Source organism: Hyla sarda (assembly GCF_029499605.1).
Source record: "Hyla sarda isolate aHylSar1 chromosome 1 unlocalized genomic scaffold, aHylSar1.hap1 SUPER_1_unloc_25, whole genome shotgun sequence".
NCBI classification, from domain to species: domain Eukaryota; kingdom Metazoa; phylum Chordata; class Amphibia; order Anura; family Hylidae; genus Hyla; species Hyla sarda.
The window spans coordinates 1-144,179 of NW_026607587.1; the positions used below are offsets into that span (position 1 = coordinate 1).

The following is a 144,179-nucleotide window of genomic DNA, read 5'->3' on the forward strand; positions in this document are numbered from 1 at the left end:
TTCCAATCACCAGACCCCTCCATTACTGTATAATTTCCCAGCAGTGTCACCTCTCCAGTCATCACCAGACCCCTCCATTACTGTATAATGTCCCAGCAGTGTCACCTCTCCAGTCATCACCAGACCCCTCCATTACTGCATAATGTCCCAGCAGTGTCAGCTCTCTAATCATCACCAGACCCCCTCCATTACTGTATAATGTCCCAGCAGTGTCACCTCTCCAGTCATCACCAGACCCCTCCATTACTGTATAATGTCCCAGCAGTGTCACCTCTCCAGTCATCACCAGACCCCTCCATTACTGTATAATGTCCCAGCAGTGTCACCTCTCCAGTCATCACCAGACCCCTCCATTACTGTATAATGTCTCAGCAGTGTCACCTCTCCAGTCATCACCAGACCCCTCCATTACTGTATAATGTCCCAGCAGGGTCACCTCTCCAGTCAGCAGCTCAGTGATCCTGTGGATGAGTTCTAGGATCTTCTTCTCATGTATCAGTGAGTGAGGTGGAGGCTCCGTGATGGGGCCCCGGGCCCTGCTCTGTCCTCCTGACTCATGGAGATGGCTGCTTGGGGCCACACACTCCCCCCATGTCTTCTTCACTATGGTGTAATCCTGTGTATGGAGAGAGAGACAATGAGGTGACTGACCCCAGTATTCCTCCCTCACTACAAAGGAGATTGTGCCCCCAGTATAGAGCTCTAGTGAGCACATCTGGAATATTGGGGTCAGTTCTGGAGACCTCACATACAAAGAGACATCCAGAACATAGAGCGGCTCCAAAGATGGGGGACAACAATGGTGGAAATGTAGATATGGGGGACACAACAATGGTGGAAATGTAGATATGGGGGACACAACAATGGTGGAAATGTAGATATGGGGGACACAACAATGGTGGAAATGTAGATATGGGGGACACAACAATGGTGGAAATGTAGATATGGGGGACACAACAATGGTGGAAATGTAGATATGGGGGACACAACAATGGTGGAAATGTAGATATGGGGGACACAACAATGGTGGAAATGTAGATATGGGGGGACACAACAATGGTGGAAATGTAGATATGGGGGACACAACAATGGTGGAAATGTAGATATGGGGGACACAACAATGGTGGAAATGTAGATATGGGGGACACAACAATGGTGGAAATGTAGATATGGGGGACACAACAATGGTGGAAATGTAGATATGGGGGACACAACAATGGTGGAAATGTAGATATGGGGGACACAACAATGGTGGAAATGTAGATATGGGGGACACAACAATGGTGGAAATGTAGATATGGGGGACACAACAATGGTGGAAATGTAGATATGGGGGACACAACAATGGTGGAAATGTAGATGGGGGACACAACAATGGTGGAAATGTAGATGGGGGGACACAACAATGGTGGAAATGTAGATGGGGGACACAACAATGGTGGAAATGTAGATGGGGGACACAACAATGGTGGAAATGTAGATGGGGGACACAACAATGGTGGAAATGTAGATGGGGGACACAACAATGGTGGAAATGTAGATGGGGGGGGCACAACAATGGTGGAAATGTAGATGGGGGACACAACAATGGTGGAAATGTAGATGGGGGACACAACAATGGTGGAAATGTAGATGGGGGGGCACAACAATGGTGGAAATGTAGATGGGGGGGGGCACAACAATGGTGGAAATGTAGATGGGGGGGGCACAACAATGGTGGAAATGTAGATGGGGGGGGGCACAACAATGGTGGAAATGTAGATGGGGGGGGCACAACAATGGTGGAAATGTAGATGGGGGGGCACAACAATGGTGGAAATGTAGATGGGGGGGGGACAACAATGGTGGAAATGTAGATGGGGGGGGACAACAATGGTGGAAATGTAGATGGGGGGGACAACAATGGTGGAAATGTAGATGGGGGGGGACAACAATGGTGGAAATGTAGATGGGGGGGACAACAATGGTGGAAATGTAGATGGGGACACAACAATGGTGGAAATGTAGATGGGGGGGACAACAATGGTGGAAATGTAGATGGGGGGACAACAATGGTGGAAATGTAGATGGGGGGACAACAATGGTGGAAATGTAGATGGGGGGGCAACAATGGTGGAAATGTAGATGGGGGGGGGGGGGGGCCAACAATGGTGGAAATGTAGATGGGGGGGGGGGGGGGGCCAACAATGGTGGAAATGTAGATGGGGGGGGGGGGCCAACAATGGTGGAAATGTAGATGGGGGGGGGGGGCCAACAATGGTGGAAATGTAGATGGGGGGGGGGGGGCCAACAATGGTGGAAATGTAGATGGGGGGGGACAACAATGGTGGAAATGTAGATGGGGGGACAACAATAGTGGAAATGTAGATGGGGGGACAACAATGGTGGAAATGTAGATGGGGGGACAACAATGGTGGAAATGTAGATGGGGGGACAACAATGGTGGAAATGTAGATGGGGGGACAACAATGGTGGAAATGTAGATGGGGGGACAACAATGGTGGAAATGTAGATGGGGGGACAACAATGGTGGAAATGTAGATGGGGGGGACAACAATGGTGGAAATGTAGATGGGGGGACAACAATGGTGGAAATGTAGATGGGGGGGACAACAATGGTGGAAATGTAGATGGGGGACAACAATGGTGGAAATGTAGATGGTGGACAACAATGGTGGAAATGTAGATGGGGGACAACAATGGTGGAAATGTAGATGGGGGGACAACAATGGTGGAAATGTAGATGGGGACAACAATGGTGGAAATGTAGATGGGGGGGACAACAATGGTGGAAATGTAGATGGGGGGGACAACAATGGTGGAAATGTAGATGGGGGGACAACAATGGTGGAAATGTAGATGGGGGACAACAATGGTGGAAATGTAGATGGGGGGGACAACAATGGTGGAAATGTAGATGGGGACAACAATGGTAGAAATGTAGATGGGGACAACAATGGTGGAAATGTAGATGGGGACAACAATGGTGGAAATGTAGATGGGTCACCTCACCTCTCCGGTCAGCAGGTGGAGGATCTCCAAGGTGAAGTGTAATATTCTCTTAGTCATCTCATTCCTGTCCTTGTCCATCCTTGGGGGATCATTCAGGAGAAGGAGATGATGGTTTCACCTATAAAGCTGACACAATGTAACAAACCTCCTGTAATCTTTCCTCAGACATTATACAACTTTTCCGAATGCTGAGCTCTGCCTCTTCCTGTCACATGATCATCCTCACAGGTCCTTTACTACTATTTATCCTTTCTGATTGCTGAGCTCTGCCCACTCCTGTCACATGATCATCCTTATAGGTCCTTTTCCACTATTTATCTTCGTCTACTGCTGAGCTCCGCCCACTCCTGTCACATGATCATCTTCACAGGTCCTTCATGCACAATCTCTTCTATCCTGCCGAGCTCCGCCCACTCCTGTCACATGATCATCCTCACAGGTCCTTTACTACTATTTATCCTTTCTGATTGCTGAGCTCTGCCCACTCCTGTCACATGATCATCCTTATAGGTCCTTTTCCACTATTTATCTTCGTCTACTGCTGAGCTCCGCCCACTCCTGTCACATGATCATCATCACAGGTCCTTCATGCACAATCTCTTGTATCCTGTTGAGCTCTGCCCACTCCTGTCACATGACCATTCTCACAGGTCCTTTACCACTATTTATCTTCTTTCACTGTTGAGCTCCGCCCAAATGCCCAGGTGAATTCACACTTGCGATTTGCCACTATTCTGGGTCATATGGGTCTGTGGTGACCCGGAAAATAAGGGGGATCGGGGTTGTCCAAGACACCCACGATCCCTCTGAAGGGATAGGAGTGAGGTGGCAGGGGCTGCTATTGTTTGTACAGAAGCGACGACCAAAAGCAGATCTGGGGCGTGGGGTTAACTTTCAGTTTCCCTGTTCTGCCCACCCACAATAGGCGGGCAGAACGGGGAGGATCGGCACCGTAGTCCACTTACCCAACGGCGGAGGCTGCGGGCGGCGATCGGGTGCGGTGATCGGCAGGCGGCGATGACGTGCGGCTGGCTCCCTGGATTCGACGGAAGCCGGTGAGTTGCCTAGCAACATCTGGAGGGCTACAGTTTGAGACCACTCTACAGTGGTCTCTAAACTATAGCCCTCCAGATGTTGCAAAACTACAACTCCCAGCATGCCCAGACAGTTGTTTGGGCATGCTGGAATTTGTAGTTTTGCAACAGCTGGAGGTCTACAGTTTAGAGACCACTGCACAGGGATCTCTAAACTGTGGCCCTTTATATCTTGCAAAACTACAACTCCTAGCATGCAAACATAGCAGTTTGCTGTCTGTGCATACTGGGTTTTGTAGTTTTGCAACATCTGGAGGGCCACAGTTTGGAGATCACTGTGCAGTGGTCTCTAAACTGTAGCCCTCCAGCTGTTGCAAAACTGCAAATCCCAGCATGTCTCGGCATGCTGGGAGTTGTAGTTGCGTACCTTCAGCTGTTGCATAACTACAACTCCCAGCATGCACGGTCTGTCAGTACATGCTGGGAGCTGTAGTTTTGAAACAGCTGGAGGTTTGCCCCCTCATCTGAATGTACAGGATACAGGGTACATTCACACGGGTGAGTTTACAGCAAGTTTCCTGCTTGAAGTTTGAGCTGCGGCAAATTTTTCGCCACAGCGCAAACTCCTAGCGGGAAACTCACTGTAAACCTCCGCCAGTGTGAATGTACCCTAAAAACACTACACTACACTAACACATAATAAAGGGCAAAACACTACATATACACCCCTTACACTGTCCTCCCCAATAAAAATGAAAAACGTATTGTACAGCAGTGTTTCCAAAACGGAGCCTCCAGCTGTTGCATAACAACAACTCCCAGCATTTCTGGACAGCAACTGACTGTCCAGGCATGCTGGGAGTTTAGCAACAGCTGGAGGCACCCTGTTTGGGAATCACTTGCGTAGAATACCCCTATGTCCACCCCTATGCAATCCCTAATTTAGTCCTCAAATGCGCATGGCGCTCTCTCACTTCAGAGCCTTGTCGTATTTCAAGGAAACAGTTTAGGGACACATATGGGGTATTTCCGTACTCGGGAGAAATTACACTACAAATTTTGGGGGGCTTTTTCTCCTTTTACCCCTTATGAAAAGGAAAAGTTGGGGTCTACACCAGCCTTTTAGTGTAAATTTTTTTAATTTTTTTTACACTAACATGCTGGTGTTGCCCCATAGTTTTTATTTTCACAAGCAGTAAAAGGAAAAACAGACCCCCAAAATTTGTAAAACAATTTCTCCTGAGTACGGAAATACCCCATATGTGGGTGTAAAATGCTCTGCGGGCGCACAACAAGGCTCAGGAGTGAGAGAGCGCCATGTACATTTGAGGCCTAAATTGGTGATTTGCACAGGGGTGGCTGATTTTACAGCGGTTCTGACATAAACGCAAAAAAATAAATACCCACATGTGACCCCATTTTGGAAACTACACCCCTCATGGAAAGTAACAAGGGGTATAGTGAGCCTTAACACCCACAGGTGTTTAATTAAAAGTTGGATGGAAAAATGAAATGAAAATTTTCACTAAAATGCTGGTGTTACCCTACATTTTTCATTTTTACAGCCCACTGTTCCAAAGATCTGTCAAACGCCAGTGGGGTGTAAATGCTCATTGCAACCCGTATTAAATTCTGTGAGGGGTGTAGTTTCCAAAATGGGGTCACATGTGCCGTCCACTGTTCTGACACCACGGGGGGCTTTGTAAACCCACATGGCCCCTGACTTCCATTCCAAACAAATTTTCTTTCCAAAAGCTCAATGGCGCTCCTCCTCTTCTGAGCATTGTAGTGCGCCAGCAGAGCACTTGACGTCCACACATTGGGTATTCCATGGGGTTACAAATTTTGGGGGTAATTTTCTCCTTTCACCCCTTGTAAAAATGTAAAATTTTGGGGGGGGGGGGGGGGACAGCATTTTAGTGGGGTGTTCAGGCTCACTGTACCCCATGTTACATTCCTTGAGGGGTGTAGTTTCCAAAATAGTATGCCATGTGGGTATTTTTTTTTTTTTTTGCTGTTCTAGCACTAGCTTCTTAAATGTGACATGCCCCTCCAAAATCCATTTCAAAAAAACTCACTCTCCAAAATCCCAGTGTCGCTCCTTCCCTTCTGAGCCCTCTACTGCGCCCGCCGAACACTTGACATCCACCTTACTCAAGAGAAATTGGGTTACACATTTTAGGAAGATTTCTCTCCTTTTACCCCTTGTAAAAATAAAAAAATTGGGTCTACAAGAACATGCGAGTGTAAAAAATGAAGATTTTGAATTTTCTCCTTCAATTTGCTGCTATTCCTGTGAAACACCTAAAGGGTTAACAAACCTTTTGAATGTCATTTTGAATACTTTGAGGGGTGCAGTTTTTATAATGGGGTCATTTATGGGGTATTTCTAATATGAAGACCCTTCAAATCCACTTCAAACTGAACTGGTCCCTGAAAAATTTAGATTTTGAAAATTTTGTGAAAAATTTGAAAATTGCTGCTGAACTTTGAAGCCTCTGATGTCTCCAAAAGTAAAAACACATCAATTGTATGATGCAAACATAAAGTAGACATATTGTATATGTGAATAAATATATAATTTATTTGGAATATTAATTTTCCTTATAAACAGAGAGCTTCAAAGTAAAAAAAAAAAAAAAGCCAAATTTTCAATTTTTTCATAAAATTTGGGAATTTTTCACCAAGAAACGATGCAAGTATCGACAAAAATTTTACCCCTGACATAAAGTAGAATATGTTACGAAAAAACTATCTCGGAATCAGAATGAAAGGTAAAAGCATCCCAGAGTTATCAATGCTTAAAGTGACAGTGGTCAGATGTGCAAAAAATGGCCGGGTCCTTAAGGGGTTAAGGACCAGAGTGTTTTTTTGCACATCTGACCACTGTCACTTTAAGCATTAATAACTCTGATGCTTTTACCTTTCATTCTGATTCCGAGATAGTTTTTTCGTGAGATATTCTACTTTATGTTAGTGGTAAAATTTCATTGATACTTCATCATTTCTTGGTGAACAATTCCAAAATTTGATGAAAAAATTTAATTTTTTTTTTTTTACTTTAAAGCTCTCTGCTTATAAGGAAAATGGACATACCAAAACAAATTGTATATATTGTTTCATTTTCTATAAGGTATATCCTTATTTTGTATGAGGTACAGGGACTCATACCTACAAAAATCAGCTGCAGGTTGGGCATAATACAGAGCAACATATCCTTTGCGCTAGTGTTGTAAACAATACCGCAAATTTTATATATTGATTCACATGTTCGCATCATAAAGTTGGCATGTTTTTACTTTTGGAAGACATCAGAGGGCGGGGGGGGGGGGGGGGGGGACGTTGTGTGGGGGGGGGCGGGAGTATGTAGTGTGTGTGTTTGGTGTAACTGTATGGTGGGGGGGGGGGGGGAAGCGCTGCGGCCAAAAAAAAATGGGGGGGCAAATGCAGCGCCCTGAACCCCTATTAGGGCCCGGGTGAAGCTGAAAATACTGTGGCAGACCCTTGGAGACCTATTAGGGGGTCAGGGGGTCCTGGAGCGTTGGCTAGACGACGTGCCTTTGCCGCATGAAACGGACACCGTCCCACAGAGGCGCCGCCACATCTGAGTCACCTACACCTGCCGTACATGCTTCAATAAAGAATCTTTAAACAATACACCATATTTATTAATAACCTAATAACCAATATTTATTAATAACCTTTTCAATAATTTTTGAATGCCCATCATATACCGAAAAAAGTTAATTTTCACCTTTCTTCTTTTCCTTCCTTATATTTTTCTTTCCGAGTTCTTCCCTAGGTATTTCATCAACTATTTTCTCTGCTTCTTCTAATGATTTCTTATTATATCCTCGCTGTAATAATTTTTTATTTTTTTTTTACCAATTTCTCTTTGTTCTTCACATATTCCTCTTGTGTACTACAAATTCTTTTTGCCCTAACTATCTGACCATTAGGGATCCCCTTTAAACACTTGAAGTGCATGTCCACTATTTCTATGGAGCAGATTATTTCGATCTGTCTCGAGGTCTCTATTTTATCATTATTTTTAATGACTCGGACATCCAGATAATGTATCTCTTGTGTACTGCTTTCACAAGTGAATTCAATCAAACGGTGACAGCTCATCAAGTACTCAACTTATTCTTCCAATTCGGGACGTGTGCCAGACCATAAAACACATCGTCCACGAATCGGAGCCAAGCGCTGACATACTTACTTAATGGACTTGCTGGAACAAACTGATTCTTAAATTTATTCATAAAAATATTTGCTAAACTGGGGGCCACTGGGGACCCCATCGAAGTTCCTTGTTGCTGCATAAAGAATTCATCTCCAAAACGAAAATAATTTTTATTCAGAATTAGTTCCAGCAACTCCATCAAAATATGAATTTTTCTATTATCCAATGTGCTTTCTTTTATTAGTTCCTCTTTAATGGCCTGTATTCCGTCCTCTGTAGGTATATTTGTATAGAGACTTTTAACCCCTTAACGACGAGCGTAAATGTACGTCCTGGTGAGGTGGTACTTAATGCACCAGGACGTACATTTACGTCCTAAGCATAACCGCGAGCATCGGAGCGATGCCCGGATCATGCGCGGCAGGTCCCGGCTGCTGATCGTTGCCAGGGACCCGCCGTAATGGCGGACACTCGTGATCCTGCGGATGTCCGCCATTAACCCCCCAGATGCCGTGATGAATACAGATCACGGCATCTGCAGCATCGCGGTCACTAAAATGGATGATCGCCCGCAGCGCTGCTGCTGCAATCCGATCATCCAGCACGGCAGACAGAGGTCCCCTCACCTGGCTCCACTGCCTTCCCGGCGTCTTCTACTCTGATCTGCCTTCCCGCAGACCAGAGCAGAAGATGACCGATAATGCTGATCAGTGCTGTGTCCTATAAATAGCACTAAACAGTATTAGCAATCAAGTGATTGCTATAAATAGTCCCCTATGGGGACTATTAAAGTGTAAAGTATAAAAATAAAGTTAAAAAAATTTGAAAAACCCCCTCCCCCCCAATAAAAACGTAAATTGTCCCATTTTGCCTATTTCACCCCCAAAAAGTGTTAAAAATTAAAAATATTTTATATACATATATTTGGTATCGCCGCATGCGTAAATATCTGAACTATTAAAATAAAATGTTAATGATACCGTACAGTGAACGGCGTGAACGTAAAAATAAAAAATAAAGTCCAAAATAGATGCTTTTTTAATAACATTTTATTCCCAAAAAATTTATAAAAAATGGATTAAAAGTTCTATATAAGCAAATATAGTATAAATAAAAAGTACAGATCACGGCGCAAAAAATGAGCCCTCATACCGCCGCTTATACGGAAAAATGAAAAAGTTATAGGTCTTCAAAATAGGGGGAACTTAAACGTACTAATTGGGTTAAAAAGTTTGCGTTTTTTTTAAAGTGCCACAGTAATAGAAAAGTAGGTTATCATGGGTATCATTTTCATTGTATTGACCCAAAGAATAAAGAACACGTCATTTTTACCGTAAATTGTACGGCGTGAAAACGAAACCTTCCAAAATTAGCAAAATTGCATTTTTCTTTTTAATTTCACCACACAAATAGTATTTTTTTGGTTGCGCCATACATTTTACGGTAAAGTGAGACTGGTCGCGCAAAAAACATGCCTCATACTTGTCTGTGGATGAAAATATAAAAGAGTTATGATTTTTTGAAGGCGAGGAGGAAAAAACGAAAACGTAAAAATTAAACTGTCTGCGTCCTTAAGGGGTTAATGTCCACAGTGCACAGCCACATTTCTTCTGTGACCCTACACTCCTGTATACGGTCCAAAAAATCATAGGTATCCCGCAGACAGTTGGGTACATTTTTCACAAGTTTTTGTAAGTGACTATCCACCTAAACAGCTAGTGGATAAAGGACTGAGTCGACCCCCGACACGATTGGCCGTCCCAGGGGCCGACTCAGATCCTTATGGATCTTCGGCAACAAATATAGCACCGGGACCCTGGGTGTACGATTGCTAAGGGCCTCTTTTACCTCCTTACTTATAACTCCATTAAAAACTACATCTTCCAATATTGAATCAACCTCTTTCTTTATTTCCCCAGTTGGATCACATTTTAACCTAAGGAACACTTCTTCCTCATTTAGTTGACGATGGGCTCCTGACATATATAGTTCTTTATTGTGCACAATAATAGCTCCGCCCTTATCGGCTTTCTTCACTATAATTCTATCATCTTCCTGCACATTTTTTAGCGCTTCTCTCTGCTTACTTCCTAAATTAGACTTCATATTACCATATATACTCGAGTATTAGCCATTCCGAATATAAGCCAGGCCCCTAATTTCACCCCAAAAACCTACGAAAAGTTATTGACTCGACTATAAGCCTAGGGTGGGAAATACATCATCCCCTCCTGTCATCATCCAGACCCCCGTCATCAACACCCCCGTCATTATCCAGACCCCCGTCATCACCCTCAACATCATCCCCCTCGTCATCATCACCGCCTGTCAATCCCTTTCAGTGGTCTTCAACCTGCGGACCTCCAGTTGTTGCAAAACTACAACTCCCAGCATGCCTGGACAGCCATCCAGACCCCCCCCCCCTTTGTTTTCTATTCACCTCCCCTCGGTGGGAAGGAAGGGTGAGCTGGCCCGGGCCGTCCATCTTTGGCCATCTATGCTGCAGGGACCGTCCGGTGGGGAGGGGTAGTTCCAAAAAGAAAAGAATTACCTCTGTAGTATTCAGCAGCTAATAAGTACTGGAATGATTAAGATTTTTTAATAGAAGTAATTTACAAATCTGTTTAACTTTCTGGCACCAGTTGATTTAAAAAAAAAAAAAAAAGTTTTCCACCGGAGTACCCCTTTAACCCCTTAAGGACTCAGCCCATTTTGGCCTTAAGGACTCAGCCCATTTTGGCCTTAAGGACTCAGACAATTTAATTTTTACGTTTTCATTTTTTCCTCCTCGCCTTCTAAAAATCATAACTCTTTTATATTTTCATCCACAGACTAGTATGAGGGCTTGTTTTTTGCGCGACCAGTTGTCCTTTGTAATGACATCACTGATTATATCATAAAATGTATGGCGCAACCAAAAAACACTATTTTTGTGGGGAAATTAAAACGAAAAACGCAATTTTGCTAATTTTGGAAGGTTTCGTTTTCACGCCGTACAATTTATGGTAAAAATGACATGTGTTCTTTATTCTGAGGGTCAATACAATTAAAATGATACCCATTATTACATACTTTTATATTATTGTTGCGCTTAAAAAAATCACAAACTTTTTAACCAAATTAGTACGTTTATAATCCCTTTATTTTGATGACCTCTAACTTTTTTATTTTTCCGTATAAGTGGCGGTATGGGGGCTCATTTTTTGCGCCATGATCTGTACTTTTTTTTGATACCACATTTGCATATAAAAAACTTTTAATACATTTTTTATAATTTTTTTTAAAATAAAATGTATTAAAAAAGTAGGAATTTTGTCCTTTTTTTTTTTCCGTTCACGCCGTTCACCGTACGGGATCATTAACATTTTATTTTAATAGTTCGGACATTTACACACGCGGCGATACCAAATATGTCTATAAAAATTTTTTTTACGCTTTTTGGGGGTAAAATAGGAAAAAACGGACGTTTAACTTTTATTGGGGGAGGGGATTTTTCACTTTTTTTTTACTTTTACATTTTTTTACACTTGAATAGTCCCCATAGGGGACTATTCATAGCAATACCATGATTGCTAATACTGATCTGTTCTATGTATAGGACATAGAACAGATCAGTGTTTTCGGTCATCTTCTGCTCTGGTCTGTTCGATCTCAGACCAGAGCAGGAGACGCCGGGAGCTGCACGGAGGAAGGAGAGGGGACCTCCGTGCGGCGTCATGAATGATCGGATCCCCGCAGCAGCGCTGCAGGCGATCCGATCATTCATTCAATTCGCGCACTGCCGCAGATGCCGGGATCTGTATTGATCCCGGCACCTGAGGGGATAATGGCGGACGCCCGCGAGATCGCGGGCGTCGGCCATTGCCGGCGGGTCCCTGGCTGCGATCAGCCGCGCATGACACGGGCATCGCTCCGATGCCCGCGGTTATGCACAGGACATAAATGTACGTCCTGGTGCGTTAAGTACCACCTCACCAGGACGTACATTTACGTCCTGCGTCCTTAAGGGGTTAACACAGCGAGTGTTTATAGTGAAATGTAACGAAATATTTATTCCCCTAACCCTGACATATTTATAAATCACATGACTCCGGCCTCAGACATGACGGAGCACCGTGTGGATTTTCAGGCCTCCTTTTCGTCAGGATACTTTGTCGCCATCGTATCAAGTTGCAGAGGCTTCAGGGGCACAAATATTTTTTTTTTCTTTTAAAATGTTTTTATTAGATTTTTTTGAGAATACAGAACTCCAGACATTTCAGACATTTCATACATTAAAGTACATGACTATTAGGCGTGTAAACTATTTATCACATTCATACGAAGCTTTTGATGAATTTTTGGATCATCTAGAGATTATGTCATAGAAAAGAAATATATAAATATATATAAATATATATATAAACAGAAAATATAAATTGTAACAACAAATAGAAACAGAAGGCATGAAACGCTTATTACCTCTAATGATCAGTGTGTTCTAAGGTAAGTCAGCCAACAGTAGCTGGAATATATTATGAATTATATATATCCTGAAATAATGAGGATCTGATTAACTGAGAGCTGCAATAATTTTTTTTTTATATGGGGGGGGGGGGCAGGGGGATAAGTTGATATATTCAATGGGACTACTTTTGAGTATATAATATTTACTGCTCAAAAAAAATTAAGGGAACACTAAGATAACACATCCTAGATCTGTATGAATGAACTAATCGTGTGAAATACTTTCGTCTTTACATAGTTGAATTCGCTGACAACAAAATCACACAAAAATTATGAATGGAAATCAAATGTATGAACCCATGGAGGTCTGGATATGGAGTCACACTCAAAATCACAGTGGAAAACCCCACTACAGGCTGATCCAACTTTATGTAATGTCCTTAATACAAGTCCCAATGAGGCTCAGTAGTGTGTGTGGTCTCCATGTGCCTGTATGACCTCCCTACAACGCCTGGGCATGCTCCTGATGAGGTGGAGGATGGTCTCCTGAGGGATGTCCTCCCAGACCTGGACTAAAGCATCTGCCAACTCCTGGACAGTCTGTGGTGGATGGAGTGAGACGTCCCAGATGTGCTCAATGGGATTCAGGGGAACGGGCGGCCAGTCCATAGCATCAATGCCTTCCTCTTGTAGGAACTGCTGACACACTCCAGCCACATGAGGTCTAGCATTGTCTTGTATTAGGAGGAACCCAGGGCCAACCGCACCAGCATATGGTCTCACAAGGGGTCTGAGGATCTCATCTCGGTACCTAATGGCAGTCAGGCTACCTCTGGCAAGCACATGGAGGGCTGTGCGGCCCCCAAAGAAATGTCACCCCACACCATTACTGACCCACCGCCAAACCGGTCATGCTGGAGGATGTTGCAGGCAGCAGAACGTTCTGCACGGCGTCTCCAGACTCTGTCACATGTGCTCAGTGTGAACCTGCTTTCATCTGTGAAGAGCACAGGGCGCCAGTGGCGAATTTGCCAATCTTGGTGTTCTCTGGCAAATGCCAAACGTCCTGCATGTAAGCACAACCCCCACCTGTGGACATCAGGCCCTCATACCACCCTCATACAGTCTATTTCTGACCATTTGAGTGGACACATGTACATTTGTGGCCTGCTGGAGGTAATTTTGCAGGGCTCTGGCAGTGCTTCTCCTTGCATAAAGGCGGAGGTAGCGATCCTGCTGCTCGGTTGTTGCCCGCTTACGGCCTGCTCCACGTCTCCTGATGTACTGGCCTGTCTCCTGGTAGCGCTTCCATACTCTGGACACTACGCTGACAGACACAGTGAACCTTGCCACAGCTCGCATTGATGTGCCATCCTGGATGAGCTGCACTACCTGAGCCACTTGTGTGGGTTGTAGACTCCGTCTCATGCTACCACTAGAGTGAAAGCACCGCCAGCATTCAAAAGTGACCAAAACATCAGCCAGGAAGCATATGAACTGAGAAGTAGTCTGTGGTCACCACCTGCAGAACCACACCTTTACTGGGGGCGTCTTGCTAATTGCCTATAATTTCCACCTGTTGTCTGTTCCATGTGAAATTGATTGTCAATCAGTGTTCTTCCTGAGTGGACAGTGGGATCTCACACAAGTGCCAGTGACTTGGAGTTACATTGTGTAGTTTAAGTGTTCCCGTGTTCCCTTTATTTATTTTTTTGGAACAGTGTATAATTTTATATATATTTAGTCTTTTTATCAATTATTATTACACATTTATTTACATATTTGTATAACTTTACTGATCACACATTATACACATCTGTACTGCACTGTTTTATGCTCAAGCCTGATCGGCTTTCGTAGTCACGACAAAAGAAGCCATTGTCAATCCTCTGCTTGCCATGGCTACTATTAGCACCCAGTGATTACTTTGTGGGGCACAAAGGGAGCTCCCTCTCTAACACTAATATTTGCTGCACTCAAACTAACAGCAGCATTAGGGTTAACTCAGGATCGGAGAGAAGCTCCTCCCATCGCTTTACCGACTGAAGCACCAAAGGGGGGAGGGGGAGGAGTAGGAGACCCCACAACTGTGACTACTATTGGTCTGTCAGTACTGCCGGGCAGGGGAGGCTGTAGGTGGTCCTTGGCCGGCTTCACTAACCTGTCACAGCGCCCGGCAGCACTGCGACACTTTATTTAAATCAGGGAAAATGTAAGTGGTGTTGCAGCAGGTCAGCCTTTTTTTTTTTATTAGTTACACGTAACCGATATTACAGGAAGGGGTTAATGTGAGTTCTTTGACGAGTTTTAAAATCTGATTTCAATGTTAACCATTTTCTGCATATAGAACATCATTGTTGATTTTTCCCTATGTGACATCTCTGATGACTCCTTAGTTTTCCTACAGTAATAAAACATTTCCCACATTCTGAACATGAATACGGCTTTTCTCCTGTGTGAATTCTCTCATGTGACATAAGACCTGATTTACTTTTAAAACATGTCCCACATTCTAAACATGAATATGGCTTTTCTCCTGTGTGAATTCTCTCATGTGACAAAAGATTATATTTAGCTGTAAAACATTTCCCACATTCTGAACATGAATATGGCTTCTCTCCTGTGTGAATTCTCTCATGTTTAACAAGATCTGATTTGGTATAAAAACATTTCCCACATTCTGAACATGAATATGGCTTCACTCCTGTGTGAATTTGCTCATGGTTAAGAAGATCTGATTTATTGTAAAAACATTTCCCACATTCTGAACATGAATATGGCTTCTCTCCTGTGTGAATTCTCTCATGTGACACAAGACCTGATTTACGGTTAAAACATTTCTCACATTCTGAACATGAATATGGCTTTTCTCCTGTGTGAATTCTCTCATGTGACACAAGACACGATTTTCTGTTAAAACATTTCCCACATTCTGAACATGAATATGGCTTCTCTCCTGTGTGAATTCTCTCATGTTTAACAAGATCTGATTTGTTATAAAAACATTTCCCACATTCTGAACATGAATATGGCTTCACTCCTGTGTGAATTTGCTCATGTTTAACAAGATCTGATTTGTTATTAAAACATTTCCCACATTCTGAGCATGAAAATGGTTTCTCTCCTGTGTGAATTCTCTCATGTATAACAAGAACTGATTTACTTTTAAAACATTTCCCACATTCTGAGCATGAAAATCTCTTCTCTCCTGTATGAATTCTCTCATGTGACACAAAAACTGATTTACTTTTAAAACATTTCCCACATTCTGGGCATGAAAATGGCTTCTCTCCTGTGTGAATTCTTTTATGCAAACCAAGATTTGACTTGTTTGAAAAACATTTACCACATTCTGAACATGAATATGGCTTCTCTCCTGTGTGAATTCTTTCATGTGAACTAAGCTCATATTTACTTTTAAAACATTTCCCACATTCTGAGCATGAATATGGCTTCTCTCCTGTGTGAATTCTCTCATGTTTAACAAGATCTGATTTCTTATAAAAACATTTCCCACATTCTAAACATGAAAATGGCTTCACTCCTGTGTGAATTTGCTCATGTTTAAGAAGATCTGATTTATTATAAAAACATTTCCCACATTCTGAGCATGAAAATGGCTTCTCTCCTGTGTGAATTATTTTATGCAAACCAAGACTTGACTTGTCTGAAAAACATTTGCCACATTCTGAACATGAATATGGCTTTTCTCCTGTGTGAATTCGCTCATGTCTAACAAGACATGATTTACTTATAAAACATTTCCCACATTTTGAACATAAATATGGCTTCTCCCCTGTGTGAATTCTTCTGTGTCTAAAAAGATGTGATCTTTTACTAAAATCTTTGCCACATTCATCACATTGAATCCTTTTCCCTCCTTTCTGATCTGTCCTTGTGGTAACAATGTGTGATTGGTCAGGAGAAGGTTCCTCATGATCAGGTGGATTATTACAGGATAGATCTGGATGGACATTAGGGGTAAGGAGGTCTTCTCCTGAGGAGCGCTCCATCATATCTTCATCTTCTCCTTTATCATTCAGGGATAACATGAAGTTTCCCTCAGAATTCTTACTGGGATTTTCTGTTGGGATAAAAATGGATTATGGGAAATGTATAAAATATTATTAGGTTGGAAACACACATGAAGTTTTGCTGCAGTTTTTGATGATCACCTGACCCCAGAAGAGAATACAGAGGAGGAGATGATCCCCCCTTTATAGTTTCCTTCTTTTTGGGGTCACTCCGGGCACTGACTCTAGGGAATGTTCATCAGAGATTTTTAGGTGGACACCAGCGTTGTGTTTGGTTGCACTTTCCTGACTATGCTCCGCCTCTTCCTGAGAACGATTCCTGACATCCTCCTCTGACCCTTTAGGTGACAAGTTCTTTCTGTCCACAGGATCCCCTTTCCCTGGATGTTTTTCCTCCATGGCCCCATTCATGGTCGACTCCACACAACTGCACAAGGTTGGGAGAGACATCCGGGCCCCAATGACCTCACTCCAAGTCCTCACATCACTGGATTGTCCCAGAAAATGTGGATTCACACTGAGACCGATCCCCAGAAAACTCATCCCTGGATTTTATGTTCCAGAGTCAGAAGTCTTGTGTCCGTACAGGGGAGATCAGATCATGGGGGCCGAGATCTAATAAAGGGGCCGTATACTGTATAAACAACCTCCATATATTGTGGGGCCATATACTGTATATATACAACCTCCATATATTGTGGGGCCATATACTGTATATATACAACCTCCATATATTGTGGGGCCATATACTGTATATATACAACCTCCATATATTGTGGGGCCATATACTGTATATATACAACCTCCATATATTGTGGGGCCATATACTGTATATACACAACCTCCATATATTGTGGGGCCATATACTGTATATACACAACCTCCATATATTGTGGGGCCATATACTGTATATACAACCTCCATATATTGTGGGGCCATATACTGTATATATATACAACCTCCATATATTGTGGGGCCATATACTGTATATATACAACCTCCATATATTGTGGGGCCATATACTGTATATACACAACCTCCATATATTGTGGGGCCATATACTGTATATACACAACCTCCATATATTGTGGGGCCATATACTGTATATATACAACCTCCATATATTGTAGGGCCATATACTGTATATATACACAACCTCCATATATTGTGGGGCCATATACTGTATATATACAACCTCCATATATTGTGGGGCCATATACTGTATATACAACCTCCATATATTGTGGGGCCATATACTGTATATACAACCTCCATATATTGTGGGGCCATATACTGTATATATACAACCTCCATATATTGTGGGGCCATATACTGTATATATACAACCTCCATATATTGTGGGGCCATATACTGTATATACAACCTCCATATATTGTGGGGCCATATACTGTATATATACACAACTTTCATATATTGTGAGACCATATACTGTATATACAACCTCCATATATTGTGAGACCATATACTGTATATACACAACCTCCATATATTGTGAGACCATATACTGTATATACACAACCTCCATATATTGAGACCATATACTGTATATACACAACCTCCATATATTGTGGGGCCATATACTGTATATATACACAACCTCCATATATTGTAGGGGCCATATACTGTGTATGTGTATATATGTGTGTGTGTGTGTATATATATATATATATATATATATATATATATATATATATATATATATATATATCATATATTACACACACACACACACACACACACACTCTCCATATATTGTGGGGCCATATATACAGTGGTCTCTCAAGTTACAATATTAATCGGTTCCAGGACGACCATTGTATGTTGAAACCATTGTATGTTGAGACCATAACTCTATGGAAACCTGGTAATTGGTTCTGAAGACCGCAAAATGTCATCCAAAACTGGAAAAAGTGAGGATTAAAAAATAATAATAATAATAATTAAGTAGATAGCTAATACAGAAACCAAATCTTTACACATATAAGTAAGAAAGATTTGCTGGGAGCTGTATTCTTCAGGGTCCTGTACAGTACACAATGTCCTAAAAAGGTAAAATGGAGCCGCCCTTACTTGGTGTCCAAAGGAGCAGCTAACTGTGGCACAGGTAAAGAGTACAGAACATGTAATACCTCCCTGTACTGTAGGGGGCGCTACCAGACACCAGTCAGTGCATACACTTCAGTAATACAGGTAAAGAGTACAGAACATGTAATACCTCCCTGTACTGTAGGGGGCACTACCAGACACCAGTCAGTGCATACACTTCAGTAATACAGGTAAAGAGTACAGAACATGTAATGCCTCCCTGTACTGTAGGGGGCGTTACCAGACACCAGTCAGTGCATACACTTCAGTAATACAGGTAAAGAGTACAGAACATGTAATATCTTCCTGTACTGTAGGGGGCGCTACCAGACACCAGTCAGTGCATACACTTCAGTAATACAGGTAAAGAGTACAGAACATGTAATGCCTCCCTGTACTGTAGGGGGCGCTACCAGACACCAGTCAGTGCATACACTTCAGTAATAAAGGGGTTTTACCAGTAAAATGTCCATTCTGATTGGTCGGTTCTTCCAGTCATTGACACGTTTTACAGATCTGGACTGTCTGTACATTGTATGTTGAATCTGGTTTCAAGTTACAATGGTCCAGAAAGGACCATTGTATGTTGAAACTATTGTATGTTGAAACTATTGTATGTTGAGGGATCACTGTATATGACATCACCTGCTGGATGGATTTCTTTGTTACTAGGTAGTGAGAGTGATATCTATATACAGTAGAATCTCCCAATAGAGGACAGTCATGGGGAATAAAAAATGTGTCCCCTATAGAGAGATGTCCCCTATAGAGAGATGTCCCCTAATGGGGAAAAGGGCAAAAAATCTCACAGAATACTGTCCTGTACTCACTCAAAAAACCAAAAGCAATATTACAGTAGAATCTCCCAGTGCTGTTTAATCTTCCCTTATCCCCCTCATATCATATCATCCCCCTCTTCATATAATTTCATCCCCCCCTTATCCCTCCCCCATATAATTTCCCCCCCCCCCCCCCCCCCCCCTATAATGTGGCTGGTGGACGTACAGAAGCAGGAGATCATTGTTTAAACATTGGTCTTCTGTGCTGGGGATACTGCAGGGGGTGCAGTGGGGGACTGGGCCCCTTACTGGTGTATTGGCTGTACCCCCTAATGGCGGCCCCGTGTACAAGGTAAGACCGTGTTCCCTTTCATGTGCGTCCGCTATTGGGAGTGTCCTTTATTATGAGGGTGCATATACATTATGTCTTATGGGACTCTGCTGGGGAATTAAAAATTGTCTATTAGGAGGCGTCCACTAAGGGGGATTTTACTGTATATGTCTCTTCTTACCTTGTGATGTGGGGGGCCGGAGATCCTCCATCATGACTATGTCCTGGTACAGATCCTTGTGTCCTTCTACATACTCCCACTCCTCCATGGAGAAATAGACCGCCACATCCTGACACCTTATAGGAACCTGACACACAATGATACAGTCATCACCAGACCCCTCCATTACAGTATAATGTCCCAGCAGTGTCACCTCTCTAATCATCACCAGACCCCTCCATTACTGTATAATGTCCCAGCAGTGTCACCTCTCTAATCATCACCAGACCCCTCCATTACTGTATAATGTCCCAGCAGTGTCACCTCTCTAATCATCACCAGACCCCTCCATTACTGTATAATGTCCCAGCAGTGTCACCTCTCCAGTCATCACCAGATCCCTCCATTACTATATAATGTCCCAGCAGTGTCACCTCTCTAATCATCACCAGACCCCTCCATTACTGTATAATGTCCCAGCAGTGTCACCTCTCCAGTCATCACCAGACCCCTCCATTACTGTATAATGTCCCAGCAGTGTCACCTCTCCAGTCATCACCAGACCCCTCCATTACTGTATAATTTCCCAGCAGGGTCACCTCTCCAGTCATCACCAGACCCCTCCATTACTGTATAATGTCCCAGCAGTGTCACCTCTCCAGTCATCACCAGACCCCTCCATTACTGTATAATGTCCCAGCAGTGTCACCTCTCCAGTCATCACCAGACCCCTCAATTACTGTATAATGTCCCAGCAGTGTCACCTCTCCAGTCATCACTAGACCAATCCATTACTGTATAATGTCCCAGCAGTGTCACCTCTCTAATCCTCACCAGACCCCTCCATTACTGCATAATGTCCCAGCAGTGTCACCTCTCTAATCATCACCAGACCCCTCCATTACTGCATAATGTCCCAGCAGTGTCACCTCTCCAGTCATCACCAGACCCCTCCATTACTGTATAATGTCCCAGCAGTGTCACCTCTCTAATCCTCACCAGACCCCTCCATTACTGCATAATGTCCCAGCAGTGTCACCTCTCTAATCATCACCAGACCCCTCCATTACTGTATAATGTCCCAGCAGTGTCACCTTTCCAGTCATCACCAGACCCCTCCATTACTGTATAATGTCCCAGCAGGGTCACCTCTCCAGTCATCACCAGACCCCTCCATTACTGTATAATGTCCCAGCAGGGTCACCTCTCCAGTCATCACCAGACCCCTCCATTACTGTATAATGTCCCAGCAGGGTCACCTCTCCAGTCAGCAGTTCAGTGACCCTGTGGGTGAGTTCTAGGAACTTCTCCTCATGTATTAGTAAGTGAGGAGGTGGCGGCTCCGTGATGGGGCCCGGGGTCCTGCGCCGTCCTTTTGTCACACCGGGGGTCACAATCTCTCTTGACAACTTCTTTATTATTATGTAATCCTGTATATGGAAAGAAAATGATCACTTCATATATTGTAAAGCTGACTGCACATATTTATAGGAAAAACTAACTCATACTGGTTGGACCGTACGAGTGTCTGATGTGTATGGTGGGCTCCGGGCTGCTCCCTGAGGAGAAATAAGAAGAATGAGCCATTGTGGGTTTTATCTACTGTTTCGTTTAGTTCTTGGGAGTGATAAGCCTCTCCAGAGGAGTCTGGCAGAGGCTTTCCCCCCTTTGTTCAATTCAGAACACATTCGCCTCAGCTGTTACGGGCATACATGTATATAGTGGAGAATGAAGGAAATAGGTGACTTCTGAGTGATTGTTCACCCCCCAGTTATCTCCTGTGTATGGACGGATTCACAAGACTTCACATCAGACATTACATGTTTATTACTAGAGATAAGTCACCAGAAACACTCACCTCTCCGGATATCATGTGGACCATCTCTAGGGCCAGGTCTAGTGTCCTTGTAGTCATGTAGTGCCTGTCCTAGTCTACCCTTGGGGGATCATTCTTCACCATGACTATGTCCTGGTACAGATCCTTGTGTCCTTCTACATACTCCCACTCCTCCATGGAGAAATAGACCGCCACATCCTGACACCTTATAGGAACCTGACACACAATGATACAATCATCACCAGACCCTCCATTACTGTATAATGTCCCAGCAGTGTCACCTCTCCAGTCATCACCAGATGCCTCCATTACTGTATAAAGTCCCAGCAGTGTCACCTCTCCAGTCATCACCAGACCCCTCCATTACTGTATAATGTCCCAGCAGTGTCACCTCTCCAGTCATCACCAGACCCCTCCATTACTGTATAATGTCCCAGCAGTGTCACCTCTCCAGTCATCACCAGACCCCTCCATTACTGTATAATGTCCCAGCAGTGTCACCTCTCCAGTCATCACCAGATGCCTCCATTACTGTATAAAGTCCCAGCAGTGTCACCTCTCCAGTCATCACCAGACCCCTCCATTACTGTATAATGTCCCAGCAGTGTCACCTCTCCAGTCATCACCAGACCCCTCCATTACTGTATAATGTCCCAGCAGTGTCACCTCTCCAGTCATCACCAGACCCCTCCATTACTGTATAATGTCCCAGCAGGGTCACCTCTCCAGTCATCACCAGATCCATCCATTAATGTATAATGTCCCAGCAGTGTCACCTCTCCAGTCATCACCAGACCCCTCCATTACTGTATAATGTCCCAGCAGTGTCACCTCTCCAGTCATCACCAGACCCCTCCATTACTGTATAATGTCCCAGCAGTGTCACCTCTCCAGTCATCACCAGACCCCTCCATTACTGTATAATGTCCCAGAAGTGTCACCTCTCCAATCATCACCAGACCCCTCCATTACTGTATAATGTCCCAGCAGTGTCACCTCTCCAGTCATCACCAGACCCCTCCATTACTGTATAATGTCCCAGCAGGGTCACCTCTCCAGTCAGCACCAGACCCCTCCATTACTGTATAATGTCCCAGCAGTGTCACCTCTCCAGTCATCACCAGACCCCTCCATTACTATATATTGTCCCAGCAGGGTCACCTCTCTAATCATCATCAGACCCCTCCATTACTGTATAATGTCCCAGCAGTGTCACCTCTCCAGTCATCACCAGACCCCTCCATTACTGTATAATGTCCCAGCAGTGTCACCTCTCCAGTCATCACCAGACCCCTCCATTACTGTATAATGTCCCAGCAGTGTCACCTCTCCAATCATCACCAGACCCCTCCATTACTGTATAATGTCCCAGCAGTGTCACCTCTCTAATCATCACCAGACCCCTCCATTACTGTATAATGTCCCAGCAGTGTCACCTCTCCAGTCATCACCAGACCCCTCCATTACTGTATAATGTCCCAGCAGTGTCACCTCTCCAGTCATCACTAGACCCCTCCATTACTGTATAATGTCCCAGCAGTGTCACCTCTCCAGTCATCACCAGACCCCTCCATTACTGTATAATGTCCCAGCAGTGTCACCTCTCCAGTCATCACCAGACCCCTCCATTACTGTATAATGTCCCAGCAGTGTCACCTCTCTAATCATCACCAGACCCCTCCATTACTGTATAATGTCCCAGCAGTGTCACCTCTCTAATCATCACCAGACCCCTCCATTACTGTATAATGTCCCAGCAGTGTCACCTCTCCAGTCATCACCAGACCCCTCCATTACTGTATAATGTCCCAGCAGTGTCACCTCTCCAGTCATCACCAGACCCCTCCATTACTGTATAATGTCCCAGCAGTGTCACCTCTCTAATCATCACCAGATCCCTCCATTACTGTATAATGTCCCAGCAGTGTCACCTCTCCAGTCATCACCAGACCCCTCCATTACTGTATAATGTCCCAGCAGTGTCACCTCTCCAGTCATCACCAGACCCCTCCATTACTGTATAATGTCCCAGCAGTGTCACCTCTCCAGTCATCACCAGACCCCTCCATTACTGTATAATGTCCCAGCAGTGTCACCTCTCCAGTCATCACCAGACCCCTCCATTACTGTGTAATGTCCCAGCAGTGTCACCTCTCTAATCATCACCAGACCCCTCCATTACTGTACAATGTCCCAGCAGTGTCACCTCTCCAGTCATCACCAGACCCCTCCATTACTGTATAATGTCCCAGAAGTGTCACCTCTCCAGTCATCACCAGACCCCTCCATTACTGTATAATGTCCCAGCAGGGTCACCTCTCCAGTCATCACCAGACCCCTCCATTACTGTATAATGTCCCAGCAGTGTCACCTCTCCAGTCATCACCAGACCCCTCCATTACTGTATAATGTCCCAGCAGTGTCACCTCTCCAGTCAGCAGCTCAGTGATCCTGTGGATGAGTTCTAGGATCTTCTTCTCATGTATCGGTGAGTGAGGTGGAGGCTCCATGATGGGGCCCAGGGCCCTGCTCCGTCCTCCTGGCTCATGGAGATGGCTGCTGGGGGCCACACACTCCCCCCATGTCTTCTTCACTATGGTGTAATCCTGTGTATGGAGAGAGACAATGAGGGGACTGACCCCAGTATTCCTCCCTCACTACAAAGAGGAGATTGTGCCCCCTTCATAGAGCTCTAGTGAGCACATCTGGAATACTGGGGTCAGTTCTGGAGACCTCACCTACAAAGACATCCAGAACATAGAGCGGCTCCAAAGGGGGGGGGGGGGGGGGGGGGACAACAACAATGGTGGAACTGTAGATGGGGGAACAACAATGGTGGAACTGTAGATGGGGGAACAACAATGGTGGAAATGTAGATGGGGGACAACAAGGGTGGAAATGTAGATGGGGACAACAATGGTGGAAATGTAGATTGGGGGGACAACAATGGTGGAAATGTAGATGGGGGGACAACAATGGTGGAAATGTAGATGGGGGAACAAGGGTGGAAATGTAGATTGGGGGACAACAATGGTGGAAATGTAGATGGAGACAACAATGGTGGAAATGTAGATGGGGGAACAAGGGTGGAAATGTAGATTGGGGGACAACAATGGTGGAAATGTAGATGGGGGAACAAGGGTGGAAATGTAGATGGGGACAACAATGGTGGAAATGTAGATGGGGGCCAACAATGGTGGAAATGTAGATGGGGACAATGGTGGAAATGTAGATGGGACAACAATGGTGGAAATGTAGATTGGGGGACAACAATGGTGGAAATGTAGATGGGTCACCTCACCTCTCCGGTCAGCAGGTGGAAGGTGAAGTGTAATATTCTCTTAGTCATCTCATTCCTGTCCTTGTCCATCCTTGGGGGATCATTCAGGAGAAGGAGATGATGGTTTCACCTATAAAGCTGACACAATGTAACAAACCTCCTGTAATCTTTCCTCAGACATCATAAAACTTTTCCGAATGCTGACCTCTGCCTTTTCCTGTCACATGATCATCTTCACAGGTCCTTTATCCACAATCTCTTCTATCCTGCTGAGCTCCGCCCACACATGTCACATGATTGGTTAGCTCCGCCTACTCCTTACACATGACCATCCTTACAGGTCCATTACCACTATCCTGTCATACTGCTGAGCTCCGCCCACTCCTATCACATGATCATCCTCACAGGTGCTTTACCACTATTTATCTTCTACTGCTGAGCTCCGCCCACTCCTATCACATGATCATCTTCACAGGTCCATCATCCACAATCTCTTGTATCCTACTAAGCTCCGCTCACTCCTATCACATGACCATCCTCACAGGTCCTTTACCACTATTTATCTTGTTCTACTGCTGAGCTCCACCCACTCCTATCACATGATCATCTTCACAGGTCCTTTACCACTATTTATCTTGTTCTACTGCTGAGCTCCGTCCACTCCTATCACATGATCATCTTCACAGGGCCATCATCCACTATCTCTTGTTTCCCTTATGTCCTAACAGTGGCACAGATGGGGTATTCCGCCCCCCGTAGACTGGTTAGGACCGGTGGAAATTTTATTGACAACCTATAAATTAATGTTTTAGACCCTCCCACCCCCCCCCTTCCTATAAGTAGGGGGAAAGAGCCCCACCCCTTGTGTTCTTTTCTGTCCTCCGGACAGAGTTGGTGACTGGTGGTGGGGGGAACGGTCTATTTGCTATCAGGACCCTTCTTTTTCTATTTATATTGACACCCTGGGCTATAGTTTAGCCCCACCCCCCCTTTTTCTTTCTAACATGTCCGCATCTCCAAGCACGGCATAGGTCCTGCGCTGTGTTCCACGTGCATGTGTAGCGGCGGCATCTCTCGCTTCGGCTTTAACTTCCTGCTTCCTGTAGCGCGCTCTGCGCACCAGGGAGCGGGCGGATCGGAGGTGGCGGCGTCTGACGTCACTTCCAGCCCCTCGGCCGTTCATGCTATTACTTTATTGTGCTTATAAGTTTCTGAGTTCAGAAGTAGAGGTTTTAACCCCTTCCTCTGTTATATCCCTGGGCATAGAATGTTGATTTATTTTGCTTTATAGGAAGAAATGGTTTTATTACTCCCTCCCCTAGTGGGAGGAGCTTAGGGCCCAAATTACCTGAGCCCTATTTAAGGTTGCTCAGTTGGGTCTGGCGGCCTCCTTGAGCGGTAGTGTCTGTTGCCAGCCTTCTTTCCTTGGATTGCTATTTAAGCTTTTGCTGCCTATAGCCTTGCTATTGCTTTTTGCAACTTTGCCTTTCTTGTTCTGCTTTCCTTGGTAAAGCTTTTTCTGGATTAACATATTTTCTCATTCCTCCGCTTCCCATATTTTAACGGCTCTTATTTTCCAGAGCATGTCGTCTGCTGACTGTTCCCGTGAGGCAACAACTAAGAAGTCCTCCAAAAGGAAGCACTTAGTGTCACGACTGTCAGGCATTGTTGGAGGACAGCTCCCCACCGCCCTTCGTGTTGTGCTAGATACCAGGTCCAGCAGGAACCTACGATCCAAGACATGGTTGTCTGGGTTAAGGATTTCGTGTCCTCCAATATGAATACAATGGGAGCCTCCATTGACGAGCTGAAGCAGATGGTGTCCGCGAGCAAGCGATCAAGACCAGCTTCGCCACCAAGGTCTATGGAGGTGTCAGGAGATGCAGCACGTGAGGACTCCCAGTCCTCATCATCTGAGGAAGAAGATAAATTTCAATATTTTTTCTTCCCATAGAAAACTCAGCGGCTGCTAAGGTCTATCAGGTCGGGGGACCATGATACCGATGGGGGTGAAGCCTCTACATCTGCCTCTAAGGGGCCTAGGGCCTTTAAAGCAGATGAGTCCCTGCTGTCTTTAATGAAGACAGAATGGAAGAAACAGGAAAAGGGTCCCGTGCTAACCAAGTGTTTTAAAAGCATGTTCCCTATGCAGGAAGACCAGGTATCTTCCTGGGGACCTGTGCCCAAGGTGGATTTGGCCATCTCCAAATTATCCAAACGGACCTTGGTACCCTCTGATGATGGCTCCAGCCTCTAAGATGCCATGGACCGTAAGGCCGATTGCGCTTTAAGGCGCTCCTACTCCTCCGCCTTGGCATCTGCCTCTGTGGCGATAGCCTCTTCTGAGGTGGCTAAGTTTCTGAGAAATAGATTTTCTCAAATTCAGTCTGACCTAGACCAGGGGGTCTCTAGGGATGACATTTTGGCCTCTTGTAAGACGGCTAGTCTAGCCGTCGACTTCCTCTGTGATGCCGCCCCTCAACAGCTTAAGTTGGCCGCTAAGACTATGGCCCTTTCCTTTGCGGGGCGTTGCCCCTTATGGTTAAAGCCTTGGAGGTCTGATACCTCCTCTAAGCACACTTTGTGTGCCATGACATACAAGCCTGGCATTCTTTTTGGGACCGAGCTCGACCACATTATGGAGGGACTGTCTGACCGGAAAGGGAAATCCCTTCCTCAGCAGTCCTTTCGTGGCCGAGGTAAAAGGTATGGAGCCAGATCTGGCTCCCAAGCCAAACCCCAAAAAGATTGGGGGTCCCAAAACCAAAGGGGTGGTAGACGCCCCAGGGGTTCCAATGGTGGAAGATCCTTGGCGCCCTGACTACGGGTCTCCTCGAGGCTCTCGGATTCCGGTCAGTGCTCCCACACTATCTCTACTCCCTTACCCTTCTATTCCTGTAGATGGACGTCTCCACCATTTTCTAGACTCTTGGAGGACCCATATCCAAGATCCCTGGGTCCTTCAAATTATTTCAGAAGGGTACAAGGTGGATCTGGAGGATACTCCTCCAGACAAATTTGTAAGAACCAGACTTCTACCTTCCAACAAACAAAAGATTTTGGAAGCCTATATTCTGGAATATCTCCAGAAGGGTGCCTTGGAGGAAGTTCCCTCACAAGAGCATGGGGGCAGGTATCTATTCTCCAGTGTTTCTGGTTCCCAAAGTCACAGGAGATTTGAGGATGATCATAGACTTAAGGTTCTTCAACCTATCAGACGGAAGCGTTTCCGAATGGAAACAATTCAGTCAGTCATCTTATGCCAGGGGACTTCCTGGCAACCTTGGACCTCAAGGATGCTTATCTTCATATCCCCATCCATCCTGGGTCCAGAAGATTCTTAAGGATCGCTGGTCTAATTCAGGGAGTTCTAAGACACTATCAGTTTGTCGCCCTCCCATTTGGGATCTCTTCGGCACCTCATACCTTTACCAAGGTAGTAGTTTCTGTGGTAGCCGCTCTAAGGCTTCAGGGACTGTGTATAGTCCCTTACCTAGACCATTGGCTTCTCAAAGCATCCTCCCAACCAATCCTTTCCCAACATATCCAGACCGCTGTGTCCTTTCTCCATCAATTAGGCTGGATAATCAATTGGAACATATCCAATCTCCAACCAGCCACATCCGTGAGATTCCTAGGTTTTATGATAGATTCCGTAGCGATGACTATTCATCTAACTCCTGAAAGGAAGCTATGAGTACAGGACACAGCCCAATCTCTCTTAGTTCCCAAGCGGGTAACTCTCCGTTATCTAATAAAAATGTTGGGACTAATGTCTGCAACCGCGGAAGCGGTAGCCTGGGCTTTGTGGCACCTACGTCCGCTTCAGTCGGAAGTACTAGCCAAGTGGGATCACAGTCCAAGGGGATTAAATTCCGTGCACTCCCTGTCTCCTCAAGTCTGGTCCTCGCTACGTTGGTGGGCTTCAGGATGGAAAATCTCAGATCCAACCCGTTTGGATCCTACTTACCACAGACGCGTCCCTTGTAGGTTGGGGAGCGCATCTTCTGGACATGACGGTCCAAGGGACTTGGTCCCCTCAGGAGAAAGAGATATAGGTGTGATTCTGGATTGGGCAGACTTGAACCTCACCCACTTATCGGCCGTTCATATCCGGGGTACTCACAATGTAATAGCAGATCACCTGAGCAGAGGCCTTCCAACCGGAGAGTGGTCTCTGCATCCAGAGATCTTTCATCAGATCACGCTCAGGTGGGGCATGCCAGAGATTGATCTCATGGCAACGAGGTTCAACGCCAAGGTGGACAGATTCTGTTCCCTCTACAGGGAGGACAATCCCTTGGTGGTAGATGCTCTGTCAATCCCTTGGAGGTTCAGGCTGGCCTACATTTTCCCTCCTATTTCCTTGATCCCGAGGGTATTGATGAAAATCAGGCAGGACCAAGCCTCTTTGATAGCCATCATTCCATATTGGTCCAAAAGAGCTTGGTTCACCCAACTCATTCAGATGAGTCAGGGTCAATTTTGGAGGTTTCCCCCAGAGCAAGCAATAGTGTCAGGGGACACTCACAGCTGCTCCAACATACAAATGTTCAACCTGACAGACTGGAGGTTGATCGGTCCCTTCCAGGAGTAGAAGGGCTCTCAGGGTCGGTCTTCAGAACATTGTCGCACTCCAGATCTGAGGCTACAACTAGATCTTATGGAAGAATATGGAACACATTCTCATCCTGGTGTCGGCTACGCCAACTGTCTCCAGAGGATCCTTCCATTCCTGCTGTTCTGCAATTCCTGCAAGATGGATTAGACAAAGGACTATCTCCTTCCACCCTACGAGTGCAAGTATCAGCTATCTCGGCTTTCCTCAAAAAGTCTCTTTCTCAGGACCCCCTAATTAGAAGGTTCCTGAAAGGATCCTCTAGAATTAAACCTACTATAATTCGACCCATCCCTGCTTGGAATCTATCGGTCGTGCTCAGGGGGTTATCATCTCCCCCCCTTTGAGCCTGTAGAGGAGGTGGATTTAAAATTCCTTACACTCAAGGTTACATTTTTGTTGGCCATCACTTCTGCAAAACGAGTTGGTGAACTCTAGGCTTTTTCTGCCTTTGAGCCTTATATTCAGTTCCTCCCCAGATAGGGTTCTTCTTGAGTTTTTGCCCACTTTTATTCCCAAAGTGCCAACATTTACTAATATCAAGCAGGTTATTTCTCTTCCTGTGTTAGCTCCGCTCCACTCCTCAGAAGATACGAGAGGCCTTCTCACCCTCGACCTGTCGAGATGTCTCAGGATCTACCTGGATCGATCCAAGGAATTCCGTAAGGATGAAAACCTTCTAATTAGAGATGAGCGAACTTACATTAAATTCGATTCGTCATGAACTTCTCGGCTCGGCAGTTGATGACTTATCCTTCTTAAATTAGTTCAGCCTTCAGGTGCTCCGGTGGGCTGGAAAAGATGGATACATTCCTAGGAAAGAGTCTCCTAGGACTGTATCCACCTTTTCCAGCCCACGGGAGCACCGGAAAGCTGAACTAATTTATGCAGGAAAAGTCATCAACTGTCGAGCCGAGAAGTTTGTGACTAATCGAATTTACTGTAAGTTCGCTCATCTCTACTTCTCATCCTTTTTTCTACTGCCCATAAGGGACACAGGGCTTCCAAACCAACTATTAGTCGCTGGATTAAGGAAGCCATTCGGGAGTCTCATGTTTCCCAGGGTCTGGAGCCCCCTGAATTTGTTAAAGCTCACTCTACTAGAGCAGTAGCTACCTCTTATGCAGAAAAAAGCTCGATTCCTTTGGAACTCATCTGTAAATCTGCTTCTTGGAGTTCTCACTCCACTTTCATCTCTCACTATAGAGTAGATTCCAGAATAGCTATTCCTCATTTGGGCGGTCGGTATTATCCTCCGCCAGGCATGAGTGCCCTCCCATGGGGGTATCTACTTGCTAAATCCCCATCTGTGTCACTGGTTAGGATGTAAGGGAATCGTTAATTTCTAACAATAATTTGTTGTCCCTTAGTCCTAACAGTGGCACAACAATCCCTCCCTTACTGTCTATTTTCTTTTTTCTACTTGTAATTACACAAGGGGGTGGGGCTCTTTCCCCCTACTTATAGGGGGTGGGAGGGTCTAAAACATTCATTTATAGGTTGTCAATAAAATTTCCACCGGTCCTAACCAGTCCACGGGGGGCGGAATACCCCTTCTGTGCCATTGTTAGGACTAAGGGAAAACAAATTATCGTTAGAAATTAACGAATCCTGCTGAGCTCCGCTCACTCCTGTCACATGACCATCCTCACAGGTCCTTTTCCAGAGTTTATCTTCTTCCACTGTTGAGCTCCGGCCACTGTTGTCACATGACCATCCTCACAGGTCCTTCATCCACATTCTTTGCTATCCTGCTGAGCTCCGCCCCCACGTCTCCTGGTCACATGATTGTGACATCATCACAGGTTCTACATTGTATATTATGTAGAGATTGTGGAGAAGGAGTTTTGTGTGTTTGTGTAGTTTTTGGCTCCTGTAGTTACAATAATAGGAATAATAATGTGCACAGGGGGCGGCCATTACTATATCCTTATAATTCAGTGCAGAACTCATTTCCACACACCTGAGAGGACCATACATCAATCTTCTTTCCTACATGGAAGTTACTTCTGACATGGCACTAGATACTAGAAGCCGGACAGAAAAAACTGCTCATTTATTCTCATCCACACAACCACAAGACTCCAGTTACGTGCACTTTAACCCCTTAAGGACCAAGCCAATTTTCAGTGTAGGACCCGGCCATTTTTTGCACATCTGACCACTGTCACTTTAAGCATTAATAACTCTGGAATGCTTTTACCTTTCATTCTGATTCCGAGATTGAGATCCTCACTCCTCTTGTCTCCTCCTCATAGATTGTAAGCTCTTGTGATCAGGATCCTCACTCCTCTTGTCTCCTCCTCATAGATTGTAAGCTCTTGTGATCAGGATCCTCACTCCTCTTGTCTCCTCCTCATAGATTGTAAGCTCTTGAGTCTCCTGAACACGTGTTCGGCTCTGCCATGTGGTGGTGTGGTGTCAGGTTACTACAGCTCTATGAATATCTTCTCGCTCCTGCAGCTGTTGTCACCGCTCTGAGACATCACACGGACACAGACGTTCATTCTCTCTGTGCTCTCCATACATTGTGTTATCGAGGAAGAACAGCAGTAAGGTAAAGAAATGTATAGTATTATAGAAATCATATATAATGTATAGTATTATAGAGATCACATATATAATGTATAGTATTATAGAGATCACATATATAATAGTATTATAGAGATCACATATATAATAGTATTATAGAGATCACATATATAATAGTATTATAGAGATCACATATATAATAGTATTAGTATTATAGAGATCACATATATAATGTATAGTATTATAGAGATCACATATATAATGTATAGTATTATAGAGATCATATATATATATATATATAATGTATAGTATTATAGAGATCGTATGTGTATAGTGTATAGTGTTATAGAGATCGCATGTGTATAGTGTTATAGAGATCGCATGTGTATAGTGTATAGTGTTATAGAGATCGCATGTGTATAGTGTATAGTGTTATAGAGATCGCATGTGTATAGTGTATAGTGTTATAGAGATCGCATGTGTATAGTGTATAGTGTTATAGAGATCGCATGTGTATAGTGTATAGTGTTATAGAGATCGCATGTGTATAGTGTTATAGAGATCGCATGTGTATAGTGTATAGTGTTATAGAGATCGCATGTGTATAGTGTATAGTGTTATAGAGATCGCATGTGTATAGTGTATAGTGTTATAGAGATCGCATGTGTATAGTGTTACAGTGATCGCATGTGTATAGTGTATAGTGTTACAGTGATCGCATGTGTATAGTGTATAGTATTACAGTATAAGGAAAAAGGATAGTCATTGTTAGCGGCAAGGAGGTAGTAAATCCACTGAGCCTGTGTGAATGATGGCTTGGGCCGTGTCAGGGAGCAGAGTCAAAGGTGCCACTGGGTTTCACCAGAGCCCGCTACAAAGCGGGATGGGCTTGCTGCGGCAGGCGGCATCCAGGTGGCTACCCCTGACACGACTCGTCCACACAGGCTGCTGAGGAGAAAACATGGTACAGGAGGAATATGGCAACTCATAGTCAGGATAGCAGAAGGTCAGGGCTGGTGGCACGGTAGCAAGAACAGGGATGTAGAAAGTGGTCAGTAGGCAGGCGACACAGGAGCAAGGTCAGGTCACGGAGCAGGTAGGACAGGAACATGGTAAGGCAAGACACATAAATGTTTTCACTAGGGCACTGGCAACACAAGGTAGAGGGAGGTGCACATGCTTATAGAGAAGGGACAGGTGCAAACAGTAAGGGCACACTGGCCCTTGAATTCTCAGAGCTCTAGCGCGCGTGCGCCCTAGAATGCGGGGACATGCGTGCTGGCGGAGTGAGAACACAGAGGAAATAGAAGAAGGAGGGGGGGTGATGGCTCAAGATTCGCATGTGGGCGCGTCCCGTGATGCGAATCCCGGGCCCGCCGGAGGACAGAGGAAGAGAGCACTCATGGCCAGTGTGACCGGCCAGAGAGCTCGCCATAACATTAACCCCCCCCCCCCTTATGTCTCCCCCCTTTTGGGTCTCCAAAAATTTTGGACCAAGTCGTGGTCCAAAATATTCTCTTCTGGCTCCCAGGACCTTTTCTAAGGACCAAAGCCATTCCAGTCTACTAAAAAAATTACATCTCCTTCTTACGGTCTTCATCGCCAGATTTTCCTTCACTTCAAAGATATCTGAAGAACCAGAGACAGGAGAGGGAACAATGACTTTTTGTGAAAAAATGGTTGAAAACGACTGGTTTGAGGAGGGAGACGTGAAAAGAATTTGGAATACGAAGAGACGATGGCAGAAACTGGATTCATTTTTTGCAAAACCTTCAACGGTCCCACGAAGCAAGGACCTAATTTGTAGCTGGGAATCCTGGAACGGATGTATTTAGAAGAGAGCCAGACCTTATTACCTGGAGCGAAAGTTGGAGGAGACCTTCTCTTCTTATCCGCTTGAGATTTCATACAAGAGGAAGCGTGAAGCAAAGAATGACGGGTCTCCTGCCAGATGATCTTAAAGTCCCGTTCAACTATGGCAGGTACTCCAGAAGAAGCTGGAAGAGGAGGACAAAGATGATGACCATAGACAACAAAGAATGGTGAAGTCCTCGTAGACTCAGAATCCTTGTGATTATAAGAAAATGCTTCCCAGGGTAAAAGGTCGACTCAATCGTCCTGCCGAGTTGAGAAAAAATGACGGAGATGATCTCCCAGGATTTTATTTACTCTCTACCTGGCCGTTGGTTTGAGGGTGGTAAGCAGAAGAAAAGTCCAGCTTGATTTTGAGACTGGAGCAGAAAGCTCACCAGAACTTGGAAACAAATTGCACTCCTCAATCAGAGACTATGTGAGACGGAGGGCCATGAAGGCGAAAGATATGCTGAAGAAAGTATTTCTCCAGCTGCGGAGCAGATGGAATACCAGGCAAAGGAACGAAATGAGCCATTTTGGAAAATCTATCAACTACCACCCAGATTACCATACTGTTGCAGGAAGGTGGCAAATCAGTAATAAAGTCCATTGCTATGTGTGACCATGGTGTTTCCGGAATAGGCAAAGGCTGTAGAAGACCTGCAGGTTTCTGCCTAGGAGTCTTGTCGCGAACACAATTAGCACAAGAACTGACAAAATCTGTGACATCGCGTTCTAGGTTCGGCCACAAGTAATGTCGAGAAATAAGTTGAATGGACTTACATACTCCAGAATGATCCGCCAGCAAGGAAGAATGTCCCCAATTCAAGACTCTTCGTCTCAGTCGAAAAGGCACGAAAGATTTTCCAGGAGGAACTTGCAGAAGATTGACAGGTGTAGCAGAAATCAATCGCTCAGGAGGAACAATATGCCTAAGAGTAGAGTCCAGACCAACCATATCGGAGGATCTAGAAAGGGCATCAGCTCTGACATTCTTGTCTGCAGGACAGAAATGAATTAAGAAATTGAACCTTGAAAAGAAAAGGGACCATCTAGCCTGCCGCAGATTCAGGCGCTGAGCAGTTTGAAGGTATAAGAGATTTTTATGTTACCGAATGAGGAGAACCCTTCCAAAACGTGTCTTCATTCCTTTAATGCCAGCTTAATAGCGAAAAGTTCCTGATCTTCAATTGAATAATCCCTCTCTTCAGGCGAAAAGGGCTTGGAGAAGAAGCCACAGGTTACAGTCTTGCCCTTGGAGTCTTGCCTTTTGAGTCAGGATGGCGCCAGCTCCTACAGAGGATGCGTCTACCTCCAGATAGAAGAGTTTATCTGGATCAGGTCTAGAGAGAACTGGTGCTGAGGCGAAGGCAGATTTTAGCCGAGAGAAGGCCTCATCGGCCTCACGAGTCCAATTCTTGGGATTACAGTTTTCTTTTTTGTGAAAGCCACAATCGGGGCGACCACAGAAGAAAAATGAGGAATGAACTGACGATAGTAATTAGCAAACCCTAAGAAACGCTGAATGGCCTGTAGGTCATGGCCAGTCCAAAACTGCAGACGATTTGCCAGGATCCATCTGAAAACCTTGACCAGACACAATGTAACCAAGAAAAGGAAGACTTCATCTCTCAAATAGGCACTCCTCAAGCTTGGCATACAAACGATTATTCCTGAGGCACTGGAGAAGCTGCCGGACATGAAAACGACGATCTTCCAAGTTGGATGAGAAGATCAGTATATCATCAAGATATACCACAACACATGTGTAAAGCAAATCACGGAAAATGTCATTAACAAATTCTTGAAAGACAGCTGGAGCATTACAGAGGCCAAATGGCATCACGAGATATTCAAAATGTCCATTTCAGGTGTTAAAGGCTGTCTTCCATTCGTCTCCTTCACGAATCCAAATGAGATTTTATGCTCCCCGAAGATCCAATTTGGGGAAAATCTTGCCCCCCCCCCCTTCAGACGATCAAAAAGTTCAGAAATTAAAGGCAAAGGATAGCGATTTTTGATCGTAATTTTGTTAAGTCCCTGGTAGTCAATACAAGGATGAAGAGAACCATCCTTCTTCCCGACAAAGAAGAAACCAGCTCCGGCTGGGGAGGAGGATTTACGGATGAAACCTTTTTGGAGGTTCTCTTGGATATATTTAGCCATGGCTTGCATTTCTGGAACAGACAAAGGATAAATTCTTCCCCGGGGAGGCGAAGTCTCTGGCTGTAAGTCAATAGGACAGTCATAGGGCCGATGTGGTGGAATTATTTTAGCCTGCATTTCACTGAATACATCAGAGTAGTCTTGATAAGGAAGAGGCAATCCCGGCATAGAAGAAGACATATTGATAGACTTAGGCAGGGTAGGCTCAAGACAGTGTTTTTGGCAAAAGAATCCCCAGCGGGTGACCTCACCAGACCTCCAGTCGAGGAATGAAGTATGACGTTGAAGCCAAGGAAGACAGAGAAGAAGCTCCAAAGTACAATATGGAAGCATGTAAAGCTCAATTTTTTCCTCATTTAACACACCCACTTGCATAATGAGAGATTCAGTGCGGAAAAGCACAGTACAGTTCAGTTTTCTCCATTGGCAGAGGAAATGTACATAGGCTTAGCAAGTCGAGTCACTGGAAGATGATGTTTATGGACCAGAGAGGCATCAATGAAATCTCCAGCGGAACCGGAGTCCAAAAAGGCAGAAGTGAAGAAAGTTGTCTTGGCTGGAGTATAAACTTGAACCGGCATGGTCAAACGAGGAGAGGTAGTATTCACACCCAGAGACGCCTCTCCCACAAATCCTAGGTGCGAGCGTTTCCCGGACACTGAGGACGTATAGAACAGGCTCCGGACTAGCACAATACAGGCACAAATTCTCATTGCGTCAACGGGATCTTTCCTGCAGCGTTAGGCGAGACCGAGAGGGTAGAGGCAGGAGACATAGGAGAAGGGTAGAGGTGGACGCAGGAACACTGGTGCCAGATGAGTAAATTGTCAAATACAGACAGGTTCTCTTTCCAGACAAAGTTCTTCCTGCCTCTTGGCAAAACGCACATCAATTTGAGTGGCCAAATGGATAAGCCCACTCAGGGTAGATGGAGGATCTCGTGCTGCAAGAGCATTCTTGAATCTACTAGACAGTCTCTTTTTTTGAAAGTAGCACACAAGGCCTCATCGTTCCAAGCCAGTTCAGAAGCAAGAGTGCGGAATTGAACCGCATAGTCGCCTACTGTCGAGTTCCCTTGACAGAGATTCAGAAGTGCCGTCCCGGCCAAGGAGGCCCTTGCAGGTTCTTCAAAGACATTGCGAAATTCAGAGAGAGAAAACCTGCAGGTTAGAAGACACCGGATCATTACGATCCCAGAGAGAAGCCCAGGCCAGGGCTTTACGGTACAATACTGACCACAAACGCCACTTTAGCTTGCTACGTTGGAAACTGATAGGCCATGAGCTCCAAATGCATAGAGCATTGAGTCACGAAGCCTCTACACAACTTAGGCTCTCCTTCATACTTTGAAGGCAAGGGTAAACAAAGCTTGGATCCGGAAGGAGCTGCAAACACAGGTGGAGACACAGGAGCAGGTTGTGGCTGCTGTTGCTGGCTGACTAGAAGCTGTTGCATCATGGCAGATAGTTGATTGAGTTGTTGCACCTGACGGACTAACTGCTGCGACTGTTGAGCCACAATGGTGGAGAGATCCATAAGATCAGGCAGAGGCACCTCAGTGGGAGCCATGGCCGTATCTTACTGTTAGCGGCAAGGAGGTAGTATATCCGCTGAGCCTGTGTGAATGATGGCTTGGGCCATGTCAGGGAGCAAGAGCCCACCGCAAAGTGGGATGGACTTGCTGCGGCAGACGCCACCCAGGTCGCTACCCCTGACACGACTCGTCCACACAGGCTGCTGAGGAGAGAACCTGGTACAGGAGGAATATGGCGGGCGCGTCCCGCGATGCCAATCCCGGGACCGCCGGAGGACGGAGGAAGAGAGCACTCACAGCCAGTGTGATTGGCCGGAGCGCTCGCCGTAACAGTCATCATAAGAGATCAGAATAGTCAGTATGAGGAAAGTGGAGAACTATAGTCAGCACGAGGGGGGAGGAGGAGGAGGATAGTCAGCATGAGGGAGAAGGAGGTGGCAGAGGAGGAGAGTCGGCATGAGGGAGGAGGAGGATAGTCAGGAGGAGGATAGTCATGGAGGAGAAGAATAGTCAGTGTCAGTTAGGTGGCAGGGGATCAGTCAGTATAGGTATCATTACTATTGCTCTGTATTCACGGTTCTGCATTTCCACAATTCTAAGGTTGTGTTCACACAGGTGATCAGTTTTCTCTGTGGTTTACACCAATAAAAAGAAAGAATAAGCCTGTGATGCTGCCGACCACAAGGTAGAAGCTGCAGGGAGGAAAGGACTCTGCGCTCCCATCATCAGTCCAAATAGAACATTTTATTATTATTCTTTGGTTTACTGTAGTGTCATACTTACCTGACCGTCACCAATTATTACCATTTCTAGTATTGTATAGTGTAAAGGGTTAACTGACCATTAGGGGGTCACTCTTTCGAAGTGGGTAACTGGGCGGAGCTTTGTACATGGTCAGTGGGGTGTGTATTTATTTTGGTTCTGATATAGTTCTGGTTATGCCTTGATAAAGGATTCTCCCGAAACGCCTCGCTTTCTGCTGCTTTCATACATTATTACATCCTCTGATTTATATTATTATAATAGACTAATAAAGCTTTGCGTTTTATATATTGGACTGATGATTGGACGCTGGATCTTTACACCATTAAAGTCAATGGATTCTGCTGGTGATTTATCGCTGCGGAAACCTGCATTGAAAAAACTCTTGTTACAGTGTGTCATCTCAATAGTGAGGTGATTACATAAAAAGGGAGTTTGTTACAGTGTGTTACTCGGGGTCACTCCAGGATAGGGATTCCCACGACTAGAGAGGTGACACTGCTGGGACATTATACAGTAATGGAGGGGTCTGGTGATGACTGGAGAGGTGACACTGCTGGGACATTATACAGTAATGGAGGGGTCTGGTGATGATTAGAGAGGTGACACTGCTGGGACATTATACAGTAATGGAGGGGTCTGGTGATGACTGGAGAGGTGACACTGCTGGGACATTAATCATCACCAGACCCCTCCATTACTGTATAGAGAGGTGACACTGCTGGGATATTATACAGTAATGGAGGGGGGCTGGTGATGACTGGAGAGGTGACACTGCTGGGACATTATACAGTAATGGAGGGGGTCTGGTGATGACTCGAGAGGTGACACTGCTGGGACATTATACAGTAATGGAGGGGTCTGGTGATGACTGGAGAGGTGACACTGCTGGGACATTATACAGTAATGGATTGGTCTGGTGATGACTGGAGAGGTGACACTGCTGGGACATTATACAGTAATGGAGGGGTCTGGTGATTGGAGAGGTGACACTGCTGGGACATTATACAGTAATGGAGGGGTCTGGTGATGATTAGAGAGGTGATACTGCTGGGACATTATACAGTAATGGAGGGGTCTGGTGATGATTAGAGAGGTGACACTGCTGGGACATTATACAGTAATGGAGGGGTCTGGTGATGATTAGAGAGGTGACACTGCTGGGACATTATACAGTAATGGAGGGGTCTGGTGATGATTAGAGAGGTGACACTGCTGGGACATTATACAGTAATGGAGGGGTCTGGTGATGATTAGAGAGGTGACACTGCTGGGACATTATACAGTAATGGAGGGGTCTGGTGATGACTGGAGAGGTGACACTGCTGGTACATTATACAGTAATGGAGGGGTCTGGTGATGACGGTATCATTATGTGTCAGGTTCCTATAAGGTGTCAGGATGTGGCGGTCTATTTCTCCATGGAGGAGTGGGAGTATGTAGAAGGACACAAGGATCTGTACCAGGACATGATGGAGGATCACCGGCCGCTCACATCACAAGGTAAGAGGAGACCTATATATAGGTGTTACCCCAGGTATGTAATAATTGGAGGAGGTGTTACACCAGGTATGTAATAATTCCAGGAGGTGTTATCCCGGGTATGTTTATAATGGATTATAGAGGGAATTCAGAGGTTTTCTTAGGTGAGGTTCCATATTAGAGCAATATTATAGTAACCGCAGGTTAAACATGCATGCCACATCCCCGAAGAGGCTCATCCTTCCCTTACATAGCTCTCCCTGGTGGCTCCATTTGAACTCAATTGGGTCCTGGCATGCACGTAGGGATGGGAGCCAAAAATGGTCTCACTGAGCAGAATCATCACCTGATTAGATGGATCCAGATCTCTGTGACCCTGTGCTGATGGGGGGATAATTGGTCGCAAGCAGCATGAATGGATGAGTCCTTCCTGTTAGGTGTGAACAGTCCTGTAGTGTAGGAGGTGTAATGGTTGGGGGAGGGGAGACATATATAAGTAGAAAAATCTCTGGTGAACATTCCCTAGAGTCAGTGCCTGGAATGACCCCAAAAAGAAGGAAATTATAAAGGGGGATCATCTCCTCTCCTCTGTATTCTCTTCTGGGGTCAGGTGACCATCAAAAACTGCAGCAAAACTTCATGTGTGTTTCCAACCTAATAATATTTTATACATTTCCCATAATCCATTTTTATCCCAACAGAAAATCCCAGTAAGAATTCTGAGGGAAACTTCATGTTATCCCTGAATGATAAAGGAGAAGATGAAGATATGATGGAGCGCTCCTCAGGAGAAGACCTCCTTACCCCTAATGTCCATCCAGATCTATCCTATAATAATCCACCTGATCATGAGGAACCTTCTCCTGACCAACCACACATTGTTACCACAAGGACAGAGCTGAAACATGGGAAAGGTTCATATTGTGAGGAATGTGGAAAAGAGTTTACAAAAAGATCAGAACTTATTACACACAAAAAAAGTCACACAGGAGAGAAGCTGTATTCATGTTCAGAATGTGGTAAATGTTTTGCACAAAAATCAAATCTTGTTAGACATGAGAAAATTCACACAGGAGAGAAGTCATATTCATGTTCAGAATGCGGGACATGTTTTATAAGTAATTCAGATCTTGTTACACACAGAAAAAGTCACACAGGAGATAAGCCATATTCATGTTCAGAAAGTAAAAACATTTTTAAAAGTAAATCACATCTTGTTATACATGAGAGAATTCATACAGGAGAGAATCCATATTCATGCTCAGAATGTAGTAAATGTTTTGCAAAAAATCAAATCTTGTTACACATGAGAGAAGGCACACAGGAGAGAAGCCATATTCATGTTCAGAATGTGGAAAATGTTTTATAAGTAAAGCAGAGCTTATTATACATGAGATAATTCACACAGGAGAGAAGCCTTATTCATGATCCGAATGTATGAAATGTTTTATTAATAATTCAGATCTTGTTAAACATGTGAGAACTCACACAGGAGAGAAGCCATATTCATGTTCAGAATGTGAAAAATGTTTTACAAGTAAACCAGCGCTTGTTATACATGAGAGAAATCACACAGGAGAGAAGCCATATTCATGTTCAGAATGTGTGAAATGTTATATTAGTAAATCAAGTCTTGTTAAACATGAGAGAACTCACACAGGAGAGAAGCCATATTCCTGTTCAGAATGTGGCAAAAGCTTTAAAAAAAAATAAAAATCTAGTCTTGTTACACATGAGAAATCACACAGGAGAGAAGCAGTATTCATGCTTAGAATATGGTAAATGTTTTCCACAAAAATCTAATCTTGTTATACATGAGAGAATTCACACAGGAGAGAAGCCATATTCATGTTCAGAAAGTGGAAAATGTTTTAAAAGTAAACCAGAGCTTGTTATACATGAGAGAACTCACAAAGGAGAGAAGCCATATTCATGTTCAGAATGTGGAAAATGTTGTAAAAGTAAACCAGAGCTTGTTATACATGAGAAAAATCACAAAGGAGAGAAGCCATATTCATGTTCAGAATGTGTGAATTGTTTTATTAGTAAATCACATCTTGTTAGACATGAGAGAACTCACACAGGAGAGAAGCCGTATTCATGTTCAGAATGTGGGAAATGTTTTATAAATAAATCACAAGTTTCTAGACATGAGAGAATTCACACGAGAGACGGATAGATGAAATAATAAATTATAAAAATATAATAATATGGAGAATGGAAATCTGAGATCTCAGGTAACAGTAAAATGTGATGTTTCTAAGTTCTGTTATGAGAATTAACCCTTGAATAAACTTCATAATGAAACCTAAGCAGAAGCTAAAGCCAACATCATCTCTTGGTCACCAGCACCTGGGGTCATGTGACCTTTGTAGGTAAATAACGGTAATGAGAAGTAATATGTAATGCTATTGTGTATCATTTAGTAGTGACTTGTAGCTCTACACTACAGTATGATTGGATGATTTCTATGGATTACATATCATAGTCCAGCATGCTGGGAGTTATAGTTTTGCAATAGATGGAGACGCACTATTTGGAAAACACTGACGTAAAGGGTTAACAAACTTATTCAATGTCATTTTATACATGTTGAGCAGTACAGGTCTTATACTGGGGGGGAACAATATCATACGGGCCCCTCAAATCTGCTTCACAACTCAATTGGTCCCCAAAACGAAAAAAATATTTTGGAAAATCCCATCTAAACGTCGGATTCTTCTCGCGTATAAAAAATACAAACCGAAGATGTAATAATCCTGCGGATAATAAGACAGACGGGATTAGAAGGATTTTGTTTGGTGAATATTTGTCCTTCAAGTAGGAAAATTCTCGTTTTGTAAATGGCCGTTTTGGTGTTTTTCACAAATAAACACTTCGGGGTCGTGTATCAGGTTTCTTACGGCAATTTTTTTTCAGCTGAAATGGACGCGGTTTTGCCCGTGTTCCCAATTCTACTGGATTATTTGAGCCTTTTTTTAAATGTCACAAAATATTTTGAGAAACACAACTCCTGTGACCCCCCCCCCCTAAATATTAGATTGTTATCGCTCTATTAACCCGTTCATGGACTTAATTGTACATCCATTTTATTTTAGTGAGTTAACTCTCAAGGATGTACAGTTTTGTCCATGATACGATCTATGACTGTGTTCTTTTACCTGGCGATAGCGATGAGACGATAGGCGTCCCTGACAGATATCAGTCACTGCCAATCAGAACGGCCCCTTGTCCACAATCACTGTGATTTGTCAGTCAAAGACATTATAACATAAATAATAATCAGTGATCATCCCCAGTGAGTAGGAGCGGCATCAATCCCCTGCATCCTGTCAGTTCTCCTGTGATCGGTGTCTCCTGTCAATGAGGGCCGGGCTCCAGAATCCAGTGTCTTCTCCAGTGCCCCCCTTGTCCCTCCTGTCAGTTCTCCTGTGATCGGTGTCTCCTGTCACTGAGGGCCGGGCTCCAGAATCCAGTGTCTTCTCCAGTGCCCCCCTTGTCCCTCCTGTCAGTTCTCCTGTGATCAGTGTCTCCTGTCACTGAGGGCCTGGCTCCAGAATCCAGTGTCTTCTCCAGTGTCCCCCTTGTCCCTCCTGTCAGTTCTCCTGTGATCGGTGCCTCTTGTCACTGAGGGTCGGGCTCCAGAATCCAGTGTCTTCTCCAGTGCCCCCTTTGTCCTTCCTGTCAGCTCTCCAGTGATTGGTGCCTCCTGTCACTGAGGGTCGGGCTCCAGAATCCAGTGTCTTCTCCAGTGCCCCATTTGTCCTTCCTGTCAGCTCTCCTGTGATCGATGCCTCCTGTCACTGAGGGCCTGGCTCCAGAATCCAGTGTCTTCTCCAGTGCCCCCCTTGTCCCTCCTGTCAGTTCTCCTGTGATCGGTGTCTCCTGTCACTGAGGGCCGGGCTCCAGAATCCAGTGTCTTCTCCAGTGCCCCCCTTGTCCCTCCTGTCAGTTCTCCTGTGATCGGTGCCTCCTGTCACTGAGGGCCGGGCTCCAGAATCCAGTGTCTTCTCCAGTGCCCCCTTTGTCCTTCCTGTCAGTTCTCCTGTGATCGGTGCCTCCTGTCACTGAGGGCCAGGCTCCAGAATCCAGTGTCTTCTCCAGTGCCCCCTTTGTCCTTCCTGTCAGTTCTCCTGTGATCGGTGCCTCCTGTCACTGAGGGCCAGAATCCAGTGTCTTCTCCAGTGCCCCCCTTGTCCCTCCTGTCAGTTCTCCTGTGATCACCTATAAATAAGTTGTCCCTGCTATCTTCTGAATAGTGGTGCTGGTCTCCTGATTCCCGGCCTCCCCTCTTCTGCTGATCCCTCCAATATCCTTAATTGTCCTCTCCTGACCCCTCCTGTCCTCTGCCTAGAAATGGTCAATTTCCAGAGATTTTGAAGCAATGGAAAAAAAGCAAGTTTTTTATTTTCCCCCCAAATAATCGTTTCATACATTTTAGGTAATTTCAATGCCGGATATTGCTCTCACTGAGAGGAGGAAAAGAAAACCAATTAACTAAAGCCAGCCAGACTCAGAAAATAGGCGGAGATTATCTGTGATGGGGAGAACATGATCTGTGATGGGGGAGGAGAACATTATCTGTGATGAGGGAGAGAACATTATCTGTGATGGGGGAGGAGAACATTATCTGTGATGGGGGAGGAGAACATTATCTGTGATGGGGGAGGAGAACATTATCTGTGATGGGGGAGGAGAACATTATCTGTGATGGGGGAGGAGAACATTATCTGTGATGGGGGAGGAGAACATTATCTGTGATGGGGGAGAGAACATTATCTGTGATGGGGGAGGAGAACATAATGTGTGATGATGGAGAGAACATTATCTGTGATGGGGAAAACATTATCTGTGATGGGGGAGGAGAACATTATGTGTGATGAGGGAGAGAACATGATCTGTGATGGGGAAACATCTGTGATGGGGGAGGAGAACATTATCTGTGATGGGAGAGAGAACATTATCTGTGATGAGGGAGAGAACATGATCTGTGATGGGGAGGAGAACATTATGTGTGATTAGGGAGAGAACATTATCTGTGATGGGGAGAACATGATCTGTGATGGGGGAGGAGAACATTATGTGTGATGAGGGAGAGAACATTATCTGTGATGGGGGAGGAGAACATTATGTGTGATTAGGAAGAGAACATTATGTGTGATGAGGGAGAGAACATTATCTGTGATGGGGGAGGAGAACATTATGTGTGATGAGGGAGAGAACATTATCTGTGATGGGGAGAACATGATCTGTGATGGGGGAGGAGAACATTATGTGTGATGGGGAGAACATTATCTGTGATGGGGAAAACATTATCTGTGATGGGGGAGAGAACATTATGTGTGATGAGGGAGAGAACATGATCTGTGATGGGGAAAACATCTGTGATGGGGAAAACATCTGTGATGGGGGAGAACATGATCTGTGATGGGGGAGGAGAACATTATGTGTGATGGGGAGAACATTATCTGTGATGGGGAAAACATTATCTGTGATGGGGAGAGAACATTATGTGTGATGAGGGAGAGAACATGATCTGTGATGGGGAAAACATCTGTGATGGGGGAGAACATTATCTGTGATGGGGGAGAACATTCATACAGTGTATCCTTTGTTTTTGTGTATTGCAGTCAATTGGGGCCTGTCTGCTGTTTTCCTCTTTTGAAGTCAGGAGTTTCTTTGAAGTGGCAGGATGTAAGGGGTCTCTGGTCCCATATATGAGATAAGAGATGCCCCCCCCCCCCCCTGGTGGGACCAGAGGGGAGGGGGGAATGGAGTCCCTCCAAAAAGGAGATATATAATATGTAACAATGCTAGAGTCAGGTGTTAAGATCTGTGTCCCAAGCTGACAAGACCATCCTAAGAACATGTCCCAATCCTGTGAGCCTAAGGAGGATGAGGGATCAGCAGTGAGCTTTATGTCCCAATCCTATGAGCCTAAGAAGGATAAGGGATCAGCAGTGAGCTTTATGTCCCAATCCTGTGAGCCTAAGAAGGACGAGGGATCAGCAGTGAGCTTTATGTCCCAATCCTGTGAGCCTAAGAAGGATAAGGGATCAGCAGTGAGCTTTATGTCCCAATCCTGTGAGCCTAAGAAGGATGAGGGATCAGCAGTGAGCTTTATGTCCCAATCCTGTGAGCCTAAGAAGGATGAGGGATCAGCAGTGAGCTTTATGTCCCAATCCTGTGAGCCTAAGAAGGATGAGGGATCAGCAGTGAGCTTTATGTCCCAATCCTGTGAGCCTAAGAAGGATGAGGGATCAGCAGTGAGCTTTATGTCCCAATCATGTGGGCCTAAGAAGGATGAGGGATCAGCAGTGAGCTTTATGTCCCAATCCTGTGAGCCTAAGGAGGGGGAGGGAAATGAGCATTTCCGGGGAGCTCTGCGCAGTGACCCTTCCCTTGAAGGGCTGAGACAATGTGCTGAACATACAGGTGTTGACACAGATGGGCATCGGGTATATTGGGAAAATGATATCTTGTACTGGGAGTCCCTTTCCAAAGGCATGCTAGGGGCCCAGGAGAGAGAAAGGCAGCTTAATCAGGTACTAGGCCCCTTCAGTGCCATCTTTGCCTGGGAATGCATCAAGAAGAGAAATAGAGGAGTAAAGGAGACAGATCTATCAGCCTGGAAAGGCCAGATCTCCCTGTCCCCATCTAAAGGGGGAGGTGTCAGGCCCAAGGCCAGGTCACATTTTATGTGGAAACCTTAGTAAATGTGTAGGGTTTTTGTGAAAATGTGGGGAACACACCCCTATTCTGTGACCATGCCCCCTTTCCCTGGCAGACACAACCTTTTTTCGGGTTTTCTCGGTAAAATGGAGAGTTGGTCGGGTATTTCATTTCTGGCGCAGACAGAATTTTAGCGCAATAAGACAGAATTCTGGTGCAGACAGAATTTCTGGCGCACTGCGCCAGATTCTGGCACACAACCTGACAAGACATGTCGGGTTTACAATAGTAAATCAGGGCCACTATCTGTGATGGGGAGGAGAACATTATCTGTGATGGGGGAGGAGAACATTATCTGTGATGGGGGAGAACATTATCTATGATTAAGGAGAGAATATTATCTGTGATGGGGAGAGAACATTATCTGTGATGTTGAGGAGAACATTATCCGTGATGGGGGAGTAGAACATCTGTGATGGGGGAGAGAACATTATCCGTGATGGGGGAGGAGAACATTATCTGTGATGGGGGAGAACATTATCTATGATTAAGGAGAGAAAATTTTCTGTGATGGGGAAAGAACATCATCTGTGATGTTGAGGAGAACATTAGCCGTGATGGGGGAGTAGAACATCTGTGATGGGGGAGAGAACATTATCCGTGATAGGGAGGAGAACATTATCCATGATGGGGGAGGAGAACATTATCTATGATGGGGGAGAACATTATCTGTAATGGGGAGAGAACATTATCTGTGATGAAGGAGAGAACATAGTTTGTGATGGGGAGAACATTTTCTGTGATAGGGGAAAGAACATTATCTGTGATGGGGGAGAGAACATTATCCATCTCAGGAACTGTCCAGAATAGGAGCAAATCCCCATAGCAAACCTCTCCTGCTCTGCACAGTTCCTGACATGGACAGAGGTGGCAGCAGAGAGCAATGAGGTCAGACTGGAAATAACTACACAACTTCCTTGAGCATACAGCAGCTAATAAGTACTGGAAGGGTTAACATTTCCAAATAGATGTAATTTACAAATCTGTATAACTTTCTGCCACCAGTTGATTTGAAAAAAAAATTTCCCACTGGAGATGGAGGATGAAACTCCCCAATAATCTTATCTGGTGCCCATTATGTACCTTGGAGTAGCTGGATCCTACGTGCACCCAGTTTATAGGCCTTGAGCCCAGGAGAGGTGAGTGAATAGAATGTTAGGGTCCTATCCTAACATGGTGGATGGGGACACGTTTTGAGGCCACATGTATTGTACCCGGGCAACATTACCCCAGTGATATCCCCCACACTGGGAGGAAATTAAGGACACAAAAAAGGTACAAGGTCTGTAATAAAAGGGGGACACGAAAAGACAGAATTTATCATTGTGAGACCCGACCCACACAGCCCGCTCCTGTTATATCTCAACCTCCTCCGTCTCCCATGCAAAGACTGCGCACACGCTAGGCCCCAGGAGATGTCATCAATAGCAGCTACAGCTGCCAGCACCACACACAAAAAGGCACAGGAGGCATCGGGAGGGGCACCATAACGGGCAGCGTAGGATGGGCAGAGGTAGGATGATGGGGATTAAGGCAGAAGGTCAGTAGATCTTGTGAGCACGTCCATCTAGGTCTCCATCTTGCTCCGCCCCCCCTTTTCTCTAAGTCGGGTGAGTTATATAATCACATGTAGCCAGGATCACAAATATAGATATATATATGTACAGACACCCTGTTCCAAATTATTATGCAAATTATATTTTTCAAATTTACCTAAATAATGAATTCTCATGTTATCAACTATTAAGAGTACAATTTATTTGATAGCAGCTTCACAAAACTTGCATTCATTGAACTTGTGAGTTTTTGGACAGTTCCTGCTTGACTTTGTTTGCAAGATGTCAGATTAGCCTCCCTGAGCTGCTGTTTGGATGTAAACTGCCTTCCACCCTCTTAGATCTTTTGCTTGAGGATGCTCCAAAGTTTCTCAATAGGATTGAGGTCAGGTGAGGATGGAGGCCACATCATGACTTTCTCTCCTTTTATCCCCATAGCAGCCATTGATGCAGAAATATTCTTTGCAGCATGAGATGGTGCATTGTAATGCATGAAGATGTTTTTATTACGGAAAGCATAGTTCTTCTGTACTTCTGTACCAGGGAAGAAAGTGGTCAGTCAGAAACTCCACATACTTTGCAGAGGTCATCTTTAAATCTTCAGGGACCCTAAAGGGGCCGACCAGCTCTCTTCCCATGATTTTAGCCCAAAACATGACTCCACCACCACCTTGCTGACGTCACAGCCTTGTTGGAACAGGGTGGCCGTCCACCAATCATCCACTTCTCCATCCATCTGGACCATCCAGGATTGCATGGCACTCATCAGTGAACAGAACTGTTTGAAAATTACTCTTCATGTATTTTTCTGCCCAATACAGCCGTTTCTGCTTGTGAGCATTGGTTAGTGGTGGCCGAATAGAAGGTTTATGCACAGTTGCAAGACTGGAGGACTCTACACATTGATGTCCATGGGACTCCAGAGGCACCAGCAGCTTCAAATATCTCTTTGCTGCTATGTAAAGGTATTTTAGCAGCTGCTCTCTTGATCCGATGCATGGATCTGGCAGAAATCTTCCTCAATGTGCCTTTAACTGCATGAACCCATCTGTGCTCTGAATCAGCCACAAACCTCTTAATAGTGCGATGATCACGCTTAACTTTTCGTGAAATATCTAATGTTTTCAAACCTCGTCCAAGGCATTGAACTATTTCTCTCTTTTTGGCAGCAGACAGATCCTTTTTCTTCCCCATATTGCTTGAAAATGGTGTCTGCTGAATAATGTGGAACACCCACCTTTAGTAGTTTTTTCCTTTAATTGGGCTCACCTGGCAATCTAATTATCACAGGTGTCAGAGATTGTTTTCAGTGATCAAAAGAGCCTGAGACACAATGCCATCCATGAGTTATACTGAAAAACTAAATATTTCATCTTTGTGACACTTAAATATCATTTGCATAATAATTTGGAACAGGATGTATATATATATATATATATATATATATATATATATATATTTGAGGCAGGTTTGAGGGCAATGAAAGGGTGTTTTCCCAGGCCTTTATCCTAGTTGAGGTAGCAGAGACTCTCATCAGGTGCCTAATTAATGAGGCCGGCAGAAGTGTGAGAAGTCTGTATATGGAAAGGAAACAGAATGGTCAGGACCAGCGGCGTCGCTGGGGGTGGGGCTAACGTGTGGCCACCATAGTCCCGGGTCTCTCTCTCTCTCTCTCGCTTGCTTATGGGGATCCAGGACACTTGTCCCAGAAACCCAAGCGAGTGAGCACTTTTAGTTGTGCGCACATACATGCACATACAGCTAAAAGCTCCTCAGTCTGCGGCTTACGCTGACAGGAGGGCGTGACCTCTTCCCTCACGCAGTGCAGGCGCAATGACGTCACTCATTGGCGCCTGCTCTGTGGAGGGAAAGGGACGCGGATAGTGTACTGCTGCGTTGGACTTTAGGTGAATATATTTGTTTGTTTTTTCTTTTTTTTACAACCTGGAAAAAAGGGGGTAGGCAGACGACCAGTTTGGGAACAACCTGGGGATGGGGTAGGGACTATGAAACTAGCCAGGAATGTAGAGTTTCCCAGCCAGTGTGCCTTCAGAAGTTGTAAAACTACAACTCCCAGCATGCCCAGACAGCCAGAGGCTGCAGTGCGGTAGGCTAAATACTGCAATAGGTAGCCAGGTATGTAGGTAGGTTACACCCAACAAGGGTGCAGTCAGCTGTTGCAAAACTACCTAATTACCTAGCTACATAACTGCCTATCTAACTACCTACCTACATACCTGCTTACCTAACTACCTAGCAACATACCCTGCTACATAACTACCTAGCTAGCTTCCTACATACTTGGCTACCTAACTACCAAGCTAAATACCTAGATACCTAACTGCCCTTTTACTGAGCGGGACACTTATTAGGGGGATGTTATTATAGTTTGGGGCTAATAAATGAGGAGATTGTGTAAAGGAGGGGAGGGATCTGGAAAAAATGCGGAGTCTAAAATGTTTATCCAACAGATTCTGAAGAGATTAAGTTTTGGCTGAAAGAAATCATCATGGTGGTCTGATCTAGATTAGAAATGAGCGAATTTTGGAAAAATTTGATTCGGCCCCAAATTGTTAAGGTCCGAATATATTTGCAGCAAATTGCTATTAAAAACGGCTATTTCTGGCCTACATAGAGCCTCAATAGGGGTGTAGAACACTTTGCCTTGCTGTAACACGCATAGGGTGTGTGCTGGGTTCTTGAAATAATACTCTTATTCAGTATGACATGCAGATCAGAGGCATTACTATTAGAATCACTGTCGCAGAGAGGCACAATGACAGAGCCTGGAGGTGGCATCAGTATGAGGAGACATATAGTGGAAGACTGACACAGCGTGGAGGTGGCGGTAGCATGAGAACATATAGTGCCGGAATGACAGCCTGGAGTTTGTGGCAGCATGAGGAGAACATATAGTGCCGGAATGACACAGCCTGGAGGTGGTGGAAGCATGAGACCATATAGTGGCTGAATGACACAGCATGAAGGTGGCGGCAGCATGAGGAGACCATATAGTGCCTTAATGACATAGTGGAGGTGGCGGCAGCATTAGGAGACCATATAGTGGCTGAATGACACAGTGTGCAGGTGGCAGCAGCATGAGGAGACCATATAGAGCCTGAATGACATCTTGGAGGTGGCGGCAGCATGAGCAGACCATATAGTGGCTGAATGACACAGCGTGGCGGTGGCGGAAGCATGAGACCATATAGTGGCTGAATGACATAGTGGAGGTGGCGGCAGCATTAGGAGACCATATAGTGGCTGAATGACACAGTGTGAAGGTGGCGGCAGCATGAGGAGACCATATAGTGGCTGAATGACACAGCGTGCAGGTGGCGGCAGCATGAGAACATATAGTGGCTGAATGACACAGCGTGGCGGTGGCGGCAGCATGAGGAGACCATATAATGGCTGAATGACACAGCGTGGAGGTGGCGGCAGCATGAGGAGACTATATAATGGCTGAATGACACAGTGTGGCGGTAGCGGCAGCATGAGGAGACCACATAGTGGCCGAATGACATAGCGTGGCGGCAGCCTGAAAGTGGCCCGGTGACAGAGTGGTGCGGTGGGTAACAATACCATTACCCGGTGACGAAGGTGTGTGAAAAAGGGAGATCTTGGCATCCGATGGGTGGCAGGATCAGAATAGTAGCTGAGGCAGGTAGGCAGAAGACGAACGGTCTCTTTTGAAAAAGTGTTGGTGTGCACAAGTGAGTATTGAGGATATGCATTATGTTAAACGTAACTTTTAAAAAGAATTTTGGGTCCATATATTTTATCCTAAGCATATTATTAAATCAAACAAAAGGAAAGGTGTGCAAAAAAACACCATGTGCCACCTACACCACCATGTATTGATGTGATGCAAAGACCTCTAAAAGGTGGAAGGAAACAATGTATGGTCCATTGTAACCGGTGGGGGTAAAAACTTCCCCTGTAAGGCCCTACTCTCGCATTTTTAATTCCCTTCTTGGCAAGTGTTACTCACTCTAAGGCTAGGTTCAGACTACGGAATCTCAAGGCAGAAAATTTCCACCCAGAGATTCCGAGTGCGGCCAGCGCTGACTGAATCAGTCGACACTAGGACCGCGCGGACACTGCAGTCTCCAATAGACTGCAATGTGTTCCGCGCTGATTTCTGCCTGAAGAAAGAGCAACGCGATTCTTCAGGCGGAAATTTCCAAGCGGATTTTCCGTTCACAAATTCCGCTTCACAAATTCCGAAGTGTGAATTTGTGAACGGAAACCCATTCACTATACAGTACATTTTAGCAAGCAGAATTTCCGCCTGCTATTTCAAAGCGGAATTGCAGGCGGAAATTCCGTAGTCTGAACCTAGCCTAAAAAGGGCGGCCCCACACAGGAACCTCTCCCTATTTCCACCTACAAGCACTGCCATTTCCCAGGGTTTTTAGGATGAAATAGGGAGAGGTTCCTGTGTGGGGCCGCCCATTTTAAGAAGAGTAACACTTTCCTCAAAGGTGGAAGGGAACAACGTATGGTCCATTGTAGCAGGTGGGGGTAAAAACTTCCCCTGTAAGGCCCTACTCTCACCCTATTAATTCCCTTCTTGGCAAGTGTTACTCACCCTAAAAAGGGCGGCCCATGGTGGTGTAGGTGGTACATGGTGTTTTTTTGCACACCTTTCCTTTTGTACATATATTTTATCTTAACCCCTTAAGGACCAAGCATTTTTCTGTTTTTGCACTTTTGTTTTTTCCTCCTTACCTTTTAAAAATCATAACCCGTTCAATTTTGCACCTAAAAATCCATATGGTGACTTATTTTTTGCGCCACCAATTCTACTTTTTAATAACATCAGTCCTTGTACCCAAAAATCTACAGCAAAACGGAAAAAAATCGACCACACTGGACCACCAGGGACGAGATAAAGGCACCTTTAGACGCCGCTGTCAGCTTTTAACGCTTCACAAAGGTCAGTCTCTCCACATTTTTCGTGGACAGACCAGTTCTCCTTGGAGTTACTATGGCTATTACTATCTCTAGATATACCTAAAAATACTGACAAAATCCTGTGTGTGACCCCGGCCCTAGGGTTATTGGTGACAACACAGAAGAATCCTGATCCTGATAGGACAGAAGTGACACATGAGATACAATCAGTAATATTTCTAATGGAAATGAGGCCGAGGTAATACATAGTAATCACCAATCAATCATCCATAGAAATCATCCAATCATACTGTAGTGTAGAGCTACAAGTCACTACTAAATGATACACAATAGCATTACATATTACTTCTCATTACCGTTATTTACCTACAAAGGTCACATGACTAGAGATGAGCGAACTTACAGTAAATTCGATTCGTCACGAACTTCTCGGCTCGGCAGTTGATGGCTTATCCTGCGTAAATTAGTTCAGCCTTCAGGTGCTCCGGTGGGCTGGAAAAGGTGGATACATTCCTAGGAAAGAGTCTCCTAGGACTGTATCCACCTTTTCCAGCCCACCGGAACACCTGAAAGCTGAACTAATTTATGCAGGAAAAGCATCAACTGCCGAGCCGAGAAGTTCATGACGAATCGAATTTACTGTAAGTTCGCTCATCTCTACACATGACCCCAGGTGCTGATGACCAAGAGATGAGGTTAGGTGATCATAAAAGAGCAAAAAAGACCTCGCAAATGGCGCTGCTGGTTCCGTGGAGATGTAGGAATAAACCAAAATCCAAGTTGGAATATTGTTAAAGCTTGTGGATTTTATTGCAAATGAATGAAACCAATAAAAGCAATAGCAATAAAAGAGTGATACAAGTTAAGATTACGCGTTTCGGGGGAGCCACCCCCTTCTTCAGATCAGTATGCAGACTATACAAACAGAGATTCTATAAATACTGGAAAAAAGGGTGCCAGGTACATTAGGGGGCGGAGTTATGCAAATTACATACATGTGAAACAATAGGAAAAATTAGGAAAAACCACAGAAACTGAATGTAATCAAAGAATGTACATCTTATATAGGTAACAGTGGGGACCAAATGTTATTAAGACAGGGAATTCAGTGTGTGGCTCAAAGATGAGGCTGCCGATGTCTGGCAGTATCAGGCCACACATCCGGACCTCAGATGAAAACATCCGGGGTCCAGATGTGAGCCAGAACAGCTCTGACAGCGGCCGTGATGTGTAATGCGAGGGCGCGCGTCAGGGGGGAGTTGCCACGGACGCGTTGCTAAGGTGCGTGCGTCACGTGGCTAGTGCGGCCAATCAGGAAGCAGTGATCCCGGAGAGCTGTCAGTGGTATGCTGACAGCTCCGTGCGCTGCATCTAACAGTGTGTAGCTCTGTGTAAGCTGGCGAGAACTGCAGGGGGATGGAAGAGGATATCCAGAAATGATTAAATTGATTTAAATAAGAATGAAGTGTGTTATTTAGGGGAGAGTGATGCATGATACAGGGGGATGGGGGGATACGGAGCATGAGAGGACTAAAAAAGAAAATAGGAGAATGTGATGACAAATATTGGGAAGATGGGCTAGTAGTCATACCTGGGTACTGTGGACATGGGGTGGAGGTACATGGCATGTACATAATGGGTGACAGCTACTGGAGTGGGGGTCCTAGTTCAGGTAGCTTAAATATATATATACATATATATATATATATACATATATACATATGTATATATATACATTGGGGGGGGGGCACGAGATCCAGCCGAGGAGATGTAGAGTGGGTAAGGAATTATATGTGTATATACATGAGCATACGGGTAGTAATGCACATGTGTCACGAAAGACATGTGTGGGCATATGTTTGGCAGCCATATAGCAGGACAGCTGTACTTAATAGTTGTATAATAACACATATGAGTGACAATGCACATGCATCGCAAGAGATGCATGTGAGCATATGCATATGTGTGGAGCTGGACCAATGTACTACTGTGCATGTATGTGAGTGAAACCATACACATTTGAGTAGCAGTGTACATGTGAGAGTGTGTTCATGTGCATAAGGGTGATAATGCACATTTACCACAACATGCATGTGAATATGTAGAATAGAATGAAATGAATGGTATATTGGGGTTTGTGTAGAATTTTTGGTGGATGGGGTGATTAAAGTAAAATTAGTGGTAAATACAGGCGGATCAGGGTTGATTCATCTGATGGATGCGTTCGAGGGTTAAAGGTTACATTCAATCATTTCATTGAGACCCCCTGGTGAGATGGTGCCCAGGGTATGAATCCAAAAGTTCTCACGTCTTCTGAGGGTGTTGTATCGTTGGTTGACATCCTTATTGATGTGTTCTATGGGGGTAGCCTTAATATTGCTGAAATCACCCTGGTGGTGCTCAGTGAGGTGACGCGAAACACTGTGGAGTAGGAAGCCGCGTGTGGTGTTGCTGCGGTGCTTATTCAGGCGTTCCCTAAAGAACCTTATGGTCCTATCCACGTATTGCTGTTTGCAGGAGCACTGTAAGAGGTAAATGACATACCGGGAGCCACAGTTGAGGAATGATTTGATGTTAAAGGTTTCTTTGGTAACGGAGGAGGAAAATGATTGGCAGTTGTGTGCAATGTGTGAACAGCACTTGCATCGTGGAAGACCACACTTGAAGCTTCCTGTTAACGTGGGAAAAATGGAAGGGTTATTGCGCAGTATCGTGGTTTTGAGTTTACTGGGAGCAATGATATTCCGTAGTGTCCGGGCTCTACGGAAGGTAAGCGGAGGTTTGGATGGAAGATTGCTTCTTAGGTAGGGATCCTGCAGTAGGACTGGCCAGTGTTTGGTGAGGATTTTCCTGATAGCATAATGTTCTTGGCTGTATGTGGTGATAAAGTTGGAAGTACGTTCCGTGGTAGTATTTATTGGTTCAGGTTTGGGGAGTAAGCAGGAATTTTGACTGAGGGAGAGAGCCCTATTATAGGAGGACTGCACCAACGATCTGGGATAGCCCTTTGCCTTGAACCGGGCCTTTAGAATGTTACTTTGTGATATAAAGTCACTGTCTTTTGTGCAGTTCCTTCTGATCCTCTTAAACTGTCCATATGGTACATTAGTGAGCCATTTCTTAAAATGGCCACTATCAAAGCCAAGATAGCTGTTGCTATCTACTGGTTTGAAGAAGGTCTTGGTGTAAAGTGAATGACCATCGTGGGAAACCAGTACATCCAGGAATTCTGCATTATTGCTGTAAACGGATTGGGTGAAGTGGAGTGACCAGTCATTGGAATTTAGATGAGTGATGAAGTTGTTTAGACTAGATCTGTCTCCTTTCCAGATAATAAAAATATCGTCTATGTAGCGCCTATAAAAGATGCAATTAGAGAAAAGATGATGAGGGTACACAAAGATTTCCTCGAAGAGTCCCACGAACAGATTCGCGAAACTGGGTGCCACTTTGGACCCCATAGCGGTCCCGGTGTGCTGTATGTATAGCTGACCCAAAAACTCAAAGTAGTTGTGCGTCAGGATGAAGTGGAGTCCTTGTAGAATGAAGTCCACTTGGGCCGAGGGCATGGATGGGTCTTTGGAGATGAAATGGGAGACTGCCTTAATTCCTGCTTCATGTTTGATAACGGTGTATAATGAAGTGATGTCCAGGGTAACAAGCAGATATTCCGGTTTCCATTCAATTTCCAGGATTGATTTAATGAAGTCTGTGGTGTCTTTCAGGTGAGATTTGAGGGTGGTAACATGGCTCTGCAGGAGTAAGTCTATATAGTGAGAAAGGTTCGATGAAATGGAATTAATGCCAGAGATGATTGGTCGACCAGGTGGGTTAGTGATGTTTTTATGAATTTTTGGGAGGTAATAGAACAGCGGAAGAGCAGGTTCTGTGATGAGAATATAATCCCTTTCGGATTTTGTTAATACTCCTCGCGATAGGCCTGAATTGACCAGAGTGCCTACTATTACTGCCTACTATTCTCCCATATCCCACAATCCGACCAAGGCCTTCCAGGAGAAACTCACCACTCTGGTCAATTCAGGCCTATCGCGAGGAGTATTAACAAAATCCGAAAGGGATTATATTCTCATCACAGAACCTGCTCTTCCGCTGTTCTATTACCTCCCAAAAATTCATAAAAACATCACTAACCCACCTGGTCGACCAATCATCTCTGGCATTAATTCCATTTCATCGAACCTTTCTCACTATATAGACTTACTCCTGCAGAGCCATGTTACCACCCTCAAATCTCACCTGAAAGACACCACAGACTTCATTAAATCAATCCTGGAAATTGAATGGAAACCGGAATATCTGCTTGTTACCCTGGACATCACTTCATTATACACCGTTATCAAACATGAAGCAGGAATTAAGGCAGTCTCCCATTTCATCTCCAAAGACCCATCCATGCCCTCGGCCCAAGTGGACTTCATTCTACAAGGACTCCACTTCATCCTGACGCACAACTACTTTGAGTTTTTGGGTCAGCTATACATACAGCACACCGGGACCGCTATGGGGTCCAAAGTGGCACCCAGTTTCGCGAATCTGTTCGTGGGACTCTTCGAGGAAATCTTTGTGTACCCTCATCATCTTTTCTCTAATTGCATCTTTTATAGGCGCTACATAGACGATATTTTTATTATCTGGAAAGGAGACAGATCTAGTCTAAACAACTTCATCACTCATCTAAATTCCAATGACTGGTCACTCCACTTCACCCAATCCGTTTACAGCAATAATGCAGAATTCCTGGATGTACTGGTTTCCCACCATGGTCATTCACTTTACACCAAGACCTTCTTCAAACCAGTAGATAGCAACAGCTATCTTGGCTTTGATAGTGGCCATTTTAAGAAATGGCTCACTAATGTACCATATGGACAGTTTAAGAGGATCAGAAGGAACTGCACAAAAGACAATGACTTTATATCACAAAGTAACATTCTAAAGGCCCGGTTCAAGGCAAAGGGCTATCCCAGATCGTTGGTGCAGTCCTCCTATAATAGGGCTCTCTCCCTCAGTCAAAATTCCTGCTTACTCCCCAAACCTGAACCAATAAATACTACCACGGAACGTACTTCCAACTTTATCACCACATACAGCCAAGAACATTATGCTATCAGGAAAATCCTCACCAAACACTGGCCAGTCCTACTGCAGGATCCCTACCTAAGAAGCAATCTTCCATCCAAACCTCCGCTTACCTTCCGTAGAGCCCGGACACTACGGAATATCATCGCTCCCAGTAAACTCAAAACCACGATACTGCGCAATAACCCTTCCATTTTTCCCACGTTAACAGGAAGCTTCAAGTGTGGTCTTCCACGATGCAAGTGCTGTTCACACATTGCACACAACTGCCAATCATTTTCCTCCTCCGTTACCAAAGAAACCTTTAACATCAAATCATTCCTCAACTGTGGCTCCCGGTATGTCATTTACCTCTTACAGTGCTCCTGCAAACAGCAATACGTGGATAGGACCATAAGGTTCTTTAGGGAACGCCTGAATAAGCACCGCAGCAACACCACACGCGGCTTCCTACTCCACAGTGTTTCGCGTCACCTCACTGAGCACCACCAGGGTGATTTCAGCAATATTAAGGCTACCCCCATAGAACACATCAATAAGGATGTCAACCAACGATACAACACCCTCAGAAGACGTGAGAACTTTTGGATTCATACCCTGGGCACCATCTCACCAGGGGGTCTCAATGAAATGATTGAATGTAACCTTTAACCCTCGAACGCATCCATCAGATTAATCAACCCTGATCCGCCTGTATTTACCACTAATTTTACTTTAATCACCCCATCCACCAAAAATTCTACACAAACCCCAATATACCATTCATTTCATTCTATTCTACATATTCACATGCATGTTGTGGTAAATGTGCATTATCACCCTTATGCACATGAACACACTCTCACATGTACACTGCTACTCAAATGTGTATGGTTTCACTCACATACATGCACAGTAGTACATTGGTCCAGCTCCACACATATGCATATGCTCACATGCATCTCTTGCGATGCATGTGCATTGTCACTCATATGTGTTATTATACAACTATTAAGTACAGCTGTCCTGCTATATGGCTGCCAAACATATGCCCACACGTCTTTCGTGACACATGTGCATTACTACCCGTATGCTCATGTATATACACATATAATTCCTTACCCACTCTACATCTCCTCGGCTGGATCTCGTGCCCCCCCCAATGTATATATATACATATGTATATATGTATATATATATTTAAGCTACCTGAACTAGGACCCCCACTCCAGTAGCTGTCACCCATTATGTACATGCCATGTACCTCCACCCCATGTCCACAGTACCCAGGTATGACTACTAGCCCATCTTCCCAATATTTGTCATCACATTCTCCTATTTTCTTTTTTAGTCCTCTCATGCTCCGTATCCCCCCATCCCCCTGTATCATGCATCACTCTCCCCTAAATAACACACTTCATTCTTATTTAAATCAATTTAATCATTTCTGGATATCCTCTTCCATCCCCCTGCAGTTCTCACCAGCTTACACAGAGCTACACACTGTTAGATGCAGCGCACGGAGCTGTCAGCATACCACTGACAGCTCTCCGGGATCACTGCTTCCTGATTGGCCGCACTAGCCACGTGACGCACGCACCTTAGCAACGCGTCCGTGGCAACTCCCCCCTGACGCGCGCCCTCGCATTACACATCACGGCCGCTGTCAGAGCTGTTCTGGCTCACATCTGGACCCCGGATGTTTTCATCTGAGGTCCGGATGTGTGGCCTGATACTGCCAGACATCGGCAGCCTCATCTTTGAGCCACACACTGAATTCCCTGTCTTAATAACATTTGGTCCCCACTGTTACCTATATAAGATGTACATTCTTTGATTACATTCAGTTTCTGTGGTTTTTCCTAATTTTTCCTATTGTTTCACATGTATGTAATTTGCATAACTCCGCCCCCTAATGTACCTGGTGCCCTTTTTTCCAGTATTTATAGAATCTCTGTTTGTATAGTCTGCATACTGATCTGAAGAAGGGGGTGGCTCCCCCGAAACGCGTAATCTTAACTTGTATCACTCTTTTATTGCTATTGCTTTTATTGGTTTTATTCATTTGCAATAAAATCCACAAGCTTTTACAATATTCCAACTTGGATTTTGGTTTATTCCTACATCTCCACGGAACCAGCAGCGCCATTTGCGAGGTCTTTTTTGCTCTTTTATGATCACCTACTCTCTCCAGGAGACGGTTTTTACCTCACCTGTAACCTCAGGCTCAGCAGCGGCTCCGGCTATTTTGTAACCCGTGCATTGGGTTGATATGCAAGTTTAATACTTGCTCTAAGGTGAGCAGTTACTACCTAAGGGGCCTGCAAGCCCCGCACCTACTTCCCTTCCTTTTCCTTCAACCACCCAACGGTATCACACGAGGCGCCCTCCCTGGTCTCTCTTTTTTTCTCCCCATACAAGAGATGAGGTTGGCTTTAGCTTCTGCTTAGGTTTCATTATGAAGTTTATTCGAGGGTTAATTCTCACAACAGAACTTAGAAACATCACATTTTACTGTTACCTGAGATCTCAGATTTCCATTCTCCATATTATAAGATCTTTATCATTTATTATTTCATCCATCAGTCTCTTGTGTGAATTCTCTCATGTCTAGAAACTTGTGATTTATTTATAAAACATTTCCCACATTCTGAACATGAATACGGCTTCTCTCCTGTGTGAATTCTCTCATGTACAATAAGGGTTGATTTTTGTGAAAAGCATTTCCCACATTCTGAACATGAATATGGCTTCTCTCCTGTGTGAATTCTCTTATGTATAACCATATCTGCTTTACTTATAAAACATTTACTACATTCTGAACATGAATACGGCTTCTCTCCTGTGTGACTTCTCTCATGCTTAACAAGATTTGATTTACTATTAAAACATTTCCCACATTGTGAACATGAATATGGCTTTGCTCCTGTGTGAATTATCTTATGTATAACAAGATTTGCATTACTTATAAAACATTTACCACATTCTGAACATGAATATGGCTTCTCTCCTGTGTGACTTCTCTCATGCTGAACAAGATTTGATTTACTTGTAAAACATTTCCCACATTCACAACATGAATATGGTTTCTCTCCTGTGTGAATTCTCTCATGTATAACAAGAACTGATTTTTGTGTAAAACATTTTGCACATTCTGAGCATGAATATGGCTTATCTCCCATGTGAATTCTCCTATGTTTAACAAGATCTGTTTTACTTATAAAACACTTCCCACATTCTGAACATAAATATGGCCTTTCTCCTGTGTGACTTCTCTCATGTGTAACAAGATTAGATTTTCGTGTATAACATTTACCACATTCTGAACATGAATATGGCTTCTCTCCTGTGTGAATTCTCTCATGTATCATAAGATCTGATTTATGTATAAAATATTTCCCACATTCTGAACATGAACATGGCTTCTCCTCTGTGTGAATTTTCCTGTGTCTAAAAAGTCTTGATATTTTAGTAAACTTTTTCCCACATTCATCACATTGAATCCTTTTCCCTCCTTTCTGATCTGTCCTTGTGGTAACAATGTGTGGTTGGTCAGGAGAAGGTTCCTCATGATCAGGTAGATTATTATAGGATAGATCTGGATGGACATTAGGGGTAAGGAGGTCTTCTCCTGAGGAGCGCTCCATCATATCTTCATCTTCTCCTTTATCATTCAGGGATAACATGAAGTTTCCCTCAGAATTCTTACTGGGATTTTCTGTTGGGATTAAAATGGATTATGGGAAATGTATAAAATATTATTAGGTTGGAAACACACATGAAGTTTTGTTGGAGATTTTGATGGTCACCTGACCCCAGAAGAGAACACAGAGGAGAGGAGATGATCCCCCGTTTATAGTTTCCTTCTTTTTGGGGTCACTCCGGGCACTGACTCTAGGGAATGTTCACCAGAGATTTTTAGGTGGACACCAGCGTTGGGTTTGGTTGCACTTTCCTGACTATGCTCCGCCTCTTCCTTAGAACGATTCCTGACATCCTCCTCTGACCCTTTAGGTGACAAGTTCTTTCTGTCCACAGGATCCCCTTTCCCTGGATGTTTTTCCTCCATGGCCCCATTCATGGTCGACTCCACACAACTGCACAAGGTTGGGAGAGACATCCGGGCCCCAATGACCGGACCTCACTCCAAGTCCTCACATCACTGGATTGTCCCAGAAAATGTGGATTCACACTGAGACCGATCCCCAGAAAACTCATCCCTGGATTTTATGTTCCAGAGTCAGAAGTCTCATGTCCGTACTGGGGAGATCAGATCATGGGGGCCGAGATCTAATAAAGGGTCCGTATACTGTATATACACAACCTCTATATATTGTGGGGCCATATACTGTATATACAACCGCCATATATTGTGGGACCATATACTGTATATATACAACCTCCATATATTGTGGGACCATATACTGTATATATACAACCTCCATATATTGTGGGGCCATATACTGTATATATACAACCTCCATATATTGTGGGACCATATCCTGTATATATACAACCTCCATATATTGTGGGGCCATATACTGTATATATACAACCTCCATATATTGTGGGGTCATATACTGTATATATACAACCTCCATATATTGTGGGACCATATACTGTATATATACAACCTCCATATATTGTGGGGCCATATACTGTATATACAACCTCCATATATTGTGGGGCCATATACTGTATATATACAACCTCCATATATTGTGGGGCCAAATACTGTATATATACAACCTCCATATATTGTGGGACCATATACTGTATATATACAACCTCCATATATTGTGGGGCCATATACTGTATATACAACCTCCATATATTGTGGGGCCATATACTGTATATATACAACCTCCATATATTGTGGGGCCAAATACTGTATATACAACCTCCATATATTGTGGGGCCATATACTGTATATATACAACCTCCATATATTGTGGGGCCATATACTGTATATATACAACCTCCATATATTGTGGGGCCATATACTGTATATACAACCTCCACATATTGTGGGGCCATATACTGTATATATACAACCTCCATATATTGTGGGGCCATATACTGTATATACAACCTCCATATATTGTGGGGCCATATACTGTATATATACAACCACCACATATTGTGGGGCCATATACTGTATATATACAACCTCCATATATTGTGGGGCCATATACTGTATATACAACCTCCATATATTGTGGGGCCATATACTGTATATATACAACTTCCATATATTGTGGGGCCATATACTGTATATATACAACCTCCATATATTGTGGGGCCATATACTGTATATACAACCTCCACATATTGTGGGGCCATGTACTGTATATATACAACCTCCATATATTGTGGGGCCATATACTGTATATACAACCTCCATATATTGTGGGGCCATATACTGTATATATACAACCTCCATATATTGTGGGGCCATATACTGTATATATACAACCTCCATATATTGTGGGGCCATATACTGTATATATACAACTTCCATATATTGTGGGGCCATATACTGTATATATACAACCTCCATATATTGTGGGGCCATATATTGTATATATACAACCTCCATATATTGTGGGGCCATATACTGTATATATACAACCTCCATATATTGTGGGGCCGTATATTGTATTCCCTGCCACACAGTATGTAGCTGTGTCTTTTTGCTTTGAATGAATCCTTCCTGGGGAATGTTTATCAGCGCACAAACAATATGGGGTTAATGAGAATATTATTCGATCACTTTGACCTGTATATATATATATCTCTATGGTCTCCATCAGGGTCAGGTGACCGGAGACATATCCCTCTGCTATATTCATACAAGGGAGATGCCAGACACCTGACCATCAACCGGGGCCCCTATCACCATCCATTGTGGAGCTTAAGGGGTTACACTAAGTTCTCTGCTCCCATGGGATAGTGCGGCCGTTCATCACATCTGAGCCCCAAATCCTGATGCTGCCCCTAGTGTTCTACCTGGAGCATGACAGGACCCATAGATGACCTTGGAGAGGATCTCTATATAGTCACCTCCCTCAGGTCCTGACTATACATAACACAGGGGATCACTGGGGCCTGAAGAGTTAATGTCATGTAGATCTAAGGTGGAGCCTCCCCTGAAGACACCTCTGAATTCCCTCTGTAATCCATTACTACATACCTGGTGTAACACCTCCTGGAAACATTACATACCTGGGACAACACCTCCTGGAATTATTACATACCTGGGACAACACCTCCTGGAATTATTACATACCCGGGACAACACCTCCTGGAATTATTCCATACCCGGGACAACACCTCCTGGAATTATTCCATACCCGGGACAACACCTCCTGGAATTATTCCATACCCGGGACAACACCTCCTGGAAATATTACATACCCGGGACAACACCTCCTGGCATGATTACATACCTGGGACAACACCTCCTGGAATTATTACAAACCTGGTGTAACACCTCCTGGAATTATTACATATCTGGGACAACCCCTCCTGGAATTATTACATACCTGGTGTAACACCTCCTGGAATTATTACATACTTGGGGTAACACCTCCTGGCATTATTACATACCTGGGACAACACCTCCTGGAATTATTACATACCTGGTGTAACACCTCCTGGAATTATTACATACCTGGGGTAACACCTCCTGGAATTTCCTCCTTCACTTCCCTCATACACGGGTGATGGTCCCTCATCCTCTCTTCTTCATCCTCCACTTTATTATTAGTCAGATCTCCCCCCTGATGTGACATATAGAACAATTCACTACAATACAGCAGACAGGAGGAGCAACAGAGACCCCCAAAATCTACCCCCACATCTATGACTGCAGGACCCCCCTATAGAGATATAGGATCAGCCTCATCTACCTGACAATTTTCTGGGACATTTCCCTCTGGACAGTCCTGGGAATACAGAGGGCGGGGACACCTCTCGGGTGGATTTCTATCAATGACTCCATCTGTAGGGAACACACAGTGATGAATAGATTATTCCATGTGATGATCAGATGATGGGTGTAGTAGTATCTAGGAGACCCTCCACCAATAAAAGTCTCCCCCTCCTTACACTGCTGATCGACCCCGAAATCCGTCTCCTCTTCTGGTTCAACTTTAACTTCAACCTTAATATCCATCAGATCTTCCCCCTAAAGAGCAAAAAAAAACAAACAAAAAAAAAACATAAAATAAAAGGGGCTCCTGAATTCCATTATAACCTTGGAGTGCACACGGCCCCATGGTCCCCAGTATACATGTCCGCCCCCTCCTCCTTATTTCCTTCTTTCCCCTTTATCTCCACAGGTTGTTTTCCTCAGCTATTCTGCCCGGTAACAGCTGTTCTGCTGAGAGATGGATTCCTGCTTCTGATTGGAGGATCAGATTCTGCCCGGTAACCATGATCTTCTGCCCAGAGATGCTCCAGCCCAACAACAGCATTCTGATTGGCTGGAGGCCCATTGGCGGGAAAAGTATTTCCCTTATATACTGGGCTGTGGTGTCTCCAGCTCAGTCACCTGTGGGAAGATTAGTAGAAGCCCCGCCCTCCCCCTTTTATTTTACTTTCTTTTCCATCACAATGAGGGGGAATTTGTCAAACTTTTTTTTTTGCTGTCGCATGTGAGGTCAGTGCAACTTTTTACTGTACCGCAGAATTGTGAGAAATCACTACTAAAAAGTCACACAAAAAGTCATAACTGCGACTTTTTGTGCAAAAAGCTCCGCTCTCCACCCACATTTACCACCTGCCCGCTAGCTATTGTAAGACTACTATTACCAGCATGCCCTTACAGTGATGACATGCTGGCAGCTGTAGTTGCAACAGCTAGTGGGCGGGTGGTAGATGTGGGCGGGTGGTCGGGGAGCGGAACCGGACGGCTCCCGGGAATATGAAACTGCGGCACTGATCACGGCTCCGGGCGGGAAATATGAAATTACAGCGCCGTGATATTATATTCCTTTGAGCCGACCGGCTCTGCTCCCCTGCCATCCACCCCATCTACCTCCCGCCCGCTAGCTGTTGCAACTACAACTCCCAGCATGTCTTCACTGTAAGGGCATGCTGGGAGTTGTCCTCACTGTAAGGGCATGCTGGGAGTTGTCCTCACTGTAAGGGCATGCTGGGAGTTGTCCTCACTGTAAGGGCATGCTGGGAGTTGTCCTCACTGTAAGGGCATGCTGGGAGTTGTCCTCACTGTAAGGGCATGCTGGGAGTTGTCTTCACTGTAAGGGCATGCTGGGAGTTGTCTTCACTGTAAGGGCATGCTGGGAGTTGTCCTCACTGTAAGGGCATGCTGGGAGTTGTCCTCACTGTAAGGGCATGCTGGGAGTTGTCCTCACTGTAAGGGCATGCTGGGAGTTGTCCTCACTGTAAGGGCATGCTGGGAGTTGTCCTCACTGTAAGGGCATGCTGGGAGTTGTCTTCACTGTAAGGGCATGCTGGAAGTTGTCCTCACTGTAAGGGCATGCTGGGAGTTGTCCTCACTGTAAGGGCATGCTGGGAGTTGTAGTCTTAAAACAGCCCGCAGGCAAGTGCTAGATGCCTTGCACTACATAATATATTTGTTGCACGTACACATTTCCAACACTACAATCAAGGAGTTGTTAGGTTCGACCCCAAATGGTCGAGACGTCTTCTGTCGGCGGATTCCCAATAGTGCGTGGAAAGCCTGTAAGGGGCTGCAGTCACCCAAATTTCCTTCCAACGCTACCTGCCATTCAAATCAAGACACAGACACAAGAGCTGTCTCTGTAAGCTGAAGGCAGAACTGGTCTGGCCTTTTTCTTAAGTGTATTTTATATAGGTGATGTTCGAATTAGGCATGCGCAGTAAACTTTACATTGTATAAACACAGGAAAACATAAATCTTTTGCATAGTAAGAAGAAAGTTGAAACAAAGATATATAGATTAAGCTGCAATATAATGAACCATTGTTTCAAGGACGCATCTGGGGTAGAAAAAAGATAAGAGTGTCTGAATTCTTGAAGATAAGGTGCCCATCGTCTCTAGTTCATAAGTTCAGGAGTTAGTTATGTATAAAAAAACAAGAAAGATAGAATACAGTCATTTAGACCGAGAATATCAAGTCTTTGAATACAAAACGGATTCTCCTCTACCCAATTCCATCAGAGTAAAAAAAATACAAAACTACCACTCAAGCATGCCCTGACTGTGAGGACATGCTGGGCGTTGTAGTTTTGCCACAGCTGGAGAGTCATAGGTTGGGGGATCGCTGCCCTAACGTGTCTCTATATGGTACACAACTACAACTCCCAGCACCCCCTGAGTTTTATTAAATCTTAATAAGTCCCTACCCCCAAAAAATATATAAATGAATGAATAAATAAATAAGTTACCCTCTTTTCCCATTTTACAAATAAAAAAAAAGGTTAGACAATTAAATATATAAACATATTTGGTATCACCACGGACAGAAATGTCCAATCTATTAAAGTAAAATGTTACTGATCCCGAGCAGTGAACGGCGTAAACATAAAAACAAAGTATAAAATTGCAGATTTTCTGTCACATCCTATCCCAAAAGTCACGGCAAAAAAAAATGTAACGAAAACGTCACATGTGCGCAAAAATCATATGGATAAAAATGAGCCCTCATACAGCCCCATGTATCGAAAAATAAGAAAGTTATAGGGGTCAACAGAGGGTCAACAATATCACATTCAAAATGGCCTGTGCTGAGGTGATTTCCCCTCGCTGTATATTGTACAGACAGATTTATCTTACGTTCTGCGCCATGTCATAAATCTGACGCACGTCAGCACTTTCACAGCTAAAAATTATTGACTGTAAAACGCGTCCCCCACAGACAACAATGGTAAATCCCCCCAATGTTTTTTAGAAGAGGTAAGAGACCCAAGAAGTCATGGGGGACACGTCTATTAGTTATATGTTATTGTGGTTCTGATATTTTATTATTATGACTTTGGTTTGGGGATTTGGTATTTTGATCATAGATATTTCTTTATTCTTCCATGAGCAGAGGCGGGGCACCGGGCAGGAGATCGTGGGGGTCCCTACCCAGATCAAACAGAGTTCCCCTTTAATTAAGGTGGGGACTATGGTGCCAGGATCAGGGGTTCAATCACTTTATGGGAGACTAAAAGGTCATCTACCTGATGGTTCTCTGGGACATTTTCCTCTGGGCAGTCCTGAAAATACAAAGGACAAGGACACCTCTCGGATGGATTTCTATCAATGACTCCATCTGTAGGGAACAAACAGGGAATGAAAACATCAGTGCTGGATAGATTACTATATTACTAGGTGGAAAGTCCATAAAAAGCAGCACATCCAGAATAGTGGAATGGGTACAAGCCTATTGAACCTCGGTGCTCCGGTTCTTACTAAATATGCAATGGATAAAGGCAGCACACCACGATCATGTAATCCAAAAACTGTGAATTTATTCCATGATGTATATTACTAGGTGGTGAGAGTGAAATATATGTCTCTTCTTACCTTGTGATGTGAGGGGCCGGTGATCCTCCATCATGACTATGTCCTGGTACAGATCCTTGTGTCCTTCTACATACTCCCACTCCTCCATGGAGAAATAGACCGCCACATCCTGACACCTTATAGGAACCTGACACACAATGATACAGTCATCACCAGACCCCTCCATTACTGTATAATATCCCAGCAGTGTCACCTCTCTAATCATCACCAGACCCCTCCATTACTGTATAATGTCCCAGCAGTGTCACCTCTCCAGTCATCACCAGATCCCTCCATTACTGTATAATGTCTCAGCAGTGTCACCTCTCCAATCATCACCAGACCCCTCCATTACTGTATAATGTCCCAGCAGTGTCACCTCTCCAGTCATCACCAGACCCCTCCATTACTGTATAATGTCCCAGCAGTGTCACCTCTCCAGTCATCACCAGACCCCTCCATTACTGTATAATGTCCCAGCAGTGTCACCTCTCTAATCATCACCAGACCCCTCCATTACTGTATAATGTCCCAGCAGTGTCACCTCTCCAGTCATCACCAGACCCCTCCATTACTGTATAATGTCCCAGCAGTGTCACCTCTCCAGTCATCACCAGACCCCTCTATTACTGTATAATGTCCCAGCAATGTCACCTCTCCAGTCATCACCAGACCCCTCCATTACTGTATAATGTCCCAGCAGTGTCACCTCTCCAGTCATCACCAGACCCCTCTATTACTGTATAATGTCCCAGCAATGTCACCTCTCCAGTCATCACCAGACCCCTCATTACTGTATAATGTCCCAGCAGTGTCACCTCTCCAGTCATCACCAGACCCCTCTATTACTGTATAATGTCCCAGCAATGTCACCTCTCCAGTCATCACCAGACCCCTCCATTACTGTATAATGTCCCAGCAGTGTCACCTCTCCTGTCATCACCAGACCCCTCCATTACTGTATAATGTCCCAGCAGTGTCACCTCTCCAATAAACACCAGACCCCTCCATTACTGTATAATATCCCAGCAGTGTCACCTCTCTAATCACCACCAGACCCCTCCATTACTGTATAATGTCCCAGCAGTGTCACATCTCTAATCATCACCAGACCCCTCCATTACTGTATAATGTTCCAGCAGGGTCACCTCTCCAGTCATCACCAGACCCCTCCATTACTGTATAATGTCCCAGCAGTGTCACCTCTCCAGTCATCACCAGACCCCTCCATTACTGTATAATGTCCCAGCAGTGTCACCTCTCCTGTCATCACCAGACCCCTCCATTACTGTATAATGTCCCAGCAGTGTCACCTCTCCAGTCATCACCAGACCCCTCCATTACTGTATAATGTCCCAGCAGTGTCACCTCTCCAATAAACACCAGACCCCTCCATTACTGTATAATGTCCCAGCAGTGTCACCTCTCTAATCACCACCAGACCCCTCCATTACTGTATAATGTCCCAGCAGTGTCACATCTCCTGTCATCACCAGACCCCTTCATTACTGTATAATGTCCCAGCAGTGTCACCTCTCTAATCACCACCAGACCCCTCCATTACTGTATAATGTCCCAGCAGTGTCACCTCTCCAGTCATCACCAGACCCCTCCATTACTGTATAATGTCCCAGCAGTGTCACCTCTCCAGTCATCATCAGACTCCTCCATTACTGTATAATGTACCAGCAGGGTCACCTCTCCAGTCATCACCAGACCCCTCCATTACTGTATAATGTCCCAGCAGGGTCACCTCTCCAGCCAGCAGCTCAGTGATCCTGTGGATGAGTTCTAGAATCTTCTCCTCATGTATCATCGAGTGAGATAGAGGCCCCATGATGGGGCCCCGGGCCCTGCTCCGTCCTCCTGACTCATGGAGATGACTGCTGGGGGCCACACACTCCCCCCATGTCTTCTTCATTATGGTGTAATCCTGTGTATGGAGAGAGACAATGAGGGGACTGACCCCAGTATTCCTCCCTCACTACAAAGAGGAGATTGTGCCCCCTGTATAGAGCTCTAGTGAGCACATCTGGAATACTGGGGTCAGTTCTGGAGACCTCACCTATAAGGAGACATCCAGAACATAGAGCGGCTCCAAAGATGGGGGCCAACAATGGGGGAAAAGTAGATGGGGGACAACAATGGTGTAAATGTAGATGGGGGACAACAATGGTGGAAATGTAGATAGGGACAACAATGGTGGAAATGTAGATGGGGACAACAATGGTGGAAATGTAGATGGGGGGGACAACAATGGTGGAAATGTAGATGGGGGGACAACAATGGTGGAAATGTAGATGGGGGGACAACAATGGTGGAAATGTAGATGGGGGACAACAATGGTGGAAATGTAGATGGGGACAACAATGTTGGAAATGTAGATGGGGGACAACAATGGTGGAAATGTAGATGGGGGACAACAATGGTGGAAATGTAGATGGGGGACAACAATGGTGGAAATGTAGATGGGGGACAACAATGGTGGAAATGTAGATGGGGACAACAATGGAGGAAATGTAGATGGGGGACAACAATGGTGGAAATGTAGATGGGACAATAATGGTGGAAATGTAGATGGGGACAACAATGGTGGAAATGTAGATGGGGACAACAATGGTGGAAATGTAGATGGGGACAACAATGGTGGAAATGTAGATGGGGACAACAATGGTGGAAATGTAGATGGGGACAACAATGGTGGAAATGTAGATGGGGGGACAACAATGGTGGAAATGTAGATGGGGGGACAACAATGGTGGAAATGTTGATGGGGACAACAATGGTGGAAATGTAGATGGGTCACCTCACCTCTCCGGTCAGCAGGTGGAGGATCTCCAAGGTGAAGTGTAATATTCTCTTAGTCATCTCATTCCTGTCCTTGTCCATCCTTGGGGGATCATTCAGGAGAAGAGGAGACAACTGGGTCAGCTGGAGGGGATAGTCCTGAAGAGGAGGAGGAGCCTGAATTACAGAACCAGCGACACAATGTAACAAACCTCCTCCTCATGTAATCTCCTTACTACTGGGGTGACACACTGTAACAAACCTCCTCCTCATGTAATCTCCTTACTACTGGGGTGACACACTGTAACAAACCTCCTCCTCATGTAATCTCCTTACTACTGGGGTTGCACACTGTAACAAACATTCTCCTCATGTAATCTCCTTACTACTGGGGTGACACACTGTAACAAACCTCCTCCCCATGTAATCTCCTTACTACTGGGGTGACACAATGTAACAAACCTTCTCTTCATGTAATCTACTTACTACTGGGGTAACACACTGTAACAAACCTCCTCCTCATGTAATCCCCTTACTACTGGGATGACACACTGTAACAAACCTCCTCCTCATGTAATCTCCTTACTACTGGGGTGACACACTGTAACAAACCTCCTCCTCATGTTATCTACTTACTACTGGGGGGACACACTGTAACAAACCTCCTCCTTATGTAATCTCCTTACTACTGGGGTAACACACTGTAACAAACCTCCTCATGTAATCTCCTTACTACTGGGGTGACACACTGTAACAAACCTCCTCCTCATGTAATCTCCTTAATACTGGGGTGACACACTGTAACAAACCTCCTCATGTAATCTCCTTACTCCTGGGGTGACACACTGTAACAAACCTCCTCATGTAATCTCCTTACTCCTGGGGTGACACACTGTAACAAACCTCCTCCTCATGTAATCTCCTTAATACTGGGGTGATACACTGTAACAAACCTCCTCATGTAATCTCCTTAAAGGGGTACTCCGGTGAAAACCTTTTGTTTTTTAAATCAACTGGTGGCAGAAAGTTAAACATATTTGTAAATTACTTCTATTAAAAAATCTTAATCCTTCCTGTACTTATTAGCTGCTGAATACTACAGAGGAAATTCTTTTCTTTTTGGAATGCTCTCTGATGACATCACGAGCACAGTTCTCTCTGCTGACGTTATAATAATAATAACACTTTATTTATTGTTATCCTTAGTGGGATTTGAACCCAAGTCCCCAGCACTGCAAGGCAGCAGTGCTATCCACTGAGCCCCCATGCTGCCCTTAGCATACATCTGCTATGCATGGTTGCTAAAATGGACAGAGATGTCAGCAGAGAGCACTGTGCTCGTGATGTCATCAGTGTTCCAAAAAGAATGGAATTTCCTCTGTAGCATTCGGTAGCTAATAAGTACTGGAAGGATTAAGATTTTTTAATAGAAGTAATTTACAAATATTTTTAACTTTCTGCCACCAGTTGATTTAAAAGAAAAAAGGTTTTCACCGGAGTACCCCTTTAATACTGGGGTGACACACTGTAACAAACCTCCTCCCCATGCAATCTCCTTACTACTGGGGTGACACACTGTAACAAACCTCCTCCTCATGTAATCTCCTTACTACTGGGGTGACACACTGTAACACAACTTGTCCTCATGTAATCTCATTACTACTGGGTGACACACTGTAACAACCCTCCTCCTAATGTAATCTCCTTACTACTGGGGTGACACACTGTAACAAAACTTGTCCTCATGTAATCTCATTACTACTGGGTGACACACTGTAACAAACCCCCTCCTCATGTAATCTTTTTACTACTGTGGTGAGACACTGTAACAAACCTCCTCCTCCTCATGTAATCTCCTTACTACTGGGGTGACACACTATAACAAACCTCCTCCTCATGTAATCTCCTTACTACTGGGGTGACACTGTAACAAACCTCCTCCTCATGTAATCTCCTTACTACAGGGGTGACACAGTGTAACAAACCCCCTCCTCATGTAATCTCCTTACTACTGGAGTGACACTGTAACAATCCTCCTCCTCATGTAATCTCCATACTACTGGGGTGACACACTGTAACAAACCTCCTCCTCATGTATTCTCCTTACTACTGGGGTGACACACTGTAACAAACCTCCTCCTCATGTAATCTCCATACTACTGGGGTGACACACTGTAACAAACCTCCTCCTCATGTAATCTCCTTACTACTGGGGTGACACACTGTAACAAACCTCCTCCTCATGTAATCTCCTTACTACTGGGGTGACACACTGTAACAAACCTCCTCCTCATGTAATCTCCTTACTACTGAGGTGACACACTGTAACAAACCTCCTCCTCATGTAATCTCCTTACTACTGGGGTGACACACTATAACAAACCTCCTCCTCATGTAATCTCCTTACTACTGGGGTGACACTGTAACAAACCTCCTCCTCATGTAATCTCCTTACTACAGGGGTGACACAGTGTAACAAACCCCCTCCTCATGTAATCTCCTTACTACTGGAGTGACACTGTAACAAACCTCCTCCTCATGTAATCTCCTTACTACTGGGGTGACACACTGTAACAAACCTCCTCCTCATGTAATCTCCTTACTACTGGGGTGACACACTGTAACAAACCTCCTCCTCATGTAATCTCCTTACTACTGGGGTGACACACTGTAACAAACCCCCTCCTCATGTAATCTCCTTACTACTGAGGTGACACACTATAACAAACCTCCTCCTCATGTAATCTCCTTACTACTGGGGTGACACTGTAACAAACCTCCTCCTCATGTAATCTCCTTACTACAGGGGTGACACAGTGTAACAAACCCCCTCCTCATGTAATCTCCTTACTACTGGAGTGACACTGTAACAAACCTCCTCCTCATGTAATCTCCTTACTACTGGGGTGACACACTGTAACAAACCTCCTCCTCATGTAATCTCCATACTACTGGGGTGACACACTGTAACAAACCTCCTCCTCATGTAATCTCCTTACTACTGGGGTGACACACTGTAACAAACCTCCTCCTCATGTAATCTCCTTACTACTGGGGTGACACACTGTAACAAACCCCCTCCTCATGTAATCTCCTTACTACTGAGGTGACACACTGTAACAAACCTCCTCCTCATGTAATCTCCTTACTACTGGGGTGACACACTATAACAAACCTCCTCCTCATGTAATCTCCTTACTACTGGGGTGACACTGTAACAAACCTCCTCCTCATGTAATCTCCTTACTACAGGGGTGACACTGTAACAAACCCCCTCCTCATGTAATCTCCTTACTACTGGAGTGACACTGTAACAAACCTCCTCCTCATGTAATCTCCTTACTACTGGGGTGACACACTGTAACAAACCTCCTCCTCATGTAATCTCCATACTACTGGGGTGACACACTGTAACAAACCTCCTCCTCATGTATTCTCCTTACTACTGGGGTGACACACTGTAACAAACCTCCTCCTCATGTAATCTCCATACTACTGGGGTGACACACTGTAACAACCCTCCTCCTAATGTAATCTCCTTACTACTGGGGTGACACACTGTAACAAACCTCCTCCTCATGTAATCTCCTTACTACTGGGGTGACACACTGTAACAAAACTTGTCCTCATGTAATCTCATTACTACTGGGTGACACACTGTAACAAACCCCCTCCTCATGTAATCTTTTTACTACTGTGGTGAGACACTGTAACAAACCTCCTCCTCCTCATGTAATCTCCTTACTACTGGGGTGACACACTATAACAAACCTCCTCCTCATGTAATCTCCTTACTACTGGGGTGACACTGTAACAAACCTCCTCCTCATGTAATCTCCTTACTACAGGGGTGACACAGTGTAACAAACCCCCTCCTCATGTAATCTCCTTACTACTGGAGTGACACTGTAACAATCCTCCTCCTCATGTAATCTCCATACTACTGGGGTGACACACTGTAACAAACCTCCTCCTCATGTATTCTCCTTACTACTGGGGTGACACACTGTAACAAACCTCCTCCTCATGTAATCTCCATACTACTGGGGTGACACACTGTAACAAACCTCCTCCTCATGTAATCTCCTTACTACTGGGGTGACACACTGTAACAAACCTCCTCCTCATGTAATCTCCTTACTACTGGGGTGACACACTGTAACAAACCCCCTCCTCATGTAATCTCCTTACTACTGAGGGGACACACTGTAACAAACCTCCTCCTCATGTAATCTCCTTACTACTGGGGTGATACACTGTAACAAACCTCCTCCTCATGTAATCTCCTTACTACTGCAGTGACACACTGTAACAAACCTCCTCCACATGGACCAGGATCTTCTCTGTATCTTCTAGATGAAGGAGGTGTAGGACCTGTGATGATGTCACAATCATGTGACCAGTACTTGTGGGGGCGGAGCTCAGCAGGATAGAGGAGATTACGGTGAAGGACCTGTGAAGATGATCACGTGACTGGAAAGGGCGGAACTTATAAATAGACGACGTAACACAAGAGCTGAGGTGAGTTTCAGTGCAGATGTTTTGTTACAATGTGTTATCACCAGGGCCGGATGTACTATTAACCATTCGTGGTCGGGTGTGTAGGGAGCATATGGGAGACGTACTAACCAGCATATTGGGATGATTGGCTGCACTTCTCATCACCACCACTAGAGGTCACTGTTTACAGTCAGGGTGAATCACAGTTTGTTCTTTTCTTTAGTTCTTGATACTATGTTGAAAAAATTAATTGCAAATGATTAACCATTTCCTTGCTGACATGTATACAGTTTTATAATGGAATCATAGTGAAATATATATAAATTAGGAAAAATGAGATTATCATCGTCTTGGAATATATTTTCTACATGGGGATTATGGGTGGAATAATACACATTCATAGTAACATATTTGATTAGTTTCTTATAAGAGAATGTTTATAAATATTTTAAGAATATAATTAGAGACATATCTAGTCCTTTATCTTATAAGAATATAATTAGAGACATATCTAGTCCTTTATCTTATAAGAATATAATTAGAGACATATCTAGTCCTTTTTCTTATAAGAATATAATTAGAGACATATCTAGTCCTTTATCTTATAAGAATATAATTAGAGACTTATCTAGTCCTTTTATCTTATAAGAATATAATTAGAGACATATCTAGTCCTTTATCTTATAAGAATATAATTAGAGACTTATCTAGTCCTTTTATCTTATAAGAATATAATTAGAGACATATCTAGTTCTTTATCTTATAAGAATATAATTAGAGACATATCTAGTCCTTTATCTTATAAGAATATAATTAGAGACATATATAGTCCTTTATCTTATAAGAATATGATTAGAGACATATCTAGTCCTTTATCTTATAAGAATATAATTAGAGACATATCTAGTCCTTTATCTTATAAGAATATAATTAGAGACATATCTAGTCCTTTATCTTATAAGAATATAATTAGACATATCTAGTCCTTTATCTTATAAGAATATAATTAGAGACATATCTAGTCCTTTATCTTATAAGAAGATAATTAGAGACATATCTAGTCCTTTATCTTATAAGAATATAATTAGAGACATATCTAGTCCTTTATCTTATAAGAATATAATTAGAGACATATCTAGTCCTTTATCTTATAAGAATATAATTAGAGACATATCTAGTCCTTTATCTTATAAGAATATAATTAGAGACATATCTAGTCCCTTTATCTTATAAGAATATAATTAGAGACATATCTAGTCCTTTATATTATAAGAATATGATTAGAGACATATCTAGTCCTTTATCTTATAAGAATATAATTAGAGACATATCTAGTCCTTTATCTTATAAGAATATAATTAGAGACATATCTAGTCCCTTTATCTTATAAGAATATAATTAGAGACATATCTAGTCCTTTATCTTATAAGAATATAATTAGAGACATATCTAGTCCTTTATCTTATAAGAATATAATTAGAGACATATCTAGTCCTTTATCTTATAAGAATATAATTAGAGACATATCTAGTCCTTTATCTTATAAGAATATGATTAGAGACATATCTAGTCCTTTATCTTATAAGAATATAATTAGAGACATATCTAGTCCTTTATCTTATAAGAATATAATTAGAGACATATCTAGTCCCTTTATCTTATAAGAATATAATTAGAGACATATCTAGTCCTTTATCTTATAAGAATATAATTAGAGACATATCTAGTCCTTTATCTTATAAGAATATGATTAGAGACATATCTAGTCCTTTATCTTATAAGAATATAATTAGAGACATATCTAGTCCTTTATCTTATAAGAATATAATTAGAGACATATCTAGTCCTTTATCTTATAAGAATATAATTAGAGACATATCTAGTCCTTTTCTTATAAGAATATAATTAGAGACATATCTAGTCCTTTATCTTATAAGAATATAATTAGAGACATATCTAGTCCTTTATCTTATAAGAATATAATTAGAGACATATCTAGTCCTTTATCTTATAAGAATATAATTAGAGACATATCTGGTCCTTTATCTTATAAGAATATGATTAGAGACATATCTAGTCCCTTTATCTTATAAGAATATGATTAGAGACATATCTAGTCCTTTATCTTATAAGAATATAATTAGAGACATATCTAGTCCTTTATCTTATAAGAATATGATTAGAGACATATCTAGTCCTTTATCTTATAAGAATATGATTAGAGACATATCTAGTCCCTTATCTTATAAGAATATAATTAGAGACATATCTAGTCCTTTATCTTATAAGAATATGATTAGAGACATATCTAGTCCTTTATCTTATAAGAATATAATTAGAGACATATCTAGTCCTTTATCTTATAAGAATATAATTAGAGACATATCTAGTCCCTTTATCTTATAAGAATATAATTAGAGACATATCTAGTCCTTTATCTTATAAGAATATGATTAGAGACATATCTAGTCCTTTATCTTATAAGAATATGATTAGAGACATATCTAGTCCTTTATCTTATAAGAATATAATTAGAGACATATCTAGTCCTTTATCTTATAAGAATATAATTAGAGACATATCTAGTCCTTTATCTTATAAGAATATAATTAGAGACATATCTAGTCCCTTTATCTTATAAGAATATAATTAGAGACATATCTAGTCCCTTTATCTTATAAGAATATAATTAGAGACATATCTAGTCCCTTATCTTATAAGAATATAATTAGAGACATATCTAGTCCTTTATCTTATAAGAATATGATTAGAGACATATCTAGTCCTTTATCTTATAAGAATATAATTAGAGACATATCTAGTCCTTTATCTTATAAGAATATAATTAGATACATATCTAGTCCTTTATCTTATAAGAATATAATTAGAGACATATCTAGTCCTTTATCTTATAAGAATATAATTAGAGACATATCTAGTCCTTTATCTTATAAGAATATAATTAGAGACATATCTAGTCCTTTATCTTATAAGAATATAATTAGATACATATCTAGTCCTTTATCTTATAAGAATATGATTAGAGACATATCTAGTCCTTTATCTTATAAGAATATAATTAGAGACTTATCTAGTCCCTTTTTTTCACAAATACCACGTCTTTCTCCATCTGTGTCGTACACTGTACTGGAGAGTTCCAGCTCAATGTGGTCCCTATTGGCAGAAATTGGTCCTAACAGTCACTGTATTCAGGTGGAAAAGTTCCCCAGTCCCAGTGATGTAACAGGAAACATTGGGGGGAATACAAGAAGAAGCTGTTTCTAGTGTCCATTGATCCTCCCAGGAAGAAGGGGAATCTGCCTATATTCTGAGAAGACTGACTTTGTGTCCATCGTAATAAATAATATGACGGTGATGGAGCCCTCCATCACTGGGGCCCCTGAAGAGACCTGACTCCAGCCTCCATCAATGGGGCCCCTGGAAAGACCTGACTCCAGCCTCCATCACTGGGGCCCCTGGAGAGACCTGACTCCAGCCTCCATCACTGGGACCCCTGGAGAGACCTGACTCCAGCCTCCATCACTGGGGCCACTGGAGAGGCCTGACTCCAGTCTCCATCACTGGGGCCACTGGAGAGGCCTGACTCCAGTCTCCATCACTGGGGCCACTGGAGAGGCCTGACTCCAGCCTCCATCACTGGGGCCACTGCAGAGGCCTGACTCCAGTCTTCATCACTGGGGCCACTGGAGAGGCCTGACTCCAGCCTCCTCCCTATTGACTCCAGCCTCCTCCCTATTGACTTCAGCCTCCTCGTTCTTGACTATGGGCCCAGGCTTTGTAAAGACTTCTGTGGCTACAGCAGGATATCATCTCATAACCAGCTGAGGGGATTATGTCTGGCGGCATCTGTAACCCCCGGAGGGACCACCATTGTTTCAGTTCATTGTTGTATAAGTCAGTTCCCTCCAGTTCCACTACTATAGACAATTACCCCGACCATGCCTAGAACTTATTGTGGTCAGTAATAGATAGTGGAGGTTGGGACCCTATTGTAATGTTAATCCCATTACTGTCCCTGTGTGGTGTCCAAGCACCAATGGCTGTCCCGAGGGCTGTGGACTTCCTCGGGCAGACCTGAGGCACGGGTCTCCTGCTTTGGTCTGAGATCGAGCAGACCAGAGCAGAAGATCACCGATAATACTGATCAGTGCTATGCCCTATGCATAACACTGAACAGTATTAGCAATCAAATTATTGATATAAATAGTCCCCTATGGGGACTATTAAAGTGTAAAAAAATGTTTTTTTAAAATGTGAAAAATTCCCTCCCCCAATAAAAACGTAAATCACCCGTTTTTCCCATTTTTACCCCTAAAAAAGCGTAAAAAAAATAATGAATACACATCGTCGCACGCGTAAAAGTCTGAACTATCAAAATATATTGCTAATAATCCCGTACGGTGAACGGCATAAACGTAAAAAAATTGGTTAATCATTTGGATCCCGGAAGCGCCGTGTGGTGTTAACAGACACCGGCACGCACATGTGGCGTGCGTCTCCCGTGAACAGACGTGTCTCCTGCCACTGCAGGATTTCTGTATGCTATTATTTTTACATCAGCCTAAGCGAGTGTTTTCTGTTACTATGAAATGCGCTGTAGCGTGGCTGTTGTTGCTTTTAGCCATTGGGCTTTTACTTACCGTATTTTTTGCCATATAAACGCGCTTTTTCTTCCCCAAAACTGGGGGGGGGGGGAAAGATGGTGCAAATACACATTAAAACCCTGTCATATCGCGGCGGTCCCTGCGGCCATCAACGGCCGGGACCCGCAGCTAATACCGGACATCACCGATCGCGGTGATGCCCTCTATTAACCCTTCAGATGCGGCAATCAAAGCTGACCGCCGCGTCTGAAGCAAAAGTGAAACTAACCCGGCTGCTCAGTTGGGCTGTTCGGGACCGCCGCGGTGAAATCGCGGCGTCCTGAACAGATTACAGGACACCGGGAGGGACCTTACCTGCCTCTTCGGTGTTCGATCGGCGAATGACTGCTCCGTGCCGGGATCCCCTGCATGGCCGGCATTCTCCTTCGTCGTCATGTCTGCCGCCCCGTCATCGGCACTCTGCCGCCCCGTCATCCAATAGGACGGTGTGCGTAGCGATGTGATGGCGGCGACAGAGAGCAAGGAGGGCAGCAGAGACGTTCCGGAGCCAACGGGCATGCCGGGAGTTGTAGTTTTGCAACATCTGGAGGTCCGCAGGTTGAAGATCACTGTCCTATACTTTACATTGTATTTGGTTCAGAATCTTTTTTTTCTAGATTTTCTTCTTTTAAAACTGGGTGCGTCTTATATGCCGGAGCGTCTTATATGGCAAAAAATACGGTATATAGTATTTACCCCTGTTTGCTTACTAGGCAGCCGGATCCTGATCAGTGGATCCTCACAGTGAGTATATTGGCCCTCGCTCATCACTGCAGTAATGGACATTCTTAGGAAGGATCTGCGCTTGTCTTGGGGCTAAATGGCTATGTTGTGATATTACCATAACACTGTGGCTAGCTTTTTGTGAACTGGTATTTCCTGTTTGAGTTTTCTTTTTTGCCTACAAATCCCATAATTCCATTTTCCTCCCTCCCACAAATCAGCCACCCCACCCATTGAAACATAAATGAGCTGCAGACCTGTGGTTTTCAATCAGGGTGCCTCCAGCTGTTGCATTACTTGCAGATTGATCGCTCCACCCATTGAATCAGACAGGCTCTCGGTCATCAGCTGACTAGTGATGTCAGGTCTCGGCCGCATTGCAACCTGGGAAAAATCTGAGACAACAGTCATTTTGTATGCTGGTAAAAATAAATATCGGGGTGAAAATCACATAATAATTGTGAGAAAACCGTCGCACACAGGTACAGACACTATATTATGAACTACACTAACTTTACAGCCCCTGTAGCATAGTCAAATAAAATAAAAAACCTGGAATACCCCTTTAATTTGGTTATTTTTATATGCTCTTGAAGTGTGCTTTCTATATTACCCCTACGTTAGTTATACCCCTGAAGACATTCGGCCATTTTAAATTAAACAGAAACCCATTGGGTGATGTGCACAGGGGATAATTGTACATATGGTTTTCCTTGATACACATTAATGTTGAGCATTTTTTTTAATACAAGAGTACCTACTTTTAGTGGGATGCATTTCTAATTATTATAGGATTTTGGTGATAGTGTTTTTTTTTAGAGCCAAACTCATAAGTGACCCAAAAAGAAGAAATCATTTAATCTGTTTCAGGACTAATAAAATTACTTTTTTACCTCAACAGAAAATCCCAGTAAGAATTCTGAGGGAAACTTCATGTTATCCCTGAATGATAAAGGAGAAGATGAAGATATGATGGAGCGCTCCTCAGGAGAAGACCTCCTTACCCCTAATGTCCATCCAGATCTATCCTATAATAATCCACCTGATCATGAGGAACCTTCTCCTGACCAACCACACATTGTTACCACAAGGACAGATCAGGAACATGGGAAAGGTTTATACTGTGAGGAATGTGGGAAAGAGTTTACGAGAAGATCAGAAGTTGTTATACACAAAAAAAGTCACACAGGAGAGAATCTGTATTCATATTCAGAATGTGGGAAATCCTGTAGATGCCCATCAGAGCTTATGCTACATGAGAGTATTCATGCAGTAGATAAGCCATATTCATGTTCTGAATGTAAAAAATGTTTTTAAAGTAAATCACATCTTTTTATACATGAAAGAATTCATACAAGAGAGAAGCCGTATTCATGCTCAGAATGTGGTAAATGTTTTGGACAAAAATCTAATCTTGTTACACATGAAAGAAAACACACAGGAGAGAATTCATGTTCAGAATGTGGGAAATGTTTTACAGATAAATCAAATCTTATTAAACATGAGAGAATTCACACATAAGAGAAGCCATATTCATGCTCAGAATGTGGTAAATGTTTTACAAATAAATCACAACTTTATAAGCAGTGACCGGTCATTTGGTGGGGGTCTGACCGCCATTAGTCTTCTGAACATCTATCTAGTGACCGGTCGTCTGGTGGGGGCCTGACCACAATTAGTCTTCTGAACATCTCACCAGTGACCAGTCATCTGGTGGGGGCCTGACCGCCATTAGTCTTCTGAACATCTCACCAGTGACCGGTTGTCTGGTGGGGGCCTGACCGCCATTAGTCTTCTGAACATCTCACCAGTGACCAGTCGTATTGTGGGGGCCTGACCGCCATTAGTCTTCTGAACATCTATCTAGTGACCGGTCGTCTGGTGGGGGCCTGACCGCAATTAGTCTTCTGAACATCTCACTAGTGACCAGTCATCTGGTGGGGGCCTGACCGCCATTAGTCTTCTGAAAATCTCACCAGTGACCGGTTGTCTGGTGGGGGCCTGACCGCCATTAGTCTTCTGAACATCTCACCAGTGACCAGTCGTATTGTGGGGGCCTGACCGCCATTAGTCTTCTGAACATCTCACCAGTGACCGGTCGTCTGGTGAGGGCTTGACCGCCATTAGTTTTCTGAACATCTCACCAGTGACCGGTCGTCTGGTGGGGGCCTGACCGCCATTAGTCTTCTGAACATCTCACTAGTGACCGGTCATCTGGTGGGGGCCTGACCGCCATTAGTCTTCTGAACATCTCACCAGTGACCAGTCGTCTGGTGAGGGCCTGACCGCCATTAGTCTTCTGAACATCTCACTAGTGACCGGTCATCTGGTGGAGGCCTGACTGCCATTAGCCTTCTGAACATCTCACTAGTGACCGGTCATCTGGTGGGGGCCTGACCGCCATTAGTCTTCTGAACATCTCACCAGTGACCGGTCGTCTGGTGAGGGCCTGACCGCCATTAGTCTTCTGAACATCTCACTAGTGACCGGTCGTCTGGTGGAGGCCTGACTGCCATTAGTCTTCTGAACATCTCACTAGTGACCGGTCGTTTGGTGGAGGCATGACCGCAATTAGTCTTTTGAACATCTCACTAGTGACCGGTCGTCTGGTGGGGGCCTGACCGCCATTAGTCTTCTGAACATCTCACCAGTGACCGGTTGTCTGGTGGGGGCCTGACCGCCATTAGTCTTCTGAACATCTCACCAGTGACCGGTTGTCTGGTGGGGGCCTGACCGCCATTAGTCTTCTGAACATCTCACCAGTGACCGGTTGTCTGGTGGGGGCCTGACCGCCATTAGTCTTCTGAACATCTCACTAGTGACCGGTCGTCTGGTGGGGGCCTGACCGCCATTAGTCTTCTGAACATCTCACTAGTGACCGGTCGTCTGGTGGGGGCCTGACCGCCATTAGTCTTCTGAACATCTCACTAGTGACCGGTTGTCTGGTGGGGGCCTGACCGCCATTAGTCTTCTGAAAACCCTTTAATCTGTTCTTCATTGGGTTCAGAGCAAATACAGAAATGGCATCTGGGTTTCCGAGTGAATGGAAATGTCACTCCCCGCGGGGTGAAGCTTCATGATATTGTCAGAGAACTTTACATGTGAGGGAAAATAAGCTACAAAAGCCAGAAGGTCCTGTCAGAATAACGGGGCAGGATTACTATGGACAATGATATGGTGCGGCCTCCATGTTACACTGCGCAGGTACAGGATCCATTGTGTAGAGAGTTCTTCAGATTCCAAGACATCAGACGTGATCTACAAGCAGCATTCATCCTTCCTTCCTCTTCCTTCTATACTTCCATCCTTCTATCCTTCCTTCAATCATTTTATCCTTCCTCAATCTATTCTTCATCCTTCTATACTTCCATCCTTTTATCTTTTCATCCTTCCATCCTTCTATCCTTCCATCCTACTATTCTTCCATCCTTCCTCAATCTATCCTTCCTCCTTCTATCCTTCCATCCTTCCTTCAATCATTTTATCCTTCCTCAATCTATTCTTTATCCTTCTATACTTCCATCCTTTTATCTTTTCATCCTTACATCCTTCTATCCTTCCATCCTTCTATCCTTCCATCCTTCTCTCCTTCCATCCTTTCATCTTTCCAGCCTTCTTCCATCCTTCTATCCTTTCATCCTTACATCCTTTTATCTTTTCATCCTTCCATCCTACTATCCTTTCATCCTTCTATCCTTCCATCCTACTATTCTTCCATCCTTCCTCAATCTATCCTTCCTCCTTCTATCCTTCAATCCATCTATCCTTCCATCCTTCTCTCCTTCCATCCTTTCATCCTTCCAGCCTTCTTCCATCCTTCTATCATTCCATCCTTCTATCCTTCCACCCTTCTATCCTTCCATCCTACTATTCTTCCATCCTTCTATTCTTTCATCCTTCTGTTATTCCATCCTTCTATCCTTCCATCCTACTATTCTTCCATCCTTCTATTCTTCCATCCTTTCATCCTTCCATCCGTCTATCCTTCCATCCTTCATCCTTTTATCCTTCCATCCTTCTATCCTTTCATCCTTCCATCCTTTTAGCTTTCTATTCTTTCATCCTTCTATCCTTCCATCCTACTATTCTTCCATCCTTCCTCAATCTATCCTTCCTCCTTCTATCCTTCCATCCTTTCATCCATCCTTCTTTCTATCCTTCCATCCTTCTCTCCTTTCATCCTTTCATCCTTCCAGCCGTCTTCCATCCTTCTATTCTTTCATCCTTCCTGCCTTCTTCCATCCTTCCATCATTCCATCCTTATATCCTTCTATCCTTCCATCCTTCTATTCTTCCATCCTTCTAGCCTTCTATCCTTCCATCATTCTATCCTTCCATGCTTTAATTCTTCCAGTCTTCTTCCATCCTTCTATCCTTCCATCCTTCTGTTAGGGATGGACCAAGTGGGGGCTTTTCAAATGTGATTGACCGGGCTGCTATACACTTTGCCAAGTGTCGACACAAAAATATATACACCACACATGATATGTTGGTATACACTACTTTTTGGCAGGAAGCTCTGCTGCTCCCAAAAGAGTTTTCTTTTTATTCAGGAAGAAACAGTTGGTTTTAACATTGTGCAAAGTAGGAGGATTGATTATGACATCACAATTAATATGTTACAGTTTGGTTGTTCAAATATTGCATCTATATATTAGCATATCTAGTGTCCATTAATTTCTTGGAAAAAGTTCTCTGCTCATCAGATGTTTAGTCTTTCTTATTGCCACATGGAGTCGTCTCAGGGCCCCTGTTCGGAGTCACGAGCATTTACCATTCTGATGTATCTGGGTTAAGGGTGTAAGGGAACAGATATTTTTCCAGCAGCAATGGCATATTAATATATTGATCAGTCATTAGAAAAATAAGGGTCATCCCTATCACTTCCATCCTTCTATTCTTCCTTCCTTCCATCCTTCTATCCTTTCATCCTTCCAGCCTTCTTCCATCCTTCTATCCTTCCATCCTTCTATTCTTCCATCCTTCTATCCTTCTATCCTTCCATCCTTCTATACTTCCATCCTTCTATCCTTAAATTCTTCCATCCTTCCATCCTTCTATTCTTCCATCCTTCTATTCTTCCATCCTTCCATCCTTCTATCCTTTAATCCTTCCAGCCTTCTTCCATCCTTCTATCCTTCCATCCTTCTATTCTTCCATCCTTCTATCCTTCCATCCTTCTATACTTCCATCCTTCCAGCCTTCTTCCATCCTTCTATCCTTCTACTCTTCCATCCTTCTATCCTTCTACTCTTCCATCCTTCTATTCTTCCATCCTTCTATTCTTCCATCCTTCCATCCTTCTATCCTTTCATCCTTCCAGCCTTCTTCCATCCTTCTATTCTTCCATCCTTCTATCCTTCCATCCTTCTATCCTTCCATCCTTCAATTCTTCCATCCTTCCAGCCTTCTTCCATCATTCCATCCTTCCATCCTTCTATTCTTCCATCCTTCTATCCTTCCATCCTACTATTCTTCCATCCTACTATTCTTCCATCCTTCTATCCTACTATTCTTCCATCCTTCTTTCCTTCCATCCTACTATTCTTCCATCCTTCTATTCTTTCATCCTTCCATCCTTCTATTCTTCCATCCTTCTATCCTTCCATCCTACTATTCTTCCATCCTTCTATCCTTCCATCCTTCTATTCTTTCATCCTTCCATCCTTCTATTCTTCCATCCTACTATTCTTCATTAGAAAAATAAGGGTCATCCCTATCACTTCCATCCTTCTATTCTTCCTTCCTTCCATCCTTCTATCCTTTCATCCTTCCAGCCTTCTTCCATCCTTCTATCCTTCCATCCTTCTATTCTTCCATCCTTCTATCCTTCCATCCTTCTATCCTTCCATCCTTCTATACTTCCATCCTTCTATCCTTCTATTCTTCCATCCTTCCATCCTTCTATTCTTCCATCCTTCTATTCTTCCATCCTTCCATCCTTCTATCCTTTAATCCTTCCAGCCTTCTTCCATCCTTCTATCCTTCCATCCTTCTATTCTTCCATCCTTCTATCCTTCCATCCTTCTATACTTCCATCCTTCCAGCCTTCTTCCATCCTTCTATCCTTCTACTCTTCCATCCTTCTATCCTTCTACTCTTCCATCCTTCCATCCTTCTATTCTTCTATTCTTCCATCCTTCTATTCTTCCATCCTTCCATCCTTCTATCCTTTCATCCTTCCAGCCTTCTTCCATCCTTCCATCCTTCTATTCTTCCATCCTTCTATCCTTCCATCCTTCCATCCTTCCATCCTTCTATCCTTCCATCCTTCTATTCTTCCATCCTTCCAGCCTTCTTCCATCATTCCATCCTTCCATCCTTCTATTCTTCCATCCTTCTATCCTTCCATCCTACTATTCTTCCATCCTACTATTCTTCCATCCTTCTATCCTACTATTCTTCCATCCTTCTTTCCTTCCATCCTACTATTCTTCCATCCTTCTATTCTTCCATCCTACTATTCTTCCATCCTTCTATCCTTCCATCCTTCTATTCTTTCATCCTTCCATCCTTCTATTCTTCCATCCTACTATTCTTCCATCCTTCTATTCTTCCATCCTTCTATTCTTCCATCCTACTATTCTTCAATCCTTCCTCAATCTATCCTTCCATCCTTTCATCCATCTATCCTTCTTCCATCCTTCTATCCTTCCAGCCTTCTTCCATCATTCCATCCTTATATCCTTTCATACTTCCATTCTTCTATTCTTCCATCCTTCTATCCTTCCATCTTTCTATTCTTCCATCTTTCCAGCCTTCTTCCATCCTTCCATCCTTCAATCCTTCCATCCTTCTATTCTTTCATCCTTCTATTCTTCCATCCTTCTATCCTTCCATCCTACTATTCTTCCATCCTTCTATCCTTTCATCCTTCCATCCTTTTATCTTTCTATTCTTCGATCCTTCTATCCTTTCATCCTTCCATCCTTTTATCTTTCTATTCTTCCATCCTTCTATTCTTCCATACTTCCATCCTTCTATCCTTCCATCCTTTTATCTTTCTATTCTTCCATCCTTCTATCCTTCCATCCTTTTATCTTTCTATTCTTCCATCCTTCTAGCCTTCCATCCTTCTCTTCTTCCAGCCTTCTTCCATCCTTCTATCTTTTCATCCTTCCAGCCTTCTTCCATCCTTCCATCATTCCATCCTCATATCCTTCCATACTTCTATTCTTCCATCCTTCTATCCTTCCATCCTTCTATTCTTCCATCCTTCTATACTTCCATCCTTCCAGCCTTCTTCCATCCTACTATCCTTCTACTCTTCCATCCTTCTATCCTTCTACTCTTCCATCCTTCTATTCTTCCATCCTTCTATTCTTCCATCCTTCTATCCTTTCATCCTTCCAGCCTTCTTCCATCCTTCCATCCTTCTATTCTTCCATCCTTCTATCCTTCCTTCCTTCCATCCTTCTATCCTTTCATCCTTCCAGCCTTCTTCCATCCTTCTATCCTTCCATCCTTCTATTCTTCCATCCTTCTATTCTTCCATCCTTCTATCCTTCCATCCTTCTATTCTTCCATCCTTCCATCCTTCTATTCTTCCATCCTTCCATCGTTCTATCCTTTCATCCTTCCAGCCTTCTTCCATCCTTCTATCCTTCCATCCTTCTATTCTTCCATCCTTCTATTCTTCCATCCTTCCATCCTTCTATCCTTCCATCCTTCCAGCCTTCTATCCTTCTACTCTTCCATCCTTCTATCCTTCTACTCTTCCATCCTTCTATTCTTCCATCCTTCCATCCTTCTATCCTTCCATCCTTCCAGCCTTCTTCCATCCTTCTATTCTTCCATCCTTCTATCCTTCCATCCTTCCATCCTTCTATCCTTCCATCCTTCTATTCTTCCATCCTTCCAGCCTTCTTCCATCATTCCATCCTTCTATTCTTCCATCCTTCTATCCTTCCATACTACTATTCTTCCATCCTTCTATCCTTCCATCCTACTATTCTTCCATCCTTCTATCCTTCCATCCTACTATTCTTCCATCCTTCTATTCTTTCATCCTTCCATCCTTCTATTCTTCCATCCTTCTATCCTTCCATCCTACTATTCTTCCATCCTTCTATTCTTCCATCCTTCTATTCTTCTATCCTTCATCCTTCTATACTTCCATCCTACTATTCTTCAATCCTTCCTCAATCTATCCTTCCTCCTTCTATCCTTCCATCCTTCTATCCTTCCATCCTTTCATCAATTTATCCTTCTTCCATCCTTCTATCCTTTCATCCTTCCAGCCTTCTTCCATCCTTCCATCCTTCCCTCCTTATATCCTTTATATTTCCATTCTTCTATTCTTCCATCCTTCTATCCTTCCATCCTTCTATTCTTTCATCCTTCCATTCTTCCATCCTACTATTCTTCCATCCTTCTATTCTTCCATCCTTCTATTCTTCCATCCTACTATTCTTCAATCCTTCCTCAATCTATCATTCCTCCTTCTATCCTTCCATCCTTCTATCCTTCCATCCTTTCATCCATCTATCCTTCTTCCATCCTTCTATCCTTTCATCCTTCCATCCTTCTATTGTTCCATCCTTCTATCCTTCCATCCTTCTATTCTTCCATCCTTCTATTCTTCCATCCTTCTATTCTTCAATCCTTCTATCCTTCATCCTTCTATCCTTCCATCCTTCTATACTCCCATCCTACTATTCTTCAATCCTTCCTCAATCTATCCTTCCTCCTTCTATCCTTCCATCCTTCTATCCTTCCATCCTTTCATCCATCTATACTTCTTCCATCCTTCTATCCTTTCATCCTTCCAGCCTTCTTCCATCCTTCCATCATTCCATCCTTATATCCTTTCATACTTCCATTCTTCTATTCTTCCATCCTTCTATCCTTCCATCCTTCCATCCTTCTATTCTTCCATCCTTCCATCGTTCTATCCTTTCATCCTTCCAGCCTTCTTCCATCCTTCTATCCTTCCATCCTTCTATTCTTCCATCCTTCTATTCTTCCATCCTTCTATCCTTCCATCCTTCCAGCCTTCTATCCTTCTACTCTTCCATCCTTCTATCCTTCTACTCTTCCATCCTTCTATTCTTCCATCCTTCCATCCTTCTATCCTTCCATCCTTCCAGCCTTCTTCCATCCTTCTATTCTTCCATCCTTCTATCCTTCCATCCTTCCATCCTTCTATCCTTCCATCCTTCTATTCTTCCATCCTTCCAGCCTTCTTCCATCATTCCATCCTTCTATCCTTCCATCCTTCTATTCTTCCATCCTTCTATCCTTCCATACTACTATTCTTCCATCCTTCTATCCTTCCATCCTACTATTCTTCCATCCTTCTATCCTTCCATCCTACTATTCTTCCATCCTTCTATTCTTTCATCCTTCCATCCTTCTATTCTTCCATCCTTCTATCCTTCCATCCTACTATTCTTCCATCCTTCTATTCTTCCATCCTTCTATTCTTCTATCCTTCATCCTTCTATACTTCCATCCTACTATTCTTCAATCCTTCCTCAATCTATCCTTCCTCCTTCTATCCTTCCATCCTTCTATCCTTCCATCCTTTCATCAATTTATCCTTCTTCCATCCTTCTATCCTTTCATCCTTCCAGCCTTCTTCCATCCTTCCATCATTCCCTCCTTATATCCTTTTATATTTCCATTCTTCTATTCTTCCATCCTTCTATCCTTCCATCCTTCTATTCTTTCATCCTTCCATTCTTCCATCCTACTATTCTTCCATCCTTCTATTCTTCCATCCTTCTATTCTTCCATCCTACTATTCTTCAATCCTTCCTCAATCTATCATTCCTCCTTCTATCCTTCCATCCTTCTATCCTTCCATCCTTTCATCCATCTATCCTTCTTCCATCCTTCTATCCTTTCATCCTTCCATCCTTCTATTGTTCCATCCTTCTATCTTTCCATCCTTCTATTCTTCCATCCTTCTATTCTTCCATCCTTCTATTCTTCAATCCTTCTATCCTTCATCCTTCTATCCTTCCATCCTTCTATACTCCCATCCTTCTATTCTTCAATCCTTCCTCAATCTATCCTTCCTCCTTCTATCCTTCCATCCTTCTATCCTTCCATCCTTTCATCCATCTATACTTCTTCCATCCTTCTATCCTTTCATCCTTCCAGCCTTCTTCCATCCTTCCATCATTCCATCCTTATATCCTTTCATACTTCCATTCTTCTATTCTTCCATCCTTCTATCCTTCCATCCTTCTATTCTTTCATCCTTCCATCCTTCTATCCTTCCATCCTTCTATCCTTCCATCCTTCTATTCTTTTCATCCTTCCATCCTTCTATTCTTCCATCCTTCTATTCTTCCATCCTACTATTCTTCAATCCTTCCTCAATCTATCCTTCCATCCTTCCATCCTTTCATCCATCTATCCTTCTTCCATCCTTCTATCCTTCCAGCCTTCTTCCATCCTTCCATCATTCCATCCTTATATCCTTTCATTATTCCATTCTTCTATTCTTCCATCCTTCTATCCTTCCATCCTTCTATTCTTCCATCCTTCTATCCTTCTATTCTTCCATCCTTCTATTCTTCCATCTTTCCAGCCTTCTTCCATCCTTCAATCCTTCCATCCTTCTATTCTTTCATCCTTCTATTCTTCCATCCTTCTATCCTTCCATCCTACTATTCTTCCATCCTTCTATCCTTTCATCCTTCCATCCTTTTATCTTTCTATTCTTCGATCCTTCTATCCTTTCATCCTTCCATCCTTTTATCTTTCTATTCTTCCATCCTTCTATTCTTCCATACTTCCATCCTTCTATCCTTCCATCCTTTTATCTTTCTATTCTTCCATCCTTCCATCCTTCTATCCTTCCATCCTTTTATCTTTCTATTCTTCCATCCTTCTAGCCTTCCATCCTTCTCTCCTTCCAGCCTTCTTCCATCCTTCTATGTTTTCATCCTTCCAGCCTTCTTCCATCCTTCCATCATTCCATCCTTATATCCTTCCATACTTCTATTCTTCCATCCTTCTATCCTTCCATCCTTCTATTCTTCCATCCTTCTATACTTCCATCCTTCCAGCCTTCTTCCATCCTACTATCCTTCTACTCTTCCATCCTTCTATCCTTCTACTCTTCCATCCTTCTATTCTTCCATCCTTCTATTCTTCCATCCTTCTATCCTTTCATCCTTCCAGCCTTCTTCCATCCTTCCATCCTTCTATTCTTCCATCCTTCTATCCTTCCTTCCTTCCAGCCTTCTTCCATCCTTCTATCCTTCCATCCTTCTATTCTTCCATCCTTCTATCCTTCCATCCTTCTATTCTTCCATCCTTCCATCCTTCTATTCTTCCATCCTTCCATCGTTCTATCCTTTCATCCTTCCAGCCTTCTTCCATCCTTCTATCCTTCCATCCTTCTATTATTCCATCCTTCTATTCTTCCATCCTTCTATCCTTCCATCCTTCTATACTTCCATCCTTCCAGCCTTCTATCCTTCTAATCTTCCATCCTTCTATCCTTCTACTCTTCCATCCTTCTATTCTTCCATCCTTCTATCCTTCCATCCTTCCAGCCTTCTTCCATCCTTCCATCCTTCTATTCTTCCATACTTCTATACTTCCATCCTTCCATCCTTCTATCCTTCCATCCTTCTATTCTTCCATCCTTCCAGCCTTCTTGCATCATTCCATCCTTCTATCCTTCCATCCTTCTATTCTTCCATCCTTCTATTCTTCCATCCTTCTATCCTTCCATCCTACTATTCTTCCATCCTTCTATCCTTCCATCCTACTATTCTTCCATCCTTATATCCTTCCATCCTACTATTCTTCCATCCTTCCATCCTTCTATTCTTTCATCCTTCCATCCTTCTATTCTTCCATCCTTCTATCCTTCCATCCTACTATTCTTCCATCCTTCTATTCTTCCATTCTTCTATTCTTCAATCCTTCTATCCTTCATCCTTCTATCCTTCCATCCTTCTATACTTCCATCCTACTATTCTTCAATCCTTCCTCAATCTATCCTTCCTCCTTCTATCCTTCCATCCTTCTATCCTTCCATCCTTTCATCAATCTATCCTTCTTCCATCCTTCTATCCTTTCATCCTTCCAGCCTTCTTCCTTCCTTCCATCATTCCATCCTTTTATCCTTTCATACTTCCATTCTTCTATTCTTCCATCCTTCTATCCTTCCATCCTTCTATTCTTCCATCCTTCTATCCTTCTATTCTTCCATCCTTCTATTCTTCCATCTTTCCAGCCTTCTTCCATCCTTCCATCATTCCATCCTTCAATCCTTCCATCCTTCTATTCTTTCATCCTTCTATTCTTCCATCCTTCTATTCTTCCATCCTTCTATCCTTCCATCCTACTATCCTTCCATCCTTCTATCCTTTCATCCTTCCATCCTTTTATCTTTCTATTCTTCCATCCTTCTATTCTTCCATACTTCCATCCTTTTATCTTTCTATTTTTCCATCCTTCCATGCTTCTATCCTTTTATCTTTCTATCCTTCCATCGTTTCATCAATCTATCCTTCTTCAATCCTTCTATCCTTTCATCCTTCCAGCCTTCTTCCATCCTTCCATCATTCCATCCTTATATCCTTTCATACTTCCATTCTTCTATTCTTCCATCCTTCTATCCTTCTATTCTTTCATCCTTCCATTCTTCCATCCTACTGTTCTTCCATCCTTCTATTCTTCCATCCTTCTATTCTTCCATCCTACTATTCTTCAATCCTTCTTCAATCTATCATTCCTCCTTCTATCCTTCCATCCTTCTATCCTTCCATCCTTTCATCCATCTATCCTTCTTCCATTCTTCTATCCTTTTATCCTTCCAGCCTTCTTCCATCCTTCCATCATTCCATCCTTATATCCTTTCATACTTCCATTCTTCTATTCTTCCATCCTTCTATCCTTCCATCCTTCTATTCTTCCATCCTTCCATCCTTCTATCCTTCTATTCTTCCATCCTTCTATTCTTCCATCTTTCCAGCCTTCTTCCATCCTTCCATCATTCCATCCTTCAATCCTTCCATCCTTCTATTCTTCCATCCTTCTATTCTTCCATCCTTCCATCCTTTTATCTTTCTATTCTTCCATCCTTCTATTCTTCCATACTTCCATCCTTTTATCTGTCTATTTTTCCATCCTTCCATCCTTCTATCCTTTTATCTTTCTATCCTTCCATCCTTTCATCAATCTATCCTTCTTCCATCCTTCTATCCTTTCATCCTTCCAGCCTTCTTCCATCCTTCCATCATTCCATCCTTCTATCCTTCCATCCTTCTATCCTTCTATTCTTCCATCCTTCTATTCTTCCATTTTTCCAGCCTTCTTCCATCCTTCCATCATTCCATCCTTCAATCCTTCCATCCTTCTATTATTCCATCCTTCTATTCTTCCATCCTTCTATCCTTCCATCCTTCCATCATTCCATCCTTCAATCCTTCCATCCTTCTATTATTCCATCCTTCTATTCTTCCATCCTTCTATCCTTCCATCCTACTATCCTTCCATCCTTCTATCCTTTCATCCTTCCATCCTTTTATCTTTCTATTCTTCCATCCTTCTATTCTTCCATACTTCCATCCTTTTATCTTTCTATTTTTCCATCCTTCCATCCTTCTATCCTTTTATCTTTCTATTCTTCCATCCTTCTATCCTTCCATCCTTCTATTCTTCCATCCTTCCATCCTTCTATTCTTCCATCCTTCCAGCCTTCTTCCATCCTTCCATCATTCCATCCTTCTATTCTTCCATCCTTCTATTCTTCCATCCTTCCATCCTATTATTCTTCAATCCTTCCATCCTTCTATTCTTTCATCCTTCCATCCTACTATTCTTCCATCCTTCTATCCTTTCATCCTTCCATCCTTTTATCTTTCTATTCTTCGATCCTTCTATCCTTCCATCCTTCTATCCTTTCATCCTTCCATTCTTTTATCTTTCTATTCTTCCATCCTTCTATTCTTCCATACTTCCATCCTTCTATCCTTCCATCCTTCTATCCTTTCATCCTTCCATCCTTTTAACTTTCTATTCTTCCATCCTTCTATCCTTCCATCCTTCTATCCTTTCATCCTTCCATCCTTTTATCTTTCTATTCTTCCATCCTTCTATTGTTCCATCCTTCCATCCTTCTATCCTTTCATCCTTCCATCCTTTCATCCTTCCATCCTACTATTCTTCCATCCTTCCTCAATCTATCCTTCCTCCTTCTATCCTTCCATCCTTTCATATATCCATCCTTCTATCCTTCCATCTTTCCATCCTTCTATCCTTTCATCCTTCCATCCTTTTATCTTTCTATTCTTCCATCCTTCTATTCTTCCATACTTCCATCCTTCTATCCTTTCATCCTTCCATCCTTTTATCTTTCTATTCTTCCATCTTTCTAGCCATCCATCCTTCTATCCTTTCATCCCTCCATCATTTTATCTGTCTATTCTTCCATCCTTCTATTCTTCCATACTTCCATCCTTCTATCCTTTCATCCTTCCATCCTTTTATCCTTTCATCCTTCCATACTACTATTCTTCCATCCTTCCTCAATCTATCCTTTCTCCTTCTATCCTTCCATCCTTCTATCCTTCCATCCTTTCATCCATCCATCCTTCTACCCTTCCATCCTTCTCTCCTTCCATCCTTTCATCTTTCCAGTCTTCTTCCATCCTTTTATCCTTCCAGCCTTCTTCCATCCTTTCATCCTTCTATCCTTCCATCCTTCTATCCTTCTATTCTTCCATCCTTTTATTATTCCATCCTTCTATCCTTCCATCCTTCCATATTTCTATTTTTCCATCCTTCCATCCTTCTATCCTTCCATCCGTCTATCCTTCCATCCTTCCATCCGTCTATCCTTCCATCCTTCCATCCTTCCATCCTTCTTTCCTTCCATCCTTCCATCCAGCGAGCTGACTCATCCCATTCACCATTACTGACCTCCTGACACTTCTACTTCATGGTTACTATAGAAGAATCTTTAACCCCATCAGGACCAGGCCCCCTTTATGTTGTGATAACTTCAGGACACTTTAACCTATCAAAGTGATTGTGAGATAGTTTTTTCCTGATATATTTACTTAATGTTAGTGGTAAATTTTGGTCACTGAATTCTGCATTTTTGTTTTAAAACTCCAAAATTCCAGCAAAAGTTCTAAAATCTATCATTTTTCTGAATTCCAGATTCTCTGTTTGTAACAAAGATAAATCATGTGACATAAATTATTCATTCACATTTACATGATGTCTTTTATATGTTGGTCTCATTTCTTAAATGTTCTTTAAATTTTTTAGGACATTACTGGGATTAGAAAATGTCAAAACCAGATCTTTTTAGGGACCAGCACAGTTCGGAAGTAGATTTGAGGGGCCTGAATGTAAGAATCCCCTATAAATCCCCCATTATAAAAAAAAAAACTGCACCCCTCAACGTAATCAAAATGACATTTGGGAAGCTTATTAAAGGGGCACTACCCGGGGAAACTTTTTTTTAAACCAACTGGAGCCAGAAACAGATTTGTAAATCACTTCTATTAAAAAATCTTAAACAATTCTTTTCTTTTGGGAACACAGAGCTCTCTGCTGACATCATGACCACAGTGCTCTCTGCTGACATATCTGTCCATTTTAGGAACTGTCCAGAGCAGAAGAAAATCCCCATAGCAAACATATGCTGCTCTGGACAGTTCCTAAAATGGACAGAGATGTCAGCAGAGAGCACTGTGCTTGTGATGTCAGCAGAAAGCTCTGTGTTCCCAAAAGAAAATAATTTCCTCTGTAGTATTCAGCAGCTAATAAGTACTGAAAGGATTAAGATTTTTTAATAGAAGTAATTTACAAATCTGTTTAACTTTCTGGCACCAGTTGATAAAAGAAAAAAAAAAAAAAAAAGGACCGGGGGTTTTTCCGTTTTTGCATTTTAATTGTTTCCTCCTTACACTTAAAAAATCATAACCCTTTAAATTTTGCACCTAAAAATCCATATTATGGCTTATTTTTTGCGCCACCAATTCTACCTTGCAGTGACATTAGTAATTTTACCCAAAAATCTACAGCAAAACGGAAAAAAAATCATTGTGGGACAAAATTGAAGAAAAAAAGCCATTTTGTAAATTTTGGGGGCTTCCGTTTCTGCGCAGTGCATATTTCGGTAAAAATTACACCTTATCATTATTCTGTAGGTCCATACGGTTATAATGATCCCCTACTTATATAGGTAAGTAGAAAAAAGTAGAAAGAGTTATATGTTTAAAATTCTCATCTTCTGACCCCTATAACTTTTTTATTTTTCCACCTATGGGGCGGTATGAGGGCTCATTTTTTGCGCCGTGATCTGAAGTTTTTATCGGTACCATTTTTGTATTGATCGGACTTTTTGATCGCTTTTTATTAATTTTTACATGATATAAAAAGTGACCATAAAAACGCTATTTAGGACTTTGGAATTTTTTTGCGCGTACGCCATTGACCGTGCGGTTTAATTAATGAAATATTTTTATAGCTTGTCCATTTCCATACACGGCGATACCACATATGTTTATTTTTATTTTCATTTACACTGTTTTTTTTTTATGGGAAAAGGGGGGGGGTGATTCTTATTTTTATTGAGGAAGGGGTTAAATGATCTTTATTAACTTTTTTTCCACACTTTTTTTTTTTTTCAGTGTTATAGCTCCCTCTAGTAGCTATAACACTGCACACACTGATCTGCTAAACAGATCACTACCATGCATTAACATGACAATGATCAGTGTTATCGGCAGTCGATTGGCCTGGATTTCAGGCTTGGAGCAATCAATCGCCGATCAGACGCACCGGAGGCAGGTAAGGGACCCTCTGCTCACGTTCTAGCTGATCAGGACATTGCGATTTCACCGCGATGGTGCTGATCAGCCCGACTGAGCTGCCAGGAGTGTATTTTTGTTACTTTAATAGCACACGGCACAATGATCAGTGCCGCACGCTGTTAGCCCAGGTTTTCATTAGACACCAGGATCGACCCGCTATGATGCGGGGTCACAGTAACTGGGACCGGGCGCAGGGCATACAGGTACGCCCTGCATCCTTAAGAGGTTAAAAGCCTTCCTTACTGTGTGTGGGTACTATGATAGTTCTGACTGATAATGAAGCGAAAGCGCTGGAAACAGGCAAAGGAAGCTGAGTGATGGAAAATATGGATAAGCTGGAAAGCGAGCGAGATAATGTTCAAATTAATTGGTGGTACTCAAATACACACATTATATATATATATAATATATATATGCAAATACCATAACTACTATGCTACGATGTGTAGGTTTAAAGGGGTACTCCGGCGCTAAGACATCTTATCCCCTATCCAAAGGACAGGGGATAAGATGCCTGATCGCGGAGGTCCCATTGCTGGTCTTGCACGCGTGATCTTGCACCCCGTTACCATCAGTCCCCGGAGCGTGTTCACTCCGGGTCTGATAACTCGCGACTGGCACGGGTCCGGAGTATTGTGATGTCGCAACCCGGCCCCCGTGTGCCATCACGCTCCGCCCCCTCAATGCAAGCCTATGGGAGGGGGCGTGACAGCTGTCAGTTGATGACTGCCGATCACGGGGCCGGAGTATTGTGACGTCACGGCCCCGCCCCTGTGTGACATCACGCTCCGCCCCCTCAATGCAAGCCTATGGGAGGGGGCGTGACAGCTGTCAGTCGATGACTGACGATCACGGGGCCGGAGTATTGTGACGTCACGGCCCGCCTCTGTGTGACATCACGCTCCGCCCCCTCAATGCAAGCCTATGGGATGGGGCGTGACAGCTGTCACGCCCCCTCCCATAGGCTTGCATTGAGGGGGAGAGGCGTGACGTCACACGGGGGCAGGGCCGTGATGTCACAATGCTCAGGCCCCGTGATCGCCAGTCATCAAACCCGGAGTGAACATGCTTCGGGAACTGATTGTAACGGGGTGCTGCGTGCAAGATCACGGAGGTCCCCAGTGGCGGGACCCCTGCGTTCAGGCATCTTATCCCCTGGGGATAAGATGTCTTAGCGCTGGAGTACCCCTTTAAATTAAAAGTAATTGTGACCCAAAATAAAACTGATGCTCCCTGTGATGAAGGATTTGTGTGTCTCAGGCATTAGGAGATCTATAGATAAAGTGGCTCTTATGGCATCAATACCCAACTTGTGCGGAATTTTTGAGTATAATGCAGCCATATGGCCCATGTGTAATCCGGTTTCCACTCCCTTAATCACATAAGGGGTGTCCTTCAAATACCATGGTCATGTGATTACATGCTGTTGTAGGAGTGTATCGATGTATTGCGATAGATTACTGGTGACGGATCTTCGCCCTGAAATGATAGGAACCATTAGTGGGACCATTTTGGAGTACATGGGACATTCTTATCACTTTTTATTTTAGTTTTACAGAGGCGGCATTGATATAAAGCCATACGTTTGGCAAGGTTTATATAATTGTTTTTTATGGCGTTCATCGTGCGAGTTGAACACTGTGATAGTTTTATTCCTTGGGTTGTGACGGACACCGTAATACCAAATATGCGTATAGAATTTTTGGGGGGAGGGAAAGGGAGATTGTGCATGTTTATTTATTTTTTATTTATTTTTTATTTATTTATTGTATTTATTTTTTTTTTTTACTTGATTTTCCTTTTTTTTTTTGCTGTCCCACTTGGGGACCTGACACATACAATAAATATTATTATGAGTGTTTCACTGATACGCATAGCAGATTAGCCTGATCGGCTTCCATATCCAGGTACCCAAAGGCCATTCAGAGGTCTCTGGTTGTCATGGCTACCAATGAGACCCCGCAAGGAGACGGAACAAACACAATATGACCAAAATCCTGTGTGTGACCCCGGCCTAAGGGTTATTGGTGACAACACAGAAGTGTCCTGATCCTGATAGGACAGAAGTGACACATGAGATACAATCAGTAATATTTCTAATGGAAATGAGGCCGAGGTAATACATAGTAATCACCAATCATTATCATCCATAGAAATCATCCAATCATACTGTAGTGTAGAGCTACAAGTCACTACTAAATGATACACAATAGCATTACATATTACTTCTCATTACCGTTATTTACCTACAAAGGTCACATGACCCCAGGTGCTGATGACCAAGAGAGGATGTTGGCTTTAGCTTCTGCTTAGGTTTCATTAGGAAGTTTATTTGAGGGTTAATTCTCACATCAGAACTTAGAAACATCACATTTTACTGTTACCTGAGATCTCAGATTTCCATTCTCCATATTATTATATTTTTATCATTTATTATTTCATCTATCAGTCTCCAGGGGGACTTCTCTCATGTCTAGAAAGTTGTGATTTAGTTTTAAAACATTTCCCACATTCTGAACATGAATATGGTTTCTCTCCTGTGTGAGTTCTCTCATGTATAACAAGGTTTGCTTTACTTGTAAAACATTTCCCACATTCAGAACATGAATATGGCTTCTCCCTTGTGTGAATTCTCTCATGTGTAAGAAGATTTCCTTTATCTGTAAAACATTTCCCACATTCTGAACATGAATATGGCTTCTCTCCAGTGTGAATTCTCTCATGTAAAACAAGAGTTGATTTTTGTCTAAAGTATTTTCCACATTCTGAACATGAATATGGCTTCTCTCCTGTGTGAATTCTCTCATGTTTAACAAGATCAGATTTAGTTGTAAAACATTTGTCACATTCTGAACACGAAAATGGCTTATCTCCAGTGTGAATTATCTCATGATTAGAGAGGTTTGATTTACTTTTAAAACATTTCCCACATTCTGAACATGAATATGGCTTCTCTCCTGTGTGAATTCTCTCATGTTTAACAAGATCAGATTTAGTTGTAAAACATTTGTCACATTCTGAACACGAAAATGGCTTATCTCCAGTGTGAATTATCTCATGATTAGAGAGGTTTGATTTACTTATAAAACATTTCCCACATTCTGAACATGAATATGACTTCTCTCCTGTGTGAATTCTCTCATGTACAACAAGAGTGGATTTTTGGCTAAAGTATTTCCCACATTCTGAACATGAATATTGCTTCTCTCCTGTGTGAATTCTCTCATGTATATCAAGTTTTGATTTTTGTAAAAAGCATTTCCCACATTATGAACATGAATATGGCTTCTCTCCTGTGTGAATTCTCTCATGTTTAACAAGTTCAGATTTAGTTGTAAAACATTTGTCACATTCTGAACACGAAAATGGCTTATCTCCAGTGTGAATTATCTCATGATTAGAGAGGTTTGATTTACTTATAAAACATTTCCCACATTCTGAACATGAATATGGCTTCTCTCCTGTGTGAATTCGCTCATGTTCAACAAGATTGCCTTTGCATTTAAAACATTTCCCTCATACTGAACATGAATATGGCTTCTCTCCTGTGTGAATTCTCTCATGTACAACAAGAGTTGATTTTTGGCTAAAGTATTTCCCACATTCTGAACACGAATACGGCTTCTCTCCTGTGTGAATTCTCTCATGTATATCATGTTTTGATTTTTGTAAAAAGCATTCCCCACATTCCTCACAATTTAAACCTTTCCCTCCTTTCTGCTCTGTCCTTGTGGTAACAATGTGTGGTTGGTCAGGAGAAGGTTCCTCATGATCAGGTGGATTATTATAGGATAGATCTGGATGGACATTAGGGGTAAGGAGGTCTTCTCCTGAGGAGCGCTCCATCATATCTTCATCTTCTCCTTTATCATTCAGGGATAACATGAAGTTTCCCTCAGAATTCTTACTGCGATTTTCTGTTGAAACAAAATATTTATTTTGTGTACACCAAAAATATATTTTAAAGTATATCATTTTAAATCATTTGGAATAATCAAATGATTTAAAATGATTTGTCTTATAAAATATATTTCTCCAAGTTTTCTCTGATCTCCGTTCATCACATCTGAGCCCCAAATCCTGATGCTGCCCCTAGTGTTCTACCTGGAGCATGACAGGACCCATAGATGACCTTGGAGAGGATCTCTATATAGTCACCTCCCTCAGGTCCTGACTATACATAACACAGGGGATCACTGGGGCCTGAAGGGTTAATGTAATGTCAGGGCCAGTTTTAGACTTAATGTGGCCCTGGGCAAAATTAAAAGTGGGGCCCCGAAAGCCAAACAAGTCAGTCACATTTAGTTCATTCAGAATGTAGCATGCCAAGAGTGTTGCAAGTTTATTAACCTCTTAAGGACGCAGGGCATACCCTCCCCTGCTATGACGCAGGCTATCAGCCGCCAGGACCCATGTCTAATGCCGTACATAACCGATCGCGGTGATGCCCAGCATTAACCCCTTAGACGTGGTGATAAAAGTTGATCGCCGCGTCTAACGTGAACGTAAAACCGTTCCCGGCAGCTCAGTCGGGCTGTTCGGGACCGCAGCGGTGAAATTGGCTGGATCAGCAGAGCGCCGATAACACTGATCTATGCTATGGCATAGCATTGAATAGTGTATGCAATCAGAAGGTTGCATGTAATGGTCCACTATGGGGAACTAAAAAATGGTGTAAAAAAGGTAAAGAAAAAAAAGGTAATAAATCTGATTTCCCTAATAAAAGTTGGAATCACCCCCCTTTTCCCATAAAAAAATATGTAAACAAAAATAAACATAAACATATGTGGTTTTGCCATGTGCGTAAATGTCTGAACTATAAAAATATAATGATAACTAAACCGCACGGTCAATGGCGTATACGTAAAAAAAATTCCAATATCAAAAAGTCGAAGATTGCGTATTTTGGGTCATTTTGTATACCCTAAAAAAATTTATAAAAAGCGATCAAAAAATCCCTTCAAAACAAAAATGGCACCAGTAAAAACTACAGACCACGGCGCAAAAAAACTGTCCTTATATAGCCCCGTAGGCGGAAAATTAAAAACGTTTTATAGGGGGTCAGAAAATGCCAATTTTAAACATGCTAATTTTGGTGCATATAGTTGTTGTATATTTGTAAATTAGTATAAAAACATAAAACCTACATAAATTGGGTATCCTTGTAACCATATGGACCTACAGAATAAATATGTGTCACTTTTACCGAAATGTGCAACGGAAGATGCTAAAAACTACTTTATTTGTGTGTGGGGGGGGGGGGGGGGATTCCCAGAAAAAATTGTTTTTTTTTTGGTTTCATCATAGATTTCGTGGTGAAATGACTGATTTAGTTACAAAGTAAAATTGGTGGCGCATAAGACAAGCTGTCAGGATCCGGATAGGTGTGCAGCGAGGACACTGGTGGTGGATCCTCTGTGTCAGTGGGGTGATGACGTGGGCCGTACTAGGGGAACGGAGTCTAAGGGGTTACTGGTTTTCACCAGAGCCCGCCGCAAAGCGGGATGGACTTGCAGCGGCAGGTAACCCCAAGGTCGTTCCACCCGATAGCGACTCAACACCAGCTGACGGCTGAGACAGGCGCGGTACAAGGGATAAGGCAAGAGCAAGGTCGGACGTAGCAGAAGGTCAGGGCAGGCAGCAAGGATCGTAGTCAGGGGCAACGGCAGGAGGTCTGGAACACTGGCTTGGAACATACACAAAACGCTTTCACTGGCACAATGGCAACAAGATCCGGCGATACCAGGAAGGGGAAGTGGGTTTTTATAAGGAGGAAACAGGTGCAGGTACTGATTGGGCCAGGTGCCAATCAATGGTGCACTGGCCCTTTAAATCTCAGAGAGCCGGCGCACGCGCACCCTAGGGAGCGGGGTCGTGCGCGCCGGGACTGAGCCGACAGAGGACGGGGCAGGTGAGGAGATTGGGATGCGAGCCGCGGGCGGGCGTGTCCCGCTACGCGGGTCGCATCCCCGCCGGTGACACTAGTGCAGCGCTCCCGGTCAGCGGGTCTGACCGGGGCGCTGCACGGAGGTAAACGCCGCGAGCCCTCCGGGGAGGAGCAGGGACCCGGAGCGCTCGGCGTAACACAAGCCCTCGTATGGGTCTGTAGGTGGAAAACTGAAAGTGTTATGATTTTTAGAAGGCGAGGAGGAAAAAACAAAAGTGCAAAAACAGAAAAACGCTGAGTCCGGAAAGGGTTAAAAGATCAGCAGCACAAGCCACAAAGCGTATATGTCCCTGTGGACGCACACTATTTTCGCTACACACACACAATACCGCTATAGTGTTCCTGAGTAAAAACCCCGATACATAGAGCAATATTCTCACATACAGTAACACATAGTGGTAGATACCCGCAATACGCTGGCACCCTGCGGACCGAATGAGGCCGGGTTCACATAAATAAGGCGGGCACCGGAGGGAAACTGATGCTACAACTGATCCCGTTCATCTCAAAAGGACAGTTCACAATCATTCAGCGTCTTCATTTTGACGCCGGATGGTTGGACACATCGGAGTGAGAAGTTTGGATTACACCCCCTGAAATACACTACTGTGTGTGTATATTATAGGAAAGAAAAAGTATACAGTGACCCCCCCCCCCCCGACCTACGATGGCCCCGACATACGATCATTTCAGCATACGATCACTCTCAGAGACCATCACATGGTGAAGGCAGCATCAACATACGATGCTTTTGTATGTCGGGGCCATCGCATAAACGTCTATCCTCCAGCGCAGACTGCTTCAGCTACCACCGGATAGCCGTTTACGGTGCCCCGTGTGGTCCGCTGACGATCACTTACCTGTCCTCGGGGCTCCGGCGCGTCCTCTTCGGGATCCCCTGCATCGTTGGCGCTCTCCATCGTCGTCATCACATCGTCCCGTCATCCAATAGGAGCGGTGTGCGTAGCGACGTGATGGCGGCGACGGAGAGCGAGGATGCCGGGGAAGCAGAGGCCTTGCCGGAGCGTCGGGGACACCTCGGGGACGCGGCGACAGCGATGGACGGTGACATCCAGGGCAGCGGTGACGAGTGGTGACGGTCCGGAGCGGCGGACTTCCTATACCAGTGGTCTTCAACCTGCGGACCTCCAGATGTTGCAAAACTACAACACCCAGCATGCCCGGACAGCCGTTGGCTGTCCGGGCATGCTGGGTGTTGTAGTTTTGGAACATCTGGAGGTCCGCAGGTTGTAGACCACTGTCCTATACTTTACATTGCACGGATCCCTCAACATACGATGGTTTCAACAAACGATGGTCCATTTGGAACGGATTACCATTGTATGTTGAGGGATCACTGTATGTATATTTCCCAACCAGGGTGCCACCAGCTGTTGCAAAACTACAACTCTCAGCATGCCGGGATTTGTAGTATTCCAACAGCTGGAGGCACCCTGGTTGCGAAACATTGATATATACACACACATGCAGAAATCAGTGTTTCCCAATCAGGGTGCCTCCAGCTATTGCAAATTGTCAACCCCTTGGGGACGGAGGGTTTTCCAGTTTTTGCACTTTCGTTTTTTCCTCCTCACCTTTAAAAAATCTTAACCCTTTCAATTTTCCACCTAAAATCCATATGATTGCTTATCTTTTGCGCCACCAATTCTACTTTGCAGTGACATCAGTCATTTTACCCAAAAATCTATGCGAAACGGAAAAAAAAATCATTGTGCGACAAAATTGAAGAAAAAATTTAATTTTGTAAATTTTGGGGACTTCCGTTTCTACGTAGTACATTTTTCGGTAAAAATTACACCTTATCATTATTCTGTAGGTCCATATGGTTATAATGATCCCCGACTTATATAGGTGATTTTGTCGCACTTCTGAAAAAAATCATAACTACATGCAGGAAAATGTATACGTTTAAAATTGTCATCTTCTGACCCCTATAACTTTTTAATTTTTCCGTATATGGGGCGGTATGAGGACTCATTTTTTGCGCTGTGATCTGAAGTTTTAATCAGTACCATTTTTGTACTGATTGGACTTTTTGATCACTTTTTATTCATTTTTTCATGGTATAAAAAGTGACCATAAATACACTATTTTGGACTTTGGAATTTTTTTGCGCGTACGCCATTGACCGTGCGGTTTAATTAATGATATATTTTTATAATTTGGACATTTCCGCACGCGGCGATACCATATATGTTCATTTTTATTTACAAGGTTTTTTTTTATGGGAAAAGGGGGGCGACTGAAACTTTTATCGAGCCGATCCCGAACAGCCCCTTGAGCTAACCGGTAATGTTTTATTTTCACTTTAGACGCGGCGTTCAACGTCGTGTCTAAAGGGTTAATAGTGTGCAGCACTGCGATCAGCCACGGGTCCCGACCATGGCGTGGCCCCACGTTATAGAAAGGGAGTGGACAGAGGGCGTATAGGTACGCCCTCTGTCCCCAACAGGTTGAAGGAGCCTCTCACTGCTAGCACAATGTGAATGAACTCTGCAGCAAGGCTCAGTGAAATTATAACATACCTGGGGTAACACCTCCTGGCATTATTACATACCTGGGGTAACACCTCCTGGCATTATTACATACCTGGGGTAACACCTCCTGGAATTATTACATACCTGGGGTAACACCTCCTGGCATTATTACATACCTGGGGTAACACCTCCTGGAATTATTACATACCTGGGACAACACCTCCTGGAATTATTACATACCTGGGGTAACACCTCCTGGCATTATTACATACCTGGGGTAACACCTCCTGGAATTTCCTCCTTCACTTCTCTCATACACGGGTGATGGCCTCTCATCCTCTCTTCTTCATCTTCCACTTTATTATTAGTCAGATCTCCCCCCTGATGTGACATATAGAACAATTCACTACAATACAGCAGACACGAGGAGCAACAGAGACCCCCAAAATCTACCCCCATATCTATGACTGCAGGACCCCCCTATAGAGATATAGGATCAGCCTCATCTACCTGATGCTTCTCTGGGACATTTCCCTCTGGACAGTCCTGGGAATACAGAGGACGGGGACACCTCTCGGGTGGATTTCTATCAATGATTCCATCTGTAGGGAACACACAGGGAATGAATACATCAGTGCTGGCTAGATTTCTGTGAAACTAGGTAATCAGTGTGATATATATATATATATATTTATATATATATATATATATATATATATATATATATGTCTCTTCTTACCTTGTGATGTGAGGGGCCGGTGATCCTCCATCATGACTATGTCCTGGTGCAGATCCTTGTGTCCTTCTACATACTCCCACTCCTCCATGGAGAAATAGACCGCCACATCCTGACACCTTATAGGAACCTGACACACAATGATACAGTCATCACCAGACCCCTCCATTACTGTATAATGTCCCAGCAGTGTCACCTCTCTAATCATCACCAGACCCCTCCATTGCTGTATAATGTCCCAGCAGTGTCACCTCTCCAGTCATCACCAGAGCCCTCCATTACTGTATAATGTCCCAGCAGTGTCACCTCTCTAATCATCACCAGACCCCTCCATTACTGTATAATGTCCCAGCACTGTCACCTCTCCAGTCATCACCAGACCCCTCCATTACTGTATAATGTCCCAGCAGTGTCACCTCTCTAATCATCCCCAGACCCCTCCATTACTGTATAATGTCCCAGCAGTGTCACCTCTCCAGTCATCACCAGACCCCTCCATTACTGTAAATGTCCCAGCAGTGTCACCTCTCTAATCATCACCAGACCCCTCCATTACTGTATAATGTCCTAGCAGTGTCACCTCTCCAGAGTCATCACCAGACCCCTCCATTACTGTATAATGTCCCAGCAGTGTCACCTCTCCAGTCATCACCAGACCCCTCCATTACTGTATAATGTCCCAGCAGTGTCACCTCTCTAATCATCACCAGACCCCTCCATTACTGTATAATGTACCATCAGTGTCACCTCTCCAGTCATCACTAGACCCCTCCATTACTGTATAATGTCCCAGCAGTGTCACCTCTCTAATCATCACCAGACCCCTCCATTACTGTATAATGTCCCAGCAGGGTCACCTCTCCAGTAATCACCAGACCCCTCCATTACTGTATAATGTCCCAGCAGGGTAACCTCTCCAGCCATCCCCAGACCCCTCCATTACTGTATAATGTCCCAGCAGTGTCACCTCTCCAGTCATCACCAGACCCCTCCATTACTGTATAATGTCCCAGCAGTGTCACCTCTCCAGTCATCACCAGACCCCTCCATTACTGTATAATGTCTCAGCAGTGTCACCTCTCCAGTCATCACCAGACCCCTTCATTACTGTATAATGTCCCAGCAGTGTCACCTCTCTTATCATCACCAGACCCCTCCGTTACTGTATAATGTCCCAGCAGTGTCACCTCTCCAGCCATCACCAGACCCCTCCATTACTGTATAATGTCCCAGCAGTGTCACCTCTCCAGTCATCACCAGACCCCTCCATTACTGTATAATGTCCCAGCAGTGTCACCTCTCCAGTCATCACCAGACCCCTCCATTACTGTATAATGTCCCAGTAGTGTCACCTCTCCAGTCATCACTAGACCCCTCCATTACTGTATAATGTCCCCGCAGTGTCACCTCTCCAGTCATCACCAGACCCCTCCATTACTGTATAATGTCCCAGCAGTATCACCTCTAGTCATCACCAGACTCCTCCATTACTGTATAATGTCCCAGCAGTGTCACCTCTCCAGTCATCACCAGATCCCTCCATTACTGTATAATGTCCCAGCAGTGTCACCTCTCCAGTCATCACCAAACCCCTCCATTACTGTATAATGTCCCAGCAGTGTCACCTCTGCAGTCATCACCAGACCCCTCCATTACTGTATAATGTCCCAGCAGTGTCACCTCTCCAGTCATCACCAGACCCCTCCGTTACTGTATAATGTCCCAGCAGTGTCACCTCTCCAGTCATCACCATCCCCCTCCATTACTGTATAATGTCCCAGCAGTGTCACCTCTCCAGTCATCACCAGACCCCTCCATTACTGTATAATGTCCCAGCAGTGTCACCTCTCCAGTCATCACCAGACCCCTTCATTACTGTATAATATCCCAGCAGTGTCACCTCTCCAGTCATCACATGACCCCTCCATTACTGTATAATGTCCCAGCAGTGTCACCTCTCCAGTCATCACCAGACCCCTCCATTACTGTATAATGTCCCAGCAGTGTCACCTCTCCAGTCATCACCAGACCCCTACATTACTGTATAATGTCCCAGCAGTGTCACCTCTCCAGTTATCACGAGACCCCTCCATTACTGTATAATGTCCCAGCAGTGTCACCTCTCCAGTCATCACCAGACCCCTCCATTACTGTATAATGTCCCAGCAGTATCACCTCTAGTCATCACCAGACTCCTCCATTACTGTATAATGTCCCAGCAGTGTCACCTCTCCAGTCATCACCAGATCCCTCCATTACTGTATAATGTCCCAGCAGTGTCACCTCTCCAGTCATCACCAAACCCCTCCATTACTGTATAATGTCCCAGCAGTGTCACCTCTGCAGTCATCACCAGACCCCTCCATTACTGTATAATGTCCCAGCAGTTTCACCTCTCCAGTCATCACCAGACCCCTCCGTTACTGTATAATGTCCCAGCAGTGTCACCTCTCCAGTCATCACCATCCCCCTCCATTACTGTATAATGTCCCAGCAGTGTCACCTCTCCAGTCATCACCAGACCCCTCCATTACTGTATAATGTCCCAGCAGTGTCACCTCTCCAGTCATCACCAGACCCCTTCATTACTGTATAATATCCCAGCAGTGTCACCTCTCCAGTCATCACATGACCCCTCCATTACTGTATAATGTCCCAGCAGTGTCACCTCTCCAGTCATCACCAGACCCCTCCATTACTGTATAATGTCCCAGCAGTGTCACCTCTCCAGTCATCACCAGACCCCTACATTACTGTATAATGTCCCAGCAGTGTCACCTCTCCAGTTATCACGAGACCCCTCCATTACTGTATAATGTCCCAGCAGTGTCACCTCTCCAGTCATCACCAGACCCCTCCACCAGACCCCTCCATTACATATGTGAGAAACACACTGTAACAAACCTCCTCCTCATGTAATCTCCTCTAATAAGTCTGGTGAAGACCAGTAGCAGAAAGCCGGACCCTGTCATAGTGTCTATGCAGGCAGATATTTGGGGTTAAATAAGTGTTAATGTCTGTTTTTCTACTCAGTATGGTACCGTGAGTTACAAGATGGCAATAGAGCCCTCCTTGGAGTATGATTTAGTACTGGGGACGGTTTTTCCATTTTTTCAGCAGTTATGGGACGATAGTGAATTGAAAGAAGTCTGCGAGTAAGTGCTATTTTCTCATTCAGAAATTCCCTTCTGAGACACCATTTTTTCTAATTGGTACATTCTTCAGAATGACCCGGATATAAAAGATATCACAGCTATCAAACCTATTGTCAAGTACAGGAAAAACACCACGATAAGAGATAACTTAAAAAAGAAGAAAGATAAAAGATGTCAAGATTTACAGCATACCTGGTTGAAAGATCCTAGTTTGATAGAGAATCACGCATGCGGATCCTGCTCGTTCTGTAATATGAATCTGAAACAAAAGGAAATTAAATTGGGGAGGCAAACTATAAAAGTAAAAGATGTACTGTAGGTCTAAATTCGTGGTGTATTGTATGGTCCTGTACATGTGGCCAATATTATATTGGTAAAACTGTGCTTCCATTGTTCCATAGAATACGCGAGCACGTAAATTCGTTGCAAACCCAGAAAGGAGCAACTACCCGTTGATCTTCTCGGGAAGCGCACCATCTAGTCGCCCTCCTGTGGCTCATGTGTATTTCCGGAGTATCGGAGTGTTGGATTGCCGAATGTGTCTGCAGACTTTAGGACACAGTGTGTGATTGGCGTTGCCGACTTACTTTCTCTTGGATTACAGTGAATTGAAAGAAGTCTGCGAGTGAGCAGAGAGACAGCGAGAAACTGTCCGGGAACTACCCTGAGGCCCAAGGGGCCAAGATCCTGGCAAAGGGGACGACAACTCCTAAAGGAGGAGAAGAGTCGGAACGAGTCAGCTTGAAAGAAGAGACAGGCCAAGGACACGTGACTGTCAGAGGACAAGAGAATGTCTCAAGGTCCAGCAGCGAGAGTGAGGAGACTGCTGTAAGTAAGAGATCTCGGAAAAAATGAGCTGGTCTTGGTAAGAAAAGGGAGCAGAGCCAGAACCTTGAAGAAACCTTACAGATGATTTCTGCTAAACTGGCCGACGCTATGGAAGTCTATGGGGGGGGGCGTGACGGGCGTCACGCCCCCTCCCATAGACTTCTATAGCGGGGGGTAACATCACACGGTGGCAGAGTTGTGAAGTCCCGATACTCCGGCCCCGTGGTCACCACCCGGCTGTTTGTGAGCTGGCACTGCGGCGTGCGGCTCTAACAGGTGGGTGGCGAATACAAGATTGCGGGGATCCCCAGCAGCGGGACCCCCACAGTGAGACATCTTATCCCCTATCCTTTGGATAGGGGATAAGATGTCTCAGGGCCGGAGTACCCCTTTAAGTCTCACGCAGCTACCTTGGATTCACTGGGAACGCAGCTCTCCGAACAAGAGGCTCAGCTAAAAGTCTGCAAGCAGAAAGTGTCCAAGATGGCCAGCTGAGTAAAGACAATCGGGGAGATTTATCAAAACCTGTGCAGAGGAAAAGTTGGCTAATTGCCCATAGTAACCAAACAGGTCACTTCTTTCATTTTGCAGAGGCCTTGTCAAAAATATAAGAAAGGATCTGATTGGTTGCTATGGGCAACTGGGCAACTTTTCCTCTGCACAGGTTTTGATAAATCTCCCCCAATGAGCAGATGAGAGAACAACTGCTGTCCCTGGAGGATACTGTCAAAAAAGAGTGAGCAGCAGAAAAATGAAGGTCCTAGCAGAGACCAAGCTGTAGCAGAACTGGATAAATAGAAGTTAAAAGTGTCAGATGGAAACTGAGGCCAAATCCACAGCCATCTGTGTTGAAGAAGAAAGACTGCTTATGGGGCAAAAGCTGCTGGAGACGGCGATGCTTACTCTATAAGCAATGCACTCAAGAAGTAGAAGAGTCTGAAAACCATGAGAAGAAGCCATAGGAGAAGTCCTCTGAAGCTGAGACTAAGGTGAAACCCTATGAGAGGTCCCCTGAAGCTGAGACTGAGGTGAAACCCTATGAGAGGTCCTCTGAAGCTGAGACTGAGGTGAAACCCTATGAGAGGTCCTCTGAAGCTGAGACTGAGTTGAAACCCCATGAGATGTCCTCTGAAGCTGAGACTGAGGTGAGACCCTATGAGAGGTCCTCTGAAGCTGAGACTGAGGTGAAACCCTATGAGAGGTCCTCTGAAGCTGAGACTGAGGTGAAACCCTATGAGAGGTCTTCTGAAGCTGAGACTGAGTTGAAACCCTATGAGAGGTCCTCTGAAGCTGAGACTGAGTTGAAACCCTATGAGATGTCCTCTGAAGCTGAGACTGAGGTGAAACCCTATGAGAGGTCCTCTTAAGCTGAGACTGAGGTGAAACCCTATGAGAGGTCCTCTAAAGCTGAGACTGAGTTGAAACCCTATGAGAGGTCCTCTCAAGCTGAGACTGAGGTGAAACCCTATGAGAGGTCATCTGAAGCTGAGACTGAGTTGAAACCCTATGAGATGTCCTCTGAAGCTGAGACTGAGGTGAAACCCTATGAGAGGTCCTCTGAAGCTGAGACTGAGGTGAAACCCTATGAGAGGTCCTCTGAAGCAGAGACTGAGTTAAAACCCTATGAGAGGTCCTCTGAAGCTGAGACTGAGGTGAAACCCTATGAGAGGTCCTATGAAGCTGAGACTGAGGTGAAACCCTATGAGAGGTCCTCTGAAGCTGAGACTGAGTTGAAACCCTGAGAGGTCCTCTGAAGCTGAGACTGAGGTGAAACCCTATGAGAGGTCCTCTGAAGCTGAGACTGAGTTGAAACCCTGAGAGGTCCTCTGAAGATGAGACTGAGTTGAAACCCTATGAGAGGTCCTCTGAAGCTGAGACTGAGGTGAAACTCTATGAGAGGTCCTCTGAAGCTGAGACTGAGGTGAAACCCTATGAGATACCCTCTGAAGCTGAGACTGAGGTAAAACCCTATGAGAAGTCCTCTGAAGCTGAGACTGAGTTGAAACCCTATGAGAGGTCCTCTGAAGATGAGACTGAGGTAATACCCAATGAAAGGTCCTCTGAAGCTGCAGAGATGTTGACATTTGATGCTGAAAATGCTGAGGCAGAGAAGTTCTCCGAGGCTGAAGCTCAGAGATAATTGCAGAAGTAAAGTCAGTGTCACATCTGAAGGTGCGGGTGAAGAGAGGCCTGAAGGAGCTAAGAATTCTCAGCCTGCAGATGAGCCTGTGAAGGTCGGTGTCCCTAAAGAAAAGGCTAATGAGAAAACAGAGTCCTTAAAGGGGTTCTCCGCTGCCCTGCCTTCTGGAGCTCCGCTTGCAGTGTCCGGAAGTTTATTACTCCGAACTCTGTGTGCGGGCTTCCATGTTCAAGGCCGCCCCCTCGTGATGTCATGCCCGCCCCCTCGTGACGTCACGCCCACTCCCTCAAGGAAAGTCTATGGGAAGGGGGTGTGACATCCCGAGGGGGCGGGCGTGACATCATAGGGGGCGGCCTCGAACACGGAAGCCCGCACACAGCAAGAGGAGCTCCGGAAGGCAGGGCAACAGAGAACCCCTTTAAAAAGAGGACACTGTGATAGAAGACGGGGTCATGGTAGAAACCCTGAGAGGCGCTTGATTTGTTCCAGAAAACACTGGAAGAAAGTCTGCAGAAGTAGAATTTGGAGAAGAGTCTGTCTGAAGATGGACAGGTGCATTAAAGAGAAGCCCTACAAATGGGTGATACAGGCTCGGTTGGCCATCAGCAAAGTTCGGGCGATGGTCATACCATTGACAGAAGAAGACAAAGGCCGGGAGAATCTGCCTTGTCCGCACCTAGTGTCCAGAGCACTGTGCAGACCACAGTGAAGAACCTGGCTTGGAAAGACGTGACATGAATAGAGCCTTCTACAAGAGATTTGTCAAAAGTGACCAAAAGTCTTGAGCTTGGTGGCTGGTGAAAGTGTGAATGAAAGAAGGGTGCGCCATTGAAGTGGTGCACATAGAATCTGCTGAAGAAGTAGGTCAAGTGCCTCAAAACCTGTTGGACGAAGTTGGTCAAGTAAAAGGAAAGACAGTTGGACACTGTCTTTTCAAGTCAAGTGCTCCTTCCCATTGGTGTGAGCAAAGGGGGGCGGGGGAAGGTGAGATATGTGGCATTGAAACAGGTTTTAAGGCAATGAAAGGGTGTTTTTCAACTCCTTCATCCTAGGTGAGCTAGCAGCGATGCTCATCAGGTGCCTAATTAATGAGGCCGGCAGAAATGTGGGCAGTCTGTATATAAGGAGAGGAAGCACAATAGTCTAGGCTCTCCCCAAAAGACAGCAAGGTGGCTGTGGGGGTAGGCAGGGGTCCTTGTGAGGAGCACACAGCCAGGCGCTGTGAGTGACCCCACAACAGTGAAGTGGACAAGACAAGGAGTCTTAGTACACGCAGCAAGAGAATGCAAACGCGGTGTGTGAACAGTGAGTAAAAGGTTGCAGCAAATTTGTGTTTTAACTCAGAGCATGCTGTATTGTGTAGTTAGTGACTGGACGGTCTAGGATTTTGTTTGTTCCTGTGATATGTTTTTATTTATCCTGCAACCTATATAATAAAGCAGGCAAGGAGCCAGACTGCATAAAGTACTGTTGTTTGCTGCTGAATGAAGTAGAAATGTGTCCTGTGGCTGTGTCAGGGACGATCCCAGAGGGAAATTCCTACATGTGACACACTGGAACAAACCACCTCCTCATGTAATCTCCTTACTACTGGGGCGACACACTGTAACAAACCTCCTGCTCATGTAATCTCCTTACTACTGGGGCGACACACGGTAACAAACCTCCTCCTCATGTAATCTCCTTACTACTGGGGCGACACACTGTAACAAACCTCCTGCTCATGTAATCTCCTTACTACTGGGGTGACACACGGTAACAAACCTCCTCCTCTTGTAATCTCCTTACTACTGGGGTGACACACTGTAACAAACCTCCTCCTCATGTAATCTCCTTACTACTGGGGTGGCACACTGTAACAAACCTCCTCCTCATGTAATCTCCTTACTACTGGGATGACACACTGTAACAAACCTCCTCCTCATGTAATCTCCTTACTACTGGAGTGACACTGTAACAAACCTCCTCCTCATGTAATCTCCTTACTACTGGGGTGACACACTGTAACAAACCTCCTCATGTAATCTCCTTACTACTGGGGTGACACACTGTAACAAACCTCCTCCTCATGTAATCTTCTTACAACTGGGATGACACACTGTAACAAACCTCTGCCTCATGTAATCTCCTTACTACTGGGGTGACACACTGTAACAAACCTCCTCCTCGTGTAATCTCCTTACTACTGGGGTGACACACTGTAACTAATCTCCTATACATTATATATATGATCTCTATAATACTATACATTATATATATGATCTCTATAATACTATACAATATATATGATCTCTATAATACTATACATTATATATATGATCTCTATAATACTATACATTATATATATGATCTCTATAATACTATACATTATATATATGTTCTGTATAATACTATACATTATATATATGATCTCTATAATATTATACATTATATATAATCTCTATAATACTCTACAATATATATAAGATCTCTATAATACTATACATTATATATGTGATCTCTATAATACTATACATTATATATATGATCTCTATAATGCTATGCATTATATATATGATCTCTATAATACTATACATTATATATGATCTCTATAATACTATACATTATATAGGATCTCTATAATACTATACATTATATATATGATCTCTATAATACTATACATTATATATATGATCTCTATAAAACTATAAATTATATATATGATCTCTATAATACTATACATTATATATATGATCTCTATAATACTATACATTATATATATGATCTCTATAACACGATACATTATATATATGATCTCTATAATACTATACATTATATATATGATCTCTATAATACTATACATTATATATATGATCTCTATAACACTATACATTATATATGATCTCTATAATACTATACATTATATATGATCTCTATAATACTATACATTATATATGATCTCTATAATACTATACATTATATATATGATCTCTATAACACTATACATTATATATGATCTCTATAATACTATACATTATATATGATCTCTATAATACTATACATTATATATATGATCTCTATAATACTATACATTATATATAATCTCTATAATACTATACATTATATATGATCTCTATAATACTATACATTTTATATAATCTCTATAATACTATACATTATATATATGATCTCTATAACACTATACATTATATAATCTCTATAATACTATACATTATATATGATCTCTATAATACTATACATTATATATATGATCTCTATAATACTACACATTATATATATGATCTCTATAATACTATACATTATATGTATGATCTCTATAATACTATACATTATATATAATCTCTATAATACTATACATTATGTATATGATCTCTATAATACTATACATTATATATATGATCTCTATAATACTATACATTATATATATGATCTCTATAATACTATTCATTATGTATAATCTCTATAATACTATACATTATATATGATCTCTATAATACTATACATTATATATAATCTCTATAATACTATACATTATGTATATGATCTCTATAATACTATACATTATATATATGATCTCTATAATACTATACATTATATATATGATCTCTATAATACTATACATTATATATGATCTCTATAATACTATACATTATATAGGATCTCTATAACACTATACATTATATATAATCTCTATAATACTATACATTATATATAATCTCTATAATACTATGCATTATATATATGATCTCTATAACACTATACATTATATATAATCTCTATAATACTATACATTATATATATGATCTCTATAATACTATACATTATATATATATGATCTCTCTAATACTATACATTATATATGATCTCTATAATACTATACATTATATATATGATCTCTATAATACTATGCATTATATATATGATCTCTATAATACTATATATTATATATGATCTCTATAAAACTATACATTATTTATAATCTCTATAATACTATACATTATATATGATCCCTATAATACTCTACATTATATATATGATCTCTATAACACTATACATTATATATAATCTCTATAATACTATACATTATATATGATCTCTATAATACTATACATTATATATAATCTCTATAATACTATACATTATATATATCATCTCTATAATACTATACATTATATATATCATCTCTATAATACTATACATTATATATCTTTTCTACAATACTATACATTATATATATGATCTCTATAATACTATACATTATATATATGATCTCTATAATACTATACATTATATATATATGATCTCTATAATACTATACATTATATATATGATCTCTATAATACTATACATTATATATGATTTCTATAATACTATACATTATATATGATTTCTATAATACTATACATTAGATATATGATCTCTATAACATTATACATTATATATAATCTCTATAATACTATACATTATATATGATCTCTAAAATACTATACATTATATATATGATCCCTATAAACCTAGAAACCCATTTGAGTTTTTAAGTTCAAAATAGAGGCCTACCTCCTCCCCTTCAGCCTGCCTGTCCATCTCCAAAAAGTCTTTTTAACAATTATCTCATTTTGTTTTGAAAAAATAAAGCACACAGTAACTTTGCCATATGCTGCGATCCTTTCATCCATTCGTCCTTCTACAAATATTTTCTTAAACATCCTACACACATACTGCTCTCATGTTGCCAAGTTATCGGACAACCTGCCCCAAAAATTATGGATTATAAAGGGGTAGCAGCATAATGGAAAATCTCACATTTTGAACCCAAAAAGCCATGAGGTTCTCAAGTTCAAAATGCAGGCTTCTTTCTCCCCTTCAGCCTTCCTGTTCATCTCCAAAAGTGGCCTTTTTACCAATTTTACACTCCCAAACATCCTACACAAATAGTTCTCATGTTGCCAAGTTATTGGACTACCTGGCCCAAAATTATGGATTACAAAGGGGTAACAGCATATGGGAAAATTACACATGTTGAACCCAGGTTGAACCCAGAAACCCATTTGAGTTTTTAAGTTCAAAATACAGGCCTACCTCCTCCCCTTCAGCCTCCCTGTCCATCTCCAAAAAGTATTTTTAACAAATGCTCCTCTTTTGTTTTGAAAAAAAGCAAAGCAGAAAAGTTGCCATATGCTGTGCCCCTTTCATCCATTCGTCTCTATACACCTATTTTACCAAACATCCTAAACACATTGGTGGACATTTATCAAAAACTGTCCAGAGGAAAAGTTGCCCAGTTGCCCATGGCAACCAATCAGCTCGCTTCTTTCATTTTTAACAAGGCCTCTGCAAAATGAAAGAAGTGATCTGATTGGTTGCTATGGGCAACTGGACAACTTTCCATTTGCATAAGATTTGATAAATCTCCCCCAAACTGTTCTCATGTTGCCAAGTTATCGGACTACCCGACCCAAAATTATGGATTATAAAGGGGTAATAGCATATGGGAAAATTACATATTTTGAACCCAGAAACCCTTTTGAGTTTTTAAGTTCAAAATACAGACCTACCTCCTCCCCTTCAGCCTTCCTTTCAATCTCCAAAAAGTCTTTTTAACAATTATATGCTCCTCTTTTGTTTTGAAAAAAAGCAAAACAGAAAAGTTGCCATATGCTGCATTCCTTTCATCTATTTGTCCTTCTACACCTATTTTCCGAAACCATGCTACACTCATACTGTTCTCATGTCGCCAAGTTTTTGGACTACCTGGCCCAAAAATTATGGATTATAAAAGGGTAGCAGCATAGGGGAAAATTACACATTTTGAACCCAAAAAACCATTTGAGTTATTAAGTTCAAAATACAGGTCTACCTCCTCCCCTTCAGCCTGCCTTTCCATCTCCAGAAATAGCATTTTTAACAATTATACTCTACTCTTTTCCTTTGAAAAAAGCAAACAGTAAAGTTGCCATATGCTGCGATCCTTTCATCCATTCGTCCTTATACACCTATTTTCTCAAACATCCTAAACACATAGGGGGAGATTTATCAAAAACTGTCCAGAGGAAAAGTTGCCCAGTTGCCCATGGCAACCAATCAGCTCGCTTATTTCATTTTTAACAAGGCCTCTGCAAAATGAAAGAAGCAATCTGATTGGTTGCTATGGGCAACTGGACAACTTTCCCTTTGCATAAGATTTGATAAATCTCCCCCAAACTGTTCTCATGTTGCCAAGTTATCGGACTACCCGACCCAAAAATTATGGATTATAAAGGGGTAACAGCATATTGGAAAATTACATATTTTGAACCCAGAAACCCTTTTGAGTTTCTAAGTTCAAAATACAGGCCTACCTCCTCCCCTTCAGCCTGCCTGTCCATCTCCAAAAAGTCTTTTTAACAATTATATCCTCCTCTTTTGTTTTGAAAAAAAGCAAAACAGAAAAGTTGCCATATGCTGCATTCCTTTCATCTATTTGTCATTCTACACCTATTTTCCAAAACCATGCTACACTCATACTGTTCTCATGTCGCCAAGTTTTTGGACTACCTGGCCCAAAAATTATGGATTATAAAAGGGTAGCAGCATAGGGGAAAATTACACATTTTGAACCCAAAAACCCATTTGAGTTATTAAGTTCAAAATACAGGCCTACCTCCTCCCCTTCAGCCTGCCTGTCCATCTCCAAAAATAGCATTTTTAATAATTATACTCACCTCTTTTCCTTTGAAAAAAGCAAACAGTAAAATTGCCATATGCTGCGATCCTTTCATCCGTTCGTCCTTATACACCTATTTTCCCAAACATCCTAAACACATAGGGGGAGATTTATCAAAAACTGTCCAGAGGAAAAGTTGCCCAGTTGCCCATGGCAACCAATCAGCTTGCTTCTTTCATTTTTAACAAGGCCTCTGCAAATTGAAAGAAGCGATCTGATTGGTTGCTATGGGCAACTGGACAACTTTCCCTTTGCATAAGATTTGATAAATCTCCCCCAAACTGTTCTCATGTTGCCAAGTTATCGGACTACCTGGCCCAAAAATTATGGATTATAAAGGGGTAATAGCATATGGGAAAATTACATATTTTGAACCCAGAAACCCTTTTGAGTTTTTAAGTTCAAAATACAGGCCTACCTCCTCCCCTTCAGCCTGCCTTTCCATCTCCAAAAAGTCTTTTTAACAATTATATGCTCCTCTTTTGTTTTGAAAAAAAGCAAAACAGAAAAGTTGCCATATGCTGCATTCCTTTCATCTATTTGTCCTTCTACACCTATTTTCTGAAACCATGCTACACTCATACTGTTCTCATGTCGCCAAGTTTTTGGCCTACCTGGCCCAAAAATTATGGATTATAAAAGCGTAGCAGCATAGGGGAAAATTACACATTTTGAACCCAAAAACCCATTTGAGTTATTAAGTTCAAAATACAGGCCTACCTCCTCCCCTTCAGCCTGCCTTTCCATCTCCAAAAATAGCATTTTTAACAATTATACTCTCCTCTTTTCCTTTGAAAAAAGCAAACAGTAAAGTTGCCATATGCTGCGATCCTTTCATCCTTATACACCTATTTTCCCAAACATCCTAAACACATAGGGGGAGATTTATCAAAAACTGTGCAGAGGAAAAGTTGCCCAGTTTCCCATGACAACCAATCAGCTCGCTTCTTTCATTTCTAACAAGGCCTCTGCAAAATGAAAGAAGTGATCTGATTGGTTGCTATGGGCAACTGGACAACTTTCCTTTGCATAAGATTTGATGAATCTCCCCCAAACTGTTCTCATGTTGCCAAGTTATCGGACTACCCGACCCAAAATTATGGATTATAAAGGGGTAATAGCATATGGGAAAATTACATATTTTGAACCCAGAAACCCTTTTGAGTTTTTAAGCTCAAAATACAGGCCTACCTCCTCCCCTTCAGCCTGCCTGTCCATCTCCAAAAATAGCATTTCTAACAATTATACTCTCCTCTTTTCCTTTGAAAAAAGCAAACAGTAAAGTTGCCACATGCTGTGCCCCTTTCATCCATTCGTCTCTATACACCTATTTTACCAAACATCCTAAATACATTGATGGACATTTATCAAAAACTGTCCAGAGGAAAAGTTGCCCAGCTGCCCATGGCAACCAATCAGCTCGCTTCTTTCATTTTTAACAAGGCCTCTGTAAATTGAAAGAAACGATCTGATTGGTTGCTATGGACAACTGGACAACTTTCCCTTTGCATAAGATTTGATAAATCTCCCCCAAACTGTTCTCATGTTGCCAAGTTATCGGACTACCTGGCCCAAAAATTATGGATTATAAAGGGGTAATAGCATATGGGAAAATTACATATTTTGAACCCAGAAACCCTTTTGAGTTTCTAAGTTCAAAATACAGGCCTACCTCCTCCCCTTCAGCCTGCCTGTCCATCTCCAAAAAGTCTTTTTAACAATTATATCCTCCTCTTTTGTTTTGAAAAAAAGCAAAACAGAAAAGTTGCCATATGCTGCATTCCTTTCATCTATTTGTCATTCTACACCTATTTTCCAAAACTATGCTACACTCATACTGTTCTCATGTCGCCAAGTTTTTGGACTACCTGGCCCAAAAATTATGGATTATAAAAGGGTAGCAGCATAGGGGAAAATTACACATTTTGAACCCAAAAACCCATTTGAGTTATTAAGTTCAAAATACAGGCCTACCTCCTCCCCTTCAGCCTGCCTGTCCATCTCCAAAAATAGCATTTTTAACAATTATACTCACCTCTTTTCCTTTGAAAAAAGCAAACAGTAAAGTTGCCATATGCTGCGATCCTTTCATCCGTTCGTCCTTATACACCTATTTTCCCAAACATCCTAAACACATAGGGGGAGATTTATCAAAAACTGTCCAGAGGAAAAGTTGCCCAGTTGCCCATGGCAACCAATCAGCTTGCTTCTTTCATTTTTAACAAGGCCTCTGCAAATTGAAAGAAGCGATCTGATTGGTTGCTATGGGCAACTGGACAACTTTCCCTTAGCATAAGATTTGATAAATCTCCCCCAAACTGTTCTCATGTTGCCAAGTTATCGGACTACCTGGCCCAAAAATTATGGATTATAAAGGGGTAATAGCATATGGGAAAATTACATATTTTGAACCCAGAAACCCTTTTGAGTTTTTAAGTTCAAAATACAGGCCTACCTCCTCCCCTTCAGCCTGCCTTTCCATCTCCAAAAAGTCTTTTTAACAATTATATGCTCCTCTTTTGTTTTGAAAAAAAGAAAAACAGAAAAGTTGCCATATGCTGCATTCCTTTCATCTATTTGTCCTTCTACACCTATTTTCTGAAACCATGCTACACTCATACTGTTCTCATGTCGCCAAGTTTTTGGCCTACCTGGCCCAAAAATTATGGATTATAAAAGCGTAGCAGCATAGGGGAAAATTACACATTTTGAACCCAAAAACCCATTTGAGTTATTAAGTTCAAAATACAGGCCTACCTCCTCCCCTTCAGCCTGCCTTTCCATCTCCAAAAATAGCATTTTTAACAATTATACTCTCCTCTTTTCCTTTGAAAAAAGCAAACAGTAAAGTTGCCATATGCTGCGATCCTTTCATCCTTATACACCTATTTTCCCAAACATCCTAAACACATAGGGGGAGATTTATCAAAAACTGTGCAGAGGAAAAGTTGCCCAGTTTCCCATGACAACCAATCAGCTCGCTTCTTTCATTTTTAACAAGGCCTCTGCAAAATGAAAGAAGCGATCTGATTGGTTGCTATGGGCAACTGGACAACTTTCCCTTTGCATAAGATTTGATAAATCTCCCCCAAAATTGTTCTCATGTTGCCAAGTTATCGGACTACCTGGCCCAAAAATTATGGATTATAAAGGGGTAATAGCATATGGGAAAATTACATATTTTGAACCCAGAAACCCTCTTGAGTTTTTAAGTTCAAAATACAGGCCTACCTCCTCCCCTTCAGCCTGCCTGTCCATCTCCAAAAAGTCTTTTTTAACAATTATATGCTCCTCTTTTGTTTTGAAAAAAAGCAAAGCAGAAAAGTTGCCACATGCTGTGCCCCTTTCATCCATTCGTCTCTATACAAATATTTTACCAAACATCCTAAACACATTGGTGGACATTTATCAAAAACTGTCCAGAGGAAAAGTTGCCCAGTTGCCCATGGCAACCAATCAGCTCGCTTCTTTCATTTTTAACAAGGCCTCTGCAAAATGAAAGAAGCAATCTGATTGGTTGCTATGGGCAACTGGACAACTTTCCCTTTGCATAAGATTTGATAAATCTCCCCCAAACTGTTCTCATGTTGCCAAGTTATCGGACTACCCGACCCAAAAATTATGGATTATAAAGGGGTAACAGCATATGGGAAAATTACATATTTTGAACCCAGAAACCCTTTTGAGTTTCTAAGTTCAAAATACAGGCCTACCTCCTCCCCTTCAGCCTGCCTGTCCATCTCCAAAAAGTCTTTTTAACTATTATATCCTCCTCTTTTGTTTTGAAAAAAAGCAAAACAGAAAAGTTGCCATATGCTGCATTCCTTTGATCTATTTGTCATTCTACACCTATTTTCCAAAACCATGCTACAGTCATACTGTTCTCATGTCGCCAAGTTTTTGGACTACCTAGCCGAAAAATATGGATTTTTAAAGGGTAGCAGCATAGGGGAAAATTACACATTTTGAACCCAAAAACCCATTTGAGTTATTAAGTTCAAAATACAGGCCTACCTCCTCCCCTTCAGCCTGCCTTTCCATCTCCAAAAATAGCATTTTTAACAATTATACTCTCCTCTTTTCCTTTGAAAAAAGCAAACAGTAAAGTTGCCATATGCTGCGATCCTTTCATCCTTATACACCTATTTTCCCAAACATCCTAAACACATAGGGGGAGATTTATCAAAAACTGTGCAGAGGGAAAGTTGCCCAGTTTCCCATGACAACCAATCAGCTCGCTTCTTTCATTTTTAACAAGGCCTCTGCAAAATGAAAGAAGCGATCTGATTGGTTGCTATGGGCAACTGGACAACTTTCCCTTTGCATAAGATTTGATAAATCTCCCCCAAAATTGTTCTCATGTTGCCAAGTTATCGGACTACCTGGCCCAAAAATTATGGATTATAAAGGGGTAACAGCATATGGGAAAATTACATATTTTGAACCCAGAAACCCTCTTGAGTTTTTAAGTTCAAAATACAGGCCTACCTCCTCCCCTTCAGCCTGCCTGTCCATCTCCAAAAAGTCTTTTTAACAATTATATGCTCCTCTTTTGTTTTGAAAAAAAGCAAAGCAGAAAAGTTGCCACATGCTGTGCCCCTTTGATCCATTCGTCTCTATACACCTATTTTACCAAACATCCTAAACACATTGGTGGACATTTATCAAAAACTGTCCAGAGGAAAAGTTGCCCAGTTGCCCATGGCAACCAATCAGCTCGCTTCTTTCATTTCTAACAAGGCCTCTGCAAAATGAAAGAAGTGATCTGATTGGTTGCTATGGGCAACTGGACAACTTTCCTTTGCATAAGATTTGATGAATCTCCCCCAAACTGTTCTCATGTTGCCAAGTTATCGGACTACCCGACCCAAAATTATGGATTATAAAGGGGTAATAGCATATGGGAAAATTACATATTTTGAACCCAGAAACCCTTTTGAGTTTTTAAGTTCAAAATACAGGCCTACCTCCTCCCCTTCAGCCTGCCTGTCCATCTCCAAAAATAGCATTTCTAACAATTATACTCTCCTCTTTTCCTTTGAAAAAAGCAAACAGTAAAGTTGCCACATGCTGTGCCCCTTTCATCCATTCGTCTCTATACACCTATTTTACCAAACATCCTAAATACATTGATGGACATTTATCAAAAACTGTCCAGAGGAAAAGTTGCCCAGCTGCCCATGGCAACCAATCAGCTCGCTTCTTTCATTTTTAACAAGGCCTCTGTAAATTGAAAGAAACGATCTGATTGGTTGCTATGGGCAACTGGACAACTTTCCCTTTGCATAAGATTTGATAAATCTCCCCCAAACTGTTCTCATGTTGCCAAGTTATCGGACCACCTGGCCCAAAAATTATGGATTATAAAGGGGTAATAGCATATGGGAAAATTACATATTTTGAACCCAGAAACCCTTTTGAGTTTTTAAGTTCAAAATACAGACCTACCTCCTCCCCTTCAGCCTTCCTTTCCATCTCCAAAAAGTCTTTTTAACAATTATATGCTCCTCTTTTGTTTTGAAAAAAAAAGCAAAACAGAAAAGTTGCCATATGCTGCATTCCTTTCATCTATTTGTCCTTCTACACCTATTTTCCGAAACCATGCTACACTCATACTGTTCTCATGTCGCCAAGTTTTTGGACTACCTGGCCCAAAAATTATGGATTATAAAAGGGTAGCAGCATAGGGGAAAATTACACATTTTGAACCCAAAAAACCATTTGAGTTATTAAGTTCAAAATACAGGTCTACCTCCTCCCCTTCAGCCTGCCTTTCCATCTCCAAAAATAGCATTTTTAACAATTATACTCTACTCTTTTCCTTTGAAAAAAGCAAACAGTAAAGTTGCCATATGCTGCGATCCTTTCATCCATTCGTCCTTATACACCTATTTTCTCAAACATCCTAAACACATAGGGGGAGATTTATCAAAAACTGTCCAGAGGAAAAGTTGCCCAGTTGCCCATGGCAACCAATCAGCTCGCTTATTTCATTTTTAACAAGGCCTCTGCAAAATGAAAGAAGCAATCTGATTGGTTGCTATGGGCAACTGGACAACTTTCCCTTTGCATAAGATTTGATAAATCTCCCCCAAACTGTTCTCATGTTGCCAAGTTATCGGACTACCCGACCCAAAAATTATGGATTATAAAGGGGTAACAGCATATGGGAAAATTACATATTTTGAACCCAGAAACCCTTTTGAGTTTCTAAGTTCAAAATACAGGCCTACCTCCTCCCCTTCAGCCTGCCTGTCCATCTCCAAAAAGTCTTTTTAACAATTATATCCTCCTCTTTTGTTTTGAAAAAAAGCAAAACAGAAAAGTTGCCATATGCTGCATTCCTTTCATCTATTTGTCATTCTACACCTATTTTCCAAAACCATGCTACACTCATACTGTTCTCATGTCGCCAAGTTTTTGGACTACCTGGCCCAAAAATTATGGATTATAAAAGGGTAGCAGCATAGGGGAAAATTACACATTTTGAACCCAAAAACCCATTTGAGTTATTAAGTTCAAAATACAGGCCTACCTCCTCCCCTTCAGCCTGCCTGTCCATCTCCAAAAATAGCATTTTTAACAATTATACTCACCTCTTTTCCTTTGAAAAAAGCAAACAGTAAAGTTGCCATATGCTGCGATCCTTTCATCCGTTCGTCCTTATACACCTATTTTCCCAAACATCCTAAACACATAGGGGGAGATTTATCAAAAACTGTCCAGAGGAAAAGTTGCCCAGTTGCCCATGGCAACCAATCAGCTTGCTTCTTTCATTTTTAACAAGGCCTCTGCAAATTGAAAGAAGCGATCTGATTGGTTGCTATGGGCAACTGGACAACTTTCCCTTTGCATAAGATTTGATAAATCTCCCCCAAACTGTTCTCATGTTGCCAAGTTATCGGACTACCTGGCCCAAAAATTATGGATTATAAAGGGGTAATAGCATATGGGAAAATTACATATTTTGAACCCAGAAACCCTTTTGAGTTTTTAAGTTCAAAATACAGGCCTACCTCCTCCCCTTCAGCCTGCCTTTCCATCTCCAAAAAGTCTTTTTAACAATTATATGCTCCTCTTTTGTTTTGAAAAAAAGCAAAACAGAAAAGTTGCCATATGCTGCATTCCTTTCATCTATTTGTCCTTCTACACCTATTTTCTGAAACCATGCTACACTCATACTGTTCTCATGTCGCCAAGTTTTTGGCCTACCTGGCCCAAAAATTATGGATTATAAAAGCGTAGCAGCATAGGGGAAAATTACACATTTTGAACCCAAAAACCCATTTGAGTTATTAAGTTCAAAATACAGGCCTACCTCCTCCCCTTCAGCCTGCCTTTCCATCTCCAAAAATAGCATTTTTAACAATTATACTCTCCTCTTTTCCTTTGAAAAAAGCAAACAGTAAAGTTGCCATATGCTGCGATCCTTTCATCCTTATACACCTATTTTCCCAAACATCCTAAACACATAGGGGGAGATTTATCAAAAACTGTGCAGAGGAAAAGTTGCCCAGTTTCCCATGACAACCAATCAGCTCGCTTCTTTCATTTTTAACAAGGCCTCTGCAAAATGAAAGAAGCGATCTGATTGGTTGCTATGGGCAACTGGACAACTTTCCCTTTGCATAAGATTTGATAAATCTCCCCCAAAATTGTTCTCATGTTGCCAAGTTATCGGACTACCTGGCCCAAAAATTATGGATTATAAAGGGGTAATAGCATATGGGAAAATTACATATTTTGAACCCAGAAACCCTCTTGAGTTTTTAAGTTCAAAATACAGGCCTACCTCCTCCCCTTCAGCCTGCCTGTCCATCTCCAAAAAGTCTTTTTAACAATTATATGCTCCTCTTTTGTTTTGAAAAAAAGCAAAGCAGAAAAGTTGCCACATGCTGTGCCCCTTTCATCCATTCGTCTCTATACAAATATTTTACCAAACATCCTAAACACATTGGTGGACATTTATCAAAAACTGTCCAGAGGAAAAGTTGCCCAGTTGCCCATGGCAACCAATCAGCTCGCTTCTTTCATTTTTAACAAGGCCTCTGCAAAATGAAAGAAGCAATCTGATTGGTTGCTATGGGCAACTGGACAACTTTCCTTTGCATAAGATTTGATGAATCTCCCCCAAACTGTTCTCATGTTGCCAAGTTATCGGACTACCCGACCCAAAATTATGGATTATAAAGGGGTAATAGCATATGGGAAAATTACATATTTTGAACCCAGAAACCCTTTTGAGTTTTTAAGTTCAAAATACAGGCCTACCTCCTCCCCTTCAGCCTTCCTTTCCATCTCCAAAAAGTCTTTTTAACAATTATATGCTCCTCTTTTGTTTTGAAAAAAAGCAAAACAGAAAAGTTGCCATATGCTGCATTCCTTTCATCTATTTGTCCTTCTACACCTATTTTCCGAAACCATGCTACACTCATACTGTTCTCATGTCGCCAAGTTTTTGGACTACCTGGCCCAAAAATTATGGATTATAAAAGGGTAGCAGCATAGGGGAAAATTACACATTTTGAACCCAAAAACCCATTTGAGTTATTAAGTTCAAAATACAGGCCTACCTCCTCCCCTTCAGCCTGCCTTTCCATCTCCAAAAATAGCATTTTTAACAATTATACTCTCCTCTTTTCCTTTGAAAAAAGCAAACAGTAAAGTTGCCATGTGCTGCGATCCTTTCATCCGTTCGTCCTTATACACCTATTTTCCCAAACATCCTAAACACATAGGGGGAGATTTATCAAAAACTGTCCAGAGGAAAAGTTGCCCAGTTGCCCATGGCAACCAATCAGCTTGCTTCTTTCATTTTTAACAAGGCCTCTGCAAATTGAAAGAAGCGATCTGATTGGTTGCTATGGGCAACTGGACAACTTTCCCTTTGCATAAGATTTGATAAATCTCCCCCAAACTGTTCTCATGTTGCCAAGTTATCGGACTACCTGGCCCAAAAATTATGGATTATAAAGGGGTAATAGCATATGGGAAAATTACATATTTTGAACCCAGAAACCCTTTTGAGTTTTTAAGTTCAAAATACAGGCCTACCTCCTCCCCTTCAGCCTGCCTTTCCATCTCCAAAAAGTCTTTTTAACAATTATATGCTCCTCTTTTGTTTTGAAAAAAAGCAAAACAGAAAAGTTGCCATATGCTGCATTCCTTTCATCTATTTGTCCTTCTACACCTATTTTCTGAAACCATGCTACACTCATACTGTTCTCATGTCGCCAAGTTTTTGGCCTACCTGGCCCAAAAATTATGGATTATAAAAGCGTAGCAGCATAGGGGAAAATTACACATTTTGAACCCAAAAACCCATTTGAGTTATTAAGTTCAAAATACAGGCCTACCTCCTCCCCTTCAGCCTGCCTTTCCATCTCCAAAAATAGCATTTTTAACAATTATACTCCCCTCTTTTCCTTTGAAAAAAGCAAACAGTAAAGTTGCCATATGCTGCGATCCTTTCATCCTTATACACCTATTTTCCCAAACATCCTAAACACATAGGGGGAGATTTATCAAAAACTGTGCAGAGGGAAAGTTGCCCAGTTTCCCATGACAACCAATCAGCTCGCTTCTTTCATTTTTAACAAGGCCTCTGCAAAATGAAAGAAGCGATCTGATTGGTTGCTATGGGCAACTGGACAACTTTCCCTTTGCATAAGATTTGATAAATCTCCCCCAAAATTGTTCTCATGTTGCCAAGTTATCGGACTACCTGGCCCAAAAATTATGGATTATAAAGGGGTAACAGCATATGGGAAAATTACATATTTTGAACCCAGAAACCCTCTTGAGTTTTTAAGTTCAAAATACAGGCCTACCTCCTCCCCTTCAGCCTGCCTGTCCATCTCCAAAAAGTCTTTTTAACAATTATATGCTCCTCTTTTGTTTTGAAAAAAAGCAAAGCAGAAAGTTGCCACATGCTGTGCCCCTTTCATCCATTCGTCTCTATACAAATATTTTACCAAACATCCTAAACACATTGGTGGACATTTATCAAAAACTGTCCAGAGGAAAAGATGCCCAGTTGCCCATGGCAACCAATCAGCTCGCTTCTTTCATTTTTAACAAGGCCTCTGCAAAATGAAAGAAGCAATCTGATTGGTTGCTATGGGCAACTGGACAACTTTCCCTTTGCATAAGATTTGATAAATCTCCCCCAAACTGTTCTCATGTTGCCAAGTTATCGGACTACCCGACCCAAAAATTATGGATTATAAAGGGGTAACAGCATATGGGAAAATTACATATTTTGAACCCAGAAACCCTTTTGAGTTTTTAAGTTCAAAATACAGGCCTACCTCCTCCCCTTCAGCCTTCCTTTCCATCTCCAAAAAGTCTTTTTAACAATTATATGCTCCTCTTTTGTTTTGAAAAAAAGCAAAACAGAAAAGTTGCCATATGCTGCATTCCTTTCATCTATTTGTCCTTCTACACCTATTTTCCGAAACCATGCTACACTCATACTGTTCTCATGTCGCCAAGTTTTTGGACTACCTGGCCCAAAAATTATGGATTATAAAAGGGTAGCAGCATAGGGGAAAATTACACATTTTGAACCCAAAAACCCATTTGAGTTATTAAGTTCAAAATACAGGCCTACCTCCTCCCCTTCAGCCTGCCTTTCCATCTCCAAAAATAGCATTTTTAACAATTATACTCTCCTCTTTTCCTTTGAAAAAAGCAAACAGTAAAGTTGCCATATGCTGCGATCCTTTCATCCTTATACACCTATTTTCCCAAACATCCTAAACACATAGGGGGAGATTTATCAAAAACTGTCCAGAGGAAAAGTTGCCCAGTTGCCCATGACAACCAATCAGCTCGCTTCTTTCATTTTTAACAAGGCCTCTGCAAAATGAAAGAAGCGATCTGATTGGTTGCTATGGGCAACTGGACAACTTTCCCTTTGCATAAGATTTGATAAATCTCCCCCAAACTGTTCTCATGTTGCCAAGTTATTGGACTACCTGGCCCAAAAATTATGGATTATAAAGGGGTAACAGCATATGGGAAAATTACATATTTTGAACCCAGAAACCCTCTTGAGTTTTTAAGTTCAAAATACAGGCCTACCTCCTCCCCATCAGCCTGCCTGTCCATCTCCAAAAAGTCTTTTTAACAATTATATGCTCCTCTTTTGTTTTGAAAAAAAGCAAAGCAGAAAAGTTGCCATATGCTGTGCCCCTTTCATCCATTCGTCTCCATACACCTATTTTACCAAACATCCTAAACACATTGGTGGACATTTATCAAAAACTGTCCAGAGGAAAAGTTGCCCAGTTGCCCATGGCAACCAATCAGCTCGCTTCTTTCATTTTTAACAAGGCCTCTGCAAAATGAAAGAAGTGATCTGATTGGTTGCTATGGGCAACTGGACAACTTTCCTTTGCATAAGATTTGATGAATCTCCCCCAAACTGTTCTCATGTTGCCAAGTTATCGGACTACCCGACCCAAAATTATGGATTATAAAGGGGTAATAGCATATGGGAAAATTACATATTTTGAACCCAGAAACCCTTTTGAGTTTTTAAGTTCAAAATACAGGCCTACCTCCTCCCCTTCAGCCTGCCTGTCCATCTCCAAAAATAGCATTTCTAACAATTATACTCTCCTCTTTTCCTTTGAAAAAAGCAAACAGTAAAGTTGCCACATGCTGTGCCCCTTTCATCCATTCGTCTCTATACACCTATTTTACCAAACATCCTAAATACATTGGTGGACATTTATCAAAAACTGTCCAGAGGAAAAGTTGCCCAGCTGCCCATGGCAACCAATCAGCTCGCTTCTTTCATTTTTAACAAGGCCTCTGTAAATTGAAAGAAACGATCTGATTGGTTGCTATGGGCAACTGGACAACTTTCCCTTTGCATAAGATTTGATAAATCTCCCCCAAACTGTTCTCATGTTGCCAAGTTATCGGACTACCTGGCCCAAAAATTATGGATTATAAAGGGGTAATAGCATATGGGAAAATTACATATTTTTAACCCAGAAACCCTTTTGAGTTTTTAAGTTCAAAATACAGGCCTACCTCCTCCCCTTCAGCCTGCCTTTCCATCTCCAAAAAGTCTTTTTAACAATTATATGCTCCTCTTTTGTTTTGAAAAAAAGCAAAACAGAAAAGTTGCCATATGCTGCATTCCTTTCATCTATTTGTCCTTCTACACCTATTTTCTGAAACCATGCTACACTCATACTGTTCTCATGTCGCCAAGTTTTTGGCCTACCTGGCCCAAAAATTATGGATTATAAAAGCGTAGCAGCATAGGGGAAAATTACACATTTTGAACCCAAAAACCCATTTGAGTTATTAAGTTCAAAATACAGGCCTACCTCCTCCCCTTCAGCCTGCCTTTCCATCTCCAAAAATAGCATTTTTAACAATTATACTCTCCTCTTTTCCTTTGAAAAAAGCAAACAGTAAAGTTGCCATATGCTGCGATCCTTTCATCCTTATACACCTATTTTCCCAAACATCCTAAACACATAGGGGGAGATTTATCAAAAACTGTGCAGAGGAAAAGTTGCCCAGTTTCCCATGACAACCAATCAGCTCGCTTCTTTCATTTTTAACAAGGCCTCTGCAAAATGAAAGAAGCGATCTGATTGGTTGCTATGGGCAACTGGACAACTTTCCCTTTGCATAAGATTTGATAAATCTCCCCCAAAATTGTTCTCATGTTGCCAAGTTATCGGACTACCTGGCCCAAAAATTATGGATTATAAAGGGGTAACAGCATATGGGAAAATTACATATTTTGAACCCAGAAACCCTCTTGAGTTTTTAAGTTCAAAATACAGGCCTACCTCCTCCCCTTCAGCCTGCCTGTCCATCTCCAAAAAGTCTTTTTAACAATTATATGCTCCTCTTTTGTTTTGAAAAAAAGCAAAGCAGAAAAGTTGCCACATGCTGTGCCCCTTTCATCCATTCGTCTCTATACAAATATTTTACCAAACATCCTAAACACATTGGTGGACATTTATCAAAAACTGTCCAGAGGAAAAGATGCCCAGTTGCCCATGGCAACCAATCAGCTCGCTTATTTCATTTTTAACAAGGCCTCTGCAAAATGAAAGAAGCAATCTGATTGGTTGCTATGGGCAACTGGACAACTTTCCCTTTGCATAAGATTTGATGAATCTCCCCCAAACTGTTCTCATGTTGCCAAGTTATCGGACTACCCGACCCAAAAATTATGGATTATAAAGGGGTAACAGCATATGGGAAAATTACATATTTTGAACCCAGAAACCCTTTTGAGTTTCTAAGTTCAAAATACAGGCCTACCTCCTCCCCTTCAGCCTGCCTTTCCATCTCCAAAAAGTCTTTTTAACTATTATATCCTCCTCTTTTGTTTTGAAAAAAAGCAAAACAGAAAAGTTGCCATATGCTGCATTCCTTTCATCTATTTGTCATTCTACACCTATTTTCCAAAACCATGCTACACTCATACTGTTCTCATGTCGCCAAGTTTTTGGACTACCTAGCCGAAAAATATGGATTTTTAAAGGGTAGCAGCATACGGGAAAATTACACATTTTGAACCCAAAAACCCATTTGAGTTATTAAGTTCAAAATACAGGCCTACCTCCTCCCCTTCAGCCTGCCTTTCCATCTCCAAAAATAGCATTTTTAACAATTATACTCTCCTCTTTTCCTTTGAAAAAAGCAAACAGTAAAGTTGCCATATGCTGCGATCCTTTCATCCATTTATCCTTATACACCTATTTTCCCAAACATCCTAAACACATAGGGGGAGATTTATCAAAAACTGTGCAGAGGAAAAGTTGCCCAGTTGCCCATGACAACCAATCAGCTCGCTTCTTTCATTTTTAACAAGGCCTCTGCAAAATGAAAGAAGCGATCTGATTGGTTGCTATGGGCAACTGGACAACTTTCTTTTTGCATAAGATTTGATAAATCTCCCCCAAACTGTTCTCATGTTGCCAAGTTATTGGACTACCTGGCCCAAAAATTATGGATTATAAAGGGGTAACAGCATATGGGAAAATTACATATTTTGAACCCAGAAACCCTCTTGAGTTTTTAAGTTCAAAATACAGGCCTACCTCCTCCCCATCAGCCTGCCTGTCCATCTCCAAAAAGTCTTTTTAACAACTATATGCTCCTCTTTTGTTTTGAAAAAAAGCAAAGCAGAAAAGTTGCCATATGCTGTGCCCCTTTCATCCATTCGTCTCTATACACCTATTTTACCAAACATCCTAAACACATTGGTGGACATTTATCAAAAACTGTCCAGAGGAAAAGTTGCCCAGTTGCCCATGGCAACCAATCAGCTCGCTTCTTTCATTTTTAACAAGGCCTCTGCAAAATGAAAGAAGTGATCTGATTGGTTGCTATGGGCAACTGGACAACTTTCCTTTGCATAAGATTTGATGAATCTCCCCCAAACTGTTCTCATGTTGCCAAGTTATCGGACTACCCGACCCAAAATTATGGATTATAAAGGGGTAATAGCATATGGGAAAATTACATATTTTGAACCCAGAAACCCTTTTGAGTTTTTAAGTTCAAAATACAGGCCTACCTCCTCCCCTTCAGCCTTCCTTTCCATCTCCAAAAAGTCTTTTTAACAATTATATGCTCCTCTTTTGTTTTGAAAAAAAGCAAAACAGAAAAGTTGCCATATGCTGCATTCCTTTCATCTATTTGTCCTTCTACACCTATTTTCCGAAACCATGCTACACTCATACTGTTCTCATGTCGCCAAGTTTTTGGACTACCTGGCCCAAAAATTATGGATTATAAAAGGGTAGCAGCATAGGGGAAAATTACACATTTTGAACCCAAAAACCCATTTGAGTTATTAAGTTCAAAATACAGGCCTACCTCCTCCCCTTCAGCCTGCCTTTCCATCTCCAAAAATAGCATTTTTAACAATTATACTCTCCTCTTTTCCTTTGAAAAAAGCAAACAGTAAAGTTGCCATGTGCTGCGATCCTTTCATCCGTTCGTCCTTATACACCTATTTTCCCAAACATCCTAAACACATAGGGGGAGATTTATCAAAAACTGTCCAGAGGAAAAGTTGCCCAGTTGCCCATGGCAACCAATCAGCTTGCTTCTTTCATTTTTAACAAGGCCTCTGCAAATTGAAAGAAGCGATCTGATTGGTTGCTATGGGCAACTGGACAACTTTCCCTTTGCATAAGATTTGATAAATCTCCCCCAAACTGTTCTCATGTTGCCAAGTTATCGGACTACCTGGCCCAAAAATTATGGATTATAAAGGGGTAATAGCATATGGGAAAATTACATATTTTGAACCCAGAAACCCTTTTGAGTTTTTAAGTTCAAAATACAGGCCTACCTCCTCCCCTTCAGCCTGCCTTTCCATCTCCAAAAAGTCTTTTTAACAATTATATGCTCCTCTTTTGTTTTGAAAAAAAGCAAAACAGAAAAGTTGCCATATGCTGCATTCCTTTCATCTATTTGTCCTTCTACACCTATTTTCTGAAACCATGCTACACTCATACTGTTCTCATGTCGCCAAGTTTTTGGCCTACCTGGCCCAAAAATTATGGATTATAAAAGGGTAGCAGCATAGGGGAAAATTACACATTTTGAACCCAAAAACCCATTTGAGTTATTAAGTTCAAAATACAGGCCTACCTCCTCCCCTTCAGCCTGCCTTTCCATCTCCAAAAATAGCATTTTTAACAATTATACTCTCCTCTTTTCCTTTGAAAAAAGCAAACAGTAAAGTTGCCATGTGCTGCGATCCTTTCATCCGTTCGTCCTTATACACCTATTTTCCCAAACATCCTAAACACATAGGGGGAGATTTATCAAAAACTGTCCAGAGGAAAAGTTGCCCAGTTGCCCATGGCAACCAATCAGCTTGCTTCTTTCATTTTTAACAAGGCCTCTGCAAATTGAAAGAAGCGATCTGATTGGTTGCTATGGGCAACTGGACAACTTTCCCTTTGCATAAGATTTGATAAATCTCCCCCAAACTGTTCTCATGTTGCCAAGTTATCGGACTACCTGGCCCAAAAATTATGGATTATAAAGGGGTAATAGCATATGGGAAAATTACATATTTTGAACCCAGAAACCCTTTTGAGTTTTTAAGTTCAAAATACAGGCCTACCTCCTCCCCTTCAGCCTGCCTTTCCATCTCCAAAAAGTCTTTTTAACAATTATATGCTCCTCTTTTGTTTTGAAAAAAAGCAAAACAGAAAAGTTGCCATATGCTGCATTCCTTTCATCTATTTGTCCTTCTACACCTATTTTCTGAAACCATGCTACACTCATACTGTTCTCATGTCGCCAAGTTTTTGGCCTACCTGGCCCAAAAATTATGGATTATAAAAGCGTAGCAGCATAGGGGAAAATTACACATTTTGAACCCAAAAACCCATTTGAGTTATTAAGTTCAAAATACAGGCCTACCTCCTCCCCTTCAGCCTGCCTTTCCATCTCCAAAAATAGCATTTTTAACAATTATACCCTCCTCTTTTCCTTTGAAAAAAGCAAACAGTAAAGTTGCCATATGCTGCGATCCTTTCATCCATTCATCCTTATACACCTATTTTCCCAAACATCCTAAACACATAGGGGGAGATTTATCAAAAACTGTGCAGAGGAAAAGTTGCCCAGTTTCCCATGACAACCAATCAGCTCGCTTCTTTCATTTTTAACAAGGCCTCTGCAAAATGAAAGAAGCGATCTGATTGGTTGCTATGGGCAACTGGACAACTTTCCCTTTGCATAAGATTTGATAAATCTCCCCCAAAATTGTTCTCATGTTGCCAAGTTATCGGACTACCTGGCCCAAAAATTATGGATTATAAAGGGGTAATAGCATATGGGAAAATTACATATTTTGAACCCAGAAACCCTCTTGAGTTTTTAAGTTCAAAATACAGGCCTACCTCCTCCCCTTCAGCCTGCCTGTCCATCTCTAAAAAGTCTTTTTTAACAATTATATGCTCCTCTTTTGTTTTGAAAAAAAGCAAAGCAGAAAAGTTGCCACATGCTGTGCCCCTTTCATCCATTCGTCTCTATACAAATATTTTACCAAACATCCTAAACACATTGGTGGACATTTATCAAAAACTGTCCAGAGGAAAAGTTGCCCAGTTGCCCATGGCAACCAATCAGCTCGCTTCTTTCATTTTTAACAAGGCCTCTGCAAAATGAAAGAAGCAATCTGATTGGTTGCTATGGGCAACTGGACAACTTTCCCTTTGCATAAGATTTGATAAATCTCCCCCAAACTGTTCTCATGTTGCCAAGTTATCGGACTACCCGACCCAAAAATTATGGATTATAAAGGGGTAACAGCATATGGGAAAATTACATATTTTGAACCCAGAAACCCTTTTGAGTTTCTAAGTTCAAAATACAGGCCTACCTCCTCCCCTTCAGCCTGCCTGTCCATCTCCAAAAAGTCTTTTTAACTATTATATCCTCCTCTTTTGTTTTGAAAAAAAGCAAAACAGAAAAGTTGCCATATGCTGCATTCCTTTGATCTATTTGTCATTCTACACCTATTTTCCAAAACCATGCTACAGTCATACTGTTCTCATGTCGCCAAGTTTTTGGACTACCTAGCCGAAAAATATGGATTTTTAAAGGGTAGCAGCATAGGGGAAAATTACACATTTTGAACCCAAAAACCCATTTGAGTTATTAAGTTCAAAATACAGGCCTACCTCCTCCCCTTCAGCCTGCCTTTCCATCTCCAAAAATAGCATTTTTAACAATTATACTCTCCTCTTTTCCTTTGAAAAAAGCAAACAGTAAAGTTGCCATATGCTGCGATCCTTTCATCCTTATACACCTATTTTCCCAAACATCCTAAACACATAGGGGGAGATTTATCAAAAACTGTGCAGAGGAAAAGTTGCCCAGTTTCCCATGACAACCAATCAGCTCGCTTCTTTCATTTTTAACAAGGCCTCTGCAAAATGAAAGAAGCGATCTGATTGGTTGCTATGGGCAACTGGACAACTTTCCCTTTGCATAAGATTTGATAAATCTCCCCCAAAATTGTTCTCATGTTGCCAAGTTATCGGACTACCTGTCCCAAAAATTATGGATTATAAAGGGGTAACAGCATATGGGAAAATTACATATTTTGAACCCAGAAACCCTCTTGAGTTTTTAAGTTCAAAATACAGGCCTACCTCCTCCCCTTCAGCCTGCCTGTCCATCTCCAAAAAGTCTTTTTAACAATTATATGCTCCTCTTTTGTTTTGAAAAAAAGCAAAGCAGAAAAGTTGCCACATGCTGTGCCCCTTTGATCCATTCGTCTCTATACACCTATTTTACCAAACATCCTAAACACATTGGTGGACATTTATCAAAAACTGTCCAGAGGAAAAGTTGCCCAGTTGCCCATGGCAACCAATCAGCTCGCTTCTTTCATTTCTAACAAGGCCTCTGCAAAATGAAAGAAGTGATCTGATTGGTTGCTATGGGCAACTGGACAACTTTCCTTTGCATAAGATTTGATGAATCTCCCCCAAACTGTTCTCATGTTGCCAAGTTATCGGACTACCCGACCCAAAATTATGGATTATAAAGGGGTAATAGCATATGGGAAAATTACATATTTTGAACCCAGAAACCCTTTTGAGTTTTTAAGTTCAAAATACAGGCCTACCTCCTCCCCTTCAGCCTGCCTGTCCATCTCCAAAAATAGCATTTCTAACAATTATACTCTCCTCTTTTCCTTTGAAAAAAGCAAACAGTAAAGTTGCCACATGCTGTGCCCCTTTCATCCATTCGTCTCTATACACCTATTTTACCAAACATCCTAAATACATTGATGGACATTTATCAAAAACTGTCCAGAGGAAAAGTTGCCCAGCTGCCCATGGCAACCAATCAGCTCGCTTCTTTCATTTTTAACAAGGCCTCTGTAAATTGAAAGAAACGATCTGATTGGTTGCTATGGGCAACTGGACAACTTTCCCTTTGCATAAGATTTGATAAATCTCCCCCAAACTGTTCTCATGTTGCCAAGTTATCGGACTACCTGGCCCAAAAATTATGGATTATAAAGGGGTAATAGCATATGGGAAAATTACATATTTTGAACCCAGAAACCCTTTTGAGTTTTTAAGTTCAAAATACAGGCCTACCTCCTCCCCTTCAGCCTTCCTTTCCATCTCCAAAAAGTCTTTTTAACAATTATATGCTCCTCTTTTGTTTTGAAAAAAAAAGCAAAACAGAAAAGTTGCCATATGCTGCATTCCTTTCATCTATTTGTCCTTCTACACTTATTTTCCGAAACCATGCTACACTCATACTGTTCTCATGTCGCCAAGTTTTTGGACTACCTGGCCCAAAAATTATGGATTATAAAAGGGTAGCAGCATAGGGGAAAATTACACATTTTGAACCCAAAAAACCATTTGAGTCATTAAGTTCAAAATACAGGTCTACCTCCTCCCCTTCAGCCTGCCTTTCCATCTCCAAAAATAGCATTTTTAACAATTATACTCTACTCTTTTCCTTTGAAAAAAGCAAACAGTAAAGTTGCCATATGCTGCGATCCTTTCATCCATTCGTCCTTATACACCTATTTTCTCAAACATCCTAAACACATAGGGGGAGATTTATCAAAAACTGTCCAGAGGAAAAGTTGCCCAGTTGCCCATGGCAACCAATCAGCTCGCTTATTTCATTTTTAACAAGGCCTCTGCAAAATGAAAGAAGCAATCTGATTGGTTGCTATGGGCAACTGGACAACTTTCCCTTTGCATAAGATTTGATAAATCTCCCCCAAACTGTTCTCATGTTGCCAAGTTATCGGACTACCCGACCCAAAAATTATGGATTATAAAGGGGTAACAGCATATGGGAAAATTACATATTTTGAACCCAGAAACCCTTTTGAGTTTCTAAGTTCAAAATACAGGCCTACCTCCTCCCCTTCAGCCTGCCTGTCCATCTCCAAAAAGTCTTTTTAACAATTATATCCTCCTCTTTTGTTTTGAAAAAAAGCAAAACAGAAAAGTTGCCATATGCTGCATTCCTTTCATCTATTTGTCATTCTACACCTATTTTCCAAAACCATGCTACACTCATACTGTTCTCATGTCGCCAAGTTTTTGGACTACCTGGCCCAAAAATTATGGATTATAAAAGGGTAGCAGCATAGGGGAAAATTACACATTTTGAACCCAAAAACCCATTTGAGTTATTAAGTTCAAAATACAGGCCTACCTCCTCCCCTTCAGCCTGCCTGTCCATCTCCAAAAATAGCATTTTTAACAATTATACTCACCTCTTTTCCTTTGAAAAAAGCAAACAGTAAAGTTGCCATATGCTGCGATCCTTTCATCCGTTCGTCCTTATACACCTATTTTCCCAAACATCCTAAACACATAGGGGGAGATTTATCAAAAACTGTCCAGAGGAAAAGTTGCCCAGTTGCCCATGGCAACCAATCAGCTTGCTTCTTTCATTTTTAACAAGGCCTCTGCAAATTGAAAGAAGCGATCTGATTGGTTGCTATGGGCAACTGGACAACTTTCCCTTTGCATAAGATTTGATAAATCTCCCCCAAACTGTTCTCATGTTGCCAAGTTATCGGACTACCTGGCCCAAAAATTATGGATTATAAAGGGGTAATAGCATATGGGAAAATTACATATTTTGAACCCAGAAACCCTTTTGAGTTTTTAAGTTCAAAATACAGGCCTACCTCCTCCCCTTCAGCCTGCCTTTCCATCTCCAAAAAGTCTTTTTAACAATTATATGCTCCTCTTTTGTTTTGAAAAAAAGCAAAACAGAAAAGTTGTCATATGCTGCATTCCTTTCATCTATTTGTCCTTCTACACCTATTTTCCAAAACCATGCTACAGTCATACTGTTCTCATGTCGCCAAGTTTTTGGACTACCTAGCCGAAAAATATGGATTTTTAAAGGGTAGCAGCATAGGGGAAAATTACACATTTTGAACCCAAAAACCCATTTGAGTTATTAAGTTCAAAATACAGGCCTACCTCCTCCCCTTCAGCCTGCCTTTCCATCTCCAAAAATAGCATTTTTAACAATTATACTCTCCTCTTTTCCTTTGAAAAAAGCAAACAGTAAAGTTGCCATATGCTGCGATCCTTTCATCCTTATACACCTATTTTCCCAAACATCCTAAACACATAGGGGGAGATTTATCAAAAACTGTCCAGAGGAAAAGTTGCCCAGTTGCCCATGACAACCAATCAGCTCGCTTCTTTCATTTTTAACAAGGCCTCTGCAAAATGAAAGAAGCGATCTGATTGGTTGCTATGGGCAACTGGACAACTTTCCCTTTGCATAAGATTTGATAAATCTCCCCCAAACTGTTCTCATGTTGCCAAGTTATTGGACTACCTGGCCCAAAAATTATGGATTATAAAGGGGTAACAGCATATGGGAAAATTACATATTTTGAACCCAGAAACCCTCTTGAGTTTTTAAGTTCAAAATACAGGCCTACCTCCTCCCCATCAGCCTGCCTGTCCATCTCCAAAAAGTCTTTTTAACAATTATATGCTCCTCTTTTGTTTTGAAAAAAAGCAAAGCAGAAAAGTTGCCATATGCTGTGCCCCTTTCATCCATTCGTCTCCATACACCTATTTTACCAAACATCCTAAACACATTGGTGGACATTTATCAAAAACTGTCCAGAGGAAAAGTTGCCCAGTTGCCCATGGCAACCAATCAGCTCGCTTCTTTCATTTTTAACAAGGCCTCTGCAAAATGAAAGAAGTGATCTGATTGGTTGCTATGGGCAACTGGACAACTTTCCTTTGCATAAGATTTGATGAATCTCCCCCAAACTGTTCTCATGTTGCCAAGTTATCGGACTACCCGACCCAAAATTATGGATTATAAAGGGGTAATAGCATATGGGAAAATTACATATTTTGAACCCAGAAACCCTTTTGAGTTTTTAAGTTCAAAATACAGGCCTACCTCCTCCCCTTCAGCCTGCCTGTCCATCTCCAAAAATAGCATTTCTAACAATTATACTCTCCTCTTTTCCTTTGAAAAAAGCAAACAGTAAAGTTGCCACATGCTGTGCCCCTTTCATCCATTCGTCTCTATACACCTATTTTACCAAACATCCTAAATACATTGGTGGACATTTATCAAAAACTGTCCAGAGGAAAAGTTGCCCAGCTGCCCATGGCAACCAATCAGCTCGCTTCTTTCATTTTTAACAAGGCCTCTGTAAATTGAAAGAAACGATCTGATTGGTTGCTATGGGCAACTGGACAACTTTCCCTTTGCATAAGATTTGATAAATCTCCCCCAAACTGTTCTCATGTTGCCAAGTTATCGGACTACCTGGCCCAAAAATTATGGATTATAAAGGGGTAATAGCATATGGGAAAATTACATATTTTGAACCCAGAAACCCTTTTGAGTTTTTAAGTTCAAAATACAGGCCTACCTCCTCCCCTTCAGCCTGCCTTTCCATCTCCAAAAAGTCTTTTTAACAATTATATGCTCCTCTTTTGTTTTGAAAAAAAGCAAAACAGAAAAGTTGCCATATGCTGCATTCCTTTCATCTATTTGTCCTTCTACACCTATTTTCTGAAACCATGCTACACTCATACTGTTCTCATGTCGCCAAGTTTTTGGCCTACCTGGCCCAAAAATTATGGATTATAAAAGCGTAGCAGCATAGGGGAAAATTACACATTTTGAACCCAAAAACCCATTTGAGTTATTAAGTTCAAAATACAGGCCTACCTCCTCCCCTTCAGCCTGCCTTTCCATCTCCAAAAATAGCATTTTTAACAATTATACTCTCCTCTTTTCCTTTGAAAAAAGCAAACAGTAAAGTTGCCATATGCTGCGATCCTTTCATCCTTATACACCTATTTTCCCAAACATCCTAAACACATAGGGGGAGATTTATCAAAAACTGTGCAGAGGAAAAGTTGCCCAGTTTCCCATGACAACCAATCAGCTCGCTTCTTTCATTTTTAACAAGGCCTCTGCAAAATGAAAGAAGCGATCTGATTGGTTGCTATGGGCAACTGGACAACTTTCCCTTTGCATAAGATTTGATAAATCTCCCCCAAAATTGTTCTCATGTTGCCAAGTTATCGGACTACCTGGCCCAAAAATTATGGATTATAAAGGGGTAACAGCATATGGGAAAATTACATATTTTGAACCCAGAAACCCTCTTGAGTTTTTAAATTCAAAATACAGGCCTACCTCCTCCCCTTAAGCCTGCCTGTCCATCTCCAAAAAGTCTTTTTAACAATTATATGCTCCTCTTTTGTTTTGAAAAAAAGCAAAGCAGAAAAGTTGCCACATGCTGTGCCCCTTTCATCCATTCGTCTCTATACACCTATTTTACCAAACATCCTAAACACATTGGTGGACATTTATCAAAAACTGTCCAGAGGAAAAGTTGCCCAGTTGCCCATGGCAACCAATCAGCTCGCTTCTTTCATTTCTAACAAGGCCTCTGCAAAATGAAAGAAGTGATCTGATTGGTTGCTATGGGCAACTGGACAACTTTCCTTTGCATAAGATTTGATGAATCTCCCCCAAACTGTTCTCATGTTGCCAAGTTATCGGACTACCCGACCCAAAATTATGGATTATAAAGGGGTAATAGCATATGGGAAAATTACATATTTTGAACCCAGAAACCCTTTTGAGTTTTTAAGTTCAAAATACAGGCCTACCTCCTCCCCTTCAGCCTGCCTGTCCATCTCCAAAAATAGCATTTCTAACAATTATACTCTCCTCTTTTCCTTTG

General features: G+C 42.6%; 4 protein-coding genes, 1 long non-coding RNA gene and 1 pseudogene across 11 annotated transcripts; 2 read left to right on the forward strand and 4 right to left on the reverse strand.

The window, feature by feature from the left end:
- Nucleotides 1-284: 284 nt before the first annotated feature.
- On the reverse strand, nucleotides 285-3,212 carry LOC130298146 (gastrula zinc finger protein XlCGF66.1-like). The gene is made up of 2 exons (XM_056551049.1): nucleotides 3,013-3,212; nucleotides 285-616 (listed from the first exon to the last, which is right to left on the reverse strand). The coding sequence occupies exons 1-2, from the start codon at nucleotides 3,088-3,090 to the stop codon at nucleotides 338-340; spliced, it is 357 nt and encodes a 118-aa protein (XP_056407024.1). The 5' UTR covers nucleotides 3,091-3,212; the 3' UTR covers nucleotides 285-337.
- A 9,253-nt stretch (nucleotides 3,213-12,465) lies between these two features.
- LOC130298147 (zinc finger protein 271-like) lies at nucleotides 12,466-76,238 on the reverse strand. Of its 4 annotated transcripts, XM_056551053.1 has the most exons (12): nucleotides 76,043-76,238; nucleotides 71,750-71,902; nucleotides 70,692-70,871; nucleotides 68,960-69,086; nucleotides 68,614-68,705; nucleotides 65,551-65,629; nucleotides 65,352-65,443; nucleotides 65,114-65,222; nucleotides 61,392-62,158; nucleotides 61,079-61,301; nucleotides 16,337-16,522; nucleotides 12,466-16,168 (listed from the first exon to the last, which is right to left on the reverse strand). In XM_056551053.1, the coding sequence occupies exons 1-12, from the start codon at nucleotides 76,118-76,120 to the stop codon at nucleotides 15,030-15,032; spliced, it is 3,225 nt and encodes a 1,074-aa protein (XP_056407028.1). In that variant the 5' UTR covers nucleotides 76,121-76,238; the 3' UTR covers nucleotides 12,466-15,029. The 4 variants fall into 4 exon arrangements, with proteins under 4 accessions (XP_056407028.1, XP_056407025.1, XP_056407026.1 ...); XM_056551050.1 differs by lacking the exons at nucleotides 12,466-16,168; nucleotides 16,337-16,522 and having other exon boundaries at nucleotides 60,886-62,158; nucleotides 71,750-71,884; nucleotides 76,043-76,224; XM_056551051.1 differs by lacking the exons at nucleotides 12,466-16,168; nucleotides 16,337-16,522; nucleotides 76,043-76,238 and adding an exon at nucleotides 72,088-72,158 and having other exon boundaries at nucleotides 60,886-62,158; nucleotides 71,750-71,884.
- Nucleotides 21,544-32,167, reverse strand: LOC130298149 (gastrula zinc finger protein XlCGF66.1-like). 4 transcript variants are annotated; one of them, XM_056551057.1, is made up of 4 exons: nucleotides 32,027-32,167; nucleotides 25,227-25,343; nucleotides 24,352-24,531; nucleotides 21,544-22,141 (listed from the first exon to the last, which is right to left on the reverse strand). In XM_056551057.1, the coding sequence occupies exons 2-4, from the start codon at nucleotides 25,293-25,295 to the stop codon at nucleotides 22,016-22,018; spliced, it is 375 nt and encodes a 124-aa protein (XP_056407032.1). In that variant the 5' UTR covers nucleotides 25,296-25,343; nucleotides 32,027-32,167; the 3' UTR covers nucleotides 21,544-22,015. The 4 variants fall into 4 exon arrangements, with proteins under 4 accessions (XP_056407032.1, XP_056407034.1, XP_056407033.1 ...); XM_056551059.1 differs by having other exon boundaries at nucleotides 25,227-25,335; nucleotides 32,027-32,162; XM_056551058.1 differs by lacking the exon at nucleotides 32,027-32,167 and adding an exon at nucleotides 25,411-25,798 and having other exon boundaries at nucleotides 25,227-25,335.
- LOC130298150 (uncharacterized) lies at nucleotides 31,377-39,224 on the forward strand. Its single transcript, XR_008849747.1, has 3 exons — nucleotides 31,377-31,477; nucleotides 32,186-32,380; nucleotides 38,525-39,224. It is a non-coding gene; the product is annotated as an uncharacterized LOC130298150 (long non-coding RNA).
- LOC130298148 (gastrula zinc finger protein XlCGF71.1-like) lies at nucleotides 40,058-42,455 on the forward strand. The gene is made up of 2 exons (XM_056551054.1): nucleotides 40,058-40,174; nucleotides 40,855-42,455. The coding sequence occupies exons 1-2, from the start codon at nucleotides 40,093-40,095 to the stop codon at nucleotides 41,520-41,522; spliced, it is 750 nt and encodes a 249-aa protein (XP_056407029.1). The 5' UTR covers nucleotides 40,058-40,092; the 3' UTR covers nucleotides 41,523-42,455.
- Nucleotides 76,239-100,740: 24,502 nt separating the features above from the next.
- Nucleotides 100,741-111,644, reverse strand: LOC130298151 (gastrula zinc finger protein XlCGF26.1-like; annotated as a pseudogene).
- Between the last annotated feature and the right edge of the window lie 32,535 nt (nucleotides 111,645-144,179).

Coding starts and splice junctions, on each gene's coding strand:
- LOC130298146 (XM_056551049.1), bottom strand. CDS start 3,090: ATGGACAAGGACAGGAATGAGATGACTAAGAGAATATTACACTTCACC. Junction 617..3,012: donor TCCACCTGCTGACCGGAGAG/GTGAGGTGACCC, acceptor CTCCATACACAG/GATTACACCATAGTGAAGAA.
- LOC130298149 (XM_056551057.1), bottom strand. CDS start 25,295: ATGGACAAGGACAGGAATGAGATGACTAAGAGAATATTACACTTCACC. Junction 24,532..25,226: donor TCCACCTGCTGACCGGAGAG/GTGAGGTGACCC, acceptor CTCCATACACAG/GATTACACCATAGTGAAGAA. Junction 22,142..24,351: donor CTGAGCTGCTGACTGGAGAG/GTGACACTGCTG, acceptor ATTGTGTGTCAG/GTTCCTATAAGGTGTCAGGA.
- LOC130298148 (XM_056551054.1), top strand. CDS start 40,093: ATGGAGGAGTGGGAGTATGTAGAAGGACACAAGGATCTGTACCAGGAC. Junction 40,175..40,854: donor CCGGCCGCTCACATCACAAG/GTAAGAGGAGAC, acceptor TTATCCCAACAG/AAAATCCCAGTAAGAATTCT.
- LOC130298147 (XM_056551053.1), bottom strand. CDS start 76,120: ATGATTGTGACATCATCACAGGTCCTACACCTCCTTCATCTAGAAGAT. Junction 68,706..68,959: donor CCGGCCCCTCACATCACAAG/GTAAGAAGAGAC, acceptor TGTTCCCTACAG/ATGGAGTCATTGATAGAAAT. Junction 65,444..65,550: donor TTTCGGGGTCGATCAGCAGT/GTAAGGAGGGGG, acceptor TGTTCCCTACAG/ATGGAGTCATTGATAGAAAT.